The sequence below is a fragment of the Xiphophorus hellerii genome, chromosome 16, assembly GCF_003331165.1.
Source record: "Xiphophorus hellerii strain 12219 chromosome 16, Xiphophorus_hellerii-4.1, whole genome shotgun sequence".
Taxonomy (NCBI): Eukaryota; Metazoa; Chordata; class Actinopteri; order Cyprinodontiformes; family Poeciliidae; genus Xiphophorus; species Xiphophorus hellerii.
In genome coordinates, this window is record NC_045687.1 from 8,767,281 (window position 1) to 8,889,176 (window position 121,896).

The 121,896-nt window shown below is 36.7% G+C and overlaps 3 protein-coding genes across 4 annotated transcripts; 2 read left to right on the top strand and 1 right to left on the bottom strand.

Annotated features, from left to right (window-relative positions):
* The first annotated feature begins 1,268 nt into the window (after positions 1–1,268).
* hs3st2 (heparan sulfate (glucosamine) 3-O-sulfotransferase 2) lies at positions 1,269–21,861 on the top strand. The gene is made up of 2 exons (XM_032588664.1): positions 1,269–2,190; positions 20,329–21,861. The coding sequence occupies exons 1-2, from the start codon at positions 1,694–1,696 to the stop codon at positions 20,945–20,947; spliced, it is 1,116 nt and encodes a 371-aa protein (XP_032444555.1). The 5' UTR covers positions 1,269–1,693; the 3' UTR covers positions 20,948–21,861.
* A 35,429-nt stretch (positions 21,862–57,290) lies between these two features.
* usp31 (ubiquitin specific peptidase 31) lies at positions 57,291–73,959 on the bottom strand. The gene is made up of 16 exons (XM_032587121.1): positions 72,825–73,959; positions 71,674–71,808; positions 71,277–71,371; positions 71,106–71,198; positions 69,980–70,115; positions 69,622–69,769; positions 69,335–69,515; positions 69,139–69,250; positions 68,899–68,993; positions 68,102–68,179; positions 67,204–67,333; positions 66,683–66,802; positions 65,647–65,872; positions 65,379–65,537; positions 65,090–65,242; positions 57,291–64,073 (listed from the first exon to the last, which is right to left on the bottom strand). The coding sequence occupies exons 1-16, from the start codon at positions 73,347–73,349 to the stop codon at positions 62,590–62,592; spliced, it is 3,870 nt and encodes a 1,289-aa protein (XP_032443012.1). The 5' UTR covers positions 73,350–73,959; the 3' UTR covers positions 57,291–62,589.
* Positions 73,960–77,983: 4,024 nt separating this feature from the next.
* baiap3 (BAI1 associated protein 3) lies at positions 77,984–119,467 on the top strand. 2 transcript variants are annotated; one of them, XM_032587124.1, is made up of 34 exons: positions 77,984–78,221; positions 86,626–86,768; positions 94,362–94,449; positions 95,336–95,419; positions 95,613–95,720; positions 96,186–96,245; positions 97,955–98,021; positions 98,305–98,518; positions 98,758–98,802; positions 100,282–100,359; positions 101,132–101,237; positions 101,337–101,444; positions 101,519–101,611; positions 104,202–104,305; positions 104,399–104,516; positions 104,707–104,831; positions 105,765–105,855; positions 106,865–106,921; positions 107,004–107,101; positions 107,259–107,310; positions 107,422–107,573; positions 107,666–107,789; positions 108,212–108,352; positions 109,585–109,680; positions 109,946–110,161; positions 110,803–110,871; positions 110,958–111,037; positions 112,114–112,222; positions 112,697–112,768; positions 112,869–112,952; positions 113,237–113,357; positions 113,436–113,559; positions 114,847–115,052; positions 115,145–115,248. In XM_032587124.1, exons 2-34 carry the CDS (start codon positions 86,632–86,634, stop codon positions 115,246–115,248), a joined length of 3,531 nt encoding a protein of 1,176 aa, XP_032443015.1. In that variant the 5' UTR covers positions 77,984–78,221; positions 86,626–86,631. The 2 variants fall into 2 exon arrangements, with proteins under 2 accessions (XP_032443015.1, XP_032443013.1); XM_032587122.1 differs by lacking the exon at positions 77,984–78,221 and having other exon boundaries at positions 86,632–86,768; positions 115,145–119,467.
* The last annotated feature ends 2,429 nt before the right edge of the window (positions 119,468–121,896 follow it).

The window sequence follows — 121,896 nt, forward strand, 5'->3', positions numbered from 1 at the left end:
ACAATAGGATACCTACTTTTAAAGTTAGCTGAATGCTTTTCTTATGTAGCATCTATTTAACACTACTAGATTTATATATGGGATGATTTTTAAATATAGAATATGGTTTCTTTTGCTGGAATGAGAACAAAAAGCAAAGCTTGAGAGTCAGTTTGCTGCCCTGAAACTGTCATGTCTCATAAAAACTTCCTGCAGTAGAAACTATCACAGAGAACCGCAACTTAAAAAAAAATTAGGAGCTTTTCTTGCAACACAAACATCTAGCAAGTATTTCACATTATACATTATGCATTCCATGACACACCATCTATCGTCATGGCCAAAAATGTTCTATTGGTAAAATGGGTTTATATAATAGAAAAGAATCCCATATGCATCAGCTTTTCTCTTTTAAAAATTAATCGAGGTTACAGAGCTAAAACAAATTTTTTAAAGGTTTTATTGTAGTTTATATTATTTTTTATATATATGTTAACCAGAGTTGCCAATAAAATGCAGAGAGGGCACCGTGCTGTCAATGAAGTTAATATTCTCTCAAAGTTAAATCCTAACCACGGGAGTAAAGGAGCTGAAAACTTTGCATTCCAGTCTGCATCCACCTCGCATCATAGCAAAACAGAAGATCAAATGTGATCTTGACTTTCTAAGGCTAGTAATACCCATGTGTGTCAAACTTTTTTTTATCAACATGAGGATACCTCTGAAGCTTGATGAATCATTCTGTTTCAAGTGAAAAGCAAACATGGATTAAGCTACACAGCAGAAATTAGATGCCATATTAGTCTGCGGATTTTTTTGACAGACACAGGTAAGTTAAATTGGTGTTTTTACTAATTAACGGTCTGTAGAAACTAATATAAAGTTAACAATAGTAGTAAAATATCAGAAATTCAATTACAACACAAATTGTAAATAAATTGGAAACATTTACATCTCAAAGTTGAATTTTAAAAATGTTTGTTTTACCAGGTTTATAAGCTATGCCATAGGAAAGTGCAAGCATCACATACCGTTTTTATAGCGGGATATCACAGATGTGTTTTAAAGTCGTTTGTTTATTAAACTTTTAATCACGTATACTCTGGCCCCAATGGCAAAATCTCTACGCCCAGATATTTTCAGGAAAATCGGCATGTTTCTTAAAAAAAAGAGAACGCCAAAAGATTTATGATATTGTGACGTCAGAATGTTGATTAAATATTTATACTAGGTGGTGGGAGTGTCTATAACTTCGCAACTTCAGAATGAGAGAAAGAGGAGGGATGAGCACTGAAATCCCCCCAGAGGCGCGCAGAAAGATTGCGCTGGTGAGAGTTTCGGGCGCACTGAGACGCAATCGATCTTTTCCTTTTTTCTCACTCAAAAAAGATGACTAGGAGGATTATGATGAACATAAAAAAATCTTCTCTTGTAGGCTATGCGTTTCAAGACCGATGGTTCCGCGCAAGTTTTTCGAAGGGAGCTACTTTCGATGAGGACTGACCCCATTTCCTCTGCGGAGCCAAGTTTTCAATCACTTCATCAGTCAGCAGGACAAATTCACAGCTGGTGCCAGGAAAAAAACATCCCTGTCCACATGCGCTGCTCTGTCTCACTTTGGAATCTGTCCACTTCTCACCAGGTTCTCACCGCAGACCGACTGGAGAGGAAAACTCCGATGGAGAATCATGCAGCACTTTGAACCCATGGAGACATGGCGCAAAGGCTCCTCACATCTGCGAATAGAGTCAGCGCTAGATTCGCCTTCATATTTACTTTGTCCCTATCCTGTGCGTACTTATGCTACAATATTATTTTCTATCGCGGCGCAGTCATGACAAACCAGACTTACGACGGGAAACGCTGCCCGCCGAGCAAAAACGCAGGAGGGAAGAAACTTCTTGGGAAGCTGGACAATTGTGCTTCGCTGAATGTCAGGTCGGCTTTTCAGCGAGGATCCAGTGATCCCCGGGACCAGAGCAAAGCGCAAGGTCCGCCTGGTGCTCACGGGACAGATGCGAATTTTAAAAACATGAGTGTTGCGCAAAAATATGGGAACAAGAAGCTGCCCAATGCGTTAATAGTAGGCGTAAAAAAAGGGGGAACCAGGGCGGTGCTGGAGTTCATCCGGATACATCCAGATGTGCGCGCACTCGGAACAGAACCGCACTTTTTTGACAGAAACTACGACAGAGGGCTGGATTGGTACAGGTGAGAAAAATTTGAAAATGAAATGTGAACAATTTAGTCTTTCTGCACATGTTCTGTTTTTTCTTTGTCTTTAGTCTTACATGCTTTTATGGTCTGATTATAATTCCAAGTGCTCCATCTGCAAAGCAAACTTAAAGGCACTTCCAACATTTTTAAATCGTTCTCCACTCCAAAAGCCATGGAACTCACATCAGACACAAAGTTCCTCAGTCACACATACATATGGCAAAGTTCAATATCGCTGTGTTAAGTCAGCAGAGCTTTATGTCCTGAAGGTTAAGTTAGAATGGTGCAGTTAATTTCAATCCAGTGTCACAGCTGACTAAAGTATCCCCCAATGTGCCTTCCATGCTTCACCCAGACCAAATATGATCATTTTGGCTTTTTACATATGGAGATGACAAAGTACAAAAAATCAGATCCTCAGCTACATGTACTTTTCTTCTTGTTTTGCATGTAGATAGCATATCATTGGTCATTATCTGGTTACAAGAACATGTGCATCCACCAGGGATAGCTCCTCCAGAGTGAGGGGCAATGTCATAAGCATTTTACCTGGACTAAGCACAAAAAGGATGAGAATGTTGCTCTGTAGTACAGTCTTCATTTCAGGTGAAAGGATTTTTTAAAATTAAGTAATTAAGGTCCCAGAATCAGGAGGAAGAGTGAAGAAGCACATAATTCAAGTTGGTTTAGGTCCAGTGTGAAGTTTCCAATGTCAGTGATGATTTGGGATGTAAACCCTTGAAATAAACCCAACAGAGAAACTGTGGAGTGTTTTCAAGTGGAGATTGAGAGACATCAGATCCAAAAATCTAGACCACCTGAAGAGCCTAGGAAACTATAGCTTCCTTAACATCTTAGCAGAGTCACAATCTGCTTGTTCTTATGCTACATGATATTGATGCAGTAACTTATGTTAAAACATTCCTGAGCAAGTATTGAATGGATTTACTGTGAAGCTCCAGACACATTCTCAAGTGAATAAACATTTTGGTATCATAAAATATTGTTAATTGTTCTCCTGTAGTTTTAAATATTATTGAAAAACATAATTTGAGGTTTTCATTGGCTGTAGGCCGTAATCGTCAACATTTCTAGTACTAAACAGTTGACAAGTATTATTTCATGTGTGATGAATCTATTTAATATTCCAGCAATCAAATTACAGAAATAATTTGATTACACTTCTATGATATTCTGAAATCCTGAGACACACCAGCTCTTGAACCTGAAGACAGCACGTTTTTAATTAATTAGTTTACACACACACCATAGAGGAAAATAAGAACAAGGTTTCTAGTAAAAAGAAAAAATGTGGACTTACACTCTAAAATTCAGGGAGTTTATGTTGTGTCAGAATGACACACACGTGCATATTTTGTACAGATACCAAAGTATTTCTATGCTAATATGAATAGATTTTACTCTTAACATAGTCAAATAAATAACCAACAGACCAAAATAACATTTGGTCTGTGGGTATTCTGTCATGTTCGTGTTGTTAAGGAATTTCTGGCATTTCTGACATGAATCTTAACTAGAATCCGGGCAATTAACTAAATACAAGGCAGAAATTGCAGCAATCTAGTTTTGTGGGTGGCATTTCAAAATTGCACAATGAACACAGACTCATCCAGCTCACTTTAATACTGGCCAAAGCAGCAGAAAAATGCATATTACTAATGGGTGCAAACAAGCAGACCTGTTGATAATCAGGCACTTTAGCTGTCCCTAGTTGAACTTCTACAGCTCCCACATTGTGTTGTACTTTTACAACACAATGTGTTCATCTGAAATGATTATAATAGTGGTAACTATTCAAGAACAGACAGCATAAATAAGGTAGAAACACATGTTACTAAAACCTGGATTGGTTTCAGCAACCAATCCAGGGTGACCACTGGTGACACCAGTCTATCCTCCCCTTCAATCCATCAGGATGAATTGGCAATGGATGCATAGATCAATTGCTGGATATTCTAGGTAGTCATATGTAATTTTTTCTGCTGCTACTCATCCATAAAAGACAACAGGTCTAAACTGTAACAATTATGTCTGCAGATAGGACTATCATGGTCGACCTTTCCTCCACCCAGGACTTATACAGGGACTGGAAAAGAGCAGCTAACGTGACTGCAGACCCCACACATCCAGGACACAAATTGTTTAAACTTTTATTGTCAGATCAGCAGTACAAAATGCTAAAAACCAGCCATCAAAGAGACTGGTTTCTTTAACCAGTCTCTTTGATGGTTAAAGAAACCATTTGCAGCCTACATTACTGTGGGAAAACAAATTGCACCAATGCATTCAGGATTGGTAGACAAACTAACAACACATTTGCTTGTGTATCTGCTACAGACACAAAAGGGTTGGAGAAATGTAAAGCTTTTCTAAACTTAGAGATGCTTGTACATTAACAAGGCAATAGAGACAAACGCCAACAGGGGAATCATCAAGTTCAAAAGGCACAGCGGTGTGATAGAGTGGAACATTGTTGTCACTGTACATAAAAGAAGTAAAGTTTCAGCTTTTATCGAACCTCATATTTCCTTCATTATTGGTCCATTTTTTTATATGAGGGGCATTCTGGCATTAAATTGACTGTTTCTGGCCTGAAAAGTGACAAACAGGATCCATTTCAACAGTTAGCAAACTATTCTTTCAATTCAGTTTTTATTATCAGCTACTTGTGTGACAGAAATCTGATGCAGGGAATTGTAAACCTGACAAGTTGCTTACAGTTGCTTATGGTTGGTGTACATACACAAACCAGACTGTCAAGAATAAGACTGAGTAGTTTGTCTCTCTAAAATAATTCCCTCCTCCATATACACTTCTTTTTTCCTTTGAGTTAATGTGTGGCTTTTCTTATTATAGTGGGCCACTTACTCTTTTTAAGCAGCGTTTGATAAGTTTGTTGTCGATTTATGAAGAAAACAACACGGTATAAAAGAGGTTATCATTAGTCATACATCTATTATGTGCAGCAGGAAGTTAATATTAAACCAACTACTGGACCTACAAAAACACAGTACTATCTTTGATATTGCTACACAAACCACAGCCTGTTGTAAAATCCAGTTTACTGAACTGTTAATGTCAGACTGAGTGGTTGCAGTGTATATGTCAAATTATACATCTTTCTTGAGTAAATTTTGCACACCTTATAAAACACGCAGAAAGTTTTAGATAACATGTAAAATCGTTGTAGTTTAAAGGGGTAATATTATGTAAAATCAACTTTTTGTGTTTGTTTTTAGTCCTTCAACAAGAACATACCTGGAGTGTTACCTTGATTGTTTCAGGATCCCTGGTTGGACCTAGCGCCACCTTCGAGACACAACTCCTTGTCTGAGCTGCAGTTTCCGAGTTTCTGAGCTCCCGTCTCACAGAGCACCCTCCCCCCCTCAGTTCCTTCAAACTAGCCAGTAGCAATTAGCAAACACCTGGTGAAACTGCACATCAGCTCATCTCATGATACTAACTACTTCTCAGTGCAACTCTGGTTGCAACTCAGAAAATAAAAGAGTTAGATATCTTTTTATTGTTGGTAAGTTAACGATTGGTGATAACAGAGGAGAATGCAAACAAAGCACCAACACTTAAAAAAATAAAAATATATTGTATACACATATACAAAAAACACAACTGTTCTTTATTTAGATTATTTTTTAACACAGCTGAATGTAACCATGCACATTAATGCTTGTGTTTGCTGGGTAATGTGTTGATCAAATTAACCGGTGCGCCCACAAAAGCCATAACAAGCACTGTTGCACAACAATTATAATTTGGGAAATGGCAGCTATAACGTATTTATTTAAGAGTTATTTTCATTTACTATACTATGTGGACACTAGGTCTTTTGAAAATGCTTAATTCTTAAAATATGCAATTGTTTTTACTGTGTAACCTTCTTTTAACATGATGTTAGTCTGTAGCATCTGCACTGCCAGTTTAGGTTCCCTCTAGAATGATGTTCCACTCTCAAGGTTACAACAAGGATCCGTCGTAAAAACTGTGTCCGTAGTCATGTCTCCCTTAAAATATAGTGTTTCAGAGGCAGCTTAGCCTGGAGAGTATTTTTAGTAGCACTGGTTCCACAGAATTATGAAATATTGAAAAAATACTCAGCAGCTGTCTTTACAGTTGTGTTTTGCACCTTTAACTTGCAACATAAAAGTAAAAATCTTATTTTTTTAATATTCCAGTCTGGTTAGTTTTTTGTTTTTTTTTTCTGTTCAGAAAAACATTAAATTGTGACTTTTTACACCCATTTCTTCTGTTTAGCAAATCTTTTCTTCAGACATATTTGATGGTATCCACCATCTACTCAGTTCCAAGAGACGACAACTAATTAATTTTATGTTGCCTTGTTGATGTCCTTGATCAAATAAATAATTTTGAATGGAGTATTTTACAAAATGCTGGAGAAATTATTCACATTTTGCTTTTTTCACACATTTCTGCCACCATCTTCCAAATACCAAGTAACCATCACCGTAATCTTAATCTTACCAACTCAAAGTGAGTCCGTTATGATTTTCAATATACATCAATGTATGTGTCCTTTAGAGTCAGGCAGAAATCTACAAACTGGAACACCAAATTAACTCGCCTAGAGTTTCAGTGTACTGTCCAGTTATTCTGCACAGTCTGTCTTGTTACATTAAGCATGTGACAGACCATTTAGGCTCAGAAGAAAAATGGTGCAGTGTTCATTACCGTGGCTCCTGAAGAGAACACACGCATGGCCTCATTTATTTTGTGTGCGGGTATTCACACAACGATAAAGGACCTGATGAAAAAGACATTCCTCTGCCACCAATTTCCTTACTCTTTTCCCTCTGCTTTTTCCATTCTCTGCAGAATCATAAAAATCAAACAAAAACACATTGCCATACACCATCAAGACTTAAAAGGGCATCTCAGCTCTATTGATTTTACAGAAGTCTATAGCACTTGCAGTTACTTCTTAGAGAAGTGTCGAAATTGTATGAGAGGATGCAGCTGCAAATATTCCAAACGTCCACATTAATTGGCTTGGGGAGGCAGGGTGCGCTGGAACAGTACCATCAGAAGGTTGATGAGGATAGAAAGCCGATTGGTTCTCAGTTAGCGTAGAAAACCGCACATTATAGAGTGAGCGATGGTGAGACATAACTCTGCATTATTAATGAGCTGTCTTCACTCCATTCCAGTCTTCGACATGCACTTGTTACCATTAATTACAAAACAACTCAAAAGACATTTTTCCAAAGATTCAAGACTGAGACCTGCTGCTCATTATTTAATGCCTGCACCCTTGTACACCACCCCTAGTTAAAGTAGCCAGTTTGAACATATATCTCTGCAACTAGCTTGAGTGGTGCAGGAGCTTTAGATCCCAAGATAATGTAATAATAACTGAACTGAGCTAAGTGCTAAGGACAAAATTGCACACTGAAAAGCAGCTGTATTATGTCAAAATAAAATACAAGCAGTCATAGATAAATCTTGCAATGCTATCATGCCAGATTAACATTAAGATGTGTTGGTCTTATGCTCTCAGTAATTTTCTAGTAAAGCTGCATAGTGTATTTGTGTGGACTTGGGGAAGTAGATGCAAATATTGACTGCTTTAATAGTATAAACACTGTATAAACACCAAATGAACAGCAGAAACCATCTTAGTGCTACAGGAGAAGCTAACACCTAGTCTTCTTTATTTTCCTTTTTGTTGGTACAGCAAGGGAAATTAATGGTGCTTCTGCATTGGCTGCTTTGCAAACACCAGCTAATAGTGTGTCAAATAGTATTGCTGCTACATGTGTTTCTGCTTTTCTAGCGAAATTTTTGTCCCCGAATATTTTAGTTATGCTGTATAGAAAAAATTGGTAGATTTTCTGCAAATAATTGGAGTATTTACAGTCCACAGAAAAATCCTGAAGGTGAATCCATTAATACCGAACCACTGCATTTATTTCATGCACTGTAGTTTCATAATGCATTTCTGCCTATGAAGTTAGTAGTTCAAAAAGTTATGGCTTCAAAAACATACCCTCCTAAGATTCCTGTATTATAAAATCCTTTTTGTGATTTTTAGATTACATTGATGTCTACATGACCAGAGTTTTCTAAAGCTACAGAAAGCAGAGTTTGTCTGTCCTGCTTCCCCTTTAAATGTTTCAGTACATTTCCTGAGATTCATGCACATTTCTCTTGTTCAGAAGAAGGAAATTGGACTAGCTGGGAAGTTGTGGATTAAAATTAAAAGAGCATGAGCTATTACTGATATTTAAGGTAATACATCTGTTGAGCAGCATACTGCGGATTCGCTGTCTGGGCAGATAAACCAATTCAATTAACCAGCTAATATAAGCTTGTTAGACACTAAAAAGCAGAATGACAAAAAGGAATTTTCTGCACAACGAGAATGTTTAACTAAAACCTTTTGTTACATTCTGTAGGTATTTATGCTACATTGTTGTTTTCCACTTCAGCTTACATCTGATTTGAAACACTGACAAGACACAAAACTGTTCTCTTTATACCTCAGTGTATCAGAATGTAAATGAATGTTATAGATAACAGTATTATAATGTTGATAACCAATATATTATTTTAGTAGCAGAAAGTAATAAAGTGAAAAACGATAGGCCTTCGCAGCGCTTTGCTGCTCGGGCCTAATTATTCTTTCTTTAGGCGATATATGTCACTAATCTTCATATAATGATGTGTATCTCATTGTAAGCCACTTTTATTTTTAAGTGAATACAGAAAAAAGTAACATCAAACTTTGTGCCAGCCTTTTATTCCCCACTAGGGGTCAAAACTGTTCTAAAAACTATCCCCTCACATCATCGTGAAAAACGTTCATGTTTTTACACCAAATTCTGAATGTTGCAGCTTAAATTGAGACTTGAGGGACCAAGTACAGTTTTTCTAAAATTGGTATTACAGTATCTAATTTTGGTGAGCCTGTGCAAACTCTAACCTCAGTCTTGGGTTATGGAGTTGCACCTTATATAGTTGTCTTTGATTTACCATCTGCTTCAAGGTTTTGGTCTCAGCGATTGGATTCTACAAATAACGAGTCATTTTTTGTAGCTTTTCTATTATCTTGAGTCTGCCAATTCTGGGGCAACAATGGCATTTTGGGCAGAGCAGTTGCTTTGAAATCAAATAGTGTTTGGCTTGATTTCAGCTTCCTTCTGCCACATGTTGACATGCCCTGGGCAAGGCACTTAACCCTAATTTTCCCCAAGCTGATGTGTGCACATTTGGGACAGCAAATGGGGTAATGTGGCTCTAAAAAATGTTGTGAATTTAATCTGTTTCCTATTGTCAACAAGTGATTTTCATCCCCATTATTGCTTGTTTAGTTGTTATTTTTGTCTGACCGTCTTCTTTAAACTTGAGAGAATATTGTTATTACTTTCCTACTTATATGTAGATTAAATGTTTCTTGTAAGTGTTAGGTATTGATGGTGTACATTAATGCATGTTTATTCATGTATTTAACAGCTTCAGGTTAATTTCAAGCTGTTTCTGTTTGGTCACAGAAATATAAAAGAACATGCCTTTACAGACAATGTCTCTGTGGATATATTTAGTACTTTGCCATTCTTAGTTCCCTTTGGGAGATCTTCAGCTTGTTAACCTTCCCCTCTTGTCAGACTCAGTGCATGTCTATTGACCAAGGATCAAATCCTGTCTGAGTTGTTCCTCCTCTGCCTCAACTTTCTGCTCTCTTTTGTACTTTTCCACCATCCGAGAATGAAATGTTCTAAAGATATGCAATTTGTCTGCTCCCTATATATAAATATCCTTGACTGTCACATTGCTGGAGGCTTTACTATAAAACCTGAAAGAGCTGCTGAAGGCTTTTCTGTGTTTATCTTTCCATTTGTATCGGCTAAGATGCTGCAGTAAAGCTGCACACAAAATTCCAAAACTAAAGAGAAGAGGGTTTTACAAGGCAAGTTGTCATGACTATCACTGACTGACACCATTAGAATAATGAGAAAAATTAAGCTGTGTTTTCAGCCTAACGTTATTCACCACAAAATTCTAAAAACTGTTGAAAAATTAATGGCATTTTCACCCAGCAGAATATTCTTGCTTTGGCCATGATCTTATGTGTTCTGTATTATTAAAAAGATAAAGAAAAGTCTCAGAAGAAGCACTAACACTCATTTGTAAATGTTTGGATTTCAAAGGCTTCTCTATTTCAGTGTCTGTAGATATTTTGCCTTGCCACATGTTAATGTGACAGCTCAGAGCTCAGTTCAATTGAACGTGTTATTGCTCAAGGAGAGCAAGTGTCAGTCATTTCCCTTTGCAGGCCAAACCATGAGTAATTCTTATTTGAGGAGAGTCCTAAGTTGAAATGACAGCAGTTAAATAGGATCTTGTTCAATGTAGATTTCTTTCTCTTTTTCTTTTTTTTACTTTTGTGCCTCTCCGTCACTGCGTTGTCAAACTTTTGATTTACGTATCTGACTAAGAAGCTTTCTGATGACAAAAAGAAAGTCCCTTGAAACATCAGGCTCATTCTGCCTTTTATTTTTAGCCAATTTCTCTCCAATTAAATTAGAGAAATAGATGTGTGGCTCCCGTGATGCTAAATTGCCATTCACCTCTGTTCCTCACTGAGCTGAAATGGGCACAGGATTGCTGTAATCACCTGGACTGCTGGACTGTTAACTCCTAATAGACTTTTGGAGGTGGCAGGTTTCTGTTACTTTTGATTAATGACCAGATATCACATCTGTAATCAAAGTGAGTGATAGTTTAATAATGGAGCAGCCTCAGCAGTGAAGATTTATGCTGTCATATCAGGAGAGAGGGCGATGCCATTTTTAGGAAGTACGGTGCCACAGACATCATGAGAGTCATCCAGCTCAAGAACATTTACTCTGCTCTGTGAATCTGTGTTATGGATACTGTCAGTAGGTTTGGACAGCAGGTTGTCCATCTTTGTTTGAAACTCCCTTTTCATGACACGTCAGGATTAATAGTTTGAACTGTTATCTTGATTAAGAATGAAAATCATATAGAAATCAAACATTTACTTATTGTCAAATCTGTGTGATCATATGAATAACATAAGCAGTATTATCAGGAAATAAAATTTTACTTTAATAGCTTACAATTTAAAATGAAACAACAACAAAAAAGAATTGTTGTGCTTGTTTTCAAAACATGGTTTTCAAATTCTACTTACTTAAATCCTTACTCGCTGAATTCTAAGATTTGGTACATATGTTCATTACTTCTTATAACTGTATTCCAAATAAAGTGCAAACCGATGTCATTAGTTCTCTTTATGTTATTGTGTACTTTGGTAATATGAACCCAGGGGAATTTGTCTTTAAAAGTTATTGTGCTGATGTTTTGTTGCTAAATTACCCCAGAGAGCAGACAACCATGGAATGTAATGAATATTGTTTAATGGGTAAAGTTCATTATCAAACCTTTTTAATGGCAAACATTAAGCTTTTGTCCCATGAGAGGCAAGTGGCATTAAGTAAAAGCCCACTGCCCATAGAAATCTTTGTGATTAACCAACCAGGGTACATCTGGTGATCAATGTTTGCATAACATTTGCACTCAATAAAGTTTAGTCATAAAATGTGAATTTATAGGAGCAAAATGCAAGCATGATTGAAGATGGAAGGTTGAAAGTAAAGGAAGTCTAATTATGGGAACAGAAAAAGCGTAAGTGAAGCATAAGTCGGTTTTGAAAGAAAATTTGGTGTTGTCATTTAAGCATGTATAATTTTTATGCATGAAGTTCAACGAAAAGCATCTGAAAAGGTTCTTGTTTTCAGTTCTGATTGTTTTGCCTCTAGATGGTCACCAGGACATGTACAAGTTATGCTGAAAACAGCAGAGAGAACCTTTCTTAAACTGACACCATGTAAAACTATGTTTTAAGATCAAATCATTTTGGTATTGCTGCTATAAATTCAAATTCATTGATTGTGCACAAAGAGATGAGTCAAAGTTGACCTTTACATGTTCAGAAAGTGTGCATCACTGGTGAGACTGCACTGTTCTTAAGAGGAAGAGGTTTTTCAGCAGGATACACCTGTCTGGAATAGAGTAAGCAGTCTCTTTCCTCGGGTTAATAGTTCTAGATTTAATGTCGCACTTATATTTTCTTATTAATTGAAGTAGAAATTAACAAAGCCTATACAAGTGACCATTGGTTCTTGGTATTCATTTTAAATCGAAATAACGTGTAAATACTTTCTTTTTTCAAGGGCTGAAGAGAAAACCAGACAATTCAGATATTATTGGTCTGGAAAAAGAAAATAATAAATACATTTGCTTTAGGTACATAGTTAATTAATATATTACATGTCAAGATTAGGCAGATTTAGCTTTTTTACTAGCTTGACTTTACCAGAGTAAGTGATATGCAGTCATGAGGAGAGAAAGCAGAGTATTTTCTTCTTGTAGAAACTTGATTTTAACCTAAAAACCAAGGCCTCCAGGGAAAATATTTCATTATGGGAGGTAATGAGAGGCAAAGACTACTATGAATTCAACAAAAATAAGACAAAAAAGCTGCAAGAAAGCATTTATTTTACACATTTAAAAAAAAAAATTATTTTCATATCAAGCAGTAACAGTCATTTTGTCAATCTTCACTGACCAAAGATATTCACAATAAAAACGATAAATTAATTTCTCAACTTACTTTAAAAGGGAAAAATTCCAGCAGTATAAGATGCATAAAACACACAAAGAAATAAAACGATTCAACATAAACACTAATATAGCACTGTCCTAGTGTAAAGAGACTCTGATCAAAAATGCAATGAAAAGAACAGCATTTTTCTATCTTTTAGAGTTCTTTATCTTTCAGCAGACCATTTGTAGTGGCTGCCTGTTGGTATTACACAGATTCAGTTGTTACTTTTCTCTAATTGTTCTTTGCTTAGGTTTGAAAAAAGTAGAAAAAAAAATCTGCAGTTACGACATCGATTGCAGTGGTAAAGGATCCTGCACAAATTAGCTTTCAACCATGTTCCCTAGTAGAAGGTTTCATTTACAGTATCGAGCAGATCTTTCACACTTGAGTTCATTTTCCCAGAGGGATTAAAATGTCAGGGCCGAGTCTGTAATGCATCCTGACTTAAAGTTTGGCCAAGAATCGTGAAGAAGATTGTAAATTACCCCCAAGAAATTTGCTGTTGATTCTGAGTGAGACGGCTGTAATCAATCGAGGCACTTCTCTGAAATGTCTGTTAATCAAGATGTGTGTCTGGACACGTGAGTGTGAACGAGTTTTCCCATTTGTCAAGGCAGAAAGACAGGTTTTCTCATTTCATTTCAAGTGTTTCCAACTTCTATAAACTTTAGTAACCCTTGGAGCAAGTCTTTGGGTATACCTATGTGGGTTTTCTAATTGCTTATAATTATCTAAGAACTTGGAGCATTTGGAACTCTGTTTTATCTTTTCATTTCAGATAGCATGTGCAGCGTTATTAATTTCTTGAGGGCGTAGTGAAAGAAAAAAAAAAAAGAAAAAAGTACATTTCTGATGGTTGATATAGGAATCTGCCTCAGGTATAACATGTTCTCCCACTGACTCTGGCTATCTCAATAACCAGCAGACATTAAATGGGGCCGTGCAATGCATTTTTGTCATTTAATTTACTGTTTTTATGTGCACCACTTCAAGTGATAAACTTTGTTAGTTCTTAAACATCTAATAAAGTCAGTCACACAAATCCATGTGAGTTGTGAATGCTAATTTAGTTAAAACTAGACAAATGAACCTGAACATGAGGCGTCACTACAAATACCAGATCAAAAAAGATTTTGTAGATATTAAAGGCACCCCTCAGTGTTCCTCATTAACATTACAGCAATACAACATGGAACCCATCGCCCCAGACTGCTCCCACTGACATGAAAGCATCCCTGATTTCAATACAAAAATACGGACTGGTCCTCTTTGATCACTTGATTGCACCATCTTCTCCTTTCCTGTGGTTACACATAACTAATCCTTTTAAAAAAAAAAACCGGCAGGTGAAATATTAGTGGACATAATGCTTTTAGAATCTTTTTAATGAGGATGCTCTATTTATCCATGCTTTTAGATCTAGCTGAATTTTAATTGTTTTTAACCATTCAAATAACGAGTGAATTGACTACCGGACATGCAAAATATTTAGATATGCAAACACCAGTTTTGTGCTAGCTTACCCTTAGCAAAAAGAAGCTTTAAATTTAGTGTACATGTTCAAAAAAGAATTCATTCATGTTCATAGTTCACCACCTAAACATTCTGAACTAGATAGACACCTCCTAAAGGAACCGGCTCTCATTCAGTCATTATAATTTGCCTGAATAAAAAGCAAAGCATTGTTTTTGCCTTTACATGGATTGCAACATCAAATCGACTTTGTCTACAAGCATCCAATAATACAACAAACTCTCACGCTAAGTAACTTCATGTAATCTTTCCACACATCTTTAAATCTCCTTTTTAGTCAACCTCTCGGCTTCCTGCCATGTTAGTTCCAAACTCAGCATGTGATATAATCACTGCCTCTCATCTGAAACCGTCTAAACTATCTCAGTTTGGCTTGTCTGACTTTATCTGCAAATAATCAAAACACCTGCTGTCCCTCTGATGTGCTCATTCTTGATCTTACACATCCTTGTTACTCTCAGAGAGAACCTCAACATCTTGAACTCTGTACCCTCCAGTTCTGCCTCATAGCGTTTCCTCATTTGCACTGTCTCTAAATCAAACAACATTGCTGGTCTCACTACTGTCTTGTTCACCTTTCCTTTTATTCTTGCTGATACCCTTTCATGACACATCACACCTGACACATTCCTCCACCCATTCCACCCATACACACGCTTCTCCACCTCTTTTCCACACACTCCGTTGCTCTGGGCCACTTAAAGTCCTGAACCTTCACTTCTACTCCCTGTAGCATCACCGTTCCACATGTGCTCCTCCTCTCATTTACACACATGTACTCTGTACCTCCATACCTGTTGCAAAGTAATTCACCAGTTGACATCCTAATAATGTCATTGCCCCAGATGAGTAACATGGTGTTTGGCATCTTATGTAAATGCCAAAGCAAGTGTGAATTGCTTACTAAGTTTCTGTTCATATACATTCTGTGTTAACAATTAAGCTAACTTCTAAATCATCAAACTGGCAAATTTATGACATCTTGTGGCAACTTATATGTATGATGGATTGAGAAGTTAGAAATCACAGAACTATTAATAATTAAGCCCTTTTTTGGTTGTCTCGGTTGTATATTCTGCCCATAAAAAATTTAAATAAGTAAAATGATCAGTTTAGTCTATTAGTTTACAGTTGTATATATGCCTTCAGCTTACACTTTTAACTTTTACACTTTTAAAACAAAGACAAAGGCAATATAGTCAAACCAAGAGGAGAGGTATCACAATTTGGTATCGACAAGGATGCAGCAGGGAACATCTTTTGTTCACTATCCATTACATCAGAGTTAATACTGAGACTGAACTGAACTCACTTGAGGTTCCTCTTGAATGAAACAGCATTGTTTGTTTCAGAGTTGTAAGAAAGTCAGTTCCACTCACATTCATGCACATCAGTAATAACTTGAGGCCACTCTGAGTTTTCCTCATCGTAAACTAATTTTCCATTCCAGAACACCGCCATGGTATAAGCTGGCCCAAGCATGTGAAACAGTAATAATTGTGGGGAGAAAAGTAATTTTCACACCATCATATTAAACCAAGGTGAAAAAGAACTTCAGCGATAAACTTCCCAAATAAATGTGAAAATAGCTAAGTTAATTAACTAAAATGCCTACTTCTAAATACTGGAACTGTATCCTTATCACACATAGATGTTATACTTTATGTGGCGTTAAAGCCTGGATTTGCCATAGTCTTACTCAGTAGTAAAAGCTGCCCTAGCTACCAATGGTGAAAGTTATGTGATGTCACAAGACCATTTTCAATTCGATGCACCCTGGCTGAGTCATTGTGTTTTCTGGAAGTACCATGGCAGCTGAGGCAGCTCAAGAGTGTGATGTAATGATAATAGACGGGCTCTGGCTGTGCCATTAGCTGGCATGAAGACGTAATACTACCTCTACAAGGTGCTTTTTTGGCACTCTGTTTCTTCCATGAACACACATTGAACAGGTTGTGGTGATGTTCCAAACACAGAACAAAGCACTGGACTTTAGCCAAGAGTAACACGTTAGCAAACCAAGAAGCCGTCAAATGGCATTAATGTTTTTCCATCTTTACACTGTAAATAACATTTTTCTTTTGCAAGTTCCAAGTGTTCGAACTGAAAGGGGAAGCAAGCATTCAGTGTGATGGCTCCTTCAGCCTGGAATGAGCTCCAATCTGAACTCAAGATGTCAGAACTGATTTCAATGGATTTATTTCGAGCGGTTCTTAAAAAGAGGCAACGAGATTCTATTAAACAGTGTCACTGCTTTTAAATTGTTTTCTGTTGATTTACACTTGTGCATATCTATTAATTAGTTTTATTTTGTAACCAGGTTGCTGTGTATTGCAGACTTCTGCCCAGGTCCCTCTTGAAAATGAGATCCAGATCTCAATGGGGTTCACCTGGTTAAATAAAGGAAATAAAGACTCCTTTATTTCCTTTCCAACACAAATTTTATAAGTAGCACTGTATATCAACCGCTGTGAGCTCCTTTTCACATTTCTTCTCACTGTAATTATGACTGCATTTATGAAAGCTCACATGCTGTTGGTTGTTGATGGGAACATTTATTCAAACGCTATGAGTTTCCAGATGTGGCTGCTTAAGAGTCCATCAGTCAAACCTATCATTGGTTGTAACTTGCCAGTTTTAAATGGCCAGTTAACATTTTATGAATGATTTTGGATGGTGGGAGAAAACATCATTGACCTTCTATTGCTAGGCAACAATCATATGTATATATTAAAATTTGCCTTTTCTTAAGAAAATTTACCAACTTTGACAGATTCAGCTTGAGACCATCCTGTCAAAATGAGTCAGACCGCCTCCAGATGGAATCCAGATGCATTTTGATTCCAAATGTGTAATGCATACATTAACGTCTTTCAACATGTGCTTTGCTTCTTATTACCAAATGCAAATTAATTTTTTATCAGGGAATGACTTTGACAAATGCTTTGACGATATTATCTACTTTCAACTCTTGCATTAATCACAATAATATAAACAGAGCACTGGTATCTAGAAGAAAAACAATAAGTGGCTTTCTATATTACAAAAAAATCTAGTTATTTCTCACTGGCTTTTCACCTTGAAATGTGTTTGTCTGTTCTATCAGCTCCATCAGTGTTTTATATCTTCTGTGTAGCAGTCATTTAATCTATCAGGCACTAAGACTCCCTGGGAGTAAACAAACAGAACAGCTGTAAAAATCAATAACTCCAGAGAAGCTAGCTACTGCAACTTTACCTGATGGACAGGCTCACCGTTGTAGTTTGTATTTAAACAAAATAGCAAACCTGAATGAAATATCTTTGTTATCTTTGTGAATTATTCTACAGATTGATTATTATTTTTTTGTTTGTTTGTTTTTTACTGAATGTCTCACCATCTTCATGCAAATGATGCGACATGCTCGGAAATGTGGTCAACAGACAAGAGTTGTAACTGTCATGAATCCAGCTTGCAGTAGTATTTTGAAAAGCGTTTGTGAACTTTCACTGTGAGTGTTGTCAGTTCAGAGTTCTAATATGACAAGTTGCAGTTTTGAACCAGTACATACAGATCTTTTTTTTTTTCTAAAGATAGTAAAAATGCATGGAACTGACAAGTCAGAAATCAAAGATCCTTCCTTCAGCGGAAATAAGGGCTCTGAAGATTATCCAGCATCTTGGATATAGCTGCAACTCTTTTTTTTTTTAAGTCTAGTGTGTGGGGGTGTGCATGCATCTACGTGTGTAGCAAAGCTGTTTGTTCGGAAAGGTGTCGTTCTCATAAAAGATTAATAGTTCCCCGGTGGCCCTGAGGCACCCAAGCCAACAACTCGGGGATCATAAATAAAACTAAATGGATCAATATTTCCAAGACTTTAGCGGTAACCTATGGCTACCCCTACCTTGAGAGAGAAAGCTCTGAGAAAGGTTAGGTTTTAATCGAACCCTTTCTCTGGTAATAATAAAGAAAGTGTGCTATTTATCATCAGCACTGTGTCGTAATGTACCTAAAATCAAGAAACTGCTCTGCATTTTGTAAGAGTAACTATAGAAATTTAGACATTGTATCTTCTGATGTCATTCACCTAATAACCAGTTTCAAAAGAACTCATGAGACTATTTCTCCTAAATTGCTGAGTTTCTGGGCTGAATGATGCAAATGAGTCACATTTCTGTCTGGAGAAAACAGAATTATGAATGTATGGCTGGTCTCTGAATGGTAAATGAAGCATTTGGTCTCCAAACTGTTAGACACATTTGGTTATTAATCAATTTTTATTGACCAAAGTGCCAAAGCAAAATGAAGTATTACAGCTGGACGGAAACCTCTCCTTGATGAACATGACAAATGCAGTCATTTACCTGAAGCTTGCAGACCCATTATTGGTGCAGTATGATGATGGTAATTGTGATACATGTTTTGATTATACAACCTGACCTGTCACTGTTGAGTATCTGAAAATTCATCCAAAATTTGGATGTTTTTGTGTTTTAACTCAACAGCAAATCTGAGACTCACATATAGCTTTATTTTATTAGATTTATTTAATAGGTTTAAAATGTAAAACAAGTTATTGTCTTCATTTTATTTGCATTAATTTTCAATTTGTTGTAAATACTTTAGCAAAGCATATGAATTTACCAACCTGAATGATGAATAGTTTCAACTCTAAGACATGAAAAAAATGTATGCAAGATGTTTTCGTTCTCTTATCCATGCTCAGAAGAAAACCATCAGCATACATTTGATTGAATTGGAATAATCAGAACATTATGCAGTTGTGACAGCCGCCAAATATTGAAGGACAGTGCCAGACGAAAATAGATAGTGCTTTGCTGAAGAGAGAATCTTGATGCTAGGTTGAACAAATGTGATATTAGAAATGTGACAGACAGAACTGGAAGTGCAGACATCTAGTTTAGCTCATTTAAGGGTGACGCAAGACCCGGGCCGAGAGTAAAACTTGTCATCCATTTATCTAAGGCAGTTCCTCGGAGTCAGAAAGTTCGGAAAGTGATTCTCTGAATCCCTGTTTTTGCACTCTAAAGTTCAGACCAGTATTTTATGCAATTTTCCAAGTTTGCAGCAGTGTCCTCATAATAATGTTACCTTACCTCATGTTAAGCAATGCGGAAGCTTTGTCCTCACTAATGAAGATGCACTTTGGCTTCCCAAATGCTTGAAGTAGCTTAAAATGTTTTTGATCACTCATAAAAAACAGGGTTGACTTATAAATTGCACATTCTACTAGACAAGATTATTTTACAAAATGCCCTTATTTTTTACAATTAGTCACATGAAATACATTTGAAATAAGCCAACATTAATAAAAAAAACAGATAAACACTGTAATAGCAGCTCAACGTAAAGCTCCTATGAACAATCTTAGGATGAAATTGAAGACTGATTGTACAAACTCCCCTAAGTCATGATGAGGAACTGCTGACCTAGCATGACTTCATAAAAGCAGTAAAATTATTATGAGCATGTTTACGGCTTCATAAAATAAAACCAACGTCAAGGTGTACAATTTACACCTTTCATATAGTCAACATTAATTTGCTCTGGCATACTAAACTTTTATGCATTTTGTCACATTTTTAATATATTTAGTAGGATGCCATGTATTTTTGTTGACCACATATTTTATAAGTGTACATTTTGGTCAAAGCAAGAAGGCTTAATATTTTTTTCTTGACTTTGACTTTTAATTCCAACTGTACATTGTGATATTAGTAGCTGTCTCTTCAGTTTTGTAGCCTATTATTATTTTTTGTAACCTTTCTAATATGCATAAAGTTACAGGTGTTGTTTTTATGTTCCAGTTGGAGCATTTCCCCGATGAAAGAAAAAGAAAAGCATTTTGAAATGTTCTTAGAAGGGGAAAAAAAGCTCTTTCCAACTTATTCACGTTTTTTTCTCTCTCTCTCTAGGGGACTGATGCCACGCACACTCGACAGCCAGATAACGCTAGAGAAGACTCCCAGCTATTTTGTGACCAGAGAGGCACCTCACCGCATCTCCAGCATGTCTCATGATACTAAGCTGATTGTTGTGGTACGAAACCCTGTCACCAGAGCCATCTCTGACTATACTCAGACTCTATCTAAGAAGCCCGACATTCCCACATTCGAAGAGTTAGCCTTCAAAAACCAAAGTTTAGGTCTTGTGGACACATCTTGGAACGCCATTCGAATTGGAATGTATATTCTTCACCTGGAAAACTGGCTGCAGTATTTTCGACTGTCACAGATGCATTTTGTGAGCGGTGAGCGGCTGATAACGGACCCAGCGGGGGAAATGGGCCGTGTCCAGGACTTTCTAGGGCTGAAACGGATAATCACGGACAAGCACTTCTACTTCAATCGAACCAAAGGTTTCCCCTGTTTAAAGAAGCCCGAAAGCAGCAGCCAACCTCGATGCCTCGGCAAATCCAAGGGCAGGACTCATGTACAGATTGAGCAGGAGGTCATAGAGCAGCTGCAGGAGTTTTATAGACCTTTTAACATCAAATTCTATGAGACTGTGGGACAAGATTTCAAGTGGGATTGAATGTACTTTAAACAAAAAGAGAACAGTTTATAAAAATGCCTACCTCTGAAAACAAGTTAACGGAGAATACCTTTAAAATATATTTAACTGAGTAATAAACAGAGTTCATACTATGATCCAATAAGTGGTATTAAGAATATAAATCTATAAATATGGGTTTATCCTGTGGGTCATCTGGGGAGAAGTGTAATTTATTTATTGATACATAAAATATATACCAAACAATTTTTCTTCCCATCAGCATACCAATTAAATATTTTTCAATCTATTTTAATGGATCAACTTATTTACCAAATAACGTCACAAAGCTGTCCCACCATTTGCTGTCACCATCCATACAACCATGACGGAGCTTAAATATTTATTATCCAGATTCCTTATTTATTCATTATTTCCTCTGAAAATGATCTGCTGTAGTTACTATTAAAATGAGCACTCCACATGAAGTCGCCTCAAAATGTCAGATGAATAATAAAATAAGTCAGTTTTTTCTGCAGTTAAACTTGTTTTTATTGCAGACATAAAGTGTGGAAAACAGAATTGAAAAATACAGTGAGAAACAACAAATTAATCAAAGATCTGCTTTAACTTTTATATACATGTTTGAATTTGGTGGACTTTTTCTGTGTTTGTATTCCTATTGTGATCATCAAAATAAAAGTCCTAAATACCAAAAACATTTATTGGCAATATTTTTTTGTCAGTAAGGGTGCATGGAAAAGACACATTTTATGGTGTCTTTTTAAGTATAAGACCAAATTTTCAGAAATCTAACATCTTATACACTTTTCCACAATTTTATAAATCACACTCTGGTCATGACTGTTAAAAAATGTCTGAATACTATGACTGCAAAGTTGCTATGACGTAGCCTTTTATTTATGTCTATGTCAATAAATAAAATGTCAAATTAATGATATTGTTCTACTAGTTTAAAACTCAGTCACCGATCTCGCTTGGAATCTTTAGAGCACTAAAATATCTTGATTTTTTTTTTTTTTTTGAAACTCTGCTTTCTGATACTTAAACAAAAACGAGAATAATAACAAGCAAAGAACATATGTAACTCCTCCTTTCTGCCTGACGAGATCATGACAGAGTGATTTCTGTGAGCTGGTTAGGACTAACTCAGCATAAAGTTTTAAGAGAGAGATTGGAAAAATGACGTCCAGACACAAGAAAATACACTAACCCAGCACTAAGTGAAAGCCTAATTAAAATAACAAAGCATGGATCAACTCAGTTAAAGTTTGGTTGTGAAATTGATTTCCATTAATTGTTACTTTTTGTTTTGTACACATCCAGTATAATCTTAAATTAAGTCTCGTTTTTGTCTCTGTGCTTCTGCTGTAGAGAGCAGAACCCAGAACCTTTGCATGATAGACTGTGACAGAGAACAGCCAGCCAACTTATTCAGAGAGAACAGCTGTAAAGCCTGACAATCCCTCCAGCTAAAGAAGAAGAGCTGAGGGCAACAATTCAAAAAAATGGATTTTGAAATCTCTCCCAGTGTCTGCTGGAGACAGGCACCAGTCCCCCTGCAGTGACAAGCAGGTATAGACCAGGGATGCCCAAGTCCAGTCATAGAGAGTTGGTAACACTTTGTTACCAGGCCTCTGCAAAGCAAAGGGATTTCCGTCAATTGATATACACTATTGGAGAATAAATGTATCCAACAGATGCGGGGTAGTAGCTCTACAAGACCAGGCTTAGTCACCTCAGGTCTAAAGGGCAGAGTTTAGGACCTTTTTGTTGGTTTTTGTTGTTGTTTTTGTTTCATCAATGTCAGCCTTCCAGCCTACCCATGCAAATTCTTTAGAAAAGCATATATTGGCTTCATAAATTACTGAATGACTTGACTTGAAAGACTCTGAGGTAAAAAAGACAGAATCAGAGCTTAAAGTTTGTCCCTGAAGTAAAACTGGGATGACAACATAACTTCTACACACAGAGTGAAACAAAAATGTACTTTTTAGTGACTATTCATCCATATCCCACCGAGAAGATTATATGGAACATACCGAATTACTGAGCTTGACAGTTTCCAGCGATCCTGTTAAAAGTTAAAATGTTCCTTTCCAAATGCTTCTCTGCATGTCTTGATGTCATTTTCGTTCACAACCCTTTTTTTTCTTGACAGATTTAATGTTGTCACTGCTCTGAATGGCTCTCCGTGCTGAGCAGCTGCATTAACCTCTTGATTTTTCACCCTGAAGCCAATCAGAGTTGTCATTAATGATTTCCATCAACGCATCTTTGACAAGGAAGAGCTAGGGAATTTCTGAAGGGGGTAATAATGGGTCCAGTATCTGGAAAAAAAAACAATAATGCTTCAGAATCAGAGTAATAATAGACTCAAACTATCTGCATGTAAATTTGCATTATAAGCTCAAAAGTTGTCACGTAGATTCCCACAGCAAAATCGCACAAGACCTCTTAGTAAGGTTAGACTTTTCAGCATGTGGGTTTTATGTAAAACCAGAACATCTAACAGGACCATTTGTTGCTAGTCCTCATGGGTCAAGACCCTAAACTGGGTCTTCTTTTAATCCTTTTAATCATTATAGTATGCTAATGATGATTTGCATTGACTTTTGAATTGACTTTTGAATTCAAGATGCTCTAAACTGGAAATAACAAAATCATCTTACTTTAAGCGCATGTCCATTTAAAACAAAAAGTTTAGAAAAATGATTAATTTTATATTAGTTTTTAATTAATGAAAACTTAGAGCATAACTTTATATAAGAAATCAAGGGGATCAATAACAAAATCCCCAAAGTCAAGGTATATTTTAGGAATTAAATACAACTACTAGAGCTAAGATCTTGTTCATGTGTCTTTTCAATTTTATTTTTTTCTTCCACTAATTATAATGCATCTATTTATTTGATTCAGGTGTGGACAAACCAGAGTTTCCCAGCTCTGAAGGCAAACACTTTCAGCTTAACATATTTAACTTTAACATAGTTACATAAAAATAACTAATATTTCTCCATATGACAGGATTAAAAGAAGAAAATCACACAGACTGAAATCGGTGAAAACTAACACCAGTTTCTGTATGCCTGGGCTACTGCATGAAAGATTTCTCTGACTTTATCTATCCACGTTTCACTTTTATTGCTTAATCCCCTGCTGCACGCCTGTGAGTCCAGGCGCCTTATCCAGGCACGGTTAGACTAATGTGCTAATGCGACAATGTGACCCACCATATTAAGGAAATTGGGTATTCACTTGCTTTCCAACTGATGAACTCATGTCTGTTGGCCAACAGCAGTATTTAAACTGTCATTTGAGATATTCTTTATTAATATTTGATTAACCTGCCAGTGCTGTCTGCAGCTGGCTGCTACTTAGTGAGCCATCAGCAGACATACCAGTTTAGGAATAAGCTCAACTTTATCTCCGTTCAGTTAATTATAAGTTTTCCCCAAGAATGCTTAGGGCTGGATGACATGGCACTAAGGAAACTCTTCTCCCCCACACACCACATGACACTTAATGTATACTTTAATGTTTAATTAATCCTATACATTGCTTCTTTCTGTTTTAATCATAAAACATCAGATTAATATTTTAGTCACTTTTTGTAACTCCTATAGAGGATCATAGGATTATATTGAAATACTTTTTTGAATATTTTCCTAGGACATCAAATCTAACACCTGCAATGTCACTTGTGTATATATTGTAATAACTCCTCATTATAAAGAAACAAAGGTTCACTGGAAAACTAAAAGCTGTCTGACTGACCACTCTAACCTTCAACGTAAATACCAAAGAAGCTGTTGTAAATGTCATGAACTTTGAAAGACTCTGAGGTAAAATAAACCTCTGGCGCTCATCAGAAATGTCTAACAGTTCATACTGGAATCCATTAAGCGAGAGCGCATTTATTTTCCACTACATTAAATGAAGACATAATGAATCCAAAAGGCTTTTATAACTGCTGCTGCTAAAGCTCTTAAATTTAACACCAAACATCTCAAAGAGAAACAGCTGTGAAATATGAGATCACAAAATTAAAGACTGACACAAAACAAAGATCATTTAAAGGGCAAATATCAGATTTCAGAACTGGAAAACTTAAGACATCCTGAAAATTTGAAATACTGATATCTTACAATTGGCTATCCCCCTTTTTCAAGGCAAAACGTTATTTTCATGTCATTTTCTGACAACAAAAGGCAGTCTGAACTCGATAGATACTTTAAGATATAAATGGTGACACAGCATCTGTAACCAATTTTCCTACTCTGTATTGTTGTCAACAAAAACAGACTGTTTTCTTAACAAAAACGATCCTTTAAACAGATGCTGAATCAATGTGTGGGCACTAATTGATGACACAAGATGGAATGAGCACTTTTACTTTAAAAAATTAGCAAAAAGTATGAGTAAGCTTCACGAAAAAGTTAGCAGGTTAAAAGGACAGACTTCTACTCACCCATCAAACACAATCTGTCTTTGTTTTGCTTTGATTTAAGGAAAGAAGTACCCCAAGGGCAGGTCCAGAGGATGAAACACAGTTCATGACACAGCTAGAACGGATAGCCTGAGAAGAGATTCAACAGTCAAACTATCGAGGTGACCCTTTGTGTTGTTTGTAAGCCTTCAGTCTATCCGATAAGAAAAGGCATTATGTGTCCATCAGTATGAAGGTTTCTGCTACAAATCTCAATAAATCTCCATCTGCTGTCTTAAAACTCTTCTCTGGAATGCTTAACAATGACAATTAAACAACTACTGCATGGCTCACTAATGTAAATGAGGCTTTCCCTGTGAGACGGTTGTTCGGAGAAAAGTGAGTCCAGACACTAGTATGCATCCCAATGACACATCTGGTCAGAAAAGGAGCAGATATTACATCTACTTAAATGAATCCAAACTTTTGTGTTCTAAAATAAAGTTTTTTGTTATAAGTGGCATTTTATTACTGTGGTGAACAAAAGTATAACAACCATTTTACACTGGCACCTACCTAGTACTCAGCCCTGCTAGGTTATAAGGGTTTTCCACAAATAACAATTACTTGGTATCACCCCCATTTTCAGAACCGACTGTGCTGAGGTTCCAAGCATGTGAGTTCAGGCAAAAAGAGCAGCATCAGAAGACCATCAGTCTCTTGCTGTGTCACAAGATCGACTCACACGCTCCTTTACTTCTCCACCACGACCTTTCCTGGCTGAGCATATATGTTCAAAATATCGTCCATGTTGGCTTTGTTGCATTGTATTTGTGTGGCAAACAGATCATGTCGTCCTACTTTTCAGACTCTGGGGCTGTCCACTAGATGTTTTACTCAATTGTAATGGAAATCCAATTCAACTCTGTAGGGTAGGGCAGAGTTCCTCTTAGAATGCCAACAAAACTGAACTCATCATGGAGTCCTTTTAAATCCCCGGATACGGTGCCAGTATGTTAGGTTTCCAAGCTTGATGTTCTAAGACAACGTTTCCCCTGATTTTCATCACCATACTGAATAAATAATCATATAAATCATCATCTAAACAACATAAATTAAAGCTGGATACTTTATTATTACTATTTTACATGAGGATGACAATTGTTTTATACTTTGATGTCTGAGTTCAGTGTTCCAAATGTAGCATTCTTGGAAAACCTAGAATGCTAGGTTGTCCTGTGCTCAAGATTTCTTTCAGGGTTTGTTTGCTTTTTAATTTCCAGATTTGCAAAGGGAAATAAAGCCTGATCAAAATAAAGAAAAAAAAAATCAGTAGATCTAAAAAAATACAAGGAAAAAATAATATCAAACATGATCAAAACATAATATCAAAAAATAATCTGCTCAATACATTCATTGTAATATTTGAAGTGCTACACTGTGAAATTTTTCAGGTTGGCTAAACCTTTATGGCATCGCTTGACAATTCCGTGTGTAACAGATTTCTGCCTTGTTTCTTGCTGACAGGTTCAGTTTCAACAATATGACTTCTACTTGTGGAGGACAGATTTGAAGTATTTATATCGAGACATCTTCTTGTCCCCATTAATGAGCCAAAGCCATGCCAGATAATGATCGTGTTCGCTTTTTCCAATGGACAATGAGAACAGACGTTCTGTTGGATGATTCGAAACCTAGCAGCCTGTAACCCCTCCAGAGGAAATCTCATTAAATACTAAGATGGCATGCAAGCTAACCTCTATCTGCATCGATGCACCTTTTGAATATGTCATCAGTACCCAGTTTTTTTCCCTGGAACTGTCACTGTGCATCGTCGTGTACTTCAAGCAGTTTCTCTGAATTAAAAGCAGTTGAAAAAAAAAAAAAACATATCTCCTCTGCAGATGAATCTTGGTACTTTTTAAAAAAATATATCAATGTGTTTCCAATTTCTTCAAGCCTGATGCAATGCAAATGGCAAAATCTGCACTAAACTTATAAGTTTCCCATTAGGGAAGAACATACATGATCACTGTCGAGTAGCCATACAAACATGCACACAGCTAACCATCGCAAACCTTTTCCACTCACCTCATTTCCTGTGGTCTGTTGAACATGCCTTACCTTCAGAAAAGGTCAAATTGAGAACAGTCCTCCCCGGAGAAAGAAGGCTAATTAGCCAGTAGCAATGGTGGATGAGTACCAGCTCCTGGGATACCACTCTCTGAGGCAACAAATAAATGTTTTCACATGTAAAGCTGGGATGTTGTCCTCTGAAACAGTAATTAGGAACAGAAAAGATCATATTATTTATTTAAAACAGTTTTTTATGAGGTAATCAAGTAGCTGAGACATATTTAATCTCAAGACGTTTTAAAAAAAAAAATAGTACTGCTTGCCAGTTTTATGCATTTATTTATTTGGTCCTTGGCTTCACTTCATCTTTTATGCAGAGAATGGGTTTCTACGCAGGGCACCACATGGGGGATCGGATGTTAAAAATTTAAAATAATAAGGTAATTAGCCCCCAACGTGCCCATGGTGTCCATGACATAAGCTCCTTGAAAAAATATTGCTTATAAATATTGGTACAAATTGCAAGACTGTTTCAGTAGCTCCATCTCTAGTTCATAATATTACATAGGTCTGGCTGTTTACTTTAATATTTTTTATGTGAGTGTCTAATGATTTTTATGTCTGTCCTTCTGTTTTAGTTTCTGTAAAGCTCTTAGTCTTACATTTCATCTTCTGAAAAGTGCTATGTAAATGTTACCTTCCCCCAACTCTAAATAGTCAAACTTGTATTTACTGTAATGAGTTCATCATCATAAATTATTTCCTTTTTATTGTTTTGCTACCAGGCATTAAATTATGAGTAAGTGTACGCAAACATTGCCCTAAAACATGACAAAGGAAACCTAATTTCTGGCAGAGAGCGTTGCTACGATGCGATCCATGTTTGTGCATAACTGCTTAATTTCTTCTTCCAGTTGCCAGGAAACAAGAGGAGTCTCCAGGATGTTATTGGTGCTGGCCATGAGACACTTGCGTAACTCTCCAGCTCAGTAAAAGATTTGAGGTTTGTTATTTTCAAATTTTCGCTAACTAGCACCTTATTCTAGTTCTTTATAATAACAAAAAAGCTTTCAACACAACTGAAAGACTAAATTTTAGTAGTGATTTATTTCAGTGGATGCTGTTTTCCTCAAACAAGTCTCAAACCAGCAGTAGATATTTTCTGAAAATGCTTTTGCTTGGTAAGTAGTACTTTTCAAAAGAATATTTTAACAGCTGTTTTGGAGGTTACAGTTTTGCAAGTTAAAACAATCATTCTGTTTTTTTGGCAGAAGAGAACCACGCTCTGGCCTCTGCCTTCTGTTTAAATGTGAGATCGTGAAGGAAGTCAATTCTCTCCACAGAATAACACCCAGGGGACTCCTGAAGGAAACGAAGGGACGGCAGCGATAACAGACACTCTCTCCAGGAGGCCTGATAAATGCAGCCAGCCTGCGTTTGTGAGATAATTAAAGTGCTTAACTAAGCAAACGTGGCCAGCAGCTAGTTCAGAAGAGCCAAAGTGACCAACACTTGCTTAAACTTCTACCACAAACAGGTCAAACCAAATTATTTACATACACTGCATGAAGACACATTCAAACATCTAAAAGACAGAAAAGGTTTGAAAATAAAAACTTCTTAGCGCAGACTCAGCTCTGAGAAGTATAGATTGGAGTAATAAAAAAATATATTTTAATATATTTTTAATCTATAATGAATTGCTTCTTGCTCTCTATTATAGTACTCTGAGATGGCTACTTCTGCTCCAAAAGTTTCACATAGAGTGCATATTAAAGCCCCTTTCAAACTAAATCCAGTCACTTTGTGAGAAAAAAATAGTAGCTGTACGGTTATACAAAATTTACACAGTAGCTAAATCACTGTTGCATCTTTGACACAGTATTGAAATCATTCTTCATTTGTTTTACTTGCTGATCAATACAGTAAATGTGTGCTGCTTGTTTGGATGTAATTTGTTATTCCTGGGTGGGGATTTATGAAAGCTCCTTTAATAAAACAGAAACATAAAGCTGCCGTGGTTGTTTTCAAGGTGTGAGTTAATGCCATTAGTGTCATACACATGAATGGAGAATGAGCTCAGCTGATATATTGCCTCATTGGCTGTTACTGTGTAGGCATTTTGAAAGAAAAGGGGAGAAAAAAAAAAACGGCTAAATGGTTCTTGAATATAACTCTCTGTAATTGTGTAACTAATGGCCTCACTCTGGAGAACAGGAGACAATAATCGGATCAAAGCCAAAGCCACTGAGATTGCCTCTGCCTGCCTGGGATAACGTCTCTGAGGGAAATTATCAGAGATTGTGGCAAAGCTTTTTGCAATCACACTTGCTGGGCTCTGGTGTAATGTGACTTATTAAAGCATTTCCATTGAATCATTAGTTTCACCGTTTCACTGAAAATGGGCTCACTCAGACAGTATCAGTCCATCTCATTCTTTTATCTGTTATCATCTCTGCTATCAGCAACCCTCACACACACCCCATTAAATATTTTAAGATATTTGCAGTTCACTGCAGCTGCTCTGTGCTATAATGAGTCTTTTCTTACAGAGTTAAAAAGGTTGAATTTGCTGCATATAGTTTTTTGATGTGAATTTTTTACTGTCAAATTTAAAACTTTGGAGAAGTTGGTATTGGCTCAAAACTTAAGTTCCTCTGAATTCCCACAGATCTTTCAGGAAATGGAATAGAAAGTTTGACTTTGGAGAATTTCTTAATTCAAGTTGATAGAGGTTTTAGATCAACCTCAACACTCCTCTAAGTGAACTAGTAAGACAACCATTTTCTTTGTTTCTTTAGTGTTTTAGATCTACAATTAGGCTTACAGGCTACATCCAAACCGATCAGACATGTCATTTAAGTCACTCACTTTCTTGGTATCTATTCAACAATAGATACCAATAAATGCCTTGAGGCCAAATCTAATAATGAGAAATTGGAAAAAGTTTGTTTGAGAACCTCAAACCTGCTTAGAAATGTACCTCACCATTTGGAAGAGATTAAAACTTCTGGTCTCTTCACTGGAGAAAAACATTTTGGTTCATGTTAGTCTTGTTCACAAATTAAACAAGCAAAATATTCAATGGGATGAAACAAAAAACTTAAAGTGGTGTCAGAGGCTAGTTGTAAATTTTTAAGCAATTGCTATTGATTTTTGTTTATTATTAATATTGATTTTTGTAATTTATTTATTGCACATTGGAAATGGCATACTTCATGTTTATATGTTGACTTCATTGCATGTTATTGGAATTTTGTGACATAGTTATCAATTTTTTCCAAATGTAGGATATTTTTGTATTTAGTTTTATTTCAACTGCAGCAGCAAGTTTTTTGAGTTATCTGTCTACCATCTACCTGAGCTATTATTTTGTCTTTTCTTCTTTGCAAAAATAATCAGGTTGCAGGAAGACCACCTTGGACTCTAAATGAGCTCTAGGTCTGAACTTTGACTGGGCCTATTGCTGATAATGAATTTAGACCCTTCCATCGTGAGTTGGGCTTGTTGTCCAGCTAAGGTGATCCTCCAATTGTGATTCAAGTCTTTGAAGTGAAACATCATGACAGCATGATTCTACAACAACCATATTTTACTACTGAGTGAGGTGTGTATTCCTTTGTTAGTGTTTTGTTCGTGCTGAGTGTAACACTAAAGATACACGGACTTAGCTACTAACAACTGAAGTAGAATAGCTCACATAGACATTAGCTCCCGCTATCAGAAACATATGAGGGCAGCGTATCAGACATATAAAACGTAATTTGAAATCATTTATAATTATTCGATGTCTCATTATAATCACAAAGCAAAGCGTGCAGGTTTAGCTTCTACTTACTTCTGAGGGCAGACCACCGGGACGCTCCGTCTTGCTTCTTGGTTTGACTGCCTGTTTTTTCAGCCACCGAACCATTCCGCCACCTAGTGGTCGTTTTTCTCACGTACAGATGAGACGTGTCTGTACTGCTCAAAAATGCCCAATATGTCTATAAACAATTTTGGAATATTAAAAAGAAGTGCTGAGATATTCTACTTTCCACACAAATAACGTCCTTACCTCTTCGGCTCAAGCACAGTGACAAACGTTCAGAGGATGAAAACACTAATGTTGCAGCCTTCTGGCCCATGCCACACTACTCAGGATAAACAAGACAATGATGTCTTTTTGCTCAGATCTGAGGAAGAAAACAGTTGAAGAACAGACACAGATTCTAATGTGTTTTCAGGTTTTTATTCAGATTGGAAAGATATATATCACAGCTGCACCCACCATCTCATCTCTAAACAATGAAGTGAAAGGAGCATTTTCTTTGGTAAAAATATCTAAGAGCTAAACTAGTACAAGGACACATTTCACCAGTTCTGCAGTTTAAGGAAAGGGAAATTCAGAAAGGAGAACAATCAGTCATGTTACGAAAGGGTTTTTCAATGACTGGGTTTTTTTTTAAAAGGCAGATTATGATAATTACTTGCATGATTTGATTCTTTTGTTGGTGAACTTCAGCATTTGATGTCTGGTAGGAATTTTACACCACACCAATGTTAGCTTCACAGTAAATATTTAAAGTTTAAAAAGCACAAAACCTCTTGCTGTGAAGAAGTCATATGCAATCTTAAAACTGAAAAAGAAAACACATTGCTATGAATAAATGCATAATTTTGCCATCTTTTAAAATCATGCGCTAAGAGCTGAAAAGGTTGTTTATGCTCTTCCAAAATAACAATGCAAGAATGTGACGATTTCTTACTGAAATTCAAATTTTAACAGTTTATCTCGAGATCAAATTGAACGACTTAATGCAAGCACAGAGAAAGAAACATTAAAAAACAATCTGTCTTCCAAGTTAGTAAAAATGGGCATAGCTTAATGGCTTGCGCTTGACAGATAAACCTTATAGCTAGATGCAGAAAACAAAGAATCAGTCTGTGAGACATGACAAGCTGCAGTACAAGGATGCAAAGAATGCAGGAGGATTAGTAACATTTGCTGACATAACTGGGACTTACATTGAGCTCCACTGGAATTGTCAGCCTCTGTGTCTTACAACATCAAAGATGTTTCAGCCTTGAAATATTAAAAGTGTTCCATCAACATAACTCAAAGCGAAACAATGCAGTTTAAAAAAAGAAAAGACCTTCCCGGAATGTGAAATAACAAGAAAACAAAAGACAGCTGGATGTTTTGGTGGGCCAAAAAATGCGAAACATCTTAATCCTGAGGTACAGCGATGAAATGACTCAGAGATTAGAGTTTATCCTTTAATTGCTCACTTGATGATATTTTCTACGAATAAAGAAACCTTTATAAAGACCTTTTTGAACTCTTTGGTAAGTTGATCCATATTTTACAAGAGAAAACCCCTACAGGAATACTGCAGTGCGGAAGATTTGCTTTTTATTCTCTTCATATGAGGCAGAGCCATTTCTAACCCAACTTGTGGACTTGTGTGGATTTTAAAATCACCACTGTCAGTTATCTGTAAACGTGGAGTGATGATTTGCCACAAACTGTCAAGACTGAGTAAGTGTAGTATTTTTTTCCTCCTTTATTTCTGTTTCTGGAAGTTGAGATGGCACTTTACACACCCTGAAATCACTGTCTGATGTTAAAGTGAATGTCTTTTTTTCTTTTAAGCGTGCCATTGCTTTCATATCTTTTTAAAGATATTGAAGGTTTCTGAAAGATTTTTCTCTCTTTGTTCTGTACAGAATAAATGACTTTGGTGCTGGATCCAACAGCAGGCATCCGTACAAAAGAAAGATGTGAAAGCATTTTAAAATTCAAGGACTGCTTGGGTCTTACTTTTTGAGGTCACACATATTGCATGATTATTTCCAACTATCTGCTCCAAAGAATAACCATTCCAGGAACCATTATCCTGGAATGGTTTTAAAAAAAATCTTCCGTGGCTAACTCTTTTTTTTTTTTCTTTTAGTATATTAAAGCTTTCATCAACAAAAATTCAACATGTTGCTTTTTTTGAGGGAGGAGGAGAAATAAATAACTTTAGGGAGAATATTTCAGAAAGCATACCTTGCTAAAAACTAAACTCCATGTGGAGTTTTTCCAGCATTTATTATGCTTGTTTTTAGTTTTGTGCTGAGCTCAAACATTTTTTACATAAAACAAAAACATTACAATTGCATCAGTTTAAGCACTTAAGTTGCATCAGTCCAACACCCTGTTCAGAGCCACATCATTGCCTTTCAAAAATGGTGCAGCAATGGCACCATTTTTAGTTGCTGCAAGCAGCACAGCAAAAAAAGGAAAAAAATAACTCTGGCTCTTGATGATGATGGTGATGGCCATATTGGCAAACCGAGTGTTGAATGTATCTCAATTCAAGCTTAAATGACAGGACAGCTTTTTGATATTTGAATTGAAGCAACTAAAAACAATTAATTTAAACCTTAAATAATGATGGATGGATGGATGCTTTTCAAATTTAGTCATCATTAATGAAAACAAAACAAAGTTTAGGATGAGCCGTCTGATTTAGCTCAATCACATTGCAACTTTAAAGGCACAAATGTGATCTAATAATAACAGCAATGCAGCATTTTCCCAGCTGTTGCAAAAGGATATCATGTAAACAATTCAACTATACTTCAACGTTAATATCAGTTGACATGGAAAAGCTCCTACCTGTCAAGTACAGAGTAAAGTGAACAAAGAAGCATTTAAAAATTGTAACTTTATTGTCCCCTAATAGATTTTGGAGCAGAAATGTGGATTATAGAAAAAAATAAATAAATAAAATAGTGCCAAGGGAAAAGACAACTCTGCATCATCACTGAGACACCTAAATATTTCTTTCTACCCCTCTTCCCTGAAGCTAAGAACGCTTTAGAGCGAATAAAGGGGAATGATGTGGGTGAGCAGATATGATTCATGGGGCCAAACAAACAGTGTGTCCTATGGCTGCTTGTTAAATGTTCTGAAAATGGATAGTGGCATTTCAAAAATCCCAGAACTCTGTCATGCGTTCTTGCACAGAACAGAGCTGAGCCTCTTTGGCATAGACTGCCGAGACAAAATGATATGTCAGAACTGCACCCCCACATGGTTCATCATGTAAAGGTCACACCTATCTCTGCAGAGAGGGCCTGATCGGCACCTTAAAAGAAACGCTATGTTAGGTCGACAGGAACTGCATTTTAACTCACTGCTATTTGGGGTGGATTAGCGGAAGAAAAAAAAAATGGAGCTCAGTTTGAAATTCTCATTGACCCCTATTTTGCACAGGATTGCATTGTCGGATCTCATTTTTAAAAAACTGCCAGTTTAAATTCCCCTTGAGCTGACCAGCCAGGCCTGTCACAAATAATACTGCAGGTTTAAACTCAGCATAATGAGATGTTAAACACGGAAATGCTGATGCTGTCAGTCTTCAGACGGCAGCTGCAACATCAAAGTCATCTCACAAGCTAAACACTGCATTTTTATTCATGCATTTTTTTTGCATAATGTCCTAAAGTTGTTGTTTTATCTAAAATCTTTGGTGCAAGATTTAAAAATAACAGCTCAACAGCTACTTATAAACCAAATCAATCATTCCTGGGAAAAGGATTTTTGAGTTTCTGTACTCGCCAATGTTTTTTTTTTCTTCTAATAATCCCAGAGCATTTCAGTTAAACATGCTTGTTCATCGATGCACTACAACGTACTTATTCACCAGAATGTATTAAACTTTTTTTTTTCTATTTTCAAAACTAAAAAAAATTCTGTTTTTCAAATATCACAGCTATGTAGCTAACAGGAGGCAGCAGAAAACAATCAATCCAAGCAATAAAACGACGGACATAATCAGAGCATCACAAAATATCACTAAAATGTTGGATATTTATCTCTTTCTTTTAATGCACAAAAGATGTAGAATACTCATCTTTTCATTTTCCAGTATCATAATCATGATCATGACCTTAAGCAGAAACAAGGCAGACCTAATCCAAATCTTTATATTAATATTAGAAAACACCAAACCATACAAACAACATATATCATACTGCTATGTATGTTTCATGCACAGTGTTCATTACAAGGTACTGATATTCCAAAAGGGGTCAGTTTTCTTCATGTCATTGGTAAACTTGCCAGTTCATTGTGGGTGTCACACCAAGCTCTGCATCTCACAGAGTGACCACTTTAAGCAAGTCTTAAGTAATTAAGTAAGTTTATATAGTGCCTCTCCCAGACACAGTTGGAAAGTGCTGTGCAGCACATGTGAAATGAAGTTACAAACAGTGCAACCCAAATAAAAAGATTCACAATAAAATCATGACTTACAAGCCTGAGAGCAAAACACTGTCAACTGGAGTCAGCAAAACAAAGTTTATGAGGCAAACCTTTCCAGAGCTGTGGAGCTACGAGGCTCTGTCTTCCTTGGTTTAGCTGTAAATGTGAGACACAAAAAAACATATTCCAAGGTTAGGATTGAAGGCTACAAGCAGAGATATCTTTGATGAAAAGCAGAGAGAAAATCAAGAATCCGCAGGAGAGTAAACATACTTCTAACATCTATTAAAAGTCGGTGTAAAGCAGTTGTGATATAGGTTCATTTTCTGGGTATAGGGCAAAGTCTGGGTGATGGATGTGAATAGCTAGGAGTTGTGAAATTGATTATTTGCCCAGCCTGGTAAATAGGACATTACAATCAGAATTATGACACCAATACATTTATGCATTTCCCTGAAGCTGCCAGGAAAATCACATTTTCATATTTTAGAAACAGTTCTTAGACGAAAGGTACTGGTGTGAGCAATAGATAATATGCAAGTCAAAGTATGAGCAGGAATCAAGTATAGCTCCTACATTTCTCATGTTGGCTGTGGAGGAAAAAGTGACCTGAACTTAATGTTTAAGTTCACAAGACATTACCTCAAACCCACAGAATCAGCCATGCATAGCACCTTGCTAACAAATTAACAGTCATTTAGGACCATCTCTCCGTTACAGTTAATAAAGAATATGAACATCAATTAGTGATAAAGGACTAATATACCAGTTAAAATTTTAAACTCTAGAGCTTACTTTAGGAGCATTTTACAACTTTTTTATTTTCAATCCATTACAGTATCTCAGTGAAACTGAGAATGATAAGAGTGACAGTTCCACAACTGTCCTTAAGAAAATGATTTAATCGCAGAGGAAATAAGGATGCAGATGACGCTGAGGAGTCGCCACCTAAAAGAGCTCAAGGACAAAAATCTAAATACGACGTTTGTGCAGCTTTAAAAAAAACAACCTATTTCAATGCCTTGTTTTTGTTTTTCTTATTTGTATTAACATATTTAAATGTTGAGTTCACTTTTTACTTCCATTGCCTTTGTTCTAGCATCATCAACATTATTATTTTTTTGTTACTGTGGAAATATTAAACCACAAGGTTGAAGAGGGGAGGGAGGGTCAAAAGACTCAAGGGAAAGAGTTGAATGTGGGAGGGATGAGACAAGAGCACTCCCAGAAAAAAAGGCTAAGAAGTCATGTGGAAGATATTTTTTAGCATTGTAACACAGTCATATTCAATAAATAAGTTTGGAACTCACTTCCTGTTGATTTAAAGTCTGTAACCAGTTTCAGTATGTTTAAGAAGCAAACAAAACTCTGGTTATGTCAAAAACAGAACTGTACCCACTTTTGATGTTTCATGTTTCACTGTTTGTTCGATTATTACTTTAACTTTTAGAGGTATTTTTAAAAAAAAGCCCATCTAGGGACAAGTGCTGCGAATTAGCTGTTGCTATTGCACTATGACGTAAACATGGGACTGCTGTTTTGTTCAGTTTGTCTATGTCACTGTATGTCTGTCCCTACCAAATAAACCAATTAAATTAAATTAAATAAGAATAGCATTGAAAATGTTATTTTTTTGATAACTCAATTCACTAAGAGAAACATATTATATAGATTACACACCAATGTTTTAAGGCCTTTAACTCTGCTAGTTATGCTTTTTCTACTTATAGCTAAATGTTAAGTGTTTTGTTGTGGTCATCAGAAGCCATGATCCCACAGAAAATGTATGAGCACGCCACACACTGTGGAAAAAACGACTCTAATTTACAATAAAATACCGGCAGCTGTGGTTTCACTGAATTTTATTGTGTAAATATGGATTTGATCACATTTATACGGTAAAATCCATATTAATATACGGATTTTACTGTACCTATCCAGTAAAATTCTGGCAACCACAGCTGCCGGTATTTTACCGTAAATTAGAGACCTATTTTTCCAGTGCAAGTGAAAAATTTTATAAGCAAAGAACTCTGACTTGGTTATAGCAGTACAGAAGAAATGGGTCAAAATCACAGTAAACTATCATGAAAAACCATTTCAACTCATACAGTTTAAAGGGCAATTCTCCCAAATTTGAAGGAAATAAATTAATATTGACATAGGAATTAAAATTAAAAGCTAAAAAATCTCCATGAATATATCTGTCTCATTATACTGAGACAGATATAATGAGAAAAAAAGTTACCAAACAATTGTGGTAACTTTGAAATGACTGACAATAGAAAATGTTGAGTCTGATTTAATGCCTCTCTTTGCAGTATTTATGTATCTTGTATCAACTACTTTTAGTTAATGGACTTTTTCTATGATGTCATTTTATGCAAAACATTGCAGTATCTGATAATGGACAGGTGTTGTTGTTTGTGAGATGCTGTACATAAATGTAAAACAGATTAAAGAGTGATAATGCGCGGTAGGGGTCATGAAATGTCACAGAATCAGCAATGTTTGAAATGAAAAACCTTCAACAGCCCTGCATAAAACTTCAAAAGGAATCATTTCAGCGCTGTAGTTTTTGATCACTGGAGACAATTGATCTTACATGTTCAAAGAATATTTATGCTTCAGGCTTCCCTAAGAAATGCTTCAAACAACCTGCCTTGAAGTGTGATTCTAATATCAATGCCAAGAAAAGTACAATGCATTCCTGACTGTAAAGTACAATACCTGCAGGGACTCTTCTTCAATTATGAAGACATTTGCTCTTTAACAGCCATCCGTTACTGAGAGATGAGGTATACATTTTTTGGATTGACGGGGTGCAAATGGCTCCATGGGGATTAATTTAGAGCCGTGCCTGGGAATCTTACAAGCATCAATTCTTCGTACTTCAGGCCATGTAGCAAAATGCATGACATTGAAATACAGTGTTGTTTTGACTAAACACTTCAATAGTAAAATTAAGGCTGTTATTGAGCAACATAATGCAAGTGGTGAACACCTGCCTTACAACACAATATGCATCACAACAGATTTATGCACAGTTTGAGAAACATTAAGAAAGTTAGCCTCACTATTTTCATTGTGATGGGAGCATGTTCCAAATTCATTACCAATCATTCCCTTGCTTTTTAGAAATACAGAGTGAAGGACGAGTTCTTGTGAATACACAAAACTGTGACACTGATTTGTTTTAGGGATCATCTATTCATCCCTGACGTGTTTTAATCCAGAAGATCACCAACTTTACTTCTACAATAACCATATACTTAAGAAAGGGTGACTCTCTCCCTGGTAACTTTAAATGTGGCTGCAACCTGCATTATTGCTCAGTTAACTTCAACTTATATGAGGATATCAGTTGTTTTTCTGAAAAATTTCAGTTCTTCCACAGTTTTTAGTTAAAATGTGTTTTAACTACACACATACGGCAAAAGTCTTTGTGGCAACTGGAGATGTATCTTTTGAATCGCTGTTTCAAGATGTTTTAAATGTACATCAATTTAGGCTTAGAACAAATTCGTCACTCATGAACACGACACCGTGATACTTAAACTTCAGTACTTGAGGCAGAGACAGTGTAAGCAAAATCTATTTAAAATTTGGTACAGCTAAGTATGATGATAGTGAAATATCATAAAATTGTGGAGAAGTGAAAAATGATGGCTTTTATTTTATAATGGAAGTCTCTCTTCACTCTCTACAGCAGATCTTTGTCAACACTGCTGCAGTGGGAGGAGTTTTCCTTTTAGCCCTGCTTTGGACCCCACAGTGGGAATGCTCACAAAAATGGCCAGAATAAATGAAAGTTCAAGTAAATTAGGTTTTGGGGGGAAAAAAACACCATGCCTTTAAAAGGAGCTCACTCTCATCCCGGTAACTTCACATGAATTGCTCCAGCATATACTGAAGGTTATGATATGAAGAAGCCAACAGAACCACGTCAACTGCAAAAAGCAAAGATGAGACTCTGAGATTTCAAACAGGGAATCTTTCTTTCTATGACTAGGCCTTTAGATCCTGTCCATGGAACCCTTAAACAGGTTAGGCAACAAGAGCCAATCTGGATTGAGTCCAACACACACTGGGACCAGGCTCAACATTCTGCAGAGAATGTGGACAAAGCTCTAGCTTTATATACATAAGGCTCGGCTAGCTTTTAGAATCATCCTATCAACCTACTAGCATACATAATATTTTAGGAAAGACATTCATAGGTCTTCAACTGACACACAAAAGATGTACACAGTACAAAGAAGCTGCGAGGAGTGAAGATCGCTAGCACAGGTTGAAAGATTTCCTTGAGATATATAAAACTCTGGGAAGAGTTGGTTGAGTTCAAAATTTGTAAAGCTTCTTTTGTGCACTTAAGTTTCAGTCTTATTAACAGCACACAAAACTGTTGTGTATCAATTTCCATAGCCCAATGAGATGTTAATAGTGTGATGAAGCAGTGTGTTGGATATTTTCTTAGGATGTGGGGTAACCTGGCTCTACAAGAGCCTTAAGGTTTCTTAAGTACAACAACTAGGAGATGCTGGCAAACTCACAGATTGTTGTGTAAGCCCTGTCCTACATGTCCAGAAATTGAGACAGCCTGGAGAAGTCGTAAATCAACTCCACAAGCTGTTCACCAAAATAATCGCTGTTATTGCTGTGAATGAAAATGTTCTGATTGAACAAAATGCTAACTCGATACATTAACCTACAACTGCTGATCAAAAATATGTGTGTGGGGTGCACAAGACAAAGAAAGGTGTATTGGTTAACATAGAGCTGCCTGGTCTTGGTTTAAAATATGTACTCTGTGGCTACAGATAAAGCAAAGTGACACTGAATATTTAGATGTTACAGCACAAACTGGTTTGCTAAAACAATTAGAAGGCTTAGCTGTAGGAATCAGACAGTCGCTCTTTTCCTGCACACCAACCACACACAAGCTGCTCATTTGTGTCGTGGTTTCACACGTCTGATTGCACAAGTGAAGTGACATGTAGCATGCATGATGAGTGTAAGTGTTATTTGTATATTTTCAACCAGTGCATCCTTCTTTTACATGCTGGCATCACTCACTCTGAACTGGACAAAGGAAAAAAAGAAAAAAAAGAGTGCGAAGAAAGTTCACTGGCCACTTTGTTATGCACAGTGAGACCTCTCTCAGGTAGCCTTGATAGAGACAGACAACTCTTGACACTTTGCCTCCAGCCTAAAAATTAATCTTCATACTAGGAATGGTGGACAGGCATTTTAACTAGGCTGTAAACCTCATAGCAAGCAAGAGAAGGAGGGGTATAAAACATAACTATTCATTTGAATAATCATGTCATGTCATAGATATAGATAGGGATGTAAACTGGTCAACAGAGGTGAGTTAAAGTCAGAAATGTTGTATTATTATTTTTAAAAAACTCTATTAGAGCCAGAATCGGCAATAAATTCTTCATGATTTTAAGCTACACCAATTCCAGCTTAAGTTCACAGAGCCTAAAGGCCGTTACTCAACTTCTTAAAAAAGAAGCAGTGACATATTTCTGGTTTAGCTAATGTAAAAGGCTGTTGTAGAGCGATCGTTCTGTTATCAGCTCTCTTCAGAGCCACAAGAAACACAGCAAAAGCTCTTGCAGAATGGATGACTGTGAATGGTGAACATACTTTTTAATATATCAAGGAATAATGTTTCTCAGTCTCCTTGGAAAACTGTCAAAATCAGATTAACACCAATATATGGATAAACACCAGGAGCACTGATGTTTCTTTTGTCCTAGCTGGACATTTGATTTTTGTTTTGTCATTGTTGAACTGCTGAGGGGGTCATAGGAGTTTGGCTGTCTGAGAATTTGTCTGGGATTTTTCTCCTGGACTTCCTAGCCCTGATCTTGGATAAGTAAAAGTCCCAAGGTGATATTGTTACCTTATGGCTCTTAATTAATACTACATATTATAAGTAAACCATTACCTTTCACAACCCTACAGAACAACAGTCTGACCTTGGTCAGCAGGATCTATTTTCTGAGAGAAAGGATAATCATCATCATGCTACAGGATGTGTAGGTAAGAATTACAGTCTTTTCTTGTCTACATTTTAAACATTATTCCTCCTTTTTGCCAACTACCTGTAGTACAATGAAGATCTATGCACCACTAATAACTTCAATAAGTTCTGATTGTTAGCACATTCAATTTGGCACCCTTTCACAGCTACGATTGAAAAACCGCTCCAGATGTAGGCAACTTTTGGAAAGAAAAAGAAATGTAGCATTTGGCAAATGCAAGACTATTCCATGCTGTTTTTCAAATAATTGACATCAATCATAGATTGCACCCATCTGTTTTGTCTCTTTATAGCTGCAGATGACGAGAGAGGACTTATTTTGTCCATGGCGGATTTGGCTTCAGTACTACATTAAAGATGCAGCAAGTGTCTGGAAAATAACATGCCCGAAAGATAAGTTCTTCATTGGGAGGATGGAGGGTGACGGCAGTTAGGTCTCTATCCTTAGAAACATTCACACATATCCTCAGCTCACGTTTATTTGAGGGAAACTGAAATTAAAGAAGGGAGCAAAATACTGGGGCAAACAAGGGCTCTTTAATAAACTATGTTTAGCAGGCTGAGGTTCTTTTTCCATCGATGTTTCATCAACAGTCCATGTCTTACTTTAAAGAGATGAGTGCACAGTATTGCAGAGAATATCAGCAACATTTTCTTTCATATAATTTATAAGAATTATGAAGCTTGCTCATTAATGTTCACATTAGTCTTTGGAGGCAAAATATAATGGCAAGACTATGTGTCTTTTGAATCATCATAGATAGGATGTCACAGATTTTTGCAATAATTCAAATATGGACAACTATTGTGAAAATGTTGCATTTTACAAAATATACGACTAGAGTTGAGCTCACATCAATAGACACAATACACATATTAAATCATAAGAACTGTTGACTATAACCAATCTTGATGTAGCCTCCTTTTAGATATGATTTTCAGCAGCTTCAAGCCACACGCCTTAAATTAACTGTCTGCTTTCATTCATTATTAAGGCAGTCATCTCTTCGACAAACCAGCAGTCTTGTAGACATGAAGCTTTTTTCTGTTGCACAAAGATTAGAACCAACATATGCATCCTAGGTCCAAGGGTGTGTGCTTCTTTTTATGTCTGATGCAACATCAGTGCAATTTTTATTCTTTTCCTATTAAGACTAAAAAAATGATAAACAGTTGAGCAAAAGAGAAAACAGAAAACATTATTTAGACTTTTGGGATTTTGGTTCAAACACTCTTTCATGTCATTTTATTTTTAATGGCAAAATGTCTTGCGCTCCTTGGGGAGTGGCACAAGCAAGTTGCTCTATCCATGCACAAACAGCCATTACTTTTGATTTTTACAGAAATAGAGAGAAACAAACATCTTAGTGACAGATGTGTCCATTTTTCCTGTAAAAACTCAAGTTTATGGAGGTGGTTTGCAAATTCTTGGAATTTAAATAATTTTTTAAGCAACCCAGTCAGAGACAACAATCCCAGCTAAAGAACTAAGATTGCTTGTGTTGGTGCATCACTTCCAAAGGACAGAAGTTGCGTAACTTTGTATCAGATCAAAACTATATAAAAAATGCTCCAAAACGTCTGGCATCTGAAAAAATTAAAGATATGAACCAAGACCACCAGGATAATGGGAAATGTTTATCTATCCATACATAAGATCTTTATTAGTATTCATTACTTGTTGTTGCAAGTATTTGGACAAACAAAGAAAGGCCTGTCAGCTGTAGTCTAACAATGTATCTTTGCTTTTCCTCTCATGGATGGCCGTAAAAATCCATCACATTGTGTGTGGGTAAAGCTGCGGGGATCTTATATACTCAGCTGTCCTATTTATCGCAGCACAGAGTGAGGATCAAATCATCCATTGCTGCTGAGCAAGGAATTGTCTTATGATCCAACACTATAAAAACAGAAGTAATGGGAGATAAGGGGAGGAAGAGTTAGATTTAAAGAACTTCAAAACAAACAAAAAAACAGTAGGAAGTTAATAAATAAATCCTATATGATATAGTCTTGCCGTTATTTAATTCAACTCAAGTAAGTCTTTGCTTGAAAAAAATGCAGTCGCTGCAAGTTTTGAGCTGCTTGGTATTTTAAACACGTCAAAAGGATTTTCAGCTTGGAAATCTAAGTATGCTACAACCCGCTGCCGCCTTGTGAAAGGATCAGCCTGGTAATTGTTATAGCATTCTGAATAGATTAATTACTCTGCATAGTGATGTGGTCTTACTGAGTAACTGACTCACAGTTCAAGCAATAAAAAAGATGCTGTCATCCCCAAGCCCTACAAAAGAATAGTTATGAAACCATAATTTAGTGTTTTTGCATGCTTTTTGGTCTTCCTGTTCTGTATTCAAGTGCAGTCCAATTTTATTTACTAGCACATTAGTTATTATATCTCTGCTGTTAAATAAATCCTGTCCTAATAATGGAAAAATAAGTTACATGGTTAGCTAACAAAATCTGTGGTAATCATATCCTATGCTTTTGGGGTTGGATATAAGACCCAAAAACAGTGTGTGAATAAAAAAGGCAGATGAAAGTAAATTAATGATAACTTATTTTTAATAAAACTATATAAAACCAGGTTACCTCTGCCACCCCATTAACATTCAAAATGCAGGAAATCACGTAAATCATGACACAAGATAAAACGCAATGTAGAAACTACTAAAAGCATGCAGTCTGTGAATACCTGGGTATGGTCAATATTGCCACACATAAAACTTTGCTGCAGAGTTAGTGTTGGTTACAGAAGGTTGTGCAAGATCATGGACCCCAGGCTGTCTCCTCTGTTTTCATCCAGTCACTGACTTAACTTTACTTTATCCAGGCAACCCACTGGGAATGCTCCCAGTTCTCTCGATAAGCTAATCCAGGTCTGCAATTGAGCAAAAATAACTTATTATGGTCTGTGCAGCTGTTCCAGACATCAAAGTTGACCAAGCTGAATCATCTCGGCCAGTCATTTCTCCTCCATGAACTTTGCCAGAGAAAAAACCTAAAGCTTCAGGGGAGCAACTGGCGAGCTGTGAAAAGCAAGAGCCACAATGTTCAGCATGCATCTCTGTGTGTTTGCAATTGGCGACACGTTACGTCCAGAGCTGTGATCGATTCTCGCGCCAAATATGAGATGAGATGAGATGAGCAGCTGGTGGATGCAACACGCTGCAGAGCTGTTTCACACTCATGAAAGAATTAGACACAATTTGAATATATCAAGCTCATGGAGGCACATTGGAGTGCTAAATAAGTAAGTTCCCTTTGTCATTTTGTCAAAGCAAAATGGGAACGGGGAATAAAATTCTTGAAAAGGGACCAATATCCAGATTGTACACAGAATGCTTTTTGAGTGAGCATGAGGCATGTTTAAAACACGAGCTTGAGTAAACAACAGTTTGCAGGTAAAATAGCATTATAACCTATCAGTATGTTTAAGTATTTAGCATTATCATGACATGTAGATTTTTTTTAAATTGTGACTATGATAAAGTCTGGAAATATAAACTTGTATTAGCTGAAAAAATATGAAATACTTAATTACTTGCTTTTTAAGTCCTGGTTATATCTAATTTCTGCATAAGATAACTGACACACCAATGCAATAAAAATTTTAATCAACACATCTCTGCTTGTGGCCTTCATCAGCATCAGGCCATAAACCAAAGAAAATCTTTAAAGGCAACATATAAAGAAATAAGTGATGACTCAAGACTTATGGCAACCAGTATATATTGATAGATTTAAAATGTTTTATACTTCTGTTATCCAAATTTTAAACAAATGTTGCAGTTTAGAAAAGTGTTTCTGATCTTATCTTTGAGGAAGGGCTTACCTTGATTTTTAATGGAAAGACCAAAATCAACTATTTTCCAGTTTCACGTGAACAATTTTAGAGCGAGTCAGAATGGCAAAGTAGAAAGTGATTCTTTCAAGAATAAATTCTGAGTTTCTTTAAACATTAATTAGGAATTTGTGATGTACAAGAAAATCCTGGCATGTAGAAAGAAAGGAAAAAGCCTAATTAAGGTGAAAAACAGTAAATTTGATGCTACATTGTCAGGTGCCTACCATTCTCAATCCCTCTCCCGCTGACTTCCTAACCCAGGGCAATATTCATTATGTATTTAAAAGCAAGCACTGTACTGTAATGCTTTCTTCCCATGTTTACTTCTACTGCTACTCACACAGGCTGAATACCGCAGTCCAGTAGTAAAACTGTTCTCTGTTAGTGTGCCAAAACAAAAAGATGCAGAGAGCATCAGTATGTGATTAATTTAAAGTGAGAATGATGTGGATTATGTCCAAAGTATCAAGATCCAGAAGGATGCAAATGTAAGCAAACCCTTACACTGATTTATTGATAGTAAGGGTCCTTGTTGTTAACTGTAAAGAACATAAAGGTAATGGTTGTAATATATTAACACCGTCTATTGTTTTACGTTTAAGTTCTTAGAAAGATCAAATTGTTTGGATTTCATTAATAACCTAAAGTTAGTTTGGGAAAGTAATAGTTACATGTGACGCTAGCCTGGCCATTGCCTTCCTGTGCAACTCCATTGGAAAAAAAATATCGCTTCCAGCATAGTCTTGGCTTTCTCCCCTTGGCTTGGATTGTCTTCAGTCAATTTTTGACAGGGAATAGAAGAAGTTGATTTTTGCATTGATTTTTTAGAATTGTAGTCTGCCGGTAGTTTTAGCAGAGGCAGCAGAGGAAGTGAACAATGTCATTCAGACCATGTTGGCCACACTTCCAAATGTTCAGTTGTTCAGTTTTCAAACAATTTAGACCATCTGAGGGGAAAAAAAGCAACCTATCTAGTGTAAAATAATTCAACACACACCTTTAAATCATGAATTACCTGCAATTAGTCATAAAAAGTTACATTTCACTAGACACATTCAGGTCTGATCACTGCAAGAATTGTTGAATTAAAAATAACAATAATAATAATAATAAAATTTACATTTTCTGGCAGAATGAAGCAGGCTAAAAGATTTTGCAAAGCAGCATGTCCTATTTTAAAGGAATTTGAGAATAAAACATAAAGTTTGTCTTTAAACAAATGTGCAACAATGTAAGCCAATACTTATCCACAGCGATGTTAAAGTATGTAATAAATTTAAAATAATTAAATGTGTCAAAAAAAGAAAAAAGAAAAACAAACAAAAAATAAAAACAGAAGACATACAGAAGTAAAATGATAGGGATGTTGCTCACTAATCAATAAAGTAACCCTATTCTGACTCACTGCTCTGACATCACTGGCAGACGCTGGAAGAAGAATTAAGAAGAATGTTTCCATGTCAGCACTAGATATAAATATCCATCATCTGGTGATGAATGAAACAGTCAAGGGAGACTAAATTTGCTCTGCGTCTGCGTAGGCCCTGATAACTCTCCCCAAACATATCTCGTCCTTCACCAGAATGTCAGCTTGAACCTGTTTCAGAGACAAAAAGAATGCAGTGATTAAATTCCTGCCTTCAGCCACCGAGAACCTCAGCACTCGAGAGGATAACACCAGCCAAGGTCAGTGCATTCACATTCCAAAGCATAACTCCTTGTTTATCTGTTGTTGTTTTTTGTTTTTTTTAAGTTTTGAGGCTAGGAATCGCAGGAAAAAAAATCAGAGAGGAATAACTGGGAAAACTCTGGACATGGCGCAATGTAATCGAGCGCAGTGACGTTCTTATAAAAGCAATGAGTTTGTGGCTGTTTATTAAACAGCAAGCTTACACTGCAGTATGGTCTTAACTATGATTCATTACACTCACTGAGTCTTGTATGAAAATAAAAGAGGCGCCCAAGGAAGCTGCTGGATTTCAGCCACACTAAATTGCTGTAAATTGCTTCTGCATTACATGCAAATACTTTCTTTTTCATGAAGTTCACTTTGGTCTGTTTTCTTTCCCTCTCACTTTATTTTACCCCTGATTAAAAATGCATGAAAGTGGAAGTTTTAAGATCCTCATCATAAGTCGCCATGGGGTTTTCAAGTTTACACACTGGAGGCAGAGTTTGATATTTTATTCATTAATGACTTTTCTCACATCATAATTATAGAGGTAGACTTAAGGAGTTTGCCTTAAAGTCAGGGCTGACATTTCTTCCTTTATGAGCAGCCAGCTGCACTGAATGTTCACCAGTTGTTGAGGGTTTCATGTCATCCCTTGCAGCAACGGCAAAATGAGTTCTTGAGGACTATTTGGATCTGTGAAACTGATAAATGCTCTCACATCCAGGGCAAGAATCACGTCAGGGTGGGAAGCTGTTCCTTTTTTTGTAAAATGCCATAAATAAGAAAAACGAAAACTGAAGGGGGTAAAGCACAGCTTATATATGTGTTGAGAATATGTTATTTTTAAAAGGTGAATACTGCTGTTTATTCTATCGAAACTCCTGTTATATTTCACATTTTCACACCATTGTAAATATGTTAACATGGAATTTAAATACTCAGTTTTATTCTTTCTTTTGTGGATGAAACAAATTGATGAATGCATAAATAAAAAAATAGATTATGTAAATGTTTAACCTTCCCAGAAAAAATGTGAAAAAAGTGTTCAAGGACGTAATATTTTCAAGAAAAATGTTTTATTAAAGTTTGGCTCAACATCTATTTTGCATCTTCCTATGTAGGCATGTATGGATGGATGGATACATGGATATTCCATTCTTTCAAACAGCTCTTTGAGAGGAAATATGGGACTTGGCTCATTTCAGAGAACTGTTGCTTTGCTATCTAAATTTACGGTGACACCAAGTTATCTGGAACTTCATTTGCTTCTAGCCTGCAAGACTTTAAGATCACAACTGGTGTGAAAACACCTAAATGTGTTCAAAATTAACTAAGCTAAACTAATAACTAAATGCAAGTACATTTTCTTGATAAAGTGGTTTTACTTGTTATACAATTAGTATATTGTAAATAAATTAACAGGAGTTTATACGTAAGCAGTTACATTTTCAAAGTGACCTGCCAAACTTTGCTCTTTCTGACCTCTGACTCCACCTTCACATCATGCAATATAAAGGATTTTTCTCTCTCGGGTCGATTAGGTAATGTGTATCTTTCACTCTCTGGATTTCAGGCTCCTTGCAAGCGAACAGTACAACGGTCCCACCTCCTTATCTTCCTGACAACAGAATCTCGGCCCACTGCCCTTGAGACTAACTTAGGTTACACTAAGGAATGACAAGAGGCCAAGGGTGTCTGTCTGGAAAACTTTTTGGGGTTCTTGCAAAGATGTCGCTGCTAAAGTTTGTTTGCTTGCTGACAAACAGATGATGGTGATGAGGACAAAACAAAAGACTTTCAAAAAACTTCTCTCTGTGCAAGCTAAAGAGGAAATAATAGGTCCAAATGTCACACTTTTAAGGCTCATGTGTACCACCAACAAAGTTCAATGTAGAGCACTCAGCTGTGATTTAATTTTATAAACCTAAAAAGCTTTAAATGGGTTTGCATTCAGCATTCTTTAATTTAATATCTCCAACAAAATGTGAAAACCATCCCCCCTTTCCTATTAAAGTTATGACTACTATGCATTGGTCTATTGCATACAATCTTTGTAACACCACAAAATAGGAAAAAGTCCAGTGGGTATAAACACATTTGCAAATATAAGAAATATGCAGGTAACATCAAAACAAAAAAAAAAACCTGTCTTAGAACTTAAAGCATGATAAACGTCAAATAAGCGATGCTTTGTATAAGGGTGCTGCTCTACTTTAAAGAAAAGTTGATTCATTTGGCGAACCCTCATTAAATATCTTTTTTGGACCCTCAAAATAGCTCAAAAGTGCGGTGAGTGGCCACCAAGATTTTCTGTGTACTAAAGTGGTGCAATTATTCTTTAGAGCATAGGGTGATCTATAATTCATTCTGTGAGGTTCATTGTTATTCTCATTGGTGGAAAGGGCACTCTGGGGAATGTGATAGGGTCTATTCTTGCAGTTAATTAGAAGAGAGGGGAGGCTGGCTTTTTAACAAAAATAAAATATTGTGAATGTGACAGAAAGCCATTAGGTGACAGTGAAATTTGACTAAATGGGGAAATTGCACAAATGCAGTCTGTGGTTGCATCTTCTCTCCAGAAAAATGGTGAAATGTAAATACTTTTGAAATCTCTCTGACTTTGTCCACTGTGTAAGTGTGTGCTAACGATTCTGCTTATTCTTTTGCATCAAGGATACACAGAAATCTTATAGCTGAATAAATGAGCACTTCTGGTGCTTTGAAGATCATTAATACCGCTTGAACCTTTCCACATTTTCTGAAATTCAGCAACAAACTGAGTGAGAACCATCTATTGTTCCAATCCCAGCAGTAAATTTTTAGGTGTGGCTTTTTTTCTTTTCCTTCTACCAGCTTTGCAAGATTTCCTTGCTTGGAAGGAGAACCTCCACACAGTAATTTTCAAGTCCTGCCACAGTTTAGCCATTGCATTTGGATCTGGACTCCAACTGGGTCATTCTGACATGACATATATGCTGTGTTTTAAAACCCTCCACAGTAACTCTTAAGATTTTTTTCCCTATATTGTTGTTCTGCTGAAAAGTAAACCTTCATAGCCTCAAACAAACTGTAACCATCTTTATTTCTGCATTGTCCTGTATTTAGCTTGATTTATCTTTAATCCACCCGGACCATATTCCCGTCTCTGCTGAAGAAGAACATTTCCACTTGAAACGCATGTCTCAGTCAGCACACTTCAAAGCACAATCTTTTGTTGCTGATGAAAGTACCTGAACGAAGAGAGAGCATCCACACCAGAGTCATTAAGAAATGAAAAAAAAAAAAATCTTTGTCATAAAGCAGCTCCATTTTCATTAAACGTGTGATTTGCTCTGATTCAAAGGCAGATGAAGTCATTTACATTTGTGCTGGCAAGAAGTATCCTCAAATGTTCATTTCACTTTGTACAAAGCAGTAATCTGGGCTACTAATAAACAATGTATTTACTTTTTTTTAAATATTTTTGCTAAACATCCACTTGTGCAGTTTCTCCATGTTGTTTGTGGCTGAAAGGAAAAAGAAATAAAACCCCAAGACAAAGCACAACTTTTATAGATTTGACAGGCAATAAAGAATCCAAGACCGTGCTTAACACATATATTAGCCCATTTCCCAAGGCCCGGGGACATATTAGTGCTGCTGGAGAATATTCATTCATAAATAAATAATGGTGAAGCAGCTTATGGGAGGCATCTGGCTTTATATTCGTATTAGCTGCTGTGCTCATGAAACCATGTATCATGATAAAGAGGATTCATGAGCCCTGTTCCTTTTTAAATAACGGTTCAGTCAAGCAGTTTGTTCTTGTGGAAAAGTGCAATATTAAAGTCATGTTGAATCTCTTTTCCAGCTCTACTAATACATCTAGTAGTTTTAAGAACAAAAGTGAAAATAAACATCGGAATTATTGTCGTATGTTTTGTGTCTTGCACTCTTTGATCTCCAGCTAACTGAGGCACTTGTTGACTTGACTGAGCTTGTTTCCCCACACAGGTGTGTTCTACTTCTTCTTGAATTTTTCTACTTCAATAACAACATGGATGCAGCATCTGTTTTGATGCTCATAATAAAGTTACAGTCCAGCAGAGAGGATGGATTTGTTCAGCTGATGGCAAAACAGACAACTCTCAGCTAGCACCAGAATGACGTTTGCAGGAGGTTCTACTAAAATGGGTCTTTAACATATTTTAAAGCCCTCTTGCTGTGGACTCTATCTGCTCACCGTCCTTCTGTCGGCCTGGCTGAGAAACATCGGAGCTGGAGCGAACAGAATGAAAAACAGCTTCTTCCCAAGAGCTCTCTGTTGAATTCATAAAACATGCATGCACACACCTGATGGACAAGTGCAATATACCTCAAGGGCAACACATACATAATCACGTTGCGCCATCCCCTATGCTGTTTTTAATTGGTTCTTTTTATAACCTACTGGCTTCTAAGACTATAGATTTATTATTTTCCAATTTTTGACTTTAAATTAGTAAATGGGTTAGTAACTTGTGTCCGTTTTAAAGGTTGTTTCACACAAACTAGTGCCATGTTTTGAATGGAATGTCAATTAAACCCTCCCACAGTCAAATGAAAATTCATTTCAATGACCAGTTCACAAAAATACACAAAAATATCCAACAGTGTGGTCAGATTCCAAACCATTAGCATATCTTTAAATTCAATTTGCTTTCTGATAAAATCCAATTTGCTAATTGTCAATATGTCAACTGGTAAAAATGACGTAAGGACCGGAGTTCAAACGTACAGGTGGATAACAAATATACACACACACAAACAAAATAAAATAAAACAAAACCACAACAAAAACACACACAAACAAACCCTAACCATAGAAAAAGCTAAAAAGAGAAGCACTGAGGCAGGAGTACTCTCTGGAAGATTTTCTATTTTTTTTCTTTTTCTAAAAATCTCTAAGTACAGTTAATGGCAATGATTACCATGCTCAAAAACCTTTCACAAATCTAAGATTTCATCCATCTCAAAGTCTTTACCCTCTGGGAAAAGTAGAGTTTCCATTATTACACAAATCTGTATTCTCTCTTTCAAGAAATATGCCACATGCCTAATCTTCTTTTTTTTTTTTTTACTGCTTTTATAAAGGCATAATGAAAATCCATGTATCCACAACTGCAACAGAGACACTCTCATTCACTGATAGGTTCTTGCTTTTTTTCTCTGCCACCACACAGCCACACATAAAAAACAGGCTATCAGGGTAATTGTGATGACATAAAAAGTGCCGTCAGCGGAAATCACCTGAACTGTATAAAGGGTTATTACACCTGTCTGCTCAGACAGCCATAGCAACAGAAAAATTGGATATTTACTGCAGTCTGTCTGTTTGCTGCAAACTCAAGGGATTTACAGCTTTCTGACGTCCTAATCCATACTGTTGATCTTAAAATTAAATCTAAATAATTTGTATGTGCATCTAAATGACTGACCTAGTGTGCATTTGAAGAGTGAATCTTTATGTTGTATTGAATAGATTGTATGAAGTACATTCCCAGCTTTAAGGTTTGGCTGGATGCATCTCGAAGTGAGTTGGGCCAAAACCGTCTGGCCCATCTCCGCTTCTAAAGAGGCTGCTGTGATGCTGAACAAATAATTCCTTTAACGGTGAAGAAAAATAGGAAAAAGTAACACCCCAGCAGCTTTGTGATTGGGTGCCCATGGGTGCACGCATCTATATTAAAAATCACCCTATTGTTTGGACGGTTCTGATCAAAATCTGAAAGAGTGGCGATTTATCTCAGAGCTATCTTGGGGTATTTGCTTTGTCTGAAACCACTAGATAAGGAAGGAAAGGAAATGACAGCAGGGAATGATAAAAAAAAAAAAATATTCAATACAAAAATAAAACGAGGAATGAAAAAGTGGATAAGTAGCTGCTTATTTACCATGAAAATTCACCAATCTTGAGACTCTGATGGCTTCCCAGTGTTTTACGTCTAAGTCTTCAAGTACTGAGTACAGTTCAGCAGCCCTGATGATGGTGGGAAGAAGTGGACTTCAGTGAAAAGACCACACACACACATACATATATAACACACACACACACACGCACACCCTTCACTGTGGGATATAATGCATCTGCAGCCGCATCACCTCCGCCCTGTTTCGCTGGTGTCTTGGATCACTGGTCATGCTGTCCAACACTGTTCCGCCTGGGAAAGATCTCAACTATCAATCTCTAAGCTGTCAGCCACGCTGACCCACTGGACCCCAGACGGATCCTTCGACAGAAATCAAACAGCTCTTCCTTTCTGCAGTGAGAGCCTGACTCTTTTTTTACCCTCCTTTGAACATATCTCTCTGAAGGTTGACAGTGAAAAAAAAAACAACTAATAAACAAGCAGTGTGAAAGTAAAGCAGGCTCCTCTAGATGTATATTATTTGGCAGAAAAATTCACGAGTTCTTATAAATTATTCCTAACTTGAAGCAGAAATTAAACAAGAAGAAGCTTTTATGAGCTAAACGTGCAGAAAACCTGTTTATTTTTTCTTTTCTTCAAGTAGCTCTGGCACTTGCCGTTTTACACATTTTTTATTTTTTGTTTACACCTGCCATTATTCTCCTTTTTTTATAAGATCTCGCCACTATGAGCGTAAGACAGCTAATAATCTGTTGTTACAGACAGGTTCATGTTGTTGACCTTTATCCGTGCCAGCACATACGTATTATGCTTGGGGTCTTTCACCTCTCGGCTAGTGCCTCTCTGTCTCTGTCTTCCCCTGGACCTTCCCCTGAATTCTAACCTCCTTTTCCTGCCTTGTAAAATCAATTTTTATTGATTTCTTTGCACTCTACAGGGTGGAGTCAAAAGAGGGGACAAAGGAGATAAAACCATAGGCAGATTGTCAGAGTAACTCCACCATACCACTGGGGACTTAACCGATCATGAGAGAGGAGGCAGATACTGGTTTGAATGCACTTGAAAGCACTGGCAAATACGAGCATAATGGCATCTGGTGCTGATGGTGGATCTTAGCCAGGTTGTCTGGGTGGTCTAATTCATAACATAAATAAACAGGCTGACGACAAGAGAGAGACTGAAGCAAAGATACATCAAAAGGACAGCAAACACAGCTGTTGCAAAAACTATAAAAGTCAAATAAATTCATGAAAATGGTTCTACAGTGAACAATTTAAATAAGTATTGCACATTGTGATTTTCTTAATATCTGATCAACAATTTCATCCCATTTAATGAAACTCTAAGCATACATTAACGGATATAAAAAATAAAAATAATTGTAGGCTGCAGATGATATTCATGCATTACAAGGATTATGTATTGTCACATGTTAACATGTCAACTAATCAGTCCCAAAAACATTAAGAAAATTTGCTCCATGTCAACTTTCTACAATATTTTCATTTTGAGCTCATCTCCATAGTAAACATTATCAACTGGAAAACTACAGTGGAGTTAATAAACTTGTAAAATTGTAGGGAAACACTTTTACAAGTTTCCTCACAAAGAACAGAGCGGTCCGTAATTATAATAAGTGCACCTCAACTGCGAGAGACAGAATCTACAAAAAATACATATTTTATGATCCTTAAAATCTTTTTTGGGTTTTATTTCATGAAATAACTATTTGATACCATAGAAAGCTAATAAAAAGCAAAGTTAATATTTGATCATTACAGAGTCACTTAAAGATGTGGAACGTTTCCTGTCGTTCTTAACTGGGTTTGCACACAGAGGGTTTTTGGCCCACTACTCCATACAGATATTATCCAGATCTTTTAGGTTTCAGGGCTAATGCTGGGAAACACAGGGCTTCAGCTCCTTCCAAAGATTTTCTATTGGGTTCAGAGCGGTCCCTCTAGGACAGGGGTGTCAAACTCCAGTCCTCAAGGGCCGGTGTCCTGCAACTTTTAGATGTGCCTCTGCTGCACCACACCTGAATAGAATAATTAGGTCATTAGCAAGGCTCTGGAGAACTGATCTACACAAGGAGGAGGAAATGTAGCCATTTCATTCCAGTGTTTTGTACCTGTGGCACATCTAAAAACTGCAGGACTGCGGCCCTCGAGGACTGGAGTTTGACACCTGTGCTCTAGGACCTTGAAATGCTTAACCGGTTGTCCACTGGTTGCCCTGACTGTGTGTTTCAGGTTATTGCCATACTGGAAGACTCAGCTATGACCTGTCTTTAATCTTCTTACTCAGGGAGAGAGGCTGTTGGCCAAAAATCTTAAGACATATCGCCCCAGCCATCATCTTCTCAATAAGGTGCAGTCATCCAGTTCCCTTAACAGAAAAGCAGCTCATAGCGTGATGTTTCCATCCCCATGTCTCACACTTGGGATAAGCGTCTTGGGATTTTACTCATCCTTTTTCCTTTATACGTGATAAATGGAGTTCATACCAAACCGTTCTATTTTGGCCTCATCTGGCCACAGGACCTTCTTCCATGCGTCCTACGGATCCTCCAGATGGTCACTGGTACACTAGCCTAACATGGCTTAAGCAGGAAGTACTTGCTGCATGATTTTTAATCCATACTGTGATAAAAAAAAAATATCCCAGCACCTCCTGTGTAGCTTTGAGTTGCTATCTCATCTTTCTCATGGTCAATGATGCTCCACGAGCCCCAGTCTGAGAGACGTACATGTCATTCTGAATTTCTTCCATTTTCTAATAATTACGCTAACTGTTGTTTTCATTTGTCACCAAGCTGTTTGCTAATTGTCCTGTAGCTTATCTACACTACAGTTATGTAGATCTGCAGTTGGATCTGCATGGGCTGTCCAAGGACTGCGGAACAAAAGTCTTCTTCTTTTCCATTACGGCGGACCGCAAGCAACTTCAAGGTGCATACCGCCACCTGCTGTAAATGACTGTGTAACACAATTACCTCTTCTGTACTTAAAAGTCTACTTGTGTGGACACGTGTGTCTTATACTGGTAAGTTCAAACAGGTACAATTACTAGAGGTAATGAGTGGAGGAAAGGAAGGCTTCTTAAAGATCGACCAACACGTTTTTGAAGTTCTTTTTAAATTGACTGGTGGTCAAATTCTTATTTCATGCATAAAAATTCTAATCAGTTCTTTAAAAATCATAGTTAGAGGATATTTATCAGATATGCGATGTATAGCAGTTTCACAGTGATACCATTCAAATAAAAAATATTGAAACCAAAAGCAATCTAAAGTCATAGTATTTTTTATTCACTTTTTGAACCAGAAATATCTTGTGTAAAACTTTCTGAATTCACTTTAAGTTCTCAAGAATTTGAGGCACATTTTGTTGAAGGAATGTTTTAATAATTCAAATAATAATAATAAAAAAGCTTACCCAGGCTTCCTGTACTACAACTTGTCAAAAGAAATCTACAGCAGATTTCATTTCTAACACAGCTCTCTGTTTTTTTCATTCCACACTGACGAACCACAGGAATAGCGATATTATCTCCAAATCCTATATGTCAATATAATAAAACAATACTTCCCAACTGTGATTTCTTTTTTCCAACCAGAAAGATAAAGGTGTTCAATTATTATTCTCTTCTCAGAGAAAAGCTAAGCTCAGACATGCTTGCATCTGCACATCCTCACTCCTGCACCTCTATATTGCGTGACCAGTAAAAGCCTGAAATAACAACCCGGTTCACAAATTTAGAGCCTTTTGTGTGTTGCTGAGTGTTGATATCTCAGATTACACACAGTATCTGCAACAAGAACACAATAAGCCGTATATTTATGTGCTTATGCACCGCTTGTACAAACACTTCGGGCTTTAAACCGCATGCTGTGGGGGATGTTGGAGTCCATGATGTACTTCATGCCAGTAAAGTAGATTTAGTGACATGAGAGACAAACACTGGTTAAAGTAGCAAAGTGTAACCTCAATAAAATGTAATACATTGAGACAGCTGTTGTCTTCAGCAGTAATGTTAACTAATCAACAATATCCTACCTACAGTAACATAAGTGGCTAGTTTGCTTGACAAAAGCGCCACCTGGTGGGGGAACATAGTGTAGTTACAAAAACATTTTAAAAAGAAGTCCAAACACTCAACATTTTAATGAGAAGTTTAATTTTGTACTTGCATGGAAGTATGTACACACTTGTCCATTTGGATGAAACAAATATAAAAGTGCACATGACAGAAAAAACAAAATTAAAAAATAAATTAAATTCAAAAGACTTATGAGTTCAAAACAACTAAATAACCAAACAGTTTAACAAAAAAAATGTACAGGCATATTGTGGAATAGAGGCTGTAATGTATAACAAGAATCAGAAAATGCAGCTGTCGATGTGATAAAAAGGAATAAACTATTCTCAAACTTAAAAAGTAAACAACATTTGCAACACATTTAATTTTACAAAACAGCTTGTGGATTATATAAAAATGTAAAAAAAACAAAACATTTTGTGTATCCAGAATGATTTTCTAGCTTAACAAAAAAAATGACACTCGAGACATTTCATTACACAGCTTTCTAAATTCTGCATCATCCAAAGATACATAACTATTACATGTGACTGCTTAAGGCTAGCGATCAGTTTTAGTACATTTGTAGTGCTTACATTTGAAAAATGCCTCGAAAATCCATTTCAAAGCACTGCAAGCCTTTTAAACTTCGAAGCTCTACTTGAGGGAATATATTTGAAGTGCCACAGAACCTGCAGAAATGAAGTGTGTAACTCAAATGTAAAATGCAGCTACCTTAGTTTCAAGGTTCAATGCAGCTTCAGTTTAGCAGCAAAATGCATATCTGAACATGTAACATGCTATTTTATCTTAATAGAGGGAGATGTTTGCTCCTGCAGCATGGCTGGCTAAATATTCAATTAACAAAAGTTCACAAGCCATAAAAAAAGAGTCATCTGTAAAACTGCCTTTTTAAAAATTTGAATGAATAAAAAAATAAAATCAGCATGACCGAAATGACTGTCTGATAAATACGAAACTAAAAAAAATAATGTCATATTTATGTACTGTATTACAAAACTAAATTTACTATTTCTATTTATTGCATGTAGCTACATTAATATTTTTTATTATATGTATTCAAGACTGACCACACCTTGGATGCAGCTGAGAAAATGGCAACAGGGGTTCACACACTTTTTTCCCCCCACTGAAGTAAAGTAATGAGAGGCTTTCACAATATACAGTCATAGATAATGAGTCGACATAGTAACCACATATAGATTTTCGCATCCATAGTATTATCTCTGCTGGTGTACAACGATAAATGTGAAACAACAATGACAAAAAACCCACCAAACTAGTGGGAGCACCCATAAAGATTAGAGAATGTCAACATGGAAGAAATTAGATGACTCGAAACACTTTACAGCAAAATGAAATATTCTGTGTTGTATAGTTCTGAAATATCGTAAAGGTGTGCAAATAAAGCAATGGGATATACCAGCCATGCATTGCAATCTATGTTACACAGCTGCACTCTTGCATAGTTGATTTAAAATACATGCATTAGTGTTTTCATGCAATACTGCATTCATTAATCATTCTAGTCTGTACAATGACAAGTTTACAGGAAACAGCAAAGGAAAAAAAAGACATGCACTGCAGTGCAGAACAATAGACAAAGAAGATTCATGTGAAGATTGTGATTCAGCTTTAATGTTTTCAACTGGAATAAGAATTGGTTAATTATTTGATTGTGCACATTTTTATAATTTTTTTATCTCACATAATCCAGCATCTGGATATTAAAATTATAAGAAGTAAATCCCAAATTGTATTTGTTTGCTTTAGTACAATTTTTATCTCTCTTGAACATTTGGAAGCAGCTTTGATACATAAATTTAAAAATCGAAACAGCCATTCAACTCAAATATAGAAATTACCCACTGAGTGATATATTTCAGGTGTTTATTTTTGTTACCTAGGTGATTCTGGATTACAGCTCATGGAAACCATAAATTCAGTTTCTCAAAAAATATAAATATCACATAGGACCATTAAATTGAGTTTTTACTACAGGTGCATTGTCTTATTAGGGATAACTGCTTTACAACAGTCGCTGTCTATTTCTATTTCATGCATCAGCCACAAAAAATTCCTGTTAAGGAAGCTGCCTGTTCACACAGTGCTTTATCTCATACCAAAAGAAAGTGGAGTGGAAGAAAAAAAGTGTGGTAGTAAATATGGCAGAATCAAGAAAGGTAACTGTAGATTTGAGAGGACTGTGAATCAAAAGGTCATTGATTTGTTGTGGGGTGAATCACAATGTGTGGCGTGCAGCTAGCACTGGAGCATAAATAGTCATCGCACACATCTGCAGCCAGAAAATTAGAAAATTAAGGTCTGAGATTGCAGCAAAAGAGTGCAGTATGTCAATTTCCTGAGAAACTGAATTTTGACTTTATTAACTGTAAGCCTTATTTAATTAACAGTTCTTTTTAAACTGAATTACAGAAATAATTTTAATCTTTCAGTAACATTCCAATTTATTAAGTTGCATCTCAGGTGAAAACCTGACTATTTCCAAAGAGTTAGCTGCCTGATGTTTAATACTAAACTATAAGTCCTAACCAGTCAGATCTCTAAGTATTGCATGTTTAAAGAAACTGTCAGAAATGTAGTGGTGATACAAACAGATGAGAAACAGTGGAACATGCCACCTGTCTTTATAGGGTCCCAGAAACTCTAGAATGTTTTAGGAAGATGATGTGCCCAAAAGAGATGATTTATATTTACATATTCTTAATAAAGTATTAACATTTTCTGTTTTTTATCAGATTGTCTAACAGCAACCTTCAACCCTAATAGAAAATATAAAAAAGCTTTGTAAGTAAAAGGACACCACACCGCTTTATGGCTACATGAACTTGGACATGGCTGGAAACACAAACATGAAGGATGGAATGAGCCATTTCTGAAATGTATACCAGCAGTTACTGACTTTACAGAAAGACAAAGCAAAATGAATCAAAAAAATTGACTCCTCTGATTCGAATGCCATGCACATGTTCCTGATAGATTAGGTAAATAGAGCAGCTACAGCAACACCACATTATCTAAACATGCTGCCTTTTATTTTTATGGTCTGTGACAGAAATGAGCAGGCATCAACCGAGGATGATGTCATATCCAAATGTATGACTGTACTTTTCAGTATTGGAGAAACACGTTAAAGAAACGTACCTACCGGAAGTAAAACATAGTTAAAAATGTGTTTGTTGTGTTTTAATGGTCACAAAGTAGGTGTGTCTAGTTTTTAGATTCAAGCCTATTTCCTTTGTTTTATGAAACATTATTACTGATAAATTCTGTCTATCACATGAACAATGTATTTGATTCAATAATTTTATTTGCCAGTTTAGATGCAGAATTCTACACTTTCCAACCTGATCTTGGTGCATCATGCAACAGTTCTTTTAAAACTTAAGATTGATAAATACCGATTCAGGGTTAGAGAGACTTTTAATAGACCGATATAGCCAAGTATGTAACGTTTTGACAGACACATTTCATACAGACCATTTAAATAAGGCAGTCAGGTTCAATAAGGTGGCATTTTCTCAAACAACCCGAGAACCATTGTAAACTTGACAAATGCTACAGAAACTGTCTCCTGCATATCTAAAATAGAAATAAAAATATTTGAGATTTAAATTCTGATCCTTTACAGACATTTAAATCTTTGAAAACAAAGTCTCTGCTGGTATCTGATGTGTGAATATTGCCAGTAGAGGTGGCAGTTTAACAATGACCAAGCTACAGTTACAATCGAAAATAAACCCGGCAAGCCGGACGACAAGCACCGAACTTACACATTGATTTGTTTCATGTTTTTTTTTTTTAAAGTAAAACTGTCTTGCACTGTCTGGTAGATCAGATCAGAAAGTTCAGCATTCATGTCCACACATTGACAACTACTCCCAGACAACATCTGTTGAGTTATTTAGCTAAGTAAATGGCTCTTTACCAATAATGTGATTCAGGCTTCAGAAGACAAAATGTTGCTAAAGATAATATCTTGAATGAGGTACCAAAGGTTATGATACAAACACCAAAAGCTCTGTAGCTCTGTAACTCGTTAAAATTGTGGTTATAGTTCTTAACGTCATTATTTAAAAAAAAAAAACTGTCAGTGCTACTGAAGCAGTGGTCTGTTACAGCACCAGGTGCATTAAATGAAATATTTCTTATGGTAGGATGACCCCTGCAACATTGAGATGAATGTACCCTTTTACCATTTTAAGTCTAAGGCTCCTTACTCTACTTTACAATACACCCTATAATATTTAACCAACTATTATATAATAATTTTCCTATGTTTTTATCTATACAAAGTGCTATTGAACAACATTCCTATAGGTGACACTTACAGTAAAAGACTATTTTGCCAAAAGGCAATATTTTGTTCCATGTGCAGCATTGAAAGGCGCTTAAGATCATTTCTTATCTTGCTCATAGAGGGGGAAAACAGATACAATTTATGTTATGTCTACAGTTTTATAGATAAATCAATATATATGTATAAACTTTAATTTTAAAGGGTTTTCCTTTCAAAAAATCAAATTTTTTCTTTTTTTACATAAGGACCTAAATACATTTTTACTTAAAAAAAAAAAACTTTTATCAAAACAGTACTCTATAAAAAAAAAAAAAAAAAGTTTCAAAATTTTGCAAAACCTCTTTTAGAGAGTAATTTTGAATATTTCCATTTTTGGTCTAGAGCCAACATTCACTTTAATCTTTTTAATATTCAAAATAAAGACTCATTTGCTGTTGCTCCTATGCATCAATGCCAAAAGCTTTCAAAAATGTTAGTGTATCTTTAGAAGTAAATATGGCATGCATTTTCCTCCACTGCTTCCAATTTAAAAACTTAGGATTTATATTAATAAATGTGTAGACAGCATGAAGAGAGGTGAGAAAAGCAGAGGCTCACAGCAATTCACAAAAAATAAAATTTTTAAAGAATTATTTCAGAATGAAACTCTTAAAACGTTCTTTCTGAACTATGAAATACCTGGGAACTGGTACCATAGGCTAATTTTGATGTCATGGTTTTGTTTTCTTTGCCACTGACTTTTGAATATTTACAGAAGACATTCATAACATAAGCATCAAAGGCTGGAAAAATACTGTTAGCATGTCAGGCAAGTGCCATGAACTCTTATATGCAGATGATAGAATGCTTTTACTTTAATAAAAAAACAAAAAAGAAATATCTTAAACAGGGAAATTTCAAAGCCAAAGACTTTAGGGCTGACGTACAAAACCATAACACCAAAAAGTGTGTCTCAAATACATCTGATGCTAACTGAAACCCAGGCACAACGTAAATAGCTGCATTGTTCTATTTCTCATTACTACTACCGATGTATCACTGAGGCCTCTGTGTTGTTCGTGCAGGAGATTGCATGCTTGATGACAGCTTTCGAGAAGATGCCATCTTTTCTAGAGGTTTCTTCCCATCTGTACGAGACTTGCTACTTACATCGGATGAGGAAGACTTGGACTTTCCTAGTAGAGTACGACTAAGAGAGCTGGGGGGCTTGGAAGACTCCTGCTTGTCTGAGTTTGACTCGCCTCCCAGAGTTTCTTTAGACGTTTTCAAGGACCCAGCTTCTCCAGTCTTTTGACCATCACCGTCTACCTCCTTAGCTTGTCCGTTCTGCTTGCATGTCCTCTCTGAAGCCTTTTTGGTAAGCAATGCGCTTTTTCCTAAATCGGCCGACCGGCGACTTTCTCTCTGTCGGAGGGCACTCTTGAAGAAAGACAAGCCTTTCTCCTCTGATTTGCTACTCCGTTGCAAGTCTCTGGTGGATACACTTGGTGAGCGCAGGCTAGTGACTGAAGAACTGCTGCTGGAACTCCTTACAGACCTCCTCTCAAGCCGACTACTGTCCCCATTCTTGGGAAGTGAACTACGGGACACACAGCTGCTCCGATGGCTGTCAACGAGGGGGCTGGTGTGCATAGAATCTCTGCTGTAACTCCTTTCCATCAGTCGTTTCCGGCAGCTCGTTGAGCCCTTCTCAGTAATGCTTGAGTTCTTCTTCGCAGTTGGAGAGGGAGAAGCTGAAGACTGAGGTGTGGAGCAGAGGGAAGGTTTACGTTGTGGAGTCGCCTCAGGAGTTTTATTTGATTCCTTCGTTTTAGAGGGCGTTCCACTGGGTGTCAAGGTGCTTTTCTTCGTGTTTACAGTCTTCTCCTTCGTGCTGCTCAGCTTCTTGCCTTTTGCCGGTGAACTGGAAGACGCATCGGAGGCTGGGTTCTTATTAATTGAGCAAAGACGTTTTTTGGAGGTTTTCTCCAACTCTGTTTTGCTGGAGCTCTTGATGGAGCCTGTGCTTTCGGACTTCAGGGTAAATCCTCCAATGCTACTTTTTCTTTTTTGCTCTTTGGAGGGGGTTGCTTGAGTGGGTTGTATGTTTTGGTCTATAGCTGTGATCTCATTGTTGTTTTCAGTTGTGTCATTTTTGTTGCTCTTCTTTTCCACTGGGGTGGGAGCCCTGCAGTACATCATGTCTACAAACCTTTTATTGCTGTCTTCACCGAAGTTGCTTTCCATCATAGACAACGGAGTCCTGCTGCCAAAGTACCGTTCATGTCGACTGTAGCTGCCAAAACAGGACGTGGATACCTTATCGTCGCCTGCCTCTCCTATCCTCTCCAGAGGAGGAGAACACCGAGAGTCTAAGGAGAAGCGTGAGGGTGAGTTGGATCTCATCTGGAGCTTGGCAGAGAGAGACCAAGACGGCTTCATTCCACTGTCACTGAAGGCCAAAGGGCTGGCAATAGATGACCTGGAGGACAAGCTCTGTCGTTGGATGCTTCTCACAAATGGGCGGACAGAAAATCCTCCTAAAAACAGCAAAGGTTTTAGAGATTCTTTTATTAAGCTAAAAAGATTTTTGTTTTTCCTTAAACTAAATGAGTGAACATCAAACAGGGGTGGACGATATGGACTTAGAATTTTATCACAATATTTTGTGGTACTATTGTGATAATAAAAATCATGATGAAAAACTATGTATCATGTCTTTATTAAGTAACTGTAAGGCTTAACAATGACAGCGTGACAAACACAAATACTATTCTTGAAAGATTTTCCCATTTTAAATTGGCTTCTTCGATAAGAAATGTAATTTACGTCAACAAACTATGCAAAGTCACTACGTTTAATTAGATTTTGAAATTTACTATTATTTGTGAAACAGTGGAAAAAATAGTAAAAATAACATTCCTGATAATGTCAGTATTGTTTTTGTTTACATCATTAATGGAAATTTATCAAGACAACAATAAATCAAAAGGTTTATTATGATAAGAAATTTTCATAAGTGATAAACAATACAGTAAATGCCCACTTGTAATATCAGAATAATATGTGGTTTACAAAAGTAGGACATGATAATAATGTGTATTTTATTAAATTGAGGCAATCTAGTAATAACGGACATGAAAACAGGTTTTGCAACTCATAAAAATTGTGGTTGCCAACTGAATCAATAAACTGACATGGACATAAATCATAACAGACATTTATTTATCATATATATTGCAGAGAGGCACAGAATTACTGAATTTGTTCCTATCAACCATGTAACGTCTAAAAAACGTTACGTGGTACATACAGAAACGTCTAAGTAATATTTCATTAGAAAATTTTTTTGGGGGGGAGAGTTTGTAGCAGCTTGATTACAAGAAAAGAAAAAAAATTATAGTTTTTATTTAGCCTTATTTAATTTCTGGTTGTAGGCTTCTTTAGCTTTGTGATTCACTCAACATTAATATGGGAAGGTACAGTCAGATGAATGTGGTTGAAATGACTATTTCCCATGCAATTTCAAACACTATAAATGAAGGTCTATCCTCACCATCATCCTCATTACGTTCTGCAGGAAACTCCACTGACTCAGCCAGTGAAGCAAGCGAGGTACGTCTGGATGAAGCTCCAGAGGCCAAACTGGCAGGCCTGCTTCCAGGTAACCTATTGATCCAATGGTCGCACAGTGATGAGCTAGTGGAGCCTGTGTGACAGACAAAGGGGGATTCAACCACAGATCAAAACTCAAGCTCCAGTACAAAGAGAGTTCTCAAGCAATTTTGTCGAAACATGATCATTGGGTTAAGTTTGCATAAAAACAGTATAGAAAGGATGCTGACCAGCAACAGAGCTGTTGGCAGACCAAGAGGGAATTGCGGTTCTTCTCTGATAAAACAGTATGTAGGCCGTTTGCTGACACACAGCATCATCAGAAATTGGCGTCACCTCACTGTCATCGAAGCAGTACCACTGACCATCAACAGAGTTTTTGCAGTAAGCTGAGAACACAGAACAAGAATAAAACAGATTCAAATTAACAATCAAACCCATTCATTCAGATCTTGAAACATGAACATTGTTTAAAAATGCTTCAACTATGCGCTTCACCAGTGTAGTGTCCTCCATGCATATTGCCATGATGGTTGCAAACAGCATAAAGGTCATAAAGGTAGTCATCAGGGTTCCTTCCAAGGCCGTAGGACCGTCTCCATGGCGACCAGTGAGACGGTAAACTCCAGCTGCTCTGGCTTCTCTTGACCACATGTGGTGCCATGTCCATCCCCATCAGTGGGAACCTCACCATGTTCTGCATCTTCACCCTCCGGTCTCCTTCCTGAATTCAAAAACCGATCGCGATCCAGAAGCAGGTTAGATTGAAAAGCTTTTTTTGTTTTTTTTCAGAAATCTATTTTCAAAAGTGTGACTTGTGTAATATAGGGATTAACTAAACACAGTGATGTATTTCAAACATTTATTTCTGTTAAATTTTGTTTTTTCACAAAATTTTATCACCATAGGACCAATAAAAACCTTATTACATAAAGTTAGCCTAAAAAATATGTCAATTTTTTGACATATTTTGGACTCAAATTTGGACAAATTGGACACATTTTGCACTCAAATTTGGTTGTGCTGCATGAATTACTGCATCAGTGCTTATCTGCATTGTTGGTTCTGGTGTTTCTCATCATCTTCTTGGACTGTCCTTCATACATTCTCAAACAGGTTATGTGATTTACTACAACACTTTTTCCTTCCACTCAGCTTATGCATAATAACCACTTATATGCTTCAACAACCAACTTCCGCAGCAATGATTTTTCATGGCTTATGGTCCCCTAACGGAGGGTCTCAATGACTGAAAACTTCTGACAAATCAGCAGTCTTGTCTATACTTGAGTAGACGATAGAAAACCTTTAGATAAACCAAATCCTTTTTTATAGATTTTTTGAAACATTTTAATTTTCTGGGATACTCAATTTTTAGTTTGAACTACCTGCAAGCAATCAAGATCACCATGAATAAATTTAATTAATTACTGAAATAAATTATGTTTTTAAATAATTTTCAAATTTATTAGGATGTGATTATATGCTTAAAAACTGTTTTAAGTTTATTTAGTAATCACTTAAGCTCAAATACCTGTCGAAATCTCTTGAGATGCAGTATAAGCACATCCGGCAGCGTCCACAAGCTGAGCTTTATCCGGCCCTGCTGCAGCTGCTTGCAGTGGGGACAGCGCCAGGCATCGTCTGGAGCCAGCTAAAACACACACACACACACCCACACACGCACGCACGCAGTCCAAAAAGAAGAACAAGTTTCAACCACATTGCTTTTAAAATAAGCTCCACACAGGATGAGGCCCACATTTCCACCCTTTTCTCTACTTTCCACGAGAGCAGTTCAAGGCAAGTTAAACCACAATGGAGGCATTTGACTAAGCTTAGGATTTTTAGTCTATATGAAACATAGCATTAGCAGTTACATGCCGTTAAACTGTTAGAACAGAATAGCTTTTGGGTGTTTGGAGAAATTTTTAAACTGCAAAACAAAAACAAAAGTCGGGATTTTTTCAAACTGCTATTGCCAAGGCAAATTTAGGTTATATTCTTTTCATGGGAAACTACTGAGTGAAAGCATATTTGTCTGCTGGTTGGTACCTGCTCCTCTTTAGTGTAGAGCTGAAAGCACTGAGCGAGGGTGCAGGCCTGGGGCTGATGATGCTGCTGCCTGTGCAGATAGACGCTCTCAGCATCTGGAATATACTCCTCCTCAGTGTGGCCGAACAGACTGCAGAAAACAGAAAACGTATGATCAAAATGAGCCCTTGATTTCTTCAAATACCTTCTGTTTTTGTTGATATTATTATGAGAGTATATTTTGATACTGTATTGCAGGTTAACACCAATAAATGTGACAGTAATCAGTTTGAGTTTATCACTTCCTCAAAATGACCAAATAAACACAACTCAGAGGACTCTTCTAGAACAAAATTTAACGGCTGTCCACAAAAGAATCCTGATCCACATAAATGTAAAAAATAGTGACTGAGTAAAAAAAGAAGAGGCATGTGCACTAATGAACCAGGATAGTTTGGCTGGCATGACATAAAAAAGATGATTCATCTGATTGGGTAGGAGGAACTTCATCATTGGTGATTGGTTAAAAGAAAGCTTTTTCAACTGCAGAACATCAGTTCTAAGAAAAATCTGGTTTATATTTTCAAAATCAGACAATTGTGAAAGGCAGTACCAAAGTAGAAACTTTCAAGAGCTCAAAGGAGACTGAATCTGATTTGAGGTTATTTTGAAAGCAAAAACATTGTCAGAAATTCTGATCAAAGTTGTCAGATTAGGTCTCCATGACTTTTATAAATTGTTGTTGACCTGCAAAATATTCTGCACTACAAGAGATGTTATTCACTGACCGAAGGTTTTCGATTTAAATAATACAATCTTTTTAACATTTCTAAATAGTGTGCTGCATTACAGGATCTTTCTTTTTATGGCGTTTAGCACTCAGCATTAACTTTGTTAATTCAACTGTGTTTTAACTCACTAGTCCTTGGTTTCCTTGTCCCACTCGACCACAATCTTCACATGTGGAGGTCCCCCTTGTCCACAGGACTTGTACGCTCTGCAATTAAAAAAAAAGGTCAGTGGCATTTTTTTTTTTTACAATTCAGACTCCTGTTTCACCCATTTTGTCCTCTGACTCGTTCCTGTAAAAACCATATTGTGCTTAACTGCTAAAATCATGTCGTTTTATTTTTAGTTGTCCTTCAGAATTTTCAATTAGAGATAAATAGACATAAAAGTGTCTAATTTCAACTTTAAACTTATTCAAATGCAAACATTTAATTGCTACAGCTACATACTAATAATAAAATATTATTAATATTTTTGTTATGGGAAGTCAGTGTTAAGAACTGTTTGAACCAAATGTCCTTTTATTCATTATATGTCACTTAAACATCAAATGGTGTAACAACAACAATATATAAAGGATTACTACAGTGACAAGCTTTACTGGTTCATTAAAACAAGCTAAACTAGAATCTCAACACTCAAATTCCTCTTTCAACATAACTTAACCCAATACGTAAAAGCAATAAAACTAAGGGAGAACATGAGTAGAAGCAAATCTAGAGAAGATTGGTGTATTCTATATATCTCAATTTTCATATTTGCTATAATTGTTTTTTGGAAGGCGTATGTCTATGACCGAATGAACTACAAGAAGATACATCCTGGAGAATCCAAATCAGGCTTAATTTATATATGAAACTAACGCTTGATGTCACAGGTTCAATCTATAAAAGTTTAGGAAACATGACATTAACTATATGAACTGACCTTTCAACCGTTGGGTGACACAGTGGTCTCTCATCTTGAGGAAGGAGGTAGGTAATACCAACAACGCCAACCACCCGAAGACTGAAAGGTCCAACCTAAACAATAAAGTAATAGATGTTCTACTTTCTTTATATTGCTCTTTGTGATCTCACTGCTGTAAAAAAAAGAGTCAATTCACAGACAAAATATTTAAATTAGATTACACACAACGTAACAGGCAGAAATTTAAAATCTCCCTACCTGAATGTAGACCCCAGGCCTCAAAAGATGTCGCATTTTCTCCAGGATCTCTTTTTGTAGAGCATCCCAAGTCACAGTGCGCTCCATGTACAGTACAAAAGGCAGGCCAAATCTAATAAAACATATTATATAGCTGTGATTAACTAGGAAGACACTTGGCCAAAATTACAAGCGCTGACATATTTCATAGCAGTACCTTTTTGCCTGGTGGCCAGTGCACGCTCTGTTACACACCAGGAGAATAACCTTTTCTGGCCCTACGTTTTTATTTGGAGATCCAGTTACAGGAGTCACTGCTCCCTGCATGAAGGATGGAGTCCTGCTGATTTCTGTCCCGTACTTTAAATTGTTATGATTTAGATTTGCCAGAAGGCTTCCTGTGACAAAATAAAGGCACGCTGATGTTTCTGTTTCTGCATTGTTTATTATAAGCAGGAAAAAAAAACACTATGAACCCATTTTTGAAAATTGTTTCCAGCTTACCTCTTTTTGTGCGTAGGTTTTCTAATTTGAAGGTCTCTGGTGTCTCAAAGGCAAAGATGGAATCGCTCTCTTGGATGATATCAAGATCATCGTCATCGTCGCAAAATGAGCGATGGAAGCCATCGTAATACATTTCAGTCAGAACAAACTGCGGGAAAGTAAAAGGAAAGCCGACATAATGCTTCTGCTGACAGCTACCGTCAATTTCAACTCATGCTTCAGGGAAAACTAGTTAAATTTATGAATTACTATCTGACTGGAAGGTAGAACAGGTTCGACAAACACTGACTGAGCCGACACCTTGTGCCTGTAACAAAGCCTTTCAGTGTCAGACCCTGAACAGAGACAGGAATAGCACCTGGTCCATTGGGATCTTGGTTTCACGTGACACAGCGTCTCTGAGGCGATAGACAGTACTTTTGAGAGGAACAGCAACTCCAATCCTTATGCAGTGAGAGTACTTCCCCTGGTAGACCACAGTCACATACAAGGGTCTGATGAAAGAAAAACAAAGTAAAAAATATTGTTTTATGTATATTGATTTGCAAATTACCAGTTCATTTAAGCCCGCTGTTAAGTAAAAAGAAAAGTTTGACACATCAGTAAATTTAAAATGAAGTATCACATAGAGACTGACATTCTGACACAATAAATTAGTAGTTTGTCCTTTACTTATGCGGCAACCACATCATTTCTGAATTATTCCAACAGAATAATCAAAGTTTATTTTAATAACTGCACATTCAAGAGAAGATGTTTGATACGCTCAACAGTAATATCTGGGTTTCATTTCTAGTCAACAAGATTTTTGATCCTTGCAAGGCCAAGTCCTTCAACACGTTCTCATTTTCTCTATTTTTAAGAAGGTCAAATTTGTTCTCATTTAAACATTTTTACTTCTTCACTTCTACCAAGGACAAGAATCTGCAATTTAGAACAAGTGGGAAAAAAACAGTAAACTCATCCATCCTGTACTACCAAAGAGAAAAGATGCACTGCTTACAGGTTAAACTTGCTGATCTACAGTACAACATAACAACATGCTTCACCTACAGTAGTTTTTGTTTTTCTTCTTCTCTCTCCTCCCTCTCCGCTCACACGTAATTGTCTTTGTTTTAAAACTGGAGCACATGCTCCTTCTCAACCCGTTTGATGCTCCTGCACCTTTAGCCTGACAGCCCTCCTGTCAAAACAGGTTTCCTTCCTTCCCTTCACCGCCACACACACTCCAACTTCCACTATTGTCACACCCTTGTAAGCTTCTTAAAACACATACACCTGCATGAACAAACACTGTGTTTGACCTAAAGTCAAAAGTGCTTTAGAGACTGCATGCAGTGTATTTAGGTGTGCGTAGTTTCAAAGAAGAAAACACAACCATGTTAAGAGGTAATAGTTAGGAACATGTAGGGACCCGTAAGCATATCTCTGGAAACTGATTCCTCCCTGTTGATCCACAGCCAGAGCTTTAAAGAGGAACTCACCGTGTGTGTGGCAGAGGGATTGGTAAGGAGATGCAGAGGAAGGGGTCAAAGGTGTTGCTCTGCTTTTGGCAATGCGGGCAAGTAAGAGAAGACCTGTGAGGGAAAAAATAAATAAATCTCTTAATGTGATCAACAGATAGTGTTAGCAGACTCTAAATCAATTAAGCCTACCTATACTGAGCCTGGAACAGCTCCTGCACAAACGACCCAGCAGAGAGAGGAGGAGAGGGCCCCTCTATGCTCTGGTCATCTTCTTCAATGGGAGGCTAATGAGATGAGATGATTTATTAACCTGACTGACTGGTCATAATTACACTCGTCAGTGAGGTGCATATGATGCCTTGAGATGCAATTTATATTCCTAAATTCAAGTGGAAGCACAAGGTCAGGCGAGTCTAATTTGATCCAACTACAATTTAAGTTAATGAGAAAAATTAAATAAGAAACAATGTAATAAAAAAATATATAATCTGATGGCTCAGAGATCAAGAGTAAAGTCTCAGATTTCTCACTTAAATTACAGGCCCATCCTGCAACTTATTATCCTTCTAATAACTTCACAATTCACCTTAATAGCAGGCCTGGTGTTTGGGTTGACAGTGTTGAGATCTTCATGTACTCTGTCCAGCAACCACAGCAGAAACTCTTGAGCATCGTGCTGAGCATTCCCTTTAAACTGTGTGGCATTTTTTGACACAGCATTCTGCAGCAAAGGACAAAATCCAACAATACAAAAAACTGACAAAAACTTTAAAACATTCATTTGAATGTGTCTAACTTTGACCGTCTAACTATTATATAGTTCATTTTAGCAGATTAATTCACAACAAATGACATCTTGGGAAACTTAACAATAGAAACAGATAAATGCATACACAGAGATATATAATCAAATCAATCCAACATACAATCATGCATACGCACTGAAATTTTAATACTCAGAATAAATCGATTTTATCTACGTCGCATTTCTAGGGTTTCTTTCAGCCTTATTTTAGATAAGCATAAGGGCTACACAATATGTTGTAAATATTTCCTCATCTTAAAATTAACACGTGCAGTAATAACATAGCAAATGCTGGCTAAGAAGGTAAAATTTCCTGACAAATAAACCCTAAGTGTTTGGAATTAATAATTTAGATGCTGATAATTAGTGCAGCATTAACCAACCAATCAGACATTACACATTTTCTGCCATCAGCTCTGACAGGTGATCATTTGGTGAAATAATAAACTGGATTTTCTTCCCATTATTTATCCAAAGGATAAAGCTAAAAACGACCACAATTTTCAATAGCATCAACTTTAATTCACATTTTCTAGATTAATAAAAATTCCTCAAACGTTAGAGACATTTTTATTGAATTGAAATGACTAACCCATTTGAAAAAACCCATTATCTTTAAAGACTGATTATTTTTTCTAAGTAATTAGAATCAACAGATAAGACTCCCAAAGAAAATTGGCACACAGTATTGGCCCAAAAAAAGCCTGATCAGTGCATCTGATCAGTGCATCTGATCAGTGCAACTGATCAGTGCATCTGATCAGTGCATCTCTACCCAACAATATATTCTGCCTGTTTGATGAGGCCTCAGTTTAGCAGATATCCACATCTAAATCAGTGCCAAGATGCTAGAGGTGACATAGAATTGGAAATACTCTAATATGAGAAATCAACATTAATGTCCATTTATACTGTGTTGTTTTGGTTCTTACCTTGAAGTCCCTGCTATGCTGAGGTGTGTACTCAAACGTCCACAAAGCCCGCACCAGTCCGGACAGCTGCTCAGTCACTTCTCCTTTGCCTAGAGGACATTTCTTCTGCAGATGGACGCCGTTTGTTTTCGGCTTTTCCTCCTCTAACTCCTCGCCTTTGTAGTGCTCCAAAACGAGGTACTCGGCGAAGAGTTCCGTGTTACTCAGGCACTGCAGGATTGCATTCATGAAGCAGGTATTACCGTGGTTCTTCAGACCTGACACTCCGGGAACTCGCTCTCCGGACAGGAACCCACCAAAGTCCCCATCCTCCATGGGAACATCTTTACTCCCGGATTTGAACGCGGAGAATCCTCCATCATCCTTGTCATCATCGGTTTGTACTTCAGATCCAAAGTGTGATAAGGCTGTCAGCGTCCGGAGGACTTTGCTCATAAAGCTGCCCACGGAGCGCACAGAGCCTCGCCTGAACAGCTTCTTGCTGAAGCTCGACTTTTTGTCCTTGGTTGCGGCTTTGCAGGACATGATTTCCCTTTTGCCTTCTGACAGACGGGCTGTGCTGAACCAGGGTCAGCTCACTGGCTGCCTGCTGCTACATCTCAAACCAGCTAGTATTGGGACAACTCCGAGTCTGTTAGCTAACCTTAACCGTTGATACACGGGACATTTTGCCTGAGATGCGTCTCAGTAAAACTCGCACAACAGTTAATTACTTTTTTATATATATAAAAACAACTGTAAAGGACTGCGATAATTAATAGAATAATATCCAAATATTAGCCCGGCTATTACGGAATGGTGCAACTTGGAATGGAATTACCTTGTTTTTGCGGCTTTCTGCCCTGCAGCAATGAATCAGTTATGCTGAAGTATAAAATAACAGCAGCCTTAGCTAATTTAGGAAAGGCTAATGCTAGCTCCAATAACAATGCGAACACCTGAAACGGTGACAGTCTGTTTCGGTCGAGATATTTTGGTCCAGTCGGAACGGATATTCCGCCATGGCATGCAGCTAACGACGGTCAGAGTTAGACACCGTGCTGAAACTGAATTACCTCACATTTTAGGTTCATTTGGAGACACATTCGGGCCAGACTGGAAAGGCTTGATTTACTTCTTCTTCTTCATGTGAGATGCGTAAGTCACAGTTTACAACTGCTTTACAGCACCACGCACTGGACAGGAGGGAGTATTGCTGAATTGTTGTTTTGTTATGTTTTATGATTTACGTCTCATTTGACATTGTTTATAGCCAGAGCAGAGATCCATAACGTACCTAAAAATTGTGCTCAAGTAACATTAGCACTGCTTCAACATGTTTTAACTGAAGTAGAGGTAAAAACTAGCCGTCCAAAAAATTTCTAAGAGTATAAGTATTTCATGAAAATGCTATATGAGTACTAACTGATTATAAAACATGTGTTTTGACGTTTTACACTGTCACAAGATAGACAAAAACGTGAAATTCTGTGCAAATGGTGGTATTTTAAAGACTAAAATAATAAAAATGATCCAAGTAACAACAACAATAACGTTGATAATAATTATGAAAATAAAATTACAAAATATATTATTTTTAATACAATAAATTTGAAAGTCATAGATTCAAAACGTAATGTATATTAGCATTATTATATCCAAGATGATGGGATTTTAGCCAGTTATTATTATTATTATTATTATTATTAGTAGTAGTAGTAGTAGTAGTAGTAATAATAATAATAATAATAATAATAATAATAATAATAATAATAAACTATTTATTTTTCTAGCTTTAAGTCACATAAACACACATTTAGCTGTCTTGGTGCTTGCAAATCAATTTTCTATCCCCGTTCATTAAACAATAATAATATTAAAATCACCTTCTTCTGTGTCATACTGCTACGCTGAATAACATTGAGGCTTTTCACCTTCTTGATCCAATATTGCCAGTGAAGACTGAAAAAACAAAATAACTGGTGAATGCTTCTTCAGTTTTTTGTCTCCCTGAGGGGGGCGCAAGAAGCACGCAAAAACAAAAAGATGGATGAAAGTCTGTTGCACGTAAACGCATGGAATAAAAATTAAATTGTCATTGTTTAAGTTATTCATTAACAAAGATGGCATGTTCATTTTTTCTTTACCCTGGTAGTTACATTTATAGTTGCACAATTATGTTTTACATTACTGTTACAGATAATTATGTAATTGTGTTTGTTGCTTTTTTCTTCTTCACAATAATAGAAAAGTCAAATTCTCTCAACTGAACTGAGCATATGTCCTGAACTCTACCCAATGAGTTGTGTGAAATTAACCGAGAAACTTGTGAGGTTGGGCTTTATGATTTATTTCAGAATTACAGGAATCAAATTAACAGCGTAACATAATGAGGGCATGAGACTGAATTTTTCTCATGTTAAATTTGTTTGACATAGACTGACGTGATCAACATTGTTTTGTTCCGAGGTCAACACTAATGTATTCTGTTGGGGGATTATGGTGGCTACTTGAATTAATTAATGCAAACCTTTGGTTTGAAACTTCTAATAATAAGGTTGTTTTGTTAAGATGGAGATAAGAACAAAAAATAGACTTGCACATTCAAACCTAAAAGAAAACCTTAAGGATAGACGTGATGAAAATAAATAAACAAAATAATCACCTATGAGAAAATATTGATCCAATATAGCTTAACATCTGTCTGAGTGCGGGACTTAAAAAGTCACTTTTCCTTTTGCCCTGGTTATGACCAAATCCTTCACTTGTTATTTGCCGTCAACACTTCAAGTAGTTGAAACCAGCTGGGGAAGTTCTCTAATGATGTGTCCATGGAAACAAGGAACATGGTCACATGTGTCTTATCATCACTCTGCACAGGAAAAGCTCTATACTTTATCTTGGATCTTACAATAATGCCAAGACATTTCGAAGCCAAGAACAAGTCCACATTTGTGTTTTTCCTCCTTAATGTGCTTAACAAAGCCTCTGATAAAACCTTTTGGATTCTTTACTTAACACTTATCTCAGATTGAATGATTTGATTGTACAACCCTCTATATACAGGCATTTTGGAAGAGAGAGCTTAAAATTATTTATTTACCAACCCTCAACAAACTATTCAGTCATAAGCAACCTAAATATTAATTAGTACCACCTTTAAGCATGAAAGCACTCAGTGAATAAATCATTTTGGAATCCTGAACCAACTTTCATGTCCTTCGAAACCAATGAATTTTTGACAAGGAATTGAGATAAGGCTTTAAAGATTTAGGATTAATCTAATGTTTGGAGAGTTTTATTCACAAAAACAACATCTATTGTTTCCAAAGATTTCATCAGTGTTTTTCATTGAAGACAAACATTTTAAATAATTTACAAAAAGGAAAATTAATACTTCAAAACGTGCTTAATTTGACCTCTTTGATGTATGATATTCCAATAAATTCTAATTAGGCTGTAGTAGGAGATTTTACTTTGTGACTAAAAATGAATTACTCCTTTCTACACTATGTGTTGAGGCACGCCTGCACCCTCTGTGATAATGACCATGTAGGAAATCTTTTTTTAAAGAGAGGTTATAACCTGCAGGGATATGCTTGTGTGCCTATTTAAAGAATTTACTTGCATGTCCTTCTGCCATTGTAAACTAAAGAGTGAGAAAATGCCTGGTGTTATGCAGATCTAACTTGATTGTAAATATACCAGCTTTTATTGAAAATTAAGGAACAGCATGCACAAACAAGTATTATTGTGAGCGTTGAACCAGAAATAAACAAAGGAAATCATTATATTGTTTTTTTTTTTTTTAATAATTCTGATTTGAAATGTTAGCCGCATATCAGTATTTGGTTTAATTTAAAGTGATCACTTAAAGTTTGGTTTTACAGCAAGTTGTTTACTGAGTTCTTAACTCTAACCCCTGACCTTTGCTTCCAGAAGTTATCTTCTGTATATTGACAGTTATTTAAAAACACAATATTGTTTGCTGGTCTCTTAAACATTAAATAGACTTTGTGTATTTGCTATTTTGTACCTCTGTCATGCATCATCATACTACTACATTAACTTCTGGCTTTGTTTAATTTCTCATCTACTGTTCGAGCTAATTAAGTTAAAGAAAGGAAAAACCCATGAATCACGTGTTGATTGACAGCTGAACTTGCTCCCCTCTGCCTCAGAGAGGATTTTTCTCGGCGACATCCCCTCAGCAACAGTCAAATGATGCGTTCACGGACATTCTGTACACATCTACTTTAGAACTTATTCAAAACTGAACGCATATTCAGTGAATTAGAAAAAGCACATTTATTTTACAATTAAGCAAAACTTCAACTTATTTTATAAACATAAATGATGTGCTTGATTTACAATTTTCTAAAAAGAAAAAAGTAAAGTAATGTCTTTACATTTGGAAACCAAACTATTTATATCAAATTAATGTAAATTATCCCAAAGAGAAACAATGAAGTCTATTATTGCCACTGTGCTTAATTAATATTGAGTTGGTGAAAGAATACAAATTCTCTGATATACAACCTTTCATAGAAGTAGGCATGTCTAATTAAGGATACCAAGGTTTGAAAACATTGTTCTTTCAAAATGATTAAATTGTTAGTTTTTTCAGCTGTATGGTACACAGTTCTGCCCCTCCCCTACCGAAGAGAAAAAAAGGCAATTGAGCAACTAGTTTAAGTTAAATATACTTATTGTTTTTATCAATTGTTCTTACTGTCTTTGTTTATATTATGACTCAGCTCTACCGCTGTAAAGCACTTTGTAATTTCTTTCTATAAAAGGTGCTCTGCAAAAAATGTTTACTCGCTTGTTTACTAAATCAGAACAAATAACGTTATTGTAACTCAAATAACAAATGTTACATTATGTTAACTGAAGTAAAAAAAAAAATCTGAAATAGTGGTATTGTTACTCAAGCTTGTAGTACCCTGAGAATTTCATACATTTCCTCATTTCCTACAACCTGATAAAATTGAACTATAACAAGGATTATGTGCTTACACAAATTAGCATTTTTATGAATAGCTTTGGCTTCAAGATTTAAAAAAGCTCTTCCCAGACTTGACTGATGGCGGGAACACGTTTCTGGCTAAATGGTATATTTCTGACAGTAGACAGGGTCCGTGAAGTATCGCTCTACTTCCTATGGCCATATTTGGGTTGGCATCGGGGGAGCGGAGGGGTGAGCATTTCGAGAGACTAATAAGAGCTTTTGTCTGTCGTCTATCTGAGGAAAAAGACCCAAACGTTGTTTTCCCATAAGTTGACTGCGTCACGTTCACAGCAAGGAGCGACGTCCTGCTGCACTGATCAGAGCTTTGATTGTAGGAACTCTGACACACGCAACCTTTGCAAAAGAAAAAAAATATATCACTCTGGGAAAACTGTCAAGACACGCAGGTAAGATATATGTTTATATCATTTTCACTTATGAAAAAAAATATAAACATTGTTGATCAAGCTAGATTATGCACGAATTGCTTTTATGATTCCGTAATTGCGAAATATGACCGTGAACGTGCACCTGTTGATTTGAATTAAGTTCCAGATAATTTCAAATCAGTCATTCTTGAAAGAATAAAGTTCTGTTAATGTTCCAGTAACAGTAAAATAATTTAAGGGACTATGTCGAGGATAAAGATTTCTTACAAAGGAATTTGACCTGTCAGACATATTGTGTTAAGAAAAATAATTTATGTTCTATATGACTGGAATATAAGCAGAAGTTCCCTGTATGTTAAACAAGAACGTCCTACCCATTCAAACCTAATCAGCTGGTAAGGATTGACTCAACTCAAGATTGACACTTTTTTTTTTTTAAAAAAAGGGAAATTATGCCAAGATAAGAAAAAAAACTAATTAGAAAACAATAAAATATGGTAAAGTGAAGAGCTGAAGATATGGTTGCAGACTGAAGACATCCTGAGTTGACTGATGCACTCGTTTCAGAAGCAGTGCTGTGAAGAATCCTGTGGAGGTCTCTCTCACTCTCTCTTGCTATTACAGGCACAGGCACACACACTCACAGAGATCACAGCTCCAACTGTCTTACCCCAGAGACAGCCCCAGCAGTTCAGTGCTTTCAATTTACCTGTGCTGCCTGTATTGACAATAATTACATGCCCAGCTGATTAAAAGGGCAATAAAAACTATTAGGTTTCATTATTCATCAGCTGAATAAAGGACAATAGAGATTAAACTCTGCGAGCGTAATCATCACGAATATCTGTATTTTGCAGAAATCTTCTGTGTCCTTCAGCACAACTCTCAACTAATTTTCTTCAGAAGCAGACTGGTGCAGGTCATAGCCTCACTTCAGGCTGATCTGTGTGTCCTTCCTAATTAATCATTATAACTACAGAGCGAATGTGTGTTCATAACTCAAAAATCATTTCTTAAAACCACAACTTCCCTACATGTGTTGAGTCATGACAAAAACAAGTGTTATAGTAATGCAGTACAACTGGGTTGCTTTGTTCAGTCTGTAATTACAGCCTGTTGAACAGTAGTGTGACTTCATCACATTCTTCTTAATGTGGCACAGTGTCTTGTGGATTCAGATTGATGTTTTTGTGTAAACTATGGAGGTGGCTTTATTGCAGAAAAACTCAATGTCTGCTATTTTTGACTGGAGAGGTACTTTTGGAGTGTTATCAGGCTGACAAAAGAGTGTATTATTGGGGTATAATAAGCAAGACTTTGTGCCATTGTACTAGTTGAAATTTTTTGTGTGTGTGTGCAACTGTCAGTAATTTTTGCTGCTTGGCTGTTCAGCAGAGGCTTTTTACAACAGCACACAGCCGTCAATTCTTGGAATATTTTCTGGCAATCAATTCTGAAGCCAAAGTGCCTGTCATGTGTCTTAACAGCGTAAGCTGCTTGCAATAGACCAGTATTGTGCTTTTTTAGCTGGTTATGGATTATGTGTTATCCACAGGTGGTTGCAGTTAAAGATCCCAGTCATGTCTGCTCTGTTTTTACATCCCTCCATCTCTCCATTTGGAAAGCTTATTAAGGGTTCGAGGAAGACCTGACACTGAGATCCATTTAGCCTATGAGTCCCTAAGGGCCTGCCACATAATAACATTAGTGGTCATTGATAAAGCTTTTCGCTCTGTCTTAAACCTCATCAGGAAACATCAGTAGCACTACAGAATAATCTCCTCAAGGTTATGATATGATTTGAATCTGTATCCCCTCTGGCTGGTGTGCGAAACAAGGTCTTGAGAAATATTAAGGTCCTAAGTGAAAGTGTTGTTACATTCAATTACATAAGCTGTCTGCATCCTTTTTTTGTGGAGGCTCAAAGGAATGTATTAAATTATCTTCTCCCTGGTATTTATATTGATTTAAGCTATTAAGTCTCACACAAGGACATGTGTGCCTACATGAAGCTGGTGTTAATAAATGGATGTAGAGCACATTGCAATGACGATTTTTATTATTTCTGTGTTTTTAAATTTTATATGAAAGCATAAAGTAGACAGTGAATACCTTAGGTGTGTGATTTATACTGAAATATTCTCAGGAGTGCCTGGTGTGCTCATAAAAAACTCTGCACCTTTCAAATCATTTGATCTTTTTGTCTGTTGAACCAGGCATCATTAAACTTGTTATTTATGAAGTGTGCATTTGTATAAACACATTATGACATAAAGGGGTTGTTTTTTCATCCTTCACAGAATTCCATTTACCTGTATTTACCGGCTCCTTTCCCTCTACTGTTACCATAGAGACACTCTATCCCCATCAGCAAGTCGACTTTGGTTGCAGGGCTCATCGGCTCTCTTGCAGGAGTGAGTCCGGTAGGCAAGTGCCTCCCTGGTTTGACTTCGGCACCAATGTAGCGAGAAAGGCATTTACTTAGCTTTGACAGTGTTTCCCTGGAAGCCCGTGGCCCGACCAAGGCGGTACGTCGCCCCGTTTTGTCACTTTGGGTTGACGACCGAGACCGTGTGAAATCCAGCTGGGAGAAATCCACCCCTGTAATTGAAATGAGTTCACCTGGGAGACAGCTGCAGCGCCGTGCCTGGAAGCTGTCACAGTCTGTGCATGTGGAAGTGATATGAGAAGCACTGAGCAGTTATCACTCGGCCTGTGACACCATTGTTTAAAAGTTGGGAAACGTTTTCACTGCTCAGTGCTCGCAGCAAACATGCCTCAGGTATTCCAGATGCATGGCATTTAGATATGTGATGAAAAGAGCAGAGAGCTGGTAAATAGGAGTCACTCGATGGAGCATGAAACATTGAGTTGTTCACCTGCAGTGACAAAATCCACATAAATATAGCTGCAGCACAGCTTGAAGGTAGAGGTGCTTATGCTCTCATGCGAGACTTTGTTGAGTAGAAGCATGGATTTCTAACAATATTTGTCAATATTTTAAATACAATTTTTGATTTTATAATCTCAAGTAAGACTTTTAAAATAGTTTCTTATCTTTTTTCGGCAATGTATATTATCTTAGTTTGCACATTTTAGCTGGTTTCTGTGCACCATAAAGGAGTAATTGTGGAGTTGGCACAATGCAGCAACCTTTCATCCTGGCTCATTGTGCCAACAAAATATGGTTTGATGCCTCTTAAGAAGAAGCAAGCTCACCCGAGAACAAGATTTTCGTGTTTGTGGAAGCTCTTTTCAATGCTAACAGACAGCTGTTTTTGCTTTGTTGCCAGTTTTGTAATATAAAAAATATCTCTCTGATTTTCACTCTTGACATCCAATGAGAATACTTTTGTCTTGTTCTTTTTCTCCCTCTGACATTTAGTTTTGTTTGATCTCAAAATCTTGCACAGATGCTTCACTAATCTTCAGCCTGTGTTTCAAGCATTGGACAGTGTGATAACCTCCCAACAATTGAACTGTATCTTGGCATTAACATAAAACTTAAAATAAAACTGCATAACAAAATGCAATAGCTTAAGCATTCCCTGAACTGCTTGTAGACTGAAAACTGTAGTTTTAAAAGCGTTAGTTTGAGAAGAGTGATCATTCAGCATTTTTCACGACTGGAAACATTTCCTAAAAATAAAAAAAAATCTGTTTTTTCTGTAAGTATGAGAAAAAATATTGCACCCTTCTTTCAGCCAGCTCACTGGTGGTTATATATAGCCAAGGAAAGCACCAGTCTCTCCAGCATTTTTGTCTTTCATCTCATTAAAAGAACTGTAAATCATAGAAATAGTTGTAGATTTTTTTTTTTTTTGTGTTTGTGTTTGTGTTTCTCAAACTGTAACTTTTCAAAACTTTACCCTACCCTAGCCAAATTTTCCTTGGCTCAAAGCCAACCAGACACAAACTTTATGTATGATCAGAGAGGAGATGAAAAATTGAAGCAATGTTGCTTTATACCATTAAGGTCCTGGGTTTGAATCCATATGTGGGGATTTTTGTATGGAGTTTTTTGTCTTTCCCTGCTGTGTACATGGGTTTTCTCGGGCTACTCCGCACTTATGGAATATTCCACTGTCTTCCTCCCTCTAAATGTGTGCATATTTGGTTAATTGACCACTATGAATTACCAAAAAGTGTGTCTTGGTCATGGTCTCTGTTTTGCCCTGTATTGGATTGGCAACCTGGCCAGGCTGTATCCAACTCCCCATCCATTGACTGATGGACATAGGGACCAGCCTGCCCCCCATGAACCTGCAAGGATTAATCTTGAGCAGAAAATCAATGGATGGATTGATGTCTATATTGGTTCTTTGTCAGAACTATCCGCCTGTTTTGCTTGAGATCAGAAAAAGTCCAAAGTCTGCTAGTGAAATACATCATTCCTGTGTTACATCTGTTTTTTCATTGATATTTTTTCATATTTAGAACAATTATTTTTCATTATGCAGAGAAATAAAGGTGAATAAAATAGGTTGCCATAAATTCAATTTGGACCTCTGCACAAAACAAATATACAATCAGCTTCAAAATGTAGCATTCAGACAACTTGCGTAAGCTCAGAAAGCAATCGGCAGCTTTAAAAATAACTAATGTTTAGTTATTTTGTTTTGTCTTTGTGACTCATCAGCAACCCATGGGACCCTCTCTTAAGCATCTCATGCAGGGCATTTATGCTGCTTGGTTTTAAACTGTTTATGTTGAAATTCAAATTCTAAAATACTTTAATGATCCCACAGGGAAATTAAATAAATGTTAGAGAAGACAGAGCCAGCCAATGACTGAAGCTGAACTCAACTGATGAAACATGCACACCCCCACAGACACGCATACACAATAGTTGATGACATTAATTAAGTCAGGGAATCATGGCCTGGAGTGAGCAAATTATACATTGTATCTTTAATATATCAAAAAACACCTTAGCAAATAATTTTAATTTTCAGTGGACATTGTCAGACTTGGATGAGAAATATATTTATTGAAATATAAGAAATATTCAGATTTAAATCCATCTGACATTAAGATTTTGTGACCGTCAATGGGTTTGCTTTGAGCTTGACTAAAGTGACAACATGATGATATTACCAGAAATATAGTTATTTTAATAAATTATCCTCAGTTGCAGGTGTAAAATGTACAAAGTTAAAAAAATATATCTGATTTTCTTTTCCATAAATATGTCTAAAATTTTCTTGAACTTCTTTTATTATTTATGCTCCTGTATACAAAGACCCAGCAACTCATTATATCTGAGTTCTCAGAGATTTATTGTGTCATCAAGGAAGTCAAGAGATGTTTCAGCAGTCAGAACAAGTCTTTTTGTTGTTGTTTTGTTTTGCTAACAATGATTTTGTCATTTATACTTTTAAGAAGCCACTATGTGTTACTACAAGTCACAGCTATCATAGAAAAGGTTATATAAGGTATAACTTGAAGAGCTCCAGTTTTTCTCAGGTGTTCATGGTGAATAACAACTGGTATTGTCATTAGAGAAGAACTAAAAACTGAAAACTTATAGTAACTTACTGTATGCTTGTCAGCCTCCTAGCTAGACACCAGACTGTTCTTTGGCTCAGACAATGATGCATCTTGTACCATGAATTTTGGACTTTCTCTGAGCCAGAACTCTGCGTGCATTCTGCTTTCCATTCTGTTGGCTCAGCGCTCCAAATTATTACACTCAAAGAGGCCAACATGTTTCATTTGCTGGATCCATTTGGTGTAAGCACTATGCTACTAAATAGGCAAACCTAAACTGTGCCATTCAAAACCAAGGGAGAAAAATGAATTAGCGTCGCCTCTAATGTGGACCACAACAACAAGCACCCTCTTCCTACAAGTACACCAGGCTAATTGTCCTCAAAACTACTGACAATGCTTCATGGCATCATTTTCACATTGACGCAAACACATAAGCCTGTCATCTGTTGAAAAGAGTAACTGACTGCAAGCCTGAGTGTGTCTGGCTGTCTCTGAAAACAACTATTCCATCAATCAAATCCCGTCTCTGTTTAGTCTTTGTTGCATGTTTTTTGTGCGTGTTTTGTTTCCTCTATTTTTCCCTGCTGCTCGCAACTGTTGGAGTTTAAAAAGATAAAAAAGATGCAGAGTTAAGCAGGTGGTGCTTGTTAACAGGGCTGTTAAAATTTATTTGCAGCATTTTTTCCTTTTTTGTCCCACTAAAATGTGACAGATCATCAAACATGTTTTGATATTAGACAAAGATACATTGAGTGAAACCAAAGTGTAGTGTTCAAATGGTGATTTCATTTACTAAAGGAATAGCCATCCAAACCAACATAGTGATGTGTGATTAACCCAAATAATTAGTTGTAGAACCCATGACAACTAATCCAGGGTTGTTTTTTTTACATCACAATGAAAAAATTTAGGTCAAATTCATTTTGGAGCTTTTGATTTTAATTAGCCACATTTGAGGGTTTTGAGTATGAACAACTTTTTTAAGGTAATATAACAGAATTTGAATCTGATTTAATTTCAGACTTTGACAAGGTCTCTTGTTTTTGATTTTTTGAGACAGTCAGAGGTAGATGTGTCGTTTGGGTGCACTTTCAAGGCTGTTAAACTCGGGTGCGCTTGAACTTAAACTCAAACTTGATGGCTTGATATTCTCATTCAGGACTTTCTGACAGAGAAATTCATGGTTCCATCAAGGAAGTCAAGTTATCCAGGTTCTGAAGCAGTCAGGAAGCCTCAGATCATCACACTACCATCACCAAATTTCAACAGATGTAACAGAACACACACCATTCTCAAAAGGAGATTTTAGTTATCGGTAGGGTTGTCCCTCTATTCTTTATTTGCTGGACAGACATTTTAAAATTTTAAATGTTTGGCTGTACAAGAAATTTACGTTTGTATGACTGAAAACTTTAAATCTGCTCATGCTGAACTTTTACTTAAAATATAAAATAAAACAGAGACTGCAGATTTTAGCAGGTGTGCAGCTACAGGGACTATAATAAATTATGCTTTGTTTCAATGAAGACTGCTTGAAATGAACATGCTGGTTCTGGTACGATTAAGAGAATTAACTAGTAATAAAAGTGAAAGCTGTTCTCAAATTAAAGTCCTTCCCTGAAGTCTTGCAAAAAAGGTCATAAGGAGGAACTGCAATCAAAATGAACCTCAATTTTGTTTGCTCACAGTCCCTGTTCTGTGTAAACTGACTTGATGCTGTGCATAGGAAATATTAAGTTTGATTCCTATACATGTTCTATTATTACATGCCACTCTTAGAATATGACAATATGTTCTGTTGTATAAAGCATCTCTGCTAGGAACAGTTTGTTCCATTCCTTTGTGTAGAGTAGGAACTGTGAGGTCATATGATTTAGACATGCTTAGAGGACTCCAGGAAGCCAAAATGAAAATTCACTTTGTGGCAAGTGGTTCCGAGTACGCCAACTCCGTCTCTGAGAATTGCTTAGCAACACATTGCCAATCTCTCTGAGGTCGCCTAGTAGGCTCATGTTGCTGTCACGATAACCCAAGAATAACTTTCTCTGCAATAATTGGATGACATTTGAAAAAAAATAAATAAATCCCACATGTTAATAAATAAGATAGAAAGTTATTATCTTACTGTGTGTTTTCTTCTCTAAATATGTCTTCTGCCTGTTTTTATAATAGAATTTATGTTTAGTTTTTGTCACCCAAATCCAATATCTGTAGTCAAGATGTGCATAGTTAAGAGGTTTAGGTTTTGTACAAACACATACTTTCAAAAGCTATGGCTTTGAAAGTGAATAATTCAAGACATTCACTTAAAAATCATAAATTCTCCTCTGGTAATTGTATGAAGTTAACTTGTTAGACTGAATAGTAAGAGATGCACAAAGTTAACAAGTGTCCTTCTTAAGCACAAACGTTTCCCAAATATTATCACTAGAGTCTGTGTTTGCACAGGATATGTTAATTCTAATTTTAATTATCCTTTAATAACATGCAGTAATTATTTCTATGTACATATAGGATTAAGGTGTCATTTCCTTTATTTTTTGTGCCTTTTCTCAAAACAAACCACATGCCAAAAAGCTTTTCCATTAACTAATCTGAGCGTAACAAAATTCATCTTTTAAGGTGATTTTTACTTTGCTTTTTTGATTATGTGTTTCATATAAATGGCAACAATTATTGCTTTAGAGTGTCTCTTCTATTTTTTTAAGCTTTACAAGAATATAAAAAAATATATACTTTGAACGTGCAAATTAATATTGTCCTGAATCTTGGGGTTGCTAAGTATTTACAGAGAGCTAAAAAAAATTATTATTAATGCTTTACTGAGTTAAAGCATAAAAACTGAGAGTATCTCTACCTAATTTTTGTATTAATTCTTACAAATGAATTAAAATAAATGTTTGATTTTTGTCATTTCTGTCTTTGCCAGTGAAACATGACGACACTGCTTGACCTGAAGAGCAGTGTGCTAAGGCAGGTCCAGAGGAGCCAGTCTCTGAGGACTCGGAGAGAGGCCCCGCCCGCTGCCAGCAGTCCCCTCACACACTGTCCTCCTGAGCCCTTACCTCGCAGGTGAGTCACTGTTGATCACACATACACAGATCATCACACAGAAGATGTTATAAAAGGTCACTCTCTCATCACCTGGTCTTGAGTAAGTACGACCTCAGATAAACAAATTATTAAGCTGAGACAAAATATTAAGCCTCCACATGATGAAGCTGAAATTCAGAAGTACCGTAATGTATAGAAAAGCTGCTAAACATCTTGCAGCAATGATAATTTTAAGGTAATTGCCTTCCATTCTAAATTGTGGGAGAATTTTGACCTTTGTTGCTTCACAGGTATTTCTTAAGGTCCATTTAAATTACAACTTATTGTAATTTTAAAAGTACTCTTTTCATAACACCTTTGAGTTCTAGTTTTATAATTGTAATATTCATAACTTTTACATTTCATGCACCAAGTAAAACAAGAATGACTGGATGTGTATAATTATATTTTTTATTTTATTCTTATTTTATTTTTTGCAATTTATGTTCTTATTATACAATTTGAACTAAACAGTAACACTTTTGTGAAATACATTGGTAAGAGGACTGACAACTGAATTTATTTTCACTTGCAAATAATGTTTTTACTGTGAAATGATGGATCCAAAACTTTCCAAACTGATAGGTCCAACAGATTTCCTTTTTTAATTTGAATCATTATTGCTGTTGTCTTTGCTTTTCAACATCATGGTAACAGAAACCTGAATGTTCCAATCAAACAGAAGGACAAACCTCTTGCTTTTACATATTTAATAGAAGTTGATGATATTCAGTGTTTTTGATTGAAAACACCTGACTGAATCATAAACCTTGCTTAAGGTTAAACATAAGTGTTCAGTCTGTACAAATCTATATTACTTTGTCTAAAACTGCCAGCTACTGCTTGAATTATTATTCGCTTGATTGTTCCCATTACGGATAAGTAATAGCTTTGCTTATGAGATTCTTTTTTTGTGAAAATAAAGCGCGGTCAAGGTACCTCAACAGATAATGACATGTCTTCAGAAATGGCAGCAAAAGCTCTGAAGTAATAATTCATGTTTGCTATTCATTTGTTTTCCACTGGCTGTGCTGGCGAAGCTACGGGTCATAATTTCTTGCTGGCACAATGTGATAATATATCACATTTGTACCTAAGCCATGGCTCACACTGAAAAAGTCATCCAGACACAGACTTCCCCCCTGTGACACATTAACCACACTGTTACATGCACAGACAGGCTCTTCAGGGATATAAATGCTGCTTGCTTGTAAAGCAGCTTTAAAACCTGGTTCTGATGTCAAAAAGCTTCCTGAATTTATTTCAGTGATAAACGTGGCTTCTCAGATCAGGGAGTAGTTTACCAAACCACTAGCATTTTCAATTTTTTCTCAGTTTATTCTCAATTTATTCCGGTCATGACTCTGCCAATGTGTTTTGTTTGAGGGGATCTTTTAATAATTCAAGTAGTTTAAAGAAAAATTTGGAATTTTTAGGGTCTAAACTTAATCCTAACTTCATGATAATTCAGACTAGAAAGGCAGAGAGTATTCTCCACTTCCATGAACACAACAGACCACTAGTAGCATGACGTTCTATCTCTAGAGTTTCTAAGAAACTGTGCTAGTTATTTTGCCGGCCACTTACGTTAGAAAGCTTAAATCGCTTTTGCTTTCAGCTTTTGCTATAGGATAATAAAATTCTCACTTTGAATTTATATAGTCCGTGATCTGGCATCAAGCTATGTTAAGTAAAGAGAAATATGTGAAAACATCTTAGATAGATTAGGCAATGACTGGTGCCTTGTTACAAAGTACACACTTGCTTAAAAGTTAATATTTCACAAAAACAAATTTCCTTAATTTCAGTGCCAAGATTAAAATAGCTTTTAATCAAATTACAAGAGTAGTAATCAGGGAGGAATGTCAGAGGGCTGACCAAGAACCCAATGGGCATGCACTTCACAAATAAGCAGTGTATGGCAGAGTGGCTGAACAGATATAGGCTGCTTGAATTTAGCCAGAAAAGACCTTAGAAATCATAAGACCAGGACAAAGAAAGTTATCTGATTTAATCAAACCAATAGAGAATTTTGTGTTTTGATCCTTAACACGGTAATATTTGTATTACCTTCGTATTTTGACCACAGATGATTAGCGATGCTGTAAAAACCTTGTAGCAAATTATGCCTAAATAGTAGCCAAAAAGCAATGCTTCACAATTAATTTGCCAGCATTTTGTATCTTGATTGAACATCAACCTCAATGTCTACATTTATTCTATCATTTCTCATATTTTTGCATCTCTATTTGCTTTCCTTTTGGCCAGTGGAGGGGCAGGCAGCGTAGTTCTCACTATGCGGTTTGATATGATAACTAATGAAGTCTCTCAGGTGAAAAGAGTCATCTCATATTTTCCAGTCTCATTCTGAGCTTCATCTCAACCCAGAAGTGATAGTATGAACCTGAGGTTTCTATGGCAACCCAAATACAGGCTGCTGTCACAATGTGAACCTTTACTTATAAAGACAACTACATCTATTTTTTACCAGGGAAGTTTACCACAGGTTTGTGTTGCATAGAGTTACATTTGGGATTTGAATGATTAAAGCTAGGTGTAAATAATAATACATGGTTTGATTAAAAAAAAAAAATTAATCCAGTGTCATTTTGTTTTATTTATTCTGTTTTAATGCCGCTCAAATATGGTCTGGAGCTTTTCATTAGCAGCTGATCGAAACTGACAGACAATGTCTCACCTTCTTCTCATTTTCCGTACCAGTTTCCTGGAGCTGCAGCCTTCCCACTGAGCCTCAGCTTGAGCGCTCATCATTAGATCCAGGCTGTTGATCTTTGTTATCCATTCAGACTGCTGCTGACCTGCCTGCACTCTCACTCTAATTGAGAATTTGCAAATGAGGCCGGGTAGATTTGGACTGCTTCGTTTGCAGCTGTTGACCCAGTGGTAGAGTCAGTCGTCAGAGTTGAGGCTCTCTGAGTAGACAGTGACTGGCAGACAGAGGACATAAACACTTAATTCAGTTGAGCACATTATTGGTTTTACCTCTGTGAGAACTGATTGTTAAATCTCTGGAAATGTTAAAATAATAATAATAATAATAAAAAAATAAAAATAACTCAGATGTGAGCTGGTCAGACTGTGAAGACAAACCCACAGGATTTATGTTTGATTGTATACTTCTGCTGGTTATTTACATGTTTAGTCTTCCCTCTGATTGCTTTCAGCAGTGGCAAATGTGATATTTCACACTTAATTTGCTTTCGTTTTAAATCTGAAACTTGCAGCAATGTCTTTAATAGCTTTGACTCCTTGTTGTCCCTGTACTGAAGCTATTACATCTTCATACTGGAGAAAATGAATTAGAATGTTGTTAACTAGGAATCCTGAATATGTCACATAGTTTACATAGATGTACTCAAAAGCTCATTTATAAATTATTATTCCTCATTAAACTAGAGATTTAAAAAAAGTTGTTTTAGAAATTTAAGTCAAAAAGTAAAACTTACATATTACATAGCAGCTATTGGAAACTGCATTTTATGTTATTGCCCACACAACCACATGGAAGACAGTTGTCCAGTAAAACCTCTGACATCCTCCACAATGGGTGTAGGCCACAAAAAGGCCTTGCTAAAGAGTACATTGTCCAAGCATATTAATGAAAAGATAAGTAGAAGGTAAAAGTGTGGGAAAAGCTGGTGCAAAAGCACCAGTTTTTGCACCAGTCTTGGATTGCTTCACAAGAGGATTGTGAACCAAGGCCCATTCGGGAGTTTGAGGGAAGTCCACAATTTGAGTTCTTTGTTTCAAGAGCCAACGGACAGACACATATCCAAGGCACAAATTTCAACTTTTATGCCCCTTCTGAACCAGAGATAACATCAAGGTAAGTCTTACCTTGGCAAGATTTGAGGAAAAACTTGACTGTTTTGTAGTGTTGCAATGTGCTCTTTTCAAATGAAACTGAATTCTGCATTTCATTTTGAAATCTCTGGTCCCACACTGGGGTTTGATGATGAATTGTCAATGATGTGGAAAGCTATGTCCTCTGGTGGAGTTTTGTGTTTCAGACAAAATAATGTGATTTTTCTATTGTACTTCAGTGTAGTTTTTCAAAAGCTATCTTTGTGTTGTGCCTAAGCAAAGACAAAATGTGTTTAACCTTTTTATTATTATTATTATTATTATTATTATTATTATTATTATTATTATTATTTTGGCACCAAAATATAATTGTCAAGTTACTGAATGGAGAGATGTAATTAGAGCCTTTGTGGTTGTTCTGGTTTTTCCGCTCTGAAGCTTTTCCACCTGTAATGTTTTGTTTGTTAATCAGAGACATAATTACAGTAAAACAAACAGTCTTTGTATCACTGAGATTGATCCTTGTTGTAAAGATCTTGTTTGCGATGCGAGATGCAGGCTTATATTGTTGTGTGACAGCCATGATAAGGCCAATTTTTTTAAAAAGAAGGATCTTATTTTGTTACAATCCAACTGGATGTCGCATTCTTTGTCATGCTTGGGATAACAGTGATGGGTACAAAACTAATTATTATTTATGCACGGCCATAGTATGTTTAAGTTTGCAGAGAGTGCATGCTGTCCCCTTCATACATCTATTTAAAGGTGCTTAAAACAATTCTCTTAAATAGAAGACTTACATGGGATTTGTACTTCCAATTTTTGCTGTGCCTCTGATTCGCTCTCTTCAGAGGAAAACATGATTGAAGCATCTGGATGAATTTTAAAAATAAATTAGAACATTTTTTTTCCCGTTTTTTTAAAGACTTGTTTCCTAGCAACATCAAATCACTGTTATTCTGGTTATGCTGGTGTGTTTGTGTGTCTGTGTGTGAGAAACAGAGAGAGAGACAAAGAGAGAAAGACAGATTGAAAGATGCATTTGAACTGTGTTTTTATATATGTGTAAATGTCAAATCAAAATAATCTGTGTGTAATTTTAATCAGTAGGGTTTTATTTCGTACCTGAAATGTATTGCCTCCCGTTCAAAATGAGACAACAATCTTCAGGCTGACCACCAGAGGATGAGACAACAACAATACCTTAGGCAAATGAACACAGTTGTAGAAAAAAACCAAGTGGCCCCAAATACAGGCCTTGATTTTATGTTCAAATTAAAACTCTAAACACCAAGGAACCAACTTTATAATCAGTCATAAGTGTCCAAGTTAACTTACATTTTTTCTTCATAGTTCTCTCTTCTTAGAAATCCTAAACCTCTTAGCTAAAGCCACAGCTGCAAAAACCTATTTAAATATTTTTCTCTGAGAGAGTCTTCTACAACTTCCAAAATGTTGGTAGATAACCGATAACCTATAACCTCACTCCTCAGCTGTCATCATGGAGGACTTGTAATTTTGTCTAAACTTTCTTAATTAAATACATTCGCTACTTTACTCAGAGCTGGTAGCCACATGCATCCTGGCTTTTCCAGATTCAAGTTAACAGCTTTTAAGCACAACTTCTTACAACCATAATTTTTTTAAAAAAAGCTTTTGATTGTCAGTTTTACATGCCAATAAACTCATCACCACATCTCATACTGGACTGTGAACCACACCATCAGTGGTTTAACTTATATTCTGTCAAATCACAAGATCATTCACTCACCTTAGTCACATTTTCAAGTTACTTACTAGTTATCATACAATTAGTTAATCCTAGTTATCCAACATGAAGCTCAATTCCTTATTCAAATTAGCTTAAAACATTTCTATCTAAGGAAAGGTGGCAGATTACGCTGAGTCATTGACTCAAATGCCAAATATACTGTATCTCAATATGCATTAAGCCATCTTAGCACTACTGCAGAAGCTAATATCTACAGTCTCCCTGACCTCTGCTGCTAATCAGTGGCAAGGAAAATGAATGGGGCTCCAAGATTGGTTGCTTTGTGCATGCCATTCAACAGTGTGTCAAGTTGTATTGCACAGAGGTACTTCAACTTCCCATTTTCTTTCAAATATTTCAAAAAAATCTACAAAAGCATTTGCTAAGCGTATTAGCAAATGTTTTATGAATAATTTGGATTCATGTTCTACATAAGAATCTGTGAATCTGCTTTTAGTGATCCATGAATTTGAGGGGTCCATTGTATTGCAGTATCCACAGCTTGTTTTCCTAAAACAACAATCTAAATTTCTGAGTTTTTTCAGAAAGACTGCCAGTGTCTTCAAATTTAGCTTGCTCTAAAGTAGACAAAGGTTGGGAGCTCAAAAGGGTAAAACAAAATAACTGCTGTTTTCCATTTGGCCTTCCTTATCTACTGAAACTCTTGTTTTTTGTTGACTTAAGAATCCTTTTGAATAGACTCTTGCTTCTCTGAACTTCGTCTGACTTTGTTTTAAACATCTCACAGCTACCTTTGAGTCTTTTACACTCATTAATACAGTTCACATCCGTGACTGTCGCACGCAGTGTGACCTAATAGCGTTTATTACAGCATTTACTGATTGAGAAAATCCTTTTTTTCGGTCACTCATCAGAGCTGATTAGGATAAAAATAAACCAACTCTAGTAAATAGCCAATTTGTTGGAAACCCACTAATTGTTTCATACTATAATACTGTGAGCTATAATCCCACTAGCTTTAATAGATTTATATGTATAGGAAATTAGAATTAATCTGTCATGTTGTCTAATAAACATCACACATTTCTCTGTGTATTTGGCCTGCCATCAGTGAAAATCCTCCCAGTTCTCCCAGCATGCCTTCTATTAGTCTCCATAAACACCCTCACGAGTTTACCATCCGCTCTCCCACCATGCTGAAAGTCAGTGGGTGCTGGGATGGGCTGCCATATGCCTGCTGCGAAGTGATGACGCTAATAAAGAAGGGAGTAGGGGCTCTTCTGCACAGTGTTGCCTGATAGATGAGAAAGAAGACAGAATCACAGTGGGAGGGGATAGTCAGGATGAGGCGTTAAAAAATAAAGGGAAAAAAAACACAGCCCGAGTGATTGTGCCGGTTCTGCTACAGCTCACATCAGGGCAGTTATGTTATTTCCATACAGCCTGAGAGGAAGGTACCCCTTGAGAGATTTGGGAGGGGGGAGAGGTTGGTGAGAGGGCGGATTTATTGGGGATTCCCAAGGTGTTCAGCCAGCTACCCTTTTTCTGAACATGCCCTCATCACCATGACAACTGTGACTAGCGGGAGTTTTGGGATTCATTCCCACCTGGAGGAAACAGAAAAGCATCATTTGCATATTGGGCACAACCCGACATATAAAATTTGATTAACATGCTTCATGCAGAGTGTAACTGAAAGCCTTCTAATGCTAGACAAGAGAAGGTGTTTATACATCTGATAAAAACACAGAACTGCAGGAGAGGAAGTCCTGTAGCACATTGATGTCATGTATCATGAATTGATAAACCCTGATCAAAATGTGTGTTAACAAGACGCTGTTTGATCTCACCAATGTCACCAAACATGGATGTGTGTTCACCTAATACTCATAAATATTCATGTGCCTAGCAAATCAGGTGATGCAGCCTATTTAGGTCAATCTATGTAGTTTGTCCTCTTATGATAAGTTGTAGAAATAAGAACAGTTTCTCATTTTGCTCCACTTTCTTGGCAGGATTTCAGGGGAAAGTGCGGAGTTCTTTGAGCGTATGAATGCCATCCTGCAGAAACAGGAGAACATGATGCGGGCAGCCCAGGCTGAGGTAACCCCAACCCAACTTCCACCTTTCCATCTGTTACACACTCGAAACGTGAACAGTTTGTGTAGCCAGCAGGGCACAGAGCTGTCTTTCAGCCCACCATCATGACCACTATGACGTCCACAGACAGACGGACTGGGTTAAACAGGGTGCTCAGAAAACTGGGAGCTCAGCTGTTGCACGCTGCTGTCGACTGATATGTTCAGACTTTACTGGCAGAGCAAGACATGACTGATGAGAGCAACTCATGACTTCACACCCAAATTACTGCATGTTAGCTCAGTAAAATGACACAAACGGAAACCGTCAACGTTGGTCAAGACGTGAATCATATCCACACTGCTTTAAAAATGGACAAACTAAAAGAAATTAAGTTTCTATTTGTAGTTGTGACATCGAAATTTAGTGGGATTTCTTTCTTCAGTTTTTAACATTAATTAAAAATGATCTTACTCAATAGTTTATGCTATTGTATAGATAGGCATTATTTTACAAAATTGTGATTTTTTTCTCACTTATGTATTATGTAAGAGTAAATAAATCTCAACTGTATGCAATATAACCCTTAAAGCTTATAACGATTTTAGTGTTAATGTAAATATCTAAATAAGAATAATGTGACCTTGTATAGATAATATCAGCCAAGCTCTTATTAATTGTGAATACAGCTTGTAATTTTCCATACAGTTCTGAAGTCCATGCTGATGACATTTACAGCTCCTTAGCCGTTTCTGATTGCTTTATTGTGTTTCCAGACCAACCTTTGTGAAGTATTTTCACCTGACTTAAGTGATACTTTCCAATATCTGACTGCGACCTCAGCTTCTCCTCTCTGATGACCAGCAGAACCTTTTTTATCAGAGCCTAAACTGAATTTGTCTCCTTGCAGTGCCAAAGAGGGCCATGCACAATGCCGCCACCACAAGAGCATGTGGACCAGGCCTTTATATCTGAAAGAGTCAGCAGGACAGAGGTGTGTCGGCTTGTTTTTTGCTATTTCCATTGTGTTTCAGCAGGAGTTATGTTTTAAAAGACGAAAAGAGGGGAAAGAAACGTGGCTTTTATCCCTGCTTGTGATGTGCAGCAGAGCAGAAATCATGTAGGGAAAAGAACTTGTGCATTTATCCTTCAAAGGAAGTTATTGAGTGGAGTGTGTTTTCATGTAGCTGGATCTGCTTTATGAGGAAGCTGTGTACACGGTGGTCAACAGGGTTGGCGTGCCTGCTCCAGAACATGTGAAAAGTGACGACGAGCTGTTTGCTTACCTGCTGAAGGTATCTGTCTGTGTGTCTGCCTTTCTGTCTGTCTGAGTGTCATGTAATAATCACAAGCACAACCATAGAACAGACTGTGTTCCTGGAGCTTCATTAAATTTCTGTCAGTAACACTGATGGTGGCCTCCCAGAGAGTGTTATTTGTTGTGAGGAGGCTGTAAGAATTCAAGCAGATGCTCTTGGCTCAAAACTGATTAAACATCAAAGCCCAGTTACACTTTGCACTGATATTCAGCTGTGATTACGCTGCACTAAGGATTGTAGCCTTTTGGTTGTCTGAAATGAAATGGGAGTCCTATTTCAAAGGGTTTTCCAACAGTTCAGGTACTAAAGAAACAAGCAAGAGTTTAAAACCACAGTAATGTTCAATTATTTCTTTTTTGCAAAAGCAGAATTAGCAGAATTAGCAAATATTACTGTTACATGTAACTACATAATAATAATTATATCAACATCTTTTTCAAGGTGTTTGACATGGGTGATGAGGAACATGAGATCATTCTTCAAAAAGTTCAAGAATCAAAGGTGAGGCATTTTACTCTGTCACCTTCTGAAGCTGACAATAGATGTACAGTTATGCCAACACTATAATGACACCATGATGATGCATCACACTGAGAGACAGGATTTTACAATACTGTTGGGTAAACAAAAAAAAAAACTACACTGATGTTTTTTCTAAATAATATTTAAAATGTTTCCTCAGCTGTTAGGAAACCAACTCTTGTCAGCCAGTCCAATGTTTTTCATCAGCCTAAGCTGTAAACAAAACAGGGCAACAACTACTTCCTGCTGTACTTCATAAAGACAGTCTCAAACATAGATTTACTAGAATGTTGGGCTTAAATGACATACCTTCACATGTGAGGCTTACATATATCCAAATTATCCTTTCCTGGAACTACAAAAGTAGTTCCCTGGGGCCATAAAGCATATCCTATAATTGCACTGATTTGACCACTATAAAATTATAAAATTACATGATAAACGAAGGAAAATTCTAAGGTAGGTAGTACTTTTTCATTTACCAGGAGCTTTTGATTATTATGCTTGGGAAATGAATTAGTAAGAATTTTTGTAGCAATAGATTTTAAGTTAGGAAGTTACTTGTACATGAGGCTTCCTCATGCATGGTTAATACCTAGCTGTTTTCAAGACTTTTAGCTCATCACCAAAAATAAATAAATCAAAGTACTGGTGGAACCATGCTAAAGTCTGGTCAACTAAGATAAAGGGTTTCCCGACAGTTCAGGTCGGTAAACCCAGTTCAGGTAAACTAGCAACTAAGATAGCACCTAAGCCATCTTAGGGTAACTAAGATAGTTACTTAAATGTCTAAAAAAAAAAAATTCATTGGTTATTGAGAAATTTATAAGTAATTTTCCATTTTTTCAGTTTCTAATTAAAATGTAAAATGAAAACATGTTTTTTAAAAATAGTTTTAAATAACTCCTACCTCATTTACTATCAGAAATACTTCTTGGTTGATTGAAAATCATCTCCAATTTAAATCTGCCAAGGGTCTGAATAATTTTGGTCTGTTTAAATATCCCTGTGACAGAATCATTGGTTACATGTTTATGCTGAAGATTATGGCTTTTTATTTCTGAGAAAAGAGACTCTCTCCTTCACTCAGCTGCTAAACAAGACAACACTCCTCCAATAGGAGCAGTTACTGCTTTGTGTCTGTGGATGTGTTTTGCATGAATGACTCTTTTTGGACCCCACAGTACAAGCAAACAAAAGAAAGAAAGAGAAGGGGTAAATTACAAGGTTCCAGCTAAATAAGTTATGGAGCGAAAAATGCATCAGGTCTCTTAGGCAAAACACGCCTGTAGAGGTTTTTAGCCAGACAATCTCATAAAAAAAGCAACTAGACAGCACTTCGCAAGACAAATTGCAATTTGAGATGAAATATCATCGCATTTTAATAGTGAGGTGTGTTATTACATACATACATATTTTTTTAAGTCTGTAGCAGTAATGCACTGACACCCTTGTTAATCTGGCAGAAATCAAAACCCAGATGAGGTTAAATTTTATAAGTTTAACAAAGCTTGTTATTAAGTCAAACTTTTCCAAATACCACTCCTTGCTAAACTGAAGCCTTATCTCCGTTTTGAATCTGTTCAGTCATGCAAGAATTTGATAAAATACACTCTTCCTTCGCAGCACATACTGATATTTGCCTGTTGGTTCGGGTTTCTTTAGTAATAAATATTCCTTTCTTACAGCGAGCCAGTTTTTCCTTGAGAGTCTCTGTTATGAAAGCAAAGAACCTGATGGCCAAGGATGCAAATGGTAAAAACATTCAAGCATGAGCTAAGTATTTTCTAATGGGAAACAATGTGTTTCATGAAATATACTTTGTCCTGTAGTAAAATGCGACCGAAATGCTTTTTTATTTGACTTCTTTGGATTAACCCCCCCACCCCCACTCACAAGCGCTTCTTAAAAGGTTTTTGAGTCATTTTGACCATTAGCAATGATTCACTGCAGGACTGTAAGAATTATTTTCAGTTGCCGATTTATCTAAGTACTGATGGATGTGAAAAAGCATTGTTTATTCCCTTCTCTATGACAGGGTACAGTGACCCCTACTGCATGCTGGGAATCCTGGTGGGTCAGAGCCCTCGAGAAACTGAGGAGAAAAAGGAGAGAAAGTTCAGCTTCAGAAAGAGGAGGGAAAAGCTGGAGAAACGCTCTAGCACCAAAGAAGTTTTACCTGCCAGATGCATTCAGGTGACCGAAGTCAAGCCAGAGACTCTAAACCCAGTGTGGGATGAACACTTTGTGTTGTGAGTACAAGAAAAACCTTTAAGCTTTCTGAAACGTGCTGTCCATGACGATTACTGTGTCACATGCAGAAATCACGGTTTCATTTGTTTCACACTAACGCCGCAAGTTGTTAGTTGTATGACCAGCTCACCACATATTCACTGCTGTGAGAGCAGAACTGAGGTGTTTAATGCCAATCTTAGTCATGAGGAGGATCAAAGGCCAATGTGTTTTTTCTGTTTTTCTTATCTGTTTTTAGTGAAATAGACGATGTTCACAATGACCTCTTGCATCTGGACATATGGTAAGTTGAGAACACAAGCAAAGCTGCTACAATGTAATTCTTTGCATATCAGTTATTCCTATTTTTTAATTGAGCTGCAGAAAAAGACCTTATAGTTTATAAGGGATGTCAAAGGAGATTTGATTTACTTTAAAATGAAGTTCTGTCTTTACTTAAAAATTGAGAAAATAAATAACATTATCGCCTCGTTTTTAACTGAACTTTACCATTATCCTATAGGTGTAAGAGTCTGAGACTGTGTAACAGACTGCCTTTAGACATGTTGAACTGTTTTTAAGCAGTTTTCACACAAATCTTTTGAACTGGGGATGTAAAAGCAGAGAGGATCTGCCCCTACATGCCTTATGGAGTCAGCAAAAGAACTAGACTGACACACTTACGTAGCTAGTTTCCTGCCTGACCCGAAGAGGGTGATGTTGAGTTTTTTCTGTGAAACTTAGCTTTAAGGGTTAGTTTGAAATTGTTGCGGAGTTTTGATGGTATCTGTAGATTTACACACCACGGGTCTCAATTACATGTTAGCTTGGAGCATTAAATGGTTTTATTTACTTTTTTAATAATCTCATAGTGATATTTACACTTTAAGTAAAAGGAACTAATGCTAACAAATGAGCAAGGTTTTATAAAACTCTATGTTTTAAAACAAACTTTAACTCCAAGTTTCCATCCTGCCTTATGTGTCCTGACTACACGATCAATCATGCTTACTTAACCAGCTTCATCGATGCAAACAAGATTATTCCATTCTTTTCACATGAAGTGCACATTCCCTTTTTTCCATTTAAGAACCAGAATAAGGCTTAGAGAACCTAGCCACTTCACACATTTTATGCCAAGAATGTGAACACAGTGCTTTCTTTGGTCCTACAGGGACTGGTTAAGCCTGCAAAAAGCTATCCTGGCACTCCTTGTACCTGTTACATACGTGGACAATGTCCTCTCAGGGGAACATGATTGTAATCTTTCTATAAATCCACGAAAAGCATGTGGACAAGAAAAGTTCCTGATTATAAGAGAAAGTCATGCACTAAATTACTTTATCCTGGAATCCTGAAACACTTGTTTGGTTAAGAAAGGTCGTCAACAAAGTTGTAGTCATTCTAGTGACTATTAGAATTTGTGCAATTAAATATTTAAATTATTCATCGCAACTGTAGGAGAGACACTTAGATAACACTTTACAAATACACATGTTTTTGGGGTTTTTTTGTACCGTAATTGTTTTTTATTTGTTTAGGGAATGGTCATGCATTACTTATTTGTAACATTTTTTCATCAAAATTTTTTTTGGCAGTTTTGGAGAATGTATACATTTCCTATTTGAAACTTGTTTCTACTCAGAAAGTATAAGTCGCTCAAAGTCATTCTATTCGACGCGTCATTTACTTCTCAGTTCTCCTCATGGTTTATCAAACTGAAACAGTAAACTAGAAGAAACTCAACCTTATGCTAACCTGTGAGTAATTTCTTTTTCTGCAGGGATCATGATGATGATGTATCTGTTGCGGAGGCTTGCAAAAAGCTCAACGAAGTCAGTGGGCTTCGAGGAATGGGCAGGTGAAAAATACATCAGTTTTCAATACTGTAAAAAAAAAAACAATTTAGATTTAAACATAAAAAAGCCTTTTTTAAAACAATGTTTTAAACAATATAATATTCTGTTTAACTGATTTTATTTGGCAATGTGGCTAATCAAAGTCAACCCATGATTTAACATTTACTTTATCACATATGGTCAGATTGTCCTGAATTGAGTTTTTTTTTTACTCAGGTTTCATATTAAAATCTGTTTTCTGTATCTACTAGTAGACGGTAAATATCTAGAAGGCCTTTTTCTTTGTGACTATTTCTGTTTACTGGTTGTTTTGATGTGTAAAGATGCAACAGGTCCTGATCCAGTGCAAAACCTGATGCATAATTGGTTCAGCAGTGAATTCACCCAGTCAGTATTGTGGCAGTAAACAGAAGATAAATTAAACCCATCAATAAAATGGTCACTTACATGTGAAAAAAGCATGAAGTGGCAGTTATTGAATGAAGAGGCCTTTGTATCCATTTGCTTAAAAAAACTAGCTATGTCCTGCTTGTTGATTCCACAGAAAATCATTTGATTTTTATCCTTTGAAAGCCGCTCACAGAAAAGCCAGCCGCCCATAAAGCTGTGCACACAGACAGCAGAGCCTGATAAATAGCAGACATGTCTAATGAAAACCTCCGAATGTCAATCACAACCAAGGGACCAGAGAATCATTTGCTCATGGTGAAAATGGCAAGATTTTAATTTCAAGTAATAAAACTGGAAATTAGTTGGGGTTTTTTTTCTTTCCAGGTATTTTAAGCAAATAGCAAAGTCAGTGCGTTCCAATGGCTCAGCATCATCGGGGTCTGAGGAGAACGTTGACGACTTCCTCGGATGCATCAACATTTCTTTGAATGTGAGCGACGATGTCTGTCCAATCAGCATGCAGAGCTACTACATCAAAACATGCAAAATCAAACTGGAAACAAAACTGTGAACTGACTATTTTTTGCAGGAAATTCCTGTTGCTGGATATGATACCTGGTTTAAGCTGGAGCCGCGGTCAAGTGCATCTAAAGTTCAGGGAGAATGTCACCTTATTCTGAAAGTCTTCACGAGCCAGGTTTCTACAGGACGTCATCAATTAAATGTGCACCTGTCTATTTGTACATCCTCTAATTAATGTTTTACTTTCAGAGAGACACAACTTTATCAAAGAGGGACACAAACGTCTCCATTCACAAGAAACTTCTGAGTCAGATTGTGGAATACGAGCATGCTCAAGTTAAGGTAAGATTTCTGCAGATTATTGGTTCAAATATGTTATACACCCAATACTGAGAAATTTTGTTTGTGACATTGTAGAATTTCTTATGTTTTTGTTTTTTTGTTATACTGAATATTTCAGACAAAATGTAACTGAGAGAATACAGATTACCTTTTTGATTGTGATATCATTTATTTTGAGGAAAAAAAACTGTCCAATTCAATCTTTGTTTCCCTTTCATAAATCATCTGAGATTTACATTTTTTTTAAGAAAACCTTAGTTTCTTTAAGACCTTTAGAACATATTCTGTGGACTGAGAGACATATTTTAACTTCTGAAAGGCTGCTATCTCATGTTTGAAACTAACGTAGCATTTAAAATAAAAAAATATCATCTTAGCTCTAAACCACGGTAGTGGTTATGTAAATTTCTGGTGCTGTTTGGATGCTTCATGACCTTGGATGATTGCTCTGATTGATCGGACTGTAAATTCTGCTTTCTTCTGGAAAATCCTGACGAGAAAAGTTTGACCATCAGGTTGTGAACTGAAGCGCACTTATGTTAGGCAAGGACCCCAAATAGCTTCACCTCTAAATGGCTAAAAAAAGGTAAGGTTTTGGAATGGCCTAGTGAAAGTGCAGACCTAAATTAGATCAAGATTCTGTGGCGTGGCGTTTCACGGGTCATGCCACTTTCATAGGTAGAAAATTTTCCTACTAACTGAAATAATAATTTATTAAAAACTACTTTTTATATATACTCTTGTTATATTTGCTCAGTTTCAAATAGGTTTAAATTAAGCACAACAAAAAAGCAATAACAGAACAAATCTGTAATGCACTGTGCATTACCACAAACTGTTAGTATTCTGCACAGGTGTTGATTTCATAAATCTTTTAATCTAAGAAGAAACACAATGTTATACGCTTTTAAATTGGTCTTGATCAACTCAACTGAGGTTTCTGAAGGCCTTTTAAATGTTTTCTATGGCTTTTGGCTGATGCTTCACCTGTTTTCACTTTGATCTTTCCTCATCAAAACTGCATATTTTGCCTTTGTGTCATAAAACCCTCAAAATGTAACTGAGAGATGATCATCACAAAGCTAAATATCTACTTTGTGTCAGGTTCTTTTAGCTGTCTGAGTCAACACAGAATTTGTATGACATTATGTTGCCTTTCTCACTCATCTAAGTAGATATCATTGGGAAAGAATGTGTGAAAAAGACCCAAATGATTTTATTTTTTTATTTTTTATTTTTTGCAAGTTATCTTTTTAATGGCTTATGCCTTGTGTGTGGGAGCCTTTTGTGTCTGATACATTCATAGGTCTGAGTTAAGTGCCTACACAAGTAAAAAAGATAAAACATTCCTGTTAAAGGGATGATGAAGTTAACCGAAAAACTTGAAAGAAAACGAAATCAAAGACCTTCAGAAATGCTTGAGACCATTTTACAAGATTAATATTAAAACTGTTTTTATCTTTACATTCAGGGTGGCGCTATTTTCCAAAACCAGCCTCCACAGACACAATGTCTTTCCCCAGGTTGTCTTTGATGAACAGAGTCAGCTACTCTACTGTGAAAAAAAAGAAGAGTACCACAACTTAGCTTTAATTTTTTCCTTTGTCTTTACATAAAAACTATTAGTATGCATATTCTTTTTCTCCTTTATTTTATTTTCTGTAAACTATATATATTTATATTTTACATCTGTACACTACATCTGAGTCATCTTACATCTGAGTGCTTTAAACCGAAGATAAAGTCCTTGTTTGTGCACACAATCTTGGCTAATAAAATGATTCTGGTTAGATATGTATTTCAGTTTGAAAGAAAAATATTCAAAGGTTATGGATTAGTATGGACTTTGTCTTTTATGCTCATATCTTCATAAAAACAACAACCTGATCTCTTTATTGAGATAAAGCACGCCTAATCAGTTCTGCTCAATTATCAGTATTTGTTACAATGGAGCTGATCAATTTATTGCTGTATGTATGCTGTGGCTGCCGGAAAAGACCAGTGTTTTGTTGTTGGCTTATCATTAGAAACCGAAGGAGGCTCATCTTCTTATGCTTCTGGGTCTGATCCAGGGGCAAAGATGTACAATTACACATCTGTTTGCAGGCATTTGGACGTGTATAAAGGGCAAGTGTAAATAATGAGTTGGGAGGGCGTGACAATTTATTTGCATAAAAGTGGCAGCTGCCTAAAACAGGTCAATTTGAAAGAATGAAATATTACCTGTGAATGATTTTGTGCAAAAAAAAATTAGCATGTAAAGCCCATAAACTTATCATAGTTTGTTTAAAAGGATGGATAAGGCGTTCTCGTTAAACTTTAATTTGTTGGACTGAACAAAGCTGTTGCACTGGTTATGATTTTGCCGCAACCTTTCTTGGAGCTACTAGCTTCTCTTTTTTCTGATTTAAGTGTTGTAATTATTCTGAAGTGACGGGTGCTTTTTGTTCTACATTGGTATTAAACCTTTGTTAGTATTTAAATGTTTGTAACAGCTCACACACAAACAAAATCTGTTTGACAAAAAAAAAGCATCTTACTTTGCATAATATGTGAATAAAATTACCTTGTCACTCTTTTAAAACCCCAGAGAGAGCCATACAACTGGAATGGACAGGTTTCTCCTCCAGCATGGACTGTACTAACTCACCATGCTGTGCAAACTGATCTCTCACCTCTACAGCAGGCTATTGTGTAGGTATTAATGACAAAATTACATTGATTAAATTGAGTATGCGACCTGAAGCATTTGCCTGCAAGGTGCATATTTTCTTTTGTTTTATGCAGGCGCTGGCAGTGCTACAGCAACCATCATCGGAACCAGAGGCTGTGCTACTCCCTGCTGCTGCGCCTCCTGAGGACCATCGATGCAGAGTGGGACCCTCCCACCGTGAGGGGAGACCTGGTAGGTTCTACATTATTGGCTTCCCAATAGGGGAAAAAAACCAAACAAACAAAAAAACTTCCATCACCTAGAAACAGTCACCTCATTAGCTCAGCCCTTCACTGGCATTCATCAAGGTTTTTGGTTCAGCCAAAAATGTCCCACAGCTAGTGTACTGGAAGCTATAACTGAGGGCCCTTCCTGTGTCCAGGAGAGGCAGCTATCAGACAGCTTCAGACTGTACACAGAGCACTGCCTGTGCCTGATGAAGAACATGCGTCAGGTTTTCCCCTGCACAAGCGCTGCTGCCATTACACGCTACGAGCTCATGCTGAGGTAAAGTCACAGCACCATCACATCAGGCTCTCGCCTGTTCTCCCATATCAAGAACCTTTTTCACTCCAACGAACACAGAGAGACTAAAGCCGGTCAGTCACACTCTGTGCAGGCAGCAGTAATATCACAGTATATTACAATGATATTATCTTGATCATTTCTCATTTCCATACGAAACAAAATAACGATCATTTGTTTCTAACAACAAATTGTCGCACAAATGCTAAAAAAGGCAGAATTTTGTGTGCCAGTATTCTGACATATTCTCATCTATCTTTATATTATTTTTCATTTATATCATGCTAAGCTTTCATGCAACTTGTAAAAATGTTCTTGCACTTGATGCTTACATTGCAATACAAAACAAATCTGAAGCTACTCGTGTCTTTTTAAAGATTGAAAGTGCAGTAGATGTTTGTAGATGTATCTTAGAAACATGTGAGCTTGAGCAGATCGCCATGACAACATTTATCTCAACAAGACAAGGTATTGATGATCAGAAAATTTAGAAACAATAACTTTATGCTATACAAAGCAATGTAATGTTTTTGAGTATTCTCTAACCAGAAACAGACATTTATTATTCAGATATTTGGAATGATTTAAATCTGAAGAAACAAAATTATTCAAAAATGTTCATGTGGGAATTGTAATTTTGTCAACATATTTACAGAAGTTAGTGATTGCTCAGGTAATGGACCCCATTATTACATAAAAACAAACTGCCAGTCATACAAACTCTCATACACACCAAACACGTATCTTTCTCCTCCTGCATAAATAACCCAGACTCCTGCATACAATTAGACTGAAATTCATTTAGTGAGATTGCAGCTATTATACTTGCTAAACTCTGAGAACAATGTGTCACTATGTGATGAGTTGAATAGCAATTTTGTCATGTAATTGGTTTTTCCTGTCTGTGCATGCCAGGGGGATTGGCTACATGCAAAACATGAGGGCATTTAAGACTGTTTGTCCTCTCCGAAATGAGCTTCATTTGGACATCACCACTGCTGTCAAGGTAACAATGGGCGAGCATTTATAGCAAAACAGAACATCTGTATTACAACTCAGTGAAACGCCACAGGACTTGTTCTTGCTGTTGTAGTAGTTTGGTCTGCCAAAATAGAAATAACTGGAAATCTGATAGGTTGTGTTACATGAAGTTTGCTCTGGAAAATGGTGTATCAATTTACAATACAGACTATATTCAGAAAAAGCAATGCAAGCACAAGGAAAAGAGGGTTATTATTTGTATCAGAATCACAGAAAAAAAATCAATGTCAAACTATCACAAATTTAGTGATATTTTTGAAAAATAAAACGGAAACTACAAGTTATCACCCCAAGTTAGTCAATTTAGCAGTTTTTATTGAAGTCCTAGTGCAAAAAACATAGAAGTTCACCCATCAATAAAGACTTTATAAACCTATGAAGAGTCTCAGTTCAGTGTAGAATAATCTTATTCTTCTTTGATCAGTTTTGGTATTTTATATAAGCTACAAATACATTTTCACTGATTCATAAAAATACAGGACAAATGCGTCCAGAACTGATTTACTGTGGAGTGCCTCTTTCAAGCGTTATGAGTAATCTTGCTATTTTAAGGGATGGTGGGAAATTCTAGCCATTGTAAAACTCAGAACTAACAGTTCCCCAGATTTCACAGAGCTTACAATTTCATTCAACCCTCCTACAGTTTTTGTTTATACCAAAGTACAAAAAATAATGCCGCACAGATGATTTAAAAGAACATTTTTGATAGCATTGTAACCAGAAGGTTACAGAACTGGCCTCTGGCAACACACTTCCTTTTCCTCTTCAAATTAACAGTCTTGGACATAGCTACTATTAGGTGGGAAAGTTGAACCAGAAATATTCATGTCTTTTGATTATGACAAAACTTCACATTTTAATCCTCAGAGGCATTAACATGCTGACAGCAACCAGTGCTGACTTCACTTTGACAAAATATGTCACTAAATGTTGTTACATCACCGGTAAAACCCATTGTTTCTTTTCATCAACAGAAAGGGACGTCTGAGTGGTATGAAAGCTTAATTGCCCAGTACAAACCAGAGGAAGGGGTAAGTGTATAATGTGTAAAAATAGAAGTAATCTTATTTTACTAAGCATGATGAAGCTTGTTAATCTTCCCTAACAATTCAGTCTCTGGAGGAGCAGCTGAAAAAAATGGTTCAGGTGATTGATGCAGTTTGTGCAGATGTACAGAGAGGCCAAAACATCTACAACAAACTCTTCTACAGGTGATTTTTTTTACTAAAGCCAACCGTGTGTGCTATGTATTTTATGAAATACAACCAAGTCTTCAAAGGCTGTGAAGACTTGGTTCACAATCAAAGACTCATTTTGTGTTGTTGCCTAGTAGTTGGTCTCATGTCATTTCGTTTTTTGCTCTCACAGTGCTGTGAAAGTAGATTACTTCAGCATATCATACAGGCAGCTGGAAAAACAGGTAAGTCTTTGAAACAAGGTGAAAAAGTCTTCTGAAGTCTTTGTGAGTCATGCTGCGATGTTGTTGTTGCTAAATTTGACTCTGCCTCTTTCCAATTCTCCCTCCTGGCAGGTAGCAGATGATGTAAATGTAGCAATGGAGCGGGTCTGTGGCACTCTGGAGCAAGAGAGCTCCAGACTGACTCAGACTATGGGGGAAACCATCTTCGAACTCTTCATGTCTTTGAAGATCCTCAAGGGCTTCCGAGAGTTTCTTCCCCTCAAGTTTGTTCAGCTTTAATGACTATTCATATGCCAGCCTCATCATTTGATTAGCCTCCCTTTTATTCATAAAGACTTCTGCTTTGCTCAAACAGAGACGCCAAAATGTTGGCCCTGACAGGCTTTCATAACTGGTTCAAGTCGTCGATTCATAAGTTCCTGCAGATTGTTCATGACAGATCCTGTGACAGAATCCGCAAAGCTGTGGAAACAGATCAGGTGGGACGCTTCTGCTCTTCAAATGCAATTATTTTTGTAATTAAAGTAATTGGAGTTGATCTGTGATGACAGGCGCTACACCTAGGACCAGACATCCGTTCTGGTTAATGGCCTAACCTTAACTCATATAATTATTGAATTAAGTTAAATATTATTTTCAGTGCTTTTGACCACACAATTACATTTTAGTTGAGTAGATTGAGGAGACACGTTTGATTTGTTATTACGGTTACTTTAATATGCTGTAAATGTGAACAAATAGATAAAATTGAAACAGGTTCACTGAAACATAATGCGTGTTCATGGATGCCGTGAAAAGTTGTATGTTAAGCCTCCTGACAAAATATTAGTGTTTATTTTTTTTCTGAATAAATTCATGTTCTGGCAGTGTAATGATTAAAAAGCATGTGTTTTGTGAACAGCTTCAGCCTGTGCAACAAGCCAAACACAGTTGCTCAGCAGTGGAAGTGACAGCTTGCTTCAGCCAGGTACGTGAGATCTGGCTCCAGCTGTCCTGGCCAGACTCTGCGGGGGCCTTCATCTTTGTCACTCGTCTGACAGACGTGAGTGCCACTTTTAGCATTGCAACACATGCATACTCATATCCTGCAGTCATAAAGAGATGACTCCTATGAGACGTGCAAGATTTTATCAGTCGAAGTGAAGAAAGAAACTTTCAATGCCTTGCAAAAGTACTGGCATCCCTTGAATTTTTGCATATTTTGTCACACTGCAACCACAAATTTTAAATATTACGTACATTCAGATTGTATGTGATAAACCAACACCCCGGGGACATGTATGTGAAGTGAAACAAAAACAAAAAAGATACATGGTTTTCAGATTTTCTTACAAATAAAATTGTGAAAGTATGGCATAAAAATTGGATAAAATCCAGTGCGACAAACGACCGTTAGTAGACAACTAGTTAAATCTAGTCTCGTTATAAATGTTGCTGTTCTGTGAAGGTTTGTTAAGGAACATAAGTGAACAAACTGCATCATTAACACCAAATAAAATATCTGACAATGAAGGAATACAATTGTAAAGAAGTTTAAGGCAATTTCAGGTTGTAAAACCATAACTCAACCGTTGAGAGATGTTCAACCCATTGTCCAAAAAAAAAAAAAAGATTGCACAACTACAAATGACTCCAAATTGATATTACTTGGCATACATGGTGGTGGCACCATCATGCTGTGGGAATGCTTTTCATTAGTAGGAACTGGATAACTGGTCAGAATTAGCGGTAAGATGGGATGGACATACATCTGAAACTATATATTTATATACACCAAAACTTCTGAGTTTGATGAAAGTTACAAAAAAAATAATGTTTTGTTCTCTGTACATTTTCTGGCATTTAGCAAATAGAAATTATTTTGTTAATTCTAACCTAAAAAAAAAAAAAGGCTTTACCTAACATAAAAATCAGAAATTTGGTCTGATTTCACCTCGGGCAGTGAAGAAAAAAAAAAAAACACATATGCGTCTTTCTATTCTGTGAATGTAAATATCTGGTTTCAATTGTAAATACATGAACAATTTCCAAACAAGGAAACCAGCTGGGGCAGACTTGACACTGATATGAAAACTCCAAAACATTTGTGGCTACAATTGCAGCCAAAGTTGTTTCCACAAATAAGTCACTCAGGCAGGTAATTTGTAAATAAAAAAAATAAAAAAATAGACCACCATCCATATTTTTCCTTCCACAAAATGTAGCATCTGTATTGCATGCGATCCCTACGAAGTTATGAAGTTGTACAAATGGTCCTACCTTCATCTCCCGCAGAACTTCTGCAATGAAGCTGTTTGCTACTCAGAGATGATGACGCGCAAGATTGAGAGGAACCAGCTGGCCCGAGACCACAAGAATTTCACAGTGCAGGTACCGCCTGTAGCAAGACAAAGCAGGGGGTGGGCACACGATGATGTAAAAACGATCAGAGAGTTCCTGCTTGTAAACACAAAAGCACAGCAGGAGAGCACAAATGTCGGCACAGAAATAGAGCAGAAGTGTCTTGCTGTCATGAATTGTTTATACTCATAAGCCATCTCTCTACTTCTTGGTAGCTCTGCTTCTTTTCCTTCTTTTTTATCTCCTCCACCACCCCTCTCTTTCTCCTCTTTTGCTCCTCTTGGCTTTCGGCTAGCTCTGCATCGGCCTGAACAACGTGGAGCATGTGCGTGTTTTCCTGGCTCACCTGCCTCGAGACCTGGACTGGCCTGGCGTGGAGCGGGCCATGGAGGAGTCGTGTGGAGCGGAGGGGAAAGAGCAGGTCTACAAAGCCCTCAACGGGCAGCTGTTCAACATGGACCTGGACCTGCAAAGAGAAGCCAAGCGCCTAATCACAGTGTTCACCGACAAGGTGAAAACATTAACCTCAGCTCAGGCTACATCTGTACTGATAGGACATTCACATGTTAAATCTTCAAAGCTAATTAAAACTGTCAGATAAATTGCGAATCAAAATGTTTTCTGCAGCATCCACCAGCACAGCAAATATTGAACTTCAATTAAATAAAAAATAACAATAAAACATACCCATTTAGCTATAATTATTAGCTCTGCTCTTAAATGAGCTTTTTTCTGTAGAGGTAGGTAACTATTTTGATATTATCACCACCTACTGACTAAAATATTTCTTATTATTTTGCCTTTTTGTCTATTTTTTAAATGATAGAATATCAGTATTAAAAATTTCAGAGTAGCATAGCTAAGACCTAGATAATAATTATAAAAATATCCCCGCAGAATTTCCACATTAGTGTGTCTTCATATTTTTCAACCCAGATAAATGTTTACCACTATACTGAAGAATGCAGAAAGAAAGCAAAAAGATATATATATACAGTATATATATATATATATATATATATATATATATATATATATATATATATACAGTATATACAGTATATACATGACTACCATAGATCTGTTGGTCAGTAGATGGTCATAGATTGAAACACTAGCTTGCTCTTCTATACCTGAGCATTATGTGTGCAGATGCTGCCTGAACTTCGGCGGTACATTCAGCACATCAGCTTGTCTCCAGACTCCATCAACAATGATGACGTATGTAGCAACAACCAGCTGACATTTTCATTCCTGTGTCAGTTTTGTCATCTACTGTATATTTGTGACATGTGGATTTCTCCCAGGCTGTTTCCCCTCTCATGAAGTACCTTCAAGACACGATGGTCATCCTGACAGCAAACCTTGTTAAGGAAAATCTTACCAGGTAAAAAAGAATAGACAGTAAAATACGTTCGCAAAATATTTTTTCTTTATTGTCAAAATGGGGTGTTTGCGTGTGTAATTTTCAAAAGAGAGATTAATTCAATACAAGTTGGAATAAGACTGTAACATCACAAAGTGTGGAAAAAGTGAAGCGCTGTGAATACTTTGCAGCACTGTACCTTTAAAATCTTGAAGATGAAATTGCAGCAAAATGTGGATCTAGCATAAAATTGAAGGTAGCAGCTATAGCATGACAAAATGTGGAACAGTTCAAGGGTAGGAATACTTTCACTTGAAACATTGAGTATTTTTAACTATATAGAAATAGCTGAAATATGTGTTTTGCATAATTATAATCTACAATATTGTTAAGTGACAACACTTAATATTATTTAGTGGCTATATTTGTCACTAGAATTATTTTCATATGTGTACTACAAATAAAATCTGATCTGATCTGATCTGATCTGATCTGATCGGACAATTTAGCCAGAAGTAAACCAATAGACCTCCTGCATGTTTCCCACCCATGTAAAAATCAGCCAACATGTTTGGCTGATTAAAACCTTGAGCAAAGCTGGCAGGCAGGAGCTACATATGAAATCTGTCCTGTAAACCTCTAACCTTTCCAAGTCAATTATCTGGGAAATGATGGACAGCACTTCCTCCAGCTTTAAAAGAGGAGACACCATCTGCTTTTGATACGAGGACTCTGCAATGCCAGCATGCATGACTGCATGAGGGTACATTAATGCACATGGTGCTAGTAACTTTTGCCTATATGGAAGAAACATTAAGGCTGGAAAAATATTTACTCATTTTAGAGTGACACAGGCTGCTACCAAAGATGGCATCTTTTTCAGGAAAGGCCTTGGCTCTGTGTTAAATGATTGGGCAATAATCTGGATTTGGCTAAAACAACCAAGCAGCTTTTGACAAGAAGTGGTTATTTTAGTTCACCACTTAATATGTTGCTGTTTTCTTCCAGAAGTATGAGTTTGACAAAATGATTTTACATGTTTTTGTGGCCTGTGGGTGTTATTTTTGAGAGCATTGTTTATGCTTGTTGCCTCACAGAGTTCTGCAGAGCATGTGGGAGCTGCTCCTGCGAATGATCCTGGACGCGGTCACAGAAAACAGGGGTGTTCAGGTGGAGTTCTACAACCGCTTCGAGTACACAGTTGAGGTCAGTGTCATAGCTTTGATTAACTTTCTTTTCCATTAGTAAATGTTTGCTCCCGACCCTCTTTAGTGATCTGCCTCTGTATGCTGGCTGTAATGCACTAGTTAGCATATGTCAGATATTCATGAAGTCTTCAGATAGCAGCTATGTGGCAACATGAGCTCCCTTATGAATGACAATGTGGAAACTGTTGTTTATTCAACAAAGTCAACGAGCTGGCAGGGGACGTCACACATTTCCATGAGAAGCTAAGGTCTGCCACAGACTTGGGCTAAGTTAGGATGCAGTAGAGGTTCGCACTGTCCCTCCACACCTTCCTCCACAAATATCACGTTTGCCTGCCCAAGGTTTCGTAATGTTAGTGTGAACAACGGGCATCTTCTCAGAGCTGAGACTTTAGCCTATACATATTGGAGGGGTATGTGTAATGACTCATAGCATGCTTGTTCTATTTTTGTCGTCATTTAAATGTTTTAGACCCTGTTGCAGTTCTTTCATGTGAAGGGTGACGGTCTGGCTTTGGAAGACATGAAAAGCGGAGACTACAAGGTATGTAGTCATGCAATTCTGCCAGCCGAGTTTCATGTGCATGGTCAATTAAATTTGTCTCCTTTATATGTTTCCCTAACTGATCACCTTCATTGTTTAGGTCTTGGATGAAGAGCTCAGGCTAAACAAATGTTCCTCCTTTGATCTGATTGAGCAGTACTACCTGGAGAAGATTTCCCTCCAGGTGTGTTTTAAGTTACCGGACAGACAATTTCATTTAAGTGGATGGAGAGATATTGATTGAATACCCTGAGCTCTATTGCTTCACCCCTGATTGAAAGTCTGGCCTTTTCTCAAGCCCCTAAAAGCAACATGCAATCAAATATTGCAAGATACTGTGAGAAATTTAGAATATTTTTGTAGGCCACTAAATAAAAAAACTGATTCTTATCGTTAATGGACATATTGCTGCTAGGTAAATACTTAATAAATATATTTTGACTTTGCTTGTGATGTAATATGTCGCAGAAAACACTCAAGCATACGCCTTACGGTCGAATCAGTGTGAAATGCTACTACGATCCTCCAGAGCAGAGACTCACAGTGGAGATTCTACATGCTGCTGACATTATCGCATTGGATGCTAATGGTAAAAGTAAAAACAAATGTTTTTTGATAGACATAAGCTTTGTTGAACATCTTGTAATACTTTTGTCATCTCCTTCAGGTCTTAGTGATCCATTTGTGATTGTGGAGCTTTGTCCTCATCACCTCTTTCCAGCAGCCAAGAGTCAACGCACTCAAGTGAAGCTAAAGACGCTGCATCCAGTATTCGATGAACTGTTTTATTTGTGAGTGAAATGCCTTAATTTCTTCTCCGCATATATATTGTTATCACTAACTTCAGTCTATTTTATCTGTCTTTTATTTAGCAAGCCAACACAAACTTACTCATAGTTACAGTATGAAGTGAAAGGAAATAATACATAATTTCCATTTTCGCTTCCTTTTTTTGTCTAAATAAGAACCTGAAGCGTAAGTTGTGCATTTGTATTCATCTTGTCTGAGTCAGTACGTTCTTCCTGTGTAAGTTCATCTTCAAGTATTTCGGGATTTGTCGCATGCTGGTCCTTGGCTAGCTTTCAATGAGTCCAATTGGGTGGACAGTGTCTTTGGGGGTCAGTTTTCGAATCCTGCCACAGATTTTCAGTTAGATTCAGGTCTGGACTTTGTGCCATTGTAACAAATGAATAAGCTTTTATCTAAACAAATGGTTTCTAAAGTTGAGATTTTGACGCCATCTGACAAGAACACCTTCTTCTTACAGTAACAGTGGCAGATTTGCTCTGCAAAATGGGGAAAGACATTTCACCACTAGCACCTTAAAGTTATGACATTAGTGACAGCACTTCAGGCCATACCAGGTTCAGGTGATTGATTGAACAGAAAACAAACAACATTATTGGGAGACAGATGGGAAGAAAACAAAGAGGGAGAGGAGGGGACCAGGAAGACACCAACACCAGCGAAAAGACACATTTTTAAACATAGTTTTTTAAGGCCAATAAAAATAGTTTTTTTTATGTAATAGTCTAATCTTAAATGTCATGCTCTCTTGGTTGTAAGTAGAAAATCATTACAATTAACAGAAATAAAGGCTTTCAACTATTCATCTGCGTGTAATTAATCAATACACTGTGTTTCACTTAGTGATAAAGTTCCTAAAATAAATGGGCTTTTCAGTAATACTCTAATTTATTGAATGGGTCTGTAGATTTACAATGAGGTTAAATTACACACAGATGGGCTCTGTTTACTAATTAGGTAACATCTGACAAACAAGACATTTGGTCGCACAAATTGTTTTTAGATGAATCAGAGTAACAGTTGGAGGGGCGGGGGAATACATCTATTCACACCACAATAAAAAACAAAACAAAATTTAAAGCCATTATTAATTTTCCTTACATTTCTCAATTTTTCTCTGACCTGTGTTGGTCCATCACGTAAAATTCCCATAAAGCAGACTGAAGTTTGTGGTCATGTGGCAAAATATGGAAAAGGCCGTGTGTGCGTGTACATGGCAGTGTATACTCTGTTTCTCATTTGATTGGTTCTTTGACTCTATTGTCTTCCAGTCATGTCAGTCCTGAACAGTACAGGCACAGGTACGCCTGTTTGACCTTCACTGTGATGGACTATGACTGGCTGTCTACCAACGACTTTGCTGGAGAAGCTGTCGCTCCACTCAGCGACTTCTGCTGGCCGGGGAGACCCAACGCCTCGGCTGCCGGAAAGAATGTCCAGCCTGTCATTCTGCACTTGTCCCGCAGCAAACCCAGTGGTACAAATACTGTAGTTGAGGATGTTTCAGTCTGTTTGCCTTCTGAGGTAATTCTAAGAATATAAGAGGCATGTTTGCTCTTTCTTCCTCAGAAAAGCCAATCATGAGGATGTTGGATGCTCGCACGGGAGACAGGGAGGCTCAGGAGTTCGTCCGCAGGCTGAAGGAGATTGAGAAGTCGATGGAGGAGGACTGAGAGCTGTTAGTATTGGTTGTATTCATGTTTTCTGATCACATCTTGCGACACGTGCTTTTGTACTTGTAACAATGTTTACAATATTTATCCTTTTTTTTCCAATGTATTGTTTGCTCGGTAATTATACCAAAATGAAAAGAACATGAGGATGTTTTCTTACTGGAAGACGAACATCCAGTCACTGTGCAACGCTATGCTGTCTCAGTTTAACTATATTTTAGAAGTCAATGGATAGTTGATACTGAATGTTACTAGTCTATATTTTTTGTAATGAAGTAATTGTTATGTTTGTTGTATAATATTTGATATGATAGATTTAACATTTAAAAAAAATATTTTGTGAAAGTAGCCAACATATAGCTCTAAGTCTTAAGTCTAAATCTATACCTCAGATATGTTTATTGCTTACAGAAGTGCTTTGATGGGGGTTCTTCAAAGGTAATGCGGAGATCAATTGGATGGAAGCTTATTTAATGTGTTCACCTTCTACAGCATCCATCATAATTAATGGTACCCCTGGAAAGGATGTGTTAATAAGTGTTGATCAGTAGGGGGTTTGATTTCTTTAACTATTACTCTTTCTAAAGATATGGGAAAGTTTAGACCAAGTTATCCATTTCCTTTACGACTAAAATCACCACACATCTGTTCAACCTGCATGCAAATTCTCTTGTTTGTCTCGCTAACAATTGTCGTAAGAAGAAGCAAATCTATATGTCGCATCTTATATTAAACAACAGGAAAGCAAGATGTTGCTTGACATACAAATCCACCTTAAAACATTAAGTATAAATCGCAAAAATAATTGAAGTACATTTATTTTTACGGTGGAGTAAAAATTACAAATAAAAGGGGGAAAATAATGCCACGGAGGAGTACATTTCTACAAAGAACTTTGTGAGATCAATTTCACATATTTACACGAAAATACTTAGATATTCTCTGATTTTGAAAACTTCAGAGGTTTTTTTCTTAAAAGATTTGGACACTATGATGTCAGGAAATATTTTGTTTAAATATTTTATCTGAGTTGTTTTTTTTGTGTAAATTTGCAAATAACTCCCCTGTGGCCAATTATTTTATGAAATCTTACTTTTCATAGGCATTGTTCTTAGTGCAAAAAATTGTGCCACATTTCATGTTATTAAAAGATAGAATTTTTTTTTATTATTTTGGGGCTTGTTGCAAATCTAAGGGGTTCCATTAATTGTGGAAAGGGCTGGATGATTTATTCTTTGAAGCTTCTTAATATAAACATAATAAGACGTTAATTGTAAGAACGCAGTTTTAGGTGGTCTGAAATCTTAAGCTTGTGGGCCAGTGAGAGGTCTGCAGCAACAAGGTCTAACATTTCCTTGCGCACAAGCCACTGCGTGGTTTCATTTAACTTTTAATCACCTTGCATTAAAAGACTTCAGTGTTATGAAAACTTAGTCACCTACCTCTTTCTTTTTTCCTGTTTGCACAAGAGCAATAGGGTAACTGAAAGCTGTTTTATTTATTCAAAGCTTTAATATAAAGAATATCTAACCTAACTCTCACCTAATTAACAAAAGACTTGATAAAATACTTGCTGACTTATATAAAGTGACCCAGTGAGTTCAGATCATTACAAAAATATTTTATTTTGTTCAGAATTGAACAACTTAATGAACAGATGAACCTAAAGAGTTCAAGGAATTCATTTCTAGGACTGTCCTCCACTTTCTCTCTTTTTGTCCTTCACATTTTTATTCTGACGGAGGCAAAAATACTGCATCCTCGTTTCAGAAGTGCCAGCGTTTCAGAAACATGTTTAAAGGAAAACCAGGCTAATTGGTTTGGATTCGCACATGCTGTGTTCAGAATCCACCAGAGAACGACTTCAGGCGTCACAACGCCTGGGATATGAAAGCTTTAAATCGACGAAGGCCTTCGTTTATGTTTTAAATATGAATCTGTTCCACGGTTTGACATTTTCTCTCTCAAGGTGAAGAGAAGTGAGGATAATGACACGTGCAGTGGTATAATTGCACTTGAGGGGAAAAGAAAGTCCTACCCTCTGCAGCAGCTCTCACTGGCCTGACAAGCAGAATTAAGCTTGAGCTCCAAAAGCTCTGTGAGTGTAGCTGGAAGACTGGGACCTTAACGCTGCTGCAAAAAAGATGAGGGTCACACTTTGACCTAGAATCCAACCACTTTACCTTGCGAAAAAGAAATTCCTATTACATGGTTATGCAAAATAAGAGTATTAAACAGGCTTCAAAAAGCACAAAATATCCACATCTGACTCTCAGTGTTGCTATAGCAAGTCAAGAAATAGTTAAGTAAATATTGATTAGATTAATCCTAGTTTAGTTTAAAATGTGTCAATACATATGTTTACTTTATTAAAGGGATTGTGGATTTAATTTTTTTTTTTTTAAATGCACAAATGGGCAAATTTGCTGGTACCTTTAGTAAAGATGTGTTAAAATCGTTAAAATAAATCTCTTCTTGTAGCCACATACAAGAAGAGATTGGGCAATTTCTCTGTGCAGAATCTCTCCAAATTATCCTAAGTCTCATGGTGTGATCTGCACACAGGTTTTCTCAAGATTTAGGTCTGAGATGCACATGACAGCATTTTGTCCGCTGAACCATTTCCGCCTTTATGTTAGTGTATGATTTTGGATCATTATGAAATACCCAACTATAATAAATTTTGATTTCAACATATTTTTAGTCAAAATTTTACTATAGTTCCAAGTGTCCATGATGCTCTATAACAAGTTGTGTGCCACATTTTCCCCTTTGTTTAAGCCCAAACCTACCTGTGTAGATTGTTTTACAGAAGCTCATCAGAACAAAGTTCATGACCTCTAATCAACTTTTCTAGCGTAAAACGCTAGAAAAGTTGATTAGACGTCACAATTTAGTAATTTCAGTTGTCATATTAATTTCACCCTTAATGTAAGAACTTTTGTGCTTGGTGAGGATTATTTCATGTAGCGTTTCTTTTTTGTGATAAAACATTCACTATTGGAAAACCTGTTTAGTCAGACTTAAATTGTGCCACATTTATAAAGAAATGTATTTGTGGGTGGAGCCGGAGAGCTGCGTGGGCTGCACCTAGAACGAACTTATCAAATCTTCTCCGCCGATTTCAAACAGCTTTTGGTTGAGACAATGTTGTGATCTGGGATAGCACCTTCCTCATTGGAAACATTTTCAAAGTCTTCTACAAGAGTGCCAGCTAATAACAAATAAGAGCTTTTGCCCCTTTAGTCTTTTGGGGTTTGTTGATACATATAAGCTTGCTCTTTTTTCACAATTTCAAAACAGTCACTAAGTTGTAGTAAAGAAAGTGTAGCAGGTACTTAGCACCAAAATCCTCACACCGACAGCATTTTGACAGTGACGTAACCTTTTAGTGGCTGCTTGTGTAGTGCTTTGCTGTAACCATGTGAAGTTGTGAGGATAAAGCACTCAGAAAAAAATAAAAACAGAAAAGAAAACAGTTTAATGCCTAAAAAAAAAAACGTGATTTGCATTACAGGGTTTGTTCAGGAAGCCTGCTTTCTTACAGGTGCAGGGAGTCATTTAGTATGTCTGAACAGCACTTGCATTTATGTTTGTTTAGTTTATTTTTGAGATGTGGCATTTAGTTACCCCCTAGAAGACAAGCACAGCTTATTAAGGTAATAGTTGAATACCTATCAGTGTTTGATTGGCATTCTTCCTCAAAAACTTTAATTTATTACCAACAGATGTTTACAAAAAACAATGCAACCTCATTTTGAGTATAAACAAACATTAAAATTTAGATTAGGGTCATGACATTTATATCTTTGTAAAGACAATGTTAAGGGGGGCAGTTTTAAATTCAGGGTTCTATCTTTGGAATAATAATAAGAATAATTTGTTAGTATTCAGTCACAGTAAGCTAGTTGTGTTTTGTGATCAGCATAAAGAAGGGGCGAAACATAAGTTTTAAAAAAAAGCATGTTTTAGACATGCACAAATTACAACAATAGTTTAATTTCTCCCGGTATAATGAATTGCTTAATTTTGAGGATTTTTCTTCAGATTTTAGAGATTAAAGCTAGTAAAAACTGTCTAAAGTGGCACAAATACCTTTGAAATTGTTATTGTTAAAGTGAATTATTTGTCATTGAATTGTAAATGCCTGTGTTGCTGTATATTAGATAATAACTTTAGAAAATGTCCATGACCCAATAAAGACTGTATTTAAATTTCATCCTGGTTTCTTCATTCTCATAAAAAACTGTATGTATTATTTATTGAAATTATAGCAGCCTTAGGAAAAGGGTGCAACATTGGCACATGATGCAACCTAGCACACGATCCTAGTGTGAAAAAAAAATCCACAGGCTGATTTTGACCTTTTTGTCCATTCATCCTCTCTGTCAATCTCTCACCTTTCTTCACCACTCTCCTCCTCTCCTCTCCTCTGTGTCTCTGGCAATCCTTGACCTTTTAATATTTTTGCTTCCCAACTGCCGCGACTAGCCGGAGATCAAACATGTACTGCAACACAGCGGCAACTCTGCAGAAGAGCGACATAAAACCACGAGGAAACATTGGTGTTCATTATGTCCACCATGAGAATACAGAGCCGCAGGACACACTCACCTTAGTGTCCACACCACTCAAAGGGACTGCTGTGATAGTGGATTAGACAAGGATTTCTCATAGCTGCAAGACACGAAAGCTTGTGGTTTACTGACTTGCAGTCGATACGTTCTAAATTAGAAACCTGGTGAAAACAGATGGGTTATGAACTGCCTGTTGGCTCAAGTGTGGAGAGGACTTTGTCATTTTATACAGACACAATGCCCTCCAACCAGCGCATCAGCTGCAGCATGTGAGAGGCTGAAGCCGGTGGCAGATTAGTGATACTGGTTCCCTGTGATGAACTGAGTGTTTGTTTGACAACATAGATTTTAGAAAAGCTGGATAAAAATGTTGCAGGTCTTCTGATTCCCGCCACTAGATGTCGCTGTAGTTTCATGAACTGTTTCCACTCAGCAACTTATGCACTTATGTCGTCTTCTTAATGACAACAAAAAAGAACATTTACTCTTTTTTTAAGGACAGTAGGCTATATAATAAATAGTGTTTTTTTAGTGGTAATGCCAGGATGTATCACCCATTACTAAACTTTTTATGTTTTTCAAGGAAAACAGCAGCACTTTGAATTTGTCACTTTGTTGTGCTGTTATCAATGCAGCAAATCACAACTGGATAAAGGATTTTATGCATTTCTACTTTTACCTTAAATTTAAAACTTTGAAAATTAATAAAAAGTAAAGGAAATACTTACCTTGCAGATAATAACAAGCCCTGTTTTCCATTGTATAGCTACTGACTTTCAATTGCAGGAAACGTATAAGAATAGTTTGTTGATAAAGTGGATATATCTTCTTGTTACGTCTTCTCTAGGAATAACAACACAAGTAAATAAATCCTGTCTTATGACTTATGTCAAAGTCAGTATTTACTACTGCTGTCTGTTAAAATGATAACAATAGTCACTATTCCTTTATAATTTTAGTAGAAAAGTAAAAAATATATATATCTCATTTAATTACATTTGATTATTTGAATTTCTGAGAACATTTCCTTCCAGGTAAAGACATTGTTTTGTATCATTTCAAACAAACCCAAAATAGAGGTCTATCATGTTTTGATGTTGGTTAAGAGTACACTGAGCTTCTCGTACAAACTTTTCCTTAAATCTTATGAAAAAGCTGGAAATCTGTAGCAGTTTCTGATCCCCAGGAATGTTGGCAGTGTCTGTGCATTGCTGTTGCTCCTCTTCTGGCTCTGGCAGATACATTTAACACAGCATTGATTCTGCAAAGTCTTATCTTCTCTCAGACAAGCCTAATCCTCCATGCAGAATGTTACACCATAGTCCCCATCTCCTCCCACCACAGCAGCTGAACCTGGATCCCCCACACACCCAGATGTGGGATTTCACACCTGCACTACTTTCAGCATCAGTCAAGGGAGCAGGTTAAATTGTAAATTTATACAAACTAAGCTCTCTTTTGGATCTCTGTGTGCATGTGCTGGCAAGACTCCACTATTCTGTTTGTAGTTTATGTTCATAAAATGAAAAATGTGACTATTTATGCACCCTAATTTCAAAATTTTGGTAAATTGCCTCTGAACTGCATGCTATATCATTAAAAATGTGTACTGCTGGGAGGGCCTGTGAAGATGCCTTTAACAAAGATCACTGCATGCAAGGACATAAACACCTGTGCCTGCAGGTGCATCTCTTGCTGACAGGTCTGCATAATTAGACACTTCTGAAGTCAGCCTTTGCTCTCCAGTGTATGTGATGTGGGAAGAAGCCTACACAGCAAGTCCTTTGTGGCTTCTGAGGCCTCTGCTGGAGTGAGAAGAGATAATATTGGACAGCTTGCCCTTGAGGAATGCAAATGGGATGGTGTTTGGGCCACAGCCAGTGATTTGCTGGGTCTTTTGGCCAAATCCATCACAGAACCATCCCTTTATCTTCTTACAGTCTTGTGTTGACTGATCCCAATATACTGTCTGAATGAGACCAGAATGAGTCCATTAATGTGGACACAGGTTCTGACATGTTCTCATTAGGTCTATTCTCTGTAAAACTAAGGATTGAATCTTTCTGAATTA

Excerpts from the sequence above, each read along its gene's own strand:
- hs3st2 (XM_032588664.1), top strand. The coding sequence starts at position 1,694 with ATGGCGCAAAGGCTCCTCACATCTGCGAATAGAGTCAGCGCTAGATTC. Across the intron at positions 2,191-20,328 it reads AGAGGGCTGGATTGGTACAG|GGGACTGATGCCACGCACAC; the intron begins GTGAGAAAAATT and ends CTCTCTCTCTAG.
- usp31 (XM_032587121.1), bottom strand. The coding sequence starts at position 73,349 with ATGTCCTGCAAAGCCGCAACCAAGGACAAAAAGTCGAGCTTCAGCAAG. Across the intron at positions 71,809-72,824 it reads AGCATAGCAGGGACTTCAAG|AATGCTGTGTCAAAAAATGC; the intron begins GTAAGAACCAAA and ends CCTTTGCTGCAG. Across the intron at positions 65,243-65,378 it reads TGCCAACAGCTCTGTTGCTG|GCTCCACTAGCTCATCACTG; the intron begins GTCAGCATCCTT and ends TCTGTCACACAG.
- baiap3 (XM_032587124.1), top strand. The coding sequence starts at position 86,632 with ATGACGACACTGCTTGACCTGAAGAGCAGTGTGCTAAGGCAGGTCCAG. Across the intron at positions 95,420-95,612 it reads AAAGAGTCAGCAGGACAGAG|CTGGATCTGCTTTATGAGGA; the intron begins GTGTGTCGGCTT and ends GTTTTCATGTAG. Across the intron at positions 110,162-110,802 it reads TCACAGTGTTCACCGACAAG|ATGCTGCCTGAACTTCGGCG; the intron begins GTGAAAACATTA and ends TTATGTGTGCAG.